Source organism: Siphateles boraxobius, unplaced genomic scaffold (genome assembly GCF_051911475.1).
Source record: "Siphateles boraxobius isolate OS27281-9 unplaced genomic scaffold, OSU_SipBor_1 46, whole genome shotgun sequence".
NCBI classification, from domain to species: domain Eukaryota; kingdom Metazoa; phylum Chordata; class Actinopteri; order Cypriniformes; family Leuciscidae; genus Siphateles; species Siphateles boraxobius.
In genome coordinates, this window is record NW_027509097.1 from 18,140,260 (window position 1) to 18,259,265 (window position 119,006).

The window sequence follows — 119,006 nt, forward strand, 5'->3', positions numbered from 1 at the left end:
CCCAAGTGCAAGCCGCCACTTCACAGACACAGATAGTTGCGTGTTCTGAGTTAACACAATCAGAGTGTAAAAATACGGGATATTTTACGGGAAAATACTTAAACGGGAAGACAGCGGGAAAAGAGCTAAAATACGTGAGAAACCCGGAAAAAACTAGATGGGCCGGCCCATATTTATAGGGGGGTTTCTCCCCCTAGCTACTGGCAAGTGATATGGCAGGACGTGCATGCGGAAGTGATAGGCAGAGGCCCTCCCCTCTGCCCAAAGTAATATGCTCCACGTCAAGAGTACGCAACCAAAAGCGGGGAAAGAGTAAAATAAATGTTGCTAGTATGTCAGTGGCCGATCATTGAAAGAGTAGTGGAGAAGAGCGCGCTGATGCAACGGCTGCTGATTTAATAAGGTAGGTCATGCTTCTTTTTATCATATATATTCTATTGTGGTTTGGTCATGGTGCTTTTTCTTTATTAAGCAGTTGTGTTGTGTGCGTCGTGCCGCCGTGCCATGCTCGTGTGTGTGCGTGTGTTTTTGGCTGCTGTGCCATACTCGTGTGTGCGTGTGTTTTTGGCCGTTGTTCCATGCTAGTGTGTGCTGTGAATGTGTATGGACTAAAGTCTATGCGCCTCAGTCTTATATCATGACGTATGCCTACAGTGTTAAAGTCATTGCTGCTTTGTATGGTGTGTCTCAGTGGGAAAAAATTTCAGATTCTGGGGACGTTTTTTTTAACGTCATCAATTAGTTGGGCCGGTGAAAACCACCAATGCCAGGGCCGAATTTTGGTCCCAGTCCGGCCCTGACCCACGTCTTCCAAGCCACCTGCAATGTAACGCCTCTTTTATTAATTTGTTAAACAATGTTTTTGAAATAAACCTGTTTTTAATTTTCATTGACTAATTATTGCAATGTTCGGACATATTATAGACTGTTAATAGTTAATTATATGCCTATAATTTATTGTAATCGACCTAAATGTTTTAGACAATTTTCAATGAGGAGGAGTAAGCTTCTATGTAATATTTTATTATCCTCACAGCACGTTGATTATGTGCTGTGAAATTGTTGCGTGGCAAATTAATTATAATAGCAGATCAATTTAATAATAAAATTAGCCTCCCCTAATAATGATAATACAATAATACTAATAATAACTTAATACATAAATTGGAAATGCTCAATCATCTTGATATTGATAGCTGATGCTTGTTTTGACAATATCTCTGGATACATGATATCGTCTATAGGCGCAATCCAGGGGTTTATCGCAGATATTTCACACGTATAGTGTGAGCAGTCAAGTCGCAGCTCGACGTTGGGACCGTATAGTGTGAGCACATACATCTTGAACTTTGGCTTTACATCGCATGCGATTTACTCGTTCAGTGTGAGTAGGTATAAATACCTTGCTGAAATCGCACAGACATCGCACAGTGTATACCCGACTTTACGAGGACCCAAGCAATCCAATTGGTTCAAAGCATGTTTTATAGGTAATCGCTTTAGTGCCTGGTTACAAATCAGATATCACTTTATTATATAAGTCTTTTGAACTACATTATAACGACCATTAATTAATATATTTTAACTTGTATGTTTTATATACTATTATATAACCGAAGCTATAGATTGTGAAATTAAACATTTCTCGTTCTTAGTGTTTTTTTAGTTAGCTTAGGTAGTAGCATAGCATAAAGCTATCCGAAATGGTTAGAGATAACGTTTTTCTCACCATCTACGAAATTTTTCGATAAAAAACTTCAATAACAAATATGATACAAGCATAATACTGTTTAAGAATTTATTATGACATGACATGCTTGTATTTAAAACAAATTATATTATGCCTTATTGCCTAATAAGAATGTCGCAAAACAAACCTAAACATTTTATTTCTTTAACTATATACATAATCAGGATAAAAATAAAAGATTATTACATGAATTAAAGTTTGATTGATTACATTAAGAATCGCAAGAACAGCTTTAGATCAGGCATACTACTGTACTGGGGTCCTAAGCTGGGACTCATCACTTCACCACACCGGACAGTTGATCATAGCTGTACAGGCGGGTTTTTTATTTCTCATCTCCATAAATATATCTAGTAATAAAGCTAAGGCAAGGGCTAGAAATACATTTTTGCAAATACGTTCTCGTTATCATGGAGAGCGCAGTTCATGGTTGCATAGCAACGACAGACGCCACGGGAGCACAATCGCTTGTGGAAAGGAGAAAGCGCCGCGATTTTTAGACGTGTGAATGGCGTCTTATTCAGGATAAACTGAGAATCTATTTGGTTTAAAATGGTTTTTGTTTTGTTTAAAATGGAGATCACGATAACATACATCAGACAACTACACAGAATAACATGTTCTAGTCTATTTAAAAAAAATTAATTAATTTTTTAATTCAAACACTTTTAAAACTAATTAATTCAGTGTCTCATTCATAAATACCTGTTTAATTAATGGATGATTCACCGTATTTGAATGAATCTCTGGAGTTTTCTTGAATAAATGATTCAATGAAAAAAAATCTAACAGTCGATTTTTGCTGGAGTAATAATGTAATCAACATCTTTATTTGAATAGACTCCTTTTACTTTAGCCATTTTATTGGTTATTGCTTAAAATTGGCAAGAATAAAAGGTAGAAATATTAATTCTTCAAGTTTTTGTCCTTTTTTTCTTTACAAAACAAGAATCTATAAGAACCGGATTCGATAATCAGAATCGCTTTAATGATGAAAACTATGACTCTTGTTCACCTCACGGTTCACGGATGACCGGGGCGAGCAGTGCTGCATATACCGCTCTACAGCTTACGATGCAGACATCAGACTAAAGCCCAATGATCTGGCTAAAGGAAACAGTTAAAACGTATTTATTGATGGATTTGTTTCTTAAAGAAAAGACCTAACTGCTTTTCCCCACTGTTTTCCACTCTGTTACAGGCTGCCAGGAAGAATCCTTCTCTACTGTGGATCTACATTGTTGCTGTTCCTTTTTTATCACTGTTCTCCTGGAGTTATTTCTGGTGTCATTAAACTATCTTAACTTGAATTGTGTCTGTTCATTATAGAGACAGTTACACACACAAAATTAAATTGTGTCTGTTCATTATAGAGACAGTTACACACACAAAATTAAGAAGATATTTTTCAATGTCATTATAGCCCACTTTTTTTCATATTAGATACTCAAGTAACCCCGGTGCTGTATATCACCATAGACATTGAGGGGGAGAAGTTCTATATTATACGTCAATAATAATAATAATAGCAATAATATGTCAATAATTAGAAATGGCCAAACTTTCCCCTCAATGTTGGAAATTCTTGCTCTGCTTTGTTTTTAGGATGACAAAAAGGTTTAAAAGTTACACTTTAGGCTACTTTGGGCTGGTCTATCTTAGCCCAGCAAGCAATAGCTGTCATTTCAACGTCCCGGTTAAATATAGACCCAATATAGTCCGGCTATATGTAGGCCACTTCTAGCCTAAATAACTATAAATCTGGTTATATGTCATTTTTTCTAAAATAATTAGCGAGATGGTAGATATTACATCATGCTATCAAAGTCATTTGAAATTACAAAGTGTTTGGCTTCATTTATTTGGCATGTTATATGTGTACTCTGTGCGTAGATGCGATCTAGCTCTCTAGACAGGCTATTTCCAAGCAAGTAAAAGTCGTCATTTCACCGTTTCTGTTTTCCCCGATATAGTCCGTAACCCACTAGTCAAAATAACCTTGAATTTGTATACATGTCGTTTTGGCCACAATAAATTACGAAATTTATGAAATTACATCATGGGAGCAAATGCAACAGTGATTACAAGTTGTTTAGTTTAATTTCTTTCACGTTATTCATAGTCTATGCATAGTCACGATTTAGCTCCTTGTCAGACCGACTATTTTTAGGCCACTTTGAGTCCAAAGTAAAAATAAAATAAAAAAAGTTTAAGGCCAGGTAGTGCATAAGATGGCTGTTATCCAATCCCATCATGTTTGCAACAAGATGCCATTCATGACATGGTCTTTTTTAGCCAAGATTTAGCTCTGAATTGAACGGGCTATACCTAGTCTACTTTTAGCCAACACTTTTGTAAACATTTTAATTAGCATTATCTTCGCTGTCACATAACATTCAAAGTTATATAGACATTCGACGATAATATTGTATTATCTTTTATTTTAAGTTCTATAAAAATTCAATTTAAATTCCCAAGCGCTAGATGGCACAAGCGAAGCCCTACCGAGATATGACTACAACATGGAATAGGCTACTGGTGACCATAGACTGACGCACGACAAGATCTCGCGGTAAGGATTTCCGCCATTTTCAAATGTATTTTCCACGAGACAGCAGTCGGAGAGCAAAGTGTGAGCTGAAAACCTTTCTACTTCAAACTTGTAAGTATGTGTGTACGTTTTTAATTGTTCATTTTTTAAGTCTGCTACATTATTAGTCATAATGTGTCGGTACCGTGACATTTTAGCGTTAACATAGGAGATTAATTTTCCTGTCCAACAAGTTACCTAATTTACACGTGTAAAGTTACTGCAACTGTGTGCCCTTATAATTTATTTTTATAATTTATGTGGGCATGGAACTATGAAACGTTGTTTTATTATTACAAAAGATAGGCTACAAATATATTTTAGTTTTTAGATAAATAACTTATATGAAATATGAGTTTTTGATTTAAGTTAATTTTTCAAAGTGCTTTTAATCTTGATTTAAAAGAATTAAGAGATTCAGCATGCCTGCAGTATTATGTGAATTTGTTCCAGATATGTGGTGCATAAAAACTGAATGTTACTTCAAGTTTAGTTTTGACTCTGGAGACAGAAAAGTAGCTGGCTACTGTCCCAGATGACCTGAGAGGTCTGTTCTGGATGTTTCATAATGCATCAGAAAATGTTAAATTTATTTCAGCCTTAAAACATTCAATGCTTTTAAAACCAGCAGTGGTATTTTGAAATCATTTCTTTGACAAACAGTAGCCAGTGTAACCTCTGAACTGTCGTGATGTGATCCACTTTATTGGATTTAAAGACACTATGTTTATCGTAAATTATTTTGCACAGTAATAAATATACAGAACAGAACATTTGTCAATGATTAATATCGAATGTCTTGTTACCAAAATAATTTAAAAAAAAATGTTTGTTTAACAGCATAAAGAATCCCATACAGGATTGGAACCACGTGAAGGTGAGTAAATGATTACATGACTTCTTTATTTAGGGAATTACCTATTTAATTTTCTTTATATGTTCATTAGAGATAATTGGGTAAGTGATAAAAAGTATCTAAAATTGAGGGAATAACTAAAAGTAGCCTATGTTTTTAAATGAATATAAACTTTTTCACCTTCATTATAATTAAAAACATAATGTATATTTCATTTTCAAATATGATAGTACTCAAACATGTCTTGGGATATCAGTGTTACATAGTCAATTGTAATGTTATTTTTATTATCATATTCAACAGTTATGGATCCCAAATACCTAAGAGAATGGTGTCGATTGAGAGAACGAGTTAATGCTCTCGCTGCATCAAGTGGCAGCTTGGATGAATATCTAGATTTGGATGTAAATATTTACATTTATTCATTTAGCTGACGAAGGCGACTTACAATTGCTATATAGGTCGCACGCCTCTGGAGCAACTAGGGGTTAAGTGTCTTACAGTGGATTCGAACCCGGGTCTCTCACACCAAAGGGATGTGTCTTATCCACTGCGCCATCACCACCCCTACAAATTTACAAGGAGATGTATCGGGGGATGATACATTAATACAAGGAGATGTATCTGGGGAGGGTCCATCAACACAAGGACATTTGTCTGAGGAGGGTCCATCTTTGATTGTAGCTGCAGAAGAGGGTCCATCAAATTTAAACTATGGATACAAGGAAACTGTTGATTCCAGTGACTCTAATACAGAGCTTGATTATTCTGATTCTGATGACACACCATCATTACACAAAGATTTGGCTGAATGGGCAACAACAACAAATCAAACACATGCTGCACTAAATAAGCTGCTGGGAATATTGAGAACACATGGACATACACTTCCAAAAGACAGCAGAACACTGCTTCAAACCCCTTCTGGACTTGAAATTAAGAATGTATTTGGTGGCCAGTACACATACCATGGCTTAGAGCCGGGCATTCTCCAGTTCCTTTCACAAAACACATGGTTTACAGGCACTGTAGACCTTACTATCAATATAGATGCTCTGCCAATATTCAAGTCCAGTAAAACACATTTTTGGCCTATTCTAGCTAAATTTTCTAATTTTGAGCCATTTCTGGTTGATCTCTATTATGGAAATAGCAAGCCCGAGCCTGTTCATGACTATCTTCGTGATTTAATAGCAGAATTGCAGGTGCTTATGTGTAATGGTGTCCTCCACAAAACCACAGTGCACAAAGTAACTCTGCGGGCATTCGTATGTGATGCTCCAGCAAGAGCTTTTCTAAAGTGCATCAAAAGCCATAATGCCTTGCACGGATGTGAGCGTTGTCTTTCAGTGGCCACATCAGTTGAGGGCAGGGTTGTCCACTTAAATACAGCGTCTTGTGAGAAACTCACTGATGATAAATTCAATCAGTTGCAGTATCCTAACCATCAGAAGGAACTTACACCTCTAGCCAAAATCGGAATCAACTGTGTCACACAATTTCCTCTTGACCACATGCACCTCATTTTTCTCGGAGCTGTGAAAAGATTACTTACTTTTTTGTTGCGAGGCCCAGTTATTTGCAGGTTGCAAAAAGGGCAGACTGAAAAAATCAGCAATAAGTTGGTAAAACTGAAAGGAGCTATGTCTGCAGAGTTTGCCAGGCAGCCAAGATCTCTGACCGAACTTGATCGCTGGAAAGCAACTGAACTTCGGCAATTTCTGCTGTACACAGGACCACTTGTGTTGCAGGATGTTCTGTCTCAGGACCATTACCATCACTTCCTGTCATTAACAATTGGTATGTCTATTCTCTTGGATGATGATGATGCCAGAAGAGGACACTACCTGGAATATGCCCAAGACCTGCTGGAACACTTTGTGGATACCTGTTCTGAACTGTATGGGGAAACTTTCCCAACATACAACATCCACTCCATCAAACACATTGCTGATGATGTTTTTAACTACAAGTGCTCTTTGAACGAGTTATCCTGATTTCCGTTTGAGAACCGTTTGTTGCCCAGGTCACTAAAAGATTGGCTGAAAAAGCAAATACACTGGAACACATGAAGCTTCCGAGGCGCAAACCGTACTCCATATCGGCCAAGGCACCAAATCACTGATATTTGATTTGTTTGGGATGAATTGTCATTTATGAGAATCTGCTATTTTCGAAGTAAAAGGATCCTTTAGCCACATTTTATTGGCTATTACAAATGGTTCTTCAATAGCTGTGTAATTGATGACTAGTCCATTCTTGGGTGATGTTTAGACGTCTATTCGATTTTCACTGACGGCCCAAATTTAGCCTTGTTTTAGCCTAGACCCATATGTACTGTCTATTAAACGTGTATATGTAGTCGTTCAATAGCCGTCTATTTGATGACTAGTCTATTTTTGGGCTATGGTTAGACGTCTATTAGGCATATATATGTAGTCGTTCAATAGCCGTCTATTTAATGACTAGTCTATCCTTGGGCTATGGATAGACGTCTATCAGATTTTCACTGACAGCCCAAATTTAGCCTTGTTTTAGCCTAGACGTCTGGGCTGTGTTTTGACGGCTATTAGACGTCTTTTAGACGCAAATTTGGTTGCTGGGAGTGGTCTAATAGCGACCATCCAAAATAGATAGCCAATCAAATCAAAGTAGGCGGGGTTTCCTGTTCACAGAAGCAGAGCACGTTATTCCAACAGTTTAACATTGAAAGAGTGCGAGCACTGCGAGGTGAGATGAAAGTTGCAAATCATTTAATATTAGTCAACTGTTTTACGATAAATGCCTGACAGTTATGTCCAGTGATGCAAACTACTCGACTTTTTCTTCTTGAATATAGCCATTTTGAGGGATGAAAGTTGCATGTGTTCAGTATCGATGCTATTTTATTAATGAAAGTCGCAAGGGCAGCGATGACTACAGTTTCTGTGATACTGAGTGTGCAGCGCGATCTCCGCTCTTTGAGTGCAAATGATGTGTGTGTGTGTGTGTGTGCGTGCGTGTGTCTGTGTCTGTTCGTGCGTGCTTCAATAAAAGCAGCGCATGTGTCTAATGTAAAGGAGTAGCCAGAAAGGTTCGACCCAAATAAATAAAGGTCCTATAAAGCCCATGCAGAGCGGAAGGGATTTACAGCTTTGCGTCGTTCAAACATCGGCCGAAGATCATTTGCGATCATATGCCGACGTTGCGGCGACATATTGCCGATTAGCAAACGCTCTCTGAGCGACATCGTCCCGATGGAACTTTGTACATCGGGCCGACATCGGCCAGACGTACGTGTGCTATCTGTGTACTGTTATATGTTGGCATTAATTCAGTGTTTGTAATGCGAATACTAAAGGTTGTGTGGGAAAAAAAGTAGAAAACTTGTCTAAGTCTGTGAAATAAACTGTTAAAAGGGATTTGATGATCACTAGTGTGAGTGTACGTTATTCTGTGTTGTCATCATTCAGTTTGGATTTGATCTTTAATGTAGGCTACTTTTAAAAAAAATTACAAAGCAGCTGATATTACAATAGCGACAGGAAAAAGCTAGAGATAGTGATGGGAAGTCCGGCTCTTTTCAAAGAATCGGCTTTTAGAGCGGCTTGTTCGCGAACGACACACCAACACTGCCGAGGTGCTTTCACCCCAAAATGGCGGAAGCGTAGCGCTGCTGCTGGGCGCGTTTGTTGCAATGGAACGGTCTATTGAGTTTCGCCTCTTGTTCTTCTATAGCCTACTCTTTGGCTTTGTTCCAGCCGAAGACTTCGGAAGTGACTTAGTAGGCATATATGTGCCCCTCGGCGGATAAGAAGATAAAAAAAATACATTTGTGCAAAATTGACTTCATTTGTTTAATATATGCTTTTTGGAAATGTGATTTCTAAGAAATGTGTTTTTGCACTATTGTAAAACATTTCTTGAATAAAAAAAGATAAAAAATACACAGTAGGCTATTCGTAACATTGATGTTTTTGTCTAACGTTGTATTTGAGGATTTAAACAATAAAGATAACAATAATAATAAAATACAGTTTAATGTATTTGTCTCATGTAATGTGTGCTCGTCGGCCGGCGGCAATCTGAAATGAAATGAAGCCCATTCACGGCCATAGTTACATGTCCCCCCACCCCCACCCCCACCCCGGAATAACTACAAGTGCACACGCTTTGTAACAGCTTATGTGGCGCGTCTCTTATGGGAGTTGTAGTTTTAAAGTATATTGGTATATTTCTCACAATTAAAGAAGTTAAAATTGTAAAATTTTGGATACACCCTGTGTTTTTTTGGGATGGGGAACACACTGGTGTTATCAGATTTCAAAAATGTAATCGTTAAATAGGTGAAATAGCTTATTTCCATATTTGACAGTGCTTACAGTGGGTAAACCTTGGTGACCATATCTACATGACAGCAGAGGCCCAGAGCTTTCTATAAATGCTGGTCTTGTGTTTAGCACCTTCTGTTGCTAAATTACAAACCAAGATGGACTGGGTTCAAGGTTCAGAGGTCTATATTTCAAAGCAGGAGTAATGTATCCTCTTCAGACTGAAATATGTTACTCTTCAGGTTGAGACCTTTCCAACGATGTGTTTGCTATAGTCCCAGAACAACGTTTTAAGTTTTACTTATCATGGTTTGCAGATGATCCACTTTGGGCGATAGCCTCCTTTATTGTCCCCAGAGGAATATTTACCTTGCCGTCAAATGCTTCACACATAACACGTGACTTATTGTTTTATCATACAGCTGACATATACTTAAAAAAAAAACATAAATAAAGTGATATGTAGTCAGTCTGAAGCACATCACACAACAACAATCTATGGCTCATCTTTCACAAACAGTGACAAGAGCAACACCCATTTGCATTGCATCATGCAGCTATTACACAACCAACCTCAAACAACATTATTTAAAGTTTTAATTGAGGTAGGCTCAAATTGTGCTATAGTTTAGAAATATTAAGTTTAGATTGGAGTACCCATATCTTCTGCCAGAGGATAAGAGCTCATACTTGGTATGGAGAATAAAGATGGATCAGACCACATTCTTTATGCTTGCCTGGAGAGACTGGTTTCTATTCTTCTCCACAACCTTTGACAGTCATATTAAAATACTCTGTAATGCAGCCTTGTATAACATTAAACCCTCTGATTCATTGTGAGTGTTTGCTCTAAATGATAACACCCACTTTCGACACGGGCCTTCCAGCCAAAGGTGTTGTCCATATACACCCCAAGGTGCCTGTAGGAGCAGAGCTGATGGATTGGTTCATCATTTATGACTTCTGATACCTTCTGACCCATGTCAAGACCCTTTCATCAACTTGTGAAATGGTTGAATAAGATGTGTGAGTTGTGTCTGTAGGCTGTAAGCTGAGAAGAAGTGTGCCAAAAATACCAAAACACATGTTGTATACTGTATGTACACTAACCCTAACCCATAAATTGAAATTTAAAAAAAAGTAATTCATTTAAATTTTAAAACAACTAATAATGCAGTGTGATTTTAAATCAAAGTCCCACCCATAAATATGCTCATGTTTTTTCCCCTTTAGTCTCTGCTATTAACATTTATCAATCACAAAATTTGAAAATCAACCACAAAATTGCTTTTTTAAATAACTATGCATGAAAAAAGAAATACTTCACTTTTTATAGTTTTTTTTGTTTTGTTTTTTCACAACAGTACAAGTTACAACAAATCCAAATTAATCAAACAAGCCATTAGGCTGTATTTTTAAACACTCAACTGTAGTTTTTTTATATAGTATATAAGGCAAATCAAAGTGCTTAGGTCAGGAAACGCAGTTATTAAAGCAAATCTTGAAGTAATTCAATGACACTTCCCTATTAAACATCCAAATTCAGAAAAATTGGTTTGTGTGTGTATATAATAACCACTATAGTGTCTATAATTAAGTCACATTTTCAAGTTTTGGGCCAGTTTTTGCATTTGTTGAACCTCTATGTACCTTCACTGCACATTAGAAGCAGCTGAATAAGTCCTGTCAAGGATGCTTTCAGAGACCTTCTGTAGCAGGTGAGTTAATGCAAGAGTCCAAATTCAGAAGAAAATGGGGTTGTGTGTCCATGTAAAACTGTCAGAAAACTCAGATTTGCCACAGCAGATGACATCAGTGGAATTATGTTTATTATTAATAGTACAATACACATATTTACACCTTCCAGTAAACTTTCCAGCACATAGTTTTGTTCTACCATAAACAGAAGAGGACTATTGGAAAAACAGTTACTTAAATTAATTTCAGTTTGTATAACTACATTCATTATTATTGTTGTAATGTAACATGTAGATATGATAATTACTATTATTCAAGCATATCTGACTTACAAACAGTGTTTCCTCTATGTTGATTTGACCGTGGTGGCACCCCACAGCAAAATTTCTGCCCCCCATTGAATCAGAAATAGGGCTGCATTGTTAGAGTGCAAGTCGGAGAATAGCGCAGACATACTTCACACCGCAAGCAGGTACGCGCGTCACTTAGCAGAAAAAGGAAAAAGAGATGCTGTTCGGATGATAAACAAGTTGAGATTGTGTGTGTACTTCCTTGAGAACAATAAGTCGTATAACTTATGTTGTAAGTTCATTTAAGCCTGGTCTTGTACATTTTAATTAAGTTAAAGCTGCAGTCAGCAAGTCTGGCAGATTGAGTGGATTTAGGCAAAATTTAGAATGTTTACAACTCTCATGCCCCTCCCCCACTATCAGCTAAATACCCTCTTACCGAGTTCGTGTTCGTCAGTGAGTGTGCACCAGATTTTCTGTGAACGCCCCCGTCTCATCAGCATCCATCAACACCATGCAGTATTAGGTATGCTGCCCTGGCTAATCTACCGATAGATTGCAATTGCTAACGTCATTTATACTCTAAATGAGCTTACTTAATTTGTTAGTGTCCGAGGAAATTGAAAATTTTCCACCATCACTCGTCGTTACTGTGCGAACTTCAGCCGTGTGCATGTGATTGTAATGTGCGCGAGGGGTGGCGTGTGCACAACCTGTGATTGACAGTCAGATCTCACACCCCCCTGTGCTGATTGGACCCGATGATACGGGAGCGGTGGATTTTTGCAAAACAAATAACACGCTCCAGAAGGGTAGGTGGAGTTAGAAGCTCGGGTTTTTTTCTAAAACACTTTATTAATGTTGTTCTGTCGGATTATAATGTCGATTTCACTGAATATGATCAAAAAAATGTTGCCAACGGCAGCTTTAACTGGTGATTTTTTTGGACCTGCCCCCACTACTAAAAACAAACAAACAAAAGAAACACTGACAAATATAAGAAATCAAACCAAAAGTGAGTTAATGGTCATTTATCACTTCGAGAGCTCCTCAAACTGACAGTCCTCAATCTGACAGTTCAGAATCACTGTCGTATCCATCCCAATCATTCTGGAAGTCCATATTTGTACCAGTCAAAACTTGAGCATAACAGTCTCTTGCATGCTTCATCATTTTGGTGACTTCTTTCTTCTTTCTCAAAGTTAAGCTGAGGAAACCCTTGATCCCTTCTTCATTTAGAGCCCACAGCTCACCTTATGGGAGTAAAACAAAAAAATTACAATGTAGAGTATAGTATTACAACACATTACTTAAATACGTACTTTGCAATACCTCACTGGAAAGCTGGGATGACATTTCCTTGAGTGTGTCTGCACGAGTGTAGAGAGATTTTCAATGCTTTGCCATCTCAGAAAGAACAATCTTCTTCTCCTCCTCAAGTCTCCTTATTGCCATCACAACATCAAATGCCTTCCTCTTGGTTTTCAAATCTACAGCGTCTGGGATACAGTTGTGGAAAATAAGTAAATTGTAAGTATGATTATTTTTCAAATAATATTTGAGATAATCTGGGATAAGGCATAATTGGTTTTGTGCTACTATGTGAATCAAACAAAATTGTCAACAGATTTGTGTACATACCAGCATGTGAAAGTTGCCATGGCCAAACTGTCTCGTCAGAGAGAATGATGTCAAAGACGATTATTTCTGTATCTGGAACCATACTGTTGTATTTTTCAACGACAGAGCTAAGAATGGCCTTCTCCTCTCTGATTTTGCGCCGAATCCGGGCCCCACCTTTGCTGCCATCGGTGTCTTTGTAAAGGCGCTGGGACCTTCTTTTAATGCTGGCCACCAGCACCTCCATTCTACTGGCCACCGCGTCAAGATCGGCATTCCTTTGGGATGTTGTTGCTGAGAAGAAAAGAAGTGTATAAGGAGTGTAACATTTCACTTACATTTTCATGGCAGTAACTGAAACGAGCTAAGTCTCAGTGTAACACAGAACGCCACAGGGAAGTCATAAGGATTATCCCTCTTTGCTTCATTTTTTTTTCTTTATTAAAAAAAAGCTCCTGGAGGAAGGACAGGTGAGTCTCAATAATCATTTCATATTTATTAGCGTGTATGGGATCCGCTAACTGCAAGAAATGTCGGAAACACTTTATTTTACGGTGTCCTTGTTACATATGTTACATGAACTTAAAATAGAAATAACAATAAATTATGCATAATTACATGTAACTAACCCTCAACCAAATCCCAATCCTACCCTAACCCTATAGTAAGTACATATAGTTATGTAAAGACTCTGGGGCGGATCTAATCCGTGGGGAATTTGCATATCATAATTAATAATTAATAATTGGTAATTAATAATTATTCATACATGTTTGGATTAGATCAGTCTTACATGTTAATAAAACTCCCGATAAGGGATGATATGTCATTTTGCCTGCATGCATGTCTGTGTATCCTTGCACTTAACCACAAGTTGATTGCAATTAACTACACGGACAACGTCTTACAAAACAGGCTAAATTAATTAGCTCAATTGTCAGACTAATATCTGTGGGAATCCACAATATCATCTTACTTTATAGGATTTCAGGAAAAGCAATTCTGTGGCCACAAGAATTGGGTTTCCTGCCCTATAAACACATACTCTTTAAAGTATCTTTAATTTGTAAGCTTGTTGCTATAAGATCTTTTGGCACTTAAGGGACTTAAATGAGCAAAAAGGCAGTACATCAATCAGATGAATATAATGAATTTAATAAGGCAGAACTACTTATGTATTTACTACGGTTACATGGGATATATGTATTTACAAACATAATAAACAACAATACACGATAAGGCATCGATGAACGAGAAATGCATAGAGTGTGGACAAAGGAAACACGTGTGAGAGGGGAAGGGACAGAGAGAGAGAGAGAGAGAGAGAGAGAGCATTGGCAACATTCCCCTGACAGTTCCCTGCCTGTGACAACACGAAAACATCATCTTAATGCTTCTTAGAAGCTCTATAAAGAGATATACTTAAGTTTCTGGGTCTCTCTGTGTCGCGGCATTCCTGCGCGTGCGTGAGCGGAGTCCTTTAGGAAGCGTCACTGGGTGCTGCTTGGCGCGCGTTGAACGGAGTTTCCAAGTCTTTGGGGTAACATTACCAAAGGAAAATAGTTCGGCTAAGTTTGTTTCACTTTGTGGAAGTGAACAGAGTCGACTACGGAAAACAAAACTTTGACTAACAAAGAAAAGAAATAAAGATCTCTACGGGGAAATCACGCGGAGTTAACGTCACATCTTCGCATGGCTGGTGAAGAAGCGTGTGTGCGTCTCTCGCCACGTGGTCACGTGCGCGTGTTTCTCCTTCAAAACGAGCGCGCGCTCGTTTAAAGGTCCCTTGTAGATGGATTCGCTGAAGAGATATGTCACGCGGTGTTCTTTTCACTCGTCGATTGGAATTAAACACGGAGACTTATCTAAGACTGAAAAACACAAACTAAACTACAAACAAAAAAAGAAAGGCGAAGAGCTCGCCCGGAGACGAGACCTTACATTATGACAGTCGAAGTAACAGAGGGCGAGCGGAGGGGGGAAGCGTCATTTATCACCTTGGAGAAATCCGGCCTCTTTCTGTTGACTTGGCCAATTAGAGGGTTGGAATTTCACAGGCGGGACTTTGGTTTTTATTGCTCTTTGTATAAGAGAGAGACATTTGAAACCGACGAAATTAGGGTGTTTAAGAGCAGAATCTTCACAATTCTTATAATACTAATGTGTCACAAGTTTAGCAAAATGTAATGTCAATTAACAAATGGGGAATGAAGATTGGAGTTTATCGAGACCAAACTTGCCACAAATGGATTTGGTTAAACATTAGTTGGCCAAGTTTAAAACATTATCGCATTAGAGTTGTCGAGAAACATAGACCAAACCACAAAAAGGCAACTCATGAAATAGGGAACTTAGATACATTGTTCATACAATTCTCAAGTGGATATATAATAGCATATATATATATGAATACAGGATTCATTTCTCCTCCTTGGTTAGAATTCAGAGAGGGTGGCAGTTCTGTGAACATTCCTTTGGGTCGTAAACGCCGTTATCTAAGAACACCAGTGATGTTAGTTTTGGTCTCTTTTCACTCCAAAGATGGAAAGCATAGTAAACTATATCTTACTGGATATTACTGTACGTATTCTGATTGATCACACCGAAAGCATTCTGGAGGTGTCCAGAACTATGTGTACAAGTTATGGGAATAGACAGTTATATTTAAAATGCATAATGAAGGTATTTATAATTCACTTTAAGCTACGATAAAATCATAGTCATTCCAATGTGACATGGGCAAATGGACACACATAAAAACACATTGAATATATCTGGTTAAATGTCTTTTAAAGAAAAGAAGTTTCTTTTCGCTTTGGAATCCACTTCCTTTGGGACATTCCGATCAGTCATAAAATGTCTTGTAATCGGACACCACACTCTGTCCTGAGTGTGGTCTTCACTGGTGGGGGAATGTGTGTGTGTGTGTGTGTGTGTTTGTGTGTGTGTGTTTGGGTTAATTTACATTCAGAGATTTTTGGTCTTTAGCCGGATGTATTTAGTTATTCAGATTCACCCACTTAGCCCAGTCCCTACAGTCCCCCTTTTTGTCTGATGAAGTCCCTGTGTGGACTTAATCGGACAACAATCATCACAATGGACGGATGACAGGTGAATCATGATGATCGGGTAGCAGGTGCTCTCAGGCTGAGGCTGAGGGCTCAGCTTGATTAAGTTCGACGCAGCCTCCAGCGTGGTACCCTCTTCCTGAGGGTCCCGTGGGCTTGGCGATAGATGTTCGCGCCTCGTTGAGCCTCTTGTGCAGGATGACTGTCGAGCGTCTGGGTGTGGTTGATAGAGGTACCCAGCGTAGGGTCGGCCGCAATCCAGGATTGGACAGCAGGTGTGGTGGTTAAGTAGGGCAGTTGAGACAAAGCTTGGAGGGCTGTGTCGATAGGATAAATGTCAATCTGCAGCCTGCAGATTCCGTCAGTGTTGTCTCCGAGGAAGGGTTTGTTAGGGCAGAGATAGTGAGTGTCTTTGGTCAATGTGCATACGTACGGGTTCGGAGCTAAAGACAGCTTTGTGTAGCTGTCGTTGAAGACGACCACGTCCGGCGTGCGGATCTTGATGTGAGTGTTACTTTTCAAAATCTGACATTGACAATGTTCTTGAGCCGGTAGATTCGGCTTGGCTCTATGATGGGCGAGTTCAGGAGCAAAACCCACTTCTCTCTGCTTGGGGTTGACGCAGAGTGGGCTGGCACTACCCAGCGAGTAGGCAAGGTGTATTTGTAGAGAGTCAGCTGGTGTGGTGATGGCGGAAGCCAGCACGGTTTGCACAAGGCTTAAGGGTATCAGGTGCGGTGGAATTCTACCCATGGCTAGGCTGTCAATGGAGGAGTTCACCTCCAGCAGCGTGTCTGTCATCAGGGCTGTAACCAGCTGAGTTTGAGCAAAGTCATTCTGGAAGACCGTAAACAGCCGTTTCATGGAGTTCACTGTCTGGGTCAGCCGAACGCTGTGGGTGTTGAAAATTACCACAGTTCCCTTTAATGTCTTGTCGATGGTCTGCAGGGATGCACTCTGTGTTGGGAGTTGCTCTGTTATCTGTGGAATCTCAGTCTGAATTTCGGCTGCATGCCGACTCACGTTGGCTAGGTTTACTGCATTCATGCTGGACATACAAGTGTTAAACAGAGTTCAGACGGCAGTGCGGCGGCGGTTGTGGCCACCTGGCTCCACTGGCGTGACAGTCATTTTCTCAAGTTCGTTGAGCATGTGCTCGACATCGGCCTCAGCGTGAGTGAGGGCGTATTCTGTCCATCGGCCCCTACCCAGCTGTATTGTGTTCTGTAGGCGTTGCGAGGATCAGGTGGCACATACACTTTCTGAGTGCGGGTCCGGCAGAAAAGGAGTCCTGGTTGTTCCCTTAGGACGATGCCTGATGCCGGACCTGGTGAGATGTCCGATTGCGGCTGCTCTCTGGTTGGCTGGAGGCACAGCAGCATCCTGGTAAAAGTGAAAGGGAGAGAGAAAGAGAAAGGGAGGAAAAATTTCAGCAAGTGTCGTCCTTGGTTGGCTAGGACAGTCTTTCCGCTTTTGAGGACGCCGGTATGCCACTTGGTTCGGTGTCTTGCAAGTGTCTCTGGTGCTGCGGTGTGCAGCACATGGTGCGTCATGGGCATACATTGGCATGACCCCCCTTTTGCACTGTGGCACCACAAGCTGTGGCGCAGTGATGGCATCAGGTGCAGAACGCTGAATGTTGTCTTGTGCACGCAGCATGTGCCGGTAGACGTCGGTTGTCTGGGGCATTGGTTGTCGGTGGGTGCAGACGGCGTTCGTGGGTGGTTGGAGGGGTATGAGAGGTGGTTTCTCATAGTGTCCATTGTTTGTCATAGTCTTTGGTAAGCTGGAACGTTAAGGTCAGGTTAAGCAGAGGCTCTGTGACATTTTGTCGCACTTGTGGTGAGACTAATGCATGACCCTAAAAGTTCAGAACCAAGGTTTAATGGGTTCGCTAGGAATGTAGCATAAAGCTATGCGTTTCACGTGTATCTAGCTAGTGAAGTGTGTCTTGTATCCTTATCTTAGCTGTGGATGTTAGGAGGCTAAGACTTATGTTGGTTCCGATAGTATTTCCTGGAAAGGGCCTATCCGAGATTAAATAAATGACTTAAGATGGTTCTTATGACTAAATTATTTCTCTGGACTTTGTAGTGGTTCACTACGGCTTGACGAAGTGAATGATAGGGGGAACAAGGACAGCTTTCCTATTCAAATTATGCTTATTATCAATCCTCAGGACTATAGTTATGCCCTAGTAATCGTTGAAATTACTTGTGTTGCAGGGTCATAAAAATTAGTGCACTTGTTGAAAACAAACAAAATCACAAATAAAGGTGTCTCTGTTTCCTTTCTGGGCCCTATGGGAAATGGAACCACATTCCAACAAGAGAGGAAATGGAATTGAATCATATAGATGACCGAAAAGACAAGGTAATAGCTGACTGCTATTATTATTAAAGTAAAAATAAAAATAAAACGTGGGTGAGTGGTCAAAACAGTGGGAATGATCTGAATGTGAGAATTGTCAGTAGCACTAGTGACTAAACTTTGAATTCGCTTGGACCAACACTCCATGGTGGGTTACAGCGGTTGCGTGTTCACGACCACTCTGTGTGTCCCTTCAAAGGTTTAGTCAACCTGCTGATGAAAATTCTCATTACTATACAGATTCTTCTCTAGCTACACATTTTACATGTACTTAAGCTTAAGTTTAATTGGCGATTTAGCCTACAGTGCTCAGCAAGGCCTATGCCTAAACTAGTGAAGGTGAACTTTAGCTGAGCAGAATTGAAAGTACGGAAAGTGAAGAATTACAAACCCTAACTGGGGTTAAAGAAAGTATTCTAGAATACTTTGGGCTGTATAAACAGCAGCTGTAATTAAGGCTTAAAGTAAATGATGCTAACTGCTAACTGTAGAAGTTATTATTTAGCTTAGCCTAAGCGGGATGGATGTTAGGTTAGGTTAGCCTAGCCTAAGCTAGATGGATGCTAGGTTAGGTTAGCTTAGCCTAAGCTGGATGGATGGATGCTAGGTTAGGTTAGCTTAGCCTAAGCTGGATGGACGCTAGGTTAGGTTAGCTTAGCCACCTAGGCTGGTTTGTTTACAAAGTGACATCACGAGTTAGCACTTCCTGTGACAAGTCATTGTCATGGGAACCAGAGCATGTCAGAACAATTCGACAGTACCTGAAGAATGTCTGCACCTTTTAACTGGTTAAAAGGGTTATAAGGGGGCGCCTATACTTTAAAGTCTTTTGAGAACTTGACGTTAAATTAAGTAAAGTGCGACTGTGTTTTGGCATTTGCTAGTTTTACTCATGTAACTCTTCTCTTTACTTTACACAACTTATTCTATTTGTTTACCGAGTAAGGAAATAGATTTGCTGTAAGTCAAAGGTTGTCTAAGCATCTATAGTTACGTCCCTCTCATGCACAAATGCTGGCTCTTCAGCGAGTGAACAGTTTTGATCGCTAGGTAGCTTTCTGCTTGTAGATGCAGCTAAAATTATTAGGTGAATTACATCAATCTAACAATAATTTGTAAGGCCTTTACATTGTAGAAAGGGGAGCATCACCCAGGTCTACGTATATATAACACTGTCCTGAGCTTCCTTTGTCAGAAACAGGTTTAGCAATACTGCAATTTGGATTTCTTTAACCAAAGCAGGATAGATATCGGTACAGTTTACAAGCTGCTGAGATGAGATTTTTTTTTTTGTCAAACAGACTTACGCTTTACTGCTGAACTTACTTATATTAGTTGGAAATCTAAGACTCTTTCACTTACAGTAGAGATGTCAATTCCAGCTTTTGTTTTATCTGCATTTAGACAAGCCAGCAACCAGTGATCAAAATGCTTATCGCATGTTGTGTTCCGTTTGGATCGCAATGATCAAATGCACACCTGTAGGTTTACAGTAGTTTCAACTCAGGTGGTTTTCCTACACTATGGCGTCAAGGTGACGTATGCCTTATTTGGAGCTAGTGTTTCCTGTAATGGATGGATGGATCCGAATGGATCCTCTCTGGGAAGCCATAGATGCAGAAATATCTGTCCCACAGCTGGCGAGCTACTTGCTTGGCTGATTGGTTCCTGCATGCAAAGGCGTGTGCCATCTTAGTGAAATGGTCTGTAATCACCAACACATCAACACTTCCACCACGGCAGTCCTCTCCAGACCAAAAGTCTATACACACCAGCTCTAGAGGCTTGGTTGTCTTAACACTCTCGAGCGGGGCTCTTGCTTCTGGTTCAGGCGTCTTGCTCACTACGTAGCGCTTACAGCACCTGACAAGCTCTCGAACATCTCGCTCCATGCCTACCCAAAAGAATCTTTCCCTGGTCAAGTGAAGTGTTCTGGCCTGGCCCTGATGACCAGCATCGTCATGTACTCCCTGCAGGACTTGTTGGGTGAGTGAAGCTGGGACGACGTACTGCCAACGCTTCTTTCCTGTTAGCTGGTCTTTGCACACACGATACAAAACCCCATCCAACATTTTCAATCTTTCCCACTGTTTAAGACTCTTCAGGATCTTTAACGAATCTTTTGTCCTCTCACGTCTTGATGGCCTCCTGCCATGGGAGACATAGGAAAGAACTCGAGCCAAAACAGGATCTTCTGATTGTTTATCCTGAAGCTCTTTCAGTGTAAATATAGGCAGCACACTTTGACCAGCTGGAACCAAATTGTGCACATCCTGAGCCAGCCAATAATGCACTTTTCCCTTTGGCCCTGCATTCCACTCTACTTGGTTCATCAGTATGGCCGACACTTCATCTGAGGAGAACGAGAAACCATTTTGCCCTTGGTCAGAGAACGGAAGTTCGACACTCTGACACTTAGCGCTGATTCTGAAAGCGTGCTGTACTACGTCTTCTTTAAAGTGATTGGCCTCCTCCAACAGTCTCGCGTAAGGTTCTGTTACCAACCTCCGACTTGCACGTCCTTGGACAAAGGGTTGTCGACTCATGGCATCTGCCACCACGTTCTTTTTCCCGGGGATGTACTGGATACTAAAGTCGTATGGTGCCAACTTGGCGACCCACCTCTGCTCACACGCATCGAGCTTTGCCTTCGTCAAGATGTAAGTTAACGGATTATTATCTGTCCAGACGGCGAATGAATGGCCTTTCAGCCAATGGCTGAACTTGTCGCAGACCGACCACTTTAAAGCCAGGAACTGTGAGCAGGTGAGCAGGGTAATTGCTTTGGGCACGCGAAAGGGCCTTACTAGCGAAAGCGACAGGACGTGCTCTAGTTTCGCCTTCCGTGACTTGAGAAAGTACAGCGCCCAATCCATCCAAAGAGGCGTCTGTTGACAGGATGAATGGCCGGTTGAAGTCTGGGTGTGCAAGCACCACGGACTCCAAAAGGGCTGACTTTAGCTGATTGAAGGAGTCACGCTGTTCCCTCTTCCAATCGCATGGGTTCAGCTTCCTGAAGGCAGATGGCTTTGTTTCATTATTCTTTTGTCCCCTTGGTGCAGCAGTCAGTGCGAACAAGGGTTTAGCTATGCTAGAGCAGTTCTGTATGAATTGCTGATAAAACATGACCATACCCAGGAACGACTTTATCTTTTTTTGAGACGGCGTAACCCCGTCTTCCATCATAAGGTCCGTTTCCGTTATCGATGTAATGGCTTGAACTTTGTCAGGGTCAGCCATTACCCCTCTCTCATCAATCACATGACCTAGGAACCGTACACTCCGACGTAACAGGTGGCACTTTTTCGGGGCAAGTTTTAGACCATGGGTTCTCAGGCGGCTGAACACCAGCTCAAGCCTCTCCATCATCACACTCTCATTTGGTGCAAATACTAGAAGGTCGTCTAGGTAACAGAGTATGGTAAGAAAGTTCTGGTCCCCAAATATGCCCATCATAAGACGCATAAAACTTGCAGGACTGTTGCACAAACCTTGAGGGAGCCGATTGAACTCGTAGAGTCCCATTGGTGTTGTAAACGCAGTGAATGTTTTATCTTCCTCCGCCATCTCTATATTGTAGAATCCTGAGGTAAGATCCATAGCACTGAATATGGCATTCCCGCCAAGCGCAGCTAGACAATCTGCCTGGTGTGGCACAGGATGGGCATCTTTAGTGGTGCGGGCATTCAGCCATCGGTAGTCGACACAAATGCGTGGATCTCCACTTTTCTTCCAGACGAGCACCAGCGGGGAGGCCCACTCACTAGAGGCTTTACGAATTATCTCAAGCTCCTCCATTTCTGAAAGAACATGTCTGAGCTTGTGGTAATGTGCTGGTGGCACACGTCTGTAAGGCAGTCTAAAGGGTCGACTATCTGCAAGATGCATTCGATGAGAGAAATCCTTCGCTTTGCCACAGTCTAGTGAGAGTGAGTCTAGTGAGTCTAGTTTACTCTTTGAGAAGACATCCTCATATTTGCATATCAACTGGACAAGTTGCTCCTTCCAATGCGGTGACACCTCGCAAGACTCAACATCAAGGTCACTTAGACCGAGTTTACTCAGTCTATTGCAAGGACTTGAATCAGAGAGCCTGCTGTCAGCGACTGAAACACCTGTAGTTTGGTTCGTAACTTTCAGCTCATAACTGGCTAGATGCTCGGGACCGATGTCCAAGTCCTCCAAAGCTACACAAGGGAATACGTCAGCCAACTTGGTGTTCCTCCGCAATGTTATGGGCTTGTCTGTAGCATTCAGCACCTTGACTGGCACCCATCTGTCATCACTCATGGATGCTACCACCCGCCCAATGACAATGTTCTTATGTGGCTGTGACTTTGCAGGTTCAACAAGGACAGCACTTCCCTCAGAAACAGGTACGGTAGCAGGTAGCCGTCCCCAGACGAGGTGTTCTTGCTGAGGACACAGCACTATGGCTTGGGTGAGCTTAGCCGTTCCTATCTTGCTGGGCATTTCAATGCCTTTCCACCTGTGGAGGCCAGACAACATGTCCAAAAACTGCATAATATCTTCATTTCCTGAACTCTCAGGTCGATTTAGGACACGCCAATACCCGTGTGTACTCTTCATCTGGCTGATTATGTATTTGATAACATTAGTGCCCAAGATCATTTCGTCTCGCTGACCAGGAACGACAAGAGTAGGAACACTAACCGCATGTCCATACACTTCCATTTCAAGCTGGTAAATACTCTCAGGCTGAATGCTGACACCACCGCAACCAACAAGGACAATATCGGGGTGCATTTCACTGGGTGCAAACACAACTCCTGCACTCTTCAGCTTGCGTTCGGCCTCCACATTCATGGTACAGGCCATGGACCCACTGTCAAGCAGTGCACGTAATGTAACTTGGGCCCCTGAAACAACAACATCGGTGTAAAAAAGGCTGTCAGCTCTTTCCAACTTCATTACATTTTGATATAGGACACTTTTATCAGGAATTGCTTTGCAGCTTTCTTCGTACATCAAAAGATCATCTTTCCTGCTGAGGGTTTCGTTTTTCCCGCTCACATACTCCCCTCCCCAATGCGAGCAGGATAGTTTTCCGGAGTGTGAGACGCCATATTCGGCCGGGGAGCTGGTTCTGTAACGTTAGGACAGTCTTTACGCTGGTGTCCAACCCTCATGCAGATAAGGCACCGCCTCTCTCGCATACAGTGTGAGCGAGTGGAGTGCGCTGTGTCCCCACAGATGCGACAAGGCGGAATGCGAGCTCCATGTGTTTGGAAGGGCCTTGAAGGACTATGTGCCGGCCGACTAGTCCGTTCAAGCACTCTCTCTAACATGCTGAGGACACGTTCTAATGCATCAGGATTGACTGCATCACCTGTCTTAGAATGGCTACTTTGAGTGCATGCTGCGACATTGATAGCAGTGATTTCACTTTCCACAACCTCAACGCTAGGGACTGCGGTAGCAGTAGATACTTGAAGGGTGCGAGGCATAACTGTACTGGGAACTCTGCAAGACTGGCTTTCCCTCTGATGTTCATCAATAGCCTCTTGTATCTCTTCGACTGACCATTTGCTCATAGGCTTGCATTTAAACACACTGGACAGTTCTGGGTCAGGGCAGTTTCGTATGAACATCATGGCCACTTCTGCACTCATGTTCTCCATGTTACCACCACTACGTTCTAAGTGACCATTGGCTCGTTCAGCTGCGGAGTTCAATCTCACCCAATATTCTACGGGGCTTTCCTTAGCTTTAGGCTGTGTTGCGTAGAAATCTGCCAATGGCAAAAGTGACACAGGGTGATCACTAAAGTAGTGTCTCAACATGTCATAAATTTTCTCAACACTAGCCGGACTAGAAGAAGCTGTGCTTTTTAGTCCCACTTTGATTATATTTTTAGCCCTTCCTAGGAGGTGACTCATCACTGTGTCGGCTTTTTCCACTTCGGGGCAACTGCTTTTCTGCAAGTACAGTTCCATAACATCTATCCACTCTTGGACTGTATACTTGTCACTCTTGTCTCCTTTGAACATGGGTGGTTCTTTGATGTCAGACCTCACTATAAAGTTGACTTTGGGGGATTCAGGTTGGAGCACATTCTTGGTTAGCTCTGATGGACTTGTGGGTAACGGGTTGACTACACTCTGACTGGCTAGCAAATGGCTGATTATGGACTCACCAATCTGACTACCCAGCTCTCCTATTAACTCTCGTAGCTGCTGTGTGACGTTGGGGCTGGGATCAGATGGAGTGGAACATGTTGGCTGTGCTAACTCTGGATTAGGATTTATTTCTGGCTCTGACAAAGTACTTGGGAATAACAGTTTTGGTAGGGCCCCTGTATTCTCTCTCACACTATACAGTCCTCTACCCCTCCCAGCTAATGGAGTGAATATATCAGAAGTGTCTCGACCTCTTCCCGCCATTTTGAATAGTAAGACAAAAATGAAACCCAAATGAATTAACACAAATTTGTGAAATATGTAAATATGCAGTGGTTACATATCTGCAAAACACTCACTGAAAATATCGAATTTTAGAAGGACTCAGTCTTCAAAGGAATGTAAATGTGAATGTCAACGTCCAATATGTACAAATGTCCGATATGCGTATGTGTGTAAAGTGTACGACACAGTATGGAATTAAGTGGAACTTCACGGTGGATGGGTGAGCGTGTGTGCAAATGTCCGAATAACGTCACTTGAATATCCGCTGCGTAGATCCTCTGGTCACGTGGAACAGCACACGTCACAGCACACTGCTTGACCCCAGCGATCGGCTGCAGCTGACCAAGTGGATCCGGGTCACGGCACCAGTTTTATGTAGCAGACTTCAAATGGCAACCTCCGGACACCACAGAAACACGACCACACAATGACTGGGATGATGGACACATGGAATTTATTCACCTTTAACAGAGTAGTGAGTCAATAATTAGTATACAGACATCGGATGGCCTACTCTCTCATTCCTCTGCTTCCCCGTTCGCATACACTATGCGTCTGCCCGCGAACACTTTAACAAGGGCAATACATATCATTTAATGTGTAAATGTCGATGCTGAATTATCCCACATAACAGGACTGCACACACAGAAAACATAAATGAAACATATTTGTAAAAGTTAACATACAAATATGTTGTAAATTCTCAGAAATGTACTAATAAATGTACTATAAACTCTTTTAAGTGCATCAGATTCTGATTATTGAACTACTGTGTGTATAATAACGTTTTTTTTTCCCACAACCACAGTCTCATTGCATGAAAATATACCTCAAGGCAATTAGTATGAAGGTAGTTGAACATATACTGAGGCACACAACCGTCAAATTAAGTTCACAAATTACATAACAAACACTCAAATTAATAATCACAAATTGAAACATACCTTTAACAGAGTAGTGAGTCAATAATTAGTATACAGACATCGGATGGCCTACTCTCTCATTCCTGTATTGAAATATGCACGTGAAAATGAAGCGCTTATTTTAACACGGTAAAAGAGCCACTTTCAAGGAAAATCAGATAATCACACTGATACACAATATGACATAAACTCTTAACAACGTTTCAACATCATAAATATAGTGATTAGATTACAAGAAAACAGTAAATGCAAGACTAATACGAGAGAGAAAATCTCCCGCTGTTTCCCTGTTCGCATACACTATGCGTCTGCGCGCGAACGCTTAAAGGAGAAGCGATATATAATTTCCTTCGGTGTCCCCAGTAATTAAGGCCCCACATACAACAAATAATAGGAACTCCCAATCGGAACTATTGAGAATAGTACATTGAACACAAGTTTTGCTGAAGTTAACAGTTTAAACTACATTTCTCCTTGCACATAAAAAAATATATAAAATTAAACTCAAATGTCTAAATTGACCGGCTACACCAGCTGGATTCTCATACTTTCCAGGTCCTGAAGTTGGCTTTCCAGGCGTTTTGTGGCCTTCAAATAACAAAAAAAGGAAACGAAAGAAAAATGTTATACCTACAAAAATATACAATAGAAGGTATTTACAATATAAGAAAATAACAATACTCATCTCTACCTTCTGATATCGGCAGGCAAGTGAAGCAGCCAAGTTATTAAACTTTTGCTGATTCCAGCGCATGGCCATCAGTGTAAGCATGTCTTGCTGCAAAAAAATAATAAAAAAATACATGAATCTGTGTTGTACCACATTTCCCTCACTGGCTACAATTTTCTTGTAACACTTTCAATCTAAGTAGTGCAGTGTGTGGTTACCTTACCTGCTTTGGACATGTGCTTCGTGATCACAGCAATCCTAGAGAGGAAGGCGTTACACTGCTCAACCTCCTCCCCAAGTGTCAATCCGACCCCTTGCTTCTTCTTCTTCTTCTTCTTCTTTTCTATCATGGCGGATTGCAAGCAACTTAAGGTGCATACCGCCACCTACTGTTCATGAGTGTGTAGCAACATTGTTTTACATCTATTAAATTCTATTTTTTAATTTTGTATTCTGAAGATAAATAAATAATGCTTTCCTTAATCTATAAATATCTTTTATATTTCCTTTATTTCCCAATAATCCTTTAAGACTCCATTCTTGGCCTGTCCTTTCAACTACTCTTCTCAATTTCTCCCTTTCAGGTTCATATGTTTTACAGTTCATCAATACATGTTCTATATTTTCTATCTCTCTACATCCTTCACATTTATCATTATTTTTCCTCCCTATTAAATATAAATTGTCATTTAAATAAGTATGACCTACTCTTAATCTGATCATTATTATTTCTTCCCTTCGGTTTCTCTCATTAATATTTCTCTTTACTACTGACTTTTGTACTTTATATAATCTTCTTCCTTTTTTATCTTCATTCCACCTTTTTTGCCAATTTTCAATTTCTTTCCTCTTAATAAATGATTTTCCTTCCCCTTTCCCTAAAGGAATTGTAATTGCTATTGCCTCCTCTAAAGCCCTTTTTGCTAATTTGTCTGCCTTTTCATTTCCCTTTACCCCTTCATGTGCTGGTACCCAACAAAACCAAATATCAATGCCGCCCCTGTATAATCTAAATAAACTGTGCTGAATTTCTAATACTAAATCTTTCCTATTATTTCCTTCTCCCTGAATACTTTCTAAAGCTGCTTTGGAATCCGTGCATATCACCACCCTATCTGGTCTAACCTCCTCAACCCATTGCAAACTCAATATAACTGCCACCATCTCTGCTGTGAAAACTGATAGTTGATCTGACATTCTTTTAGAAATGTGTATTTTGAACTCAGGAATATATATTCCCATTCCCACACACCCTTTTAAATTCTTAGACCCATCTGAATATATTTTAAGGTAATTATAATAAGAGTTTCTTAAATATATGTCAGTCTGTATCCCTATTTCGTTTAAATTCCATTCATTTTTCATTTTAAGAAGTCTCATGTCTACATTTATCTCAGGAAATAACCATGGAGGAACAACACTAATTGGATTACATTGTGCTATTTCCTTATCCTCTAATCCAAACTCTTTAATCAATTTGCTTATAACCCATCCAAATCCATTACCATGGAACTTTGAATGTTCCCAACAAGTTTTTAGAATTGTTGAAGTTACATTTTCATCCATACTACTTTTAATTTTCATCCAATATACTAAACCTAATTTCATTCTTCTCATTTCCAGTGGAGTTTCTCCAGTCTCTACTAAAAGAGCATTGATAGGTGTTGTTTTCACTGCTCCTGTACATATACGTAAAGCTCTACTCTGTAATCTATCTATCCTTTGTAGTGTTGTTTTAGCTGCTGCTCCATAAATAAAACTGCCATAATCTATTATTGATCTCATAAGAGCCCTGTATATGTTTAATAATGACTGTCTATCTGCACCCCAGTTATTTCCAGCCACAGCCTTTAAGAGATTTATAACTTTCTTACATTTAGTTTCCAAGTTATCTATATGCGTTTTCCATGTATAAGAGCTATCTAACCATAGTCCTAGGTATTTAAATTCTGTAACCCTTTCCAACGTCTGTCCATATAATGTCATTGTTCCTATATCAATATTTCTCTTATTTGTGAATACCATAAAACAAGACTTGTTTGCTGATAATTTAAAACCCCATTCATAAGACCATTTTTCTACTTTATTAATTGTTTTCTTAATATTTCCTACTACATGTTTTATATTCTTTCCTCTCATCCATATGGCCCCATCATCTGCAAATAATGCAGATTTAATACATTTGTCAGTATCTGAAAAGATGTCATTAATCATGATATTAAATAAAATTGGACTTATTACACTACCTTGAGGTATTCCATTTTCCACATTGAATTCTTTTGAATAATCGTTCCCCATCTTCACCCTTATTTTTCTATCCATCAAAAAATTTGCTATCCAATTATACATCTTCCCACCTATTCCCATCTGCTTTATTTTTATAAGTAACCCTTCTCTCCATAATGAATCATATGCTTTTTCTATATCAAAAAATACTACAACCATTATCTCCTTCATTTTTAACGCTTTCTCTATATCATTACTGACTCTAATTAATGCATCCATTGTTGATCTCCCTATTCTAAATCCACACTGGTATCCATTAATTAATTTCTTATGTTCAAGAACAAACCCTACTGACCACTATTTTCTCCACCCATTTACTTAAATGAGAAGTTAAAGCTATTGGTCTGTAATTATTTGGACTGATTGGATCTTTCCCTGGTTTATTAAATGGTAAAATTGTTGCCCTTTTCCAACTATTTGGTATTGTACCTTCTTTCCATATTTTATTGAATAATTTTAATATTAATTCCAATGTAACTTCCGGTATCTGCCGAAACATAGCATAGCATAATTGGTCCTCCCCTGGAGCTGAATATCCTGTCCCTTTCAATACTGTTTTAATTTCTTTCACAGTTATATTCATGTCTAATGTTGATGTACATTTTTTACATTTTCCCAATATATTTTTATGCTTTCCAAGTTTTTGTAGCTTCTGCCTTCTATGAATGTCTGTTAGATGATCACCATTATGAACTGCAGCAAATGTCTCGCCTAATAAATCTGCCTTTTCTTTATTTAAAACTACTATCTCCTGTTCTCTAGCTAAAGCTGGTATTTTAACATCATCCCTTTTCCCCGTCATTTTCCTAAACATTGACCAAACATTCTTTAATTTTATTTCTGAACCTATTGAGGAACAATACTCTCTCCATGTTTTCTTTTTTGCTTCCTTAATAGTTTTACGAACCATTGCTCTTTTCCTTTTATATTCAATAAGATTTTCGGTTGTTAAATTTTTCTGTAATATTTTAAATGCCTTATTACGCTCCTTAACCACTTTGCTACATTCATCATTCCACCAAGGCACTACATTTTTCTTACCTTTTATGATTTTTTTCCTTGGTATGCTATAACTTGCTGCATTTAAAATATGTTCTGTTATCTCCCTTGCACACTCTTCAATGTTGCCTTTTAAGGTAACCATATGACTGGTTTCCTCACATTTAATTTTAAATTTTTGCCAATTAGCTTTATTAAAGCACCATCTTGTTAATATAAAATCTTCTTGCCTGTTTATATTGTCATCAATTATTGTACTTACTGGAAAATGATCACTTTTCCTATTGTAGACTCCCAGTTGACATTCCATTTACATGAACTAACCAGACAATCAGATATTAATGTGATATCAAGACATGAAACTGTATTTTTATGTATATTTACTCTTGTACCTTTTCCATTATTAAGACAAACTAATGACCTTTCATCCATTATTTCTTCCACTATGCTACCATTATGATCTGTCTTCCTTCTACCCCAAAGACTATTGTGGGCATTAAAATCACCACACCATATTTCTCTTCTATGTATTTTCCCCGCCATCTCCCTAAATATATCACTTTCAAGATTTTTACATGGATTATAATAATTAATAATTTTAATATTTCCATATTTTCTTACATTAAATATTTCTATAATAACACATTCTAATTCTTTATTCATGAGATTTTTCTCATAAGCTATTCCATCTTTAATAAAAATAGCACATCCTCCTCCACTACCATTACTTCTATCCTGTCTTTCTACGCTATATCCAGGAATCTTAAATTCTAAATTAGGTTTTAACCATGTTTCTTGAACGCATATTATATCTGGAATTATTTCTAATTCATAAACAAACTTTTTAAATTCTTGTCCATTGGCAATTAAACTTCTGGCATTCCATTGAAGTACCGACCCCTTGCTGGTAAGCTCCACTCCATTTAACCTATTGAAGAAAATACTTAAAAGCTGCCAACATACCTTTGCAGGTGTTTAGGGACAGTTAATAACATGGTAATGTTTTCTTACCTCTCATTTAAAATCATGGGCTTAGGAATGAAACACTGAGAGGAATGCTTTCATGCTCAGAAGGTGCTGGAGCTCCGGGCAGCTTTTTGTCACTTTGTTGAGGTAGGGCCAGTACTTGCAGGTTACATCCATGGCAAAAAAGCTTATTGACTTATTTGCCAGCTTGTTCTGCAGGTAGAGGGGATAAGCATATATTTCTCCCCTGAACATGTTGAGAGCGCCGAGAAAAACTCCATGTCGACAGACCGCAAGCTCAAGTCACTCCTCATCAATTTTACTAGAGGATCTCTGAGAAGTTTCCCTGGCAGCTGACCACTCCCCTCCACAGACACCTCTTCCAGAGACCTACAACATGGAAAAAGGTTGATATAAAAAGTCAGGACTCACCCAAACAATGTCAACTGTAAAATGTTATTGGTGGTGTTTTTAGAAATATTATACAACAAGTTTACATGGTTGGTGTTGGAATGAATGTAATCCACAAATGTTTCTACTTCATCATCTTTTGCAATGAAGATGCCATCAAATAAGGCTTATTCTTCAGATCTAAATGAAAGAAAGGTACACATTGACCTTCAATATGACCCAGCAAAGGTTACTTTAACAACACTGCAAATTAAACACATTTTGTAAGTACCTTGCTGCGTTCTTAAAGCGGTAGTGCTTGCGATTTCCATCCACAGAAACAGCAGGCATGTCTGGGGTGCATGCAGGACAGATAAAATGCTCCTCCCTGCAGATCTTATCCACTTCAAATCTAACAGCCTCCGACTCCAAAAAGCTTTTTCTGAAGCTGTCTGCTGTGATCTTCCCAGTCTGTTTCAGAACAGTAAAACATGTCAACATAATTCACAGTTAAGTTAACTAAAGTTAATATGGTCAAAGGTGACACCAAATCCTCCTGCATCGAGCGTCCACAGGCAGCCGCTCAGCCCAGTGCATCATTGGAAATCTTTTGGCTCTTTGTATGTCACGGACAAAAAACATCACGACCAAAGTCCCCCCAAAAAAAGACAAGTTCCACAGCAAACTTAACTAATGTCTTTATGGACCTATTTGTTTTTTTCTGAATGCAAACTGCATGCCTAGGATGTGACATCACTACTTGATCTTATACACAGGTCTAATGTTTTGAGTGATTGAGTTGATAAATTGCTCCAATACTTTTGTACATTTAGTGTACGAATTTAGATTTTTTACTTAGTGGTAGTTTTTACACAAAGACTTTGAATCTTAGATGATGTTCTATCAATGTATCGAGTATAGCTGAATCACTGTTTTGATTTCATCAACATGCTCCAATTATAATAATCAATGTGTTTATAATGTCACCATAGTAATTCTGCGATACACATCAATACTAGTACTAGTTGTTAGTGATTCCCACCACTCATACTCACATGGCCAAAGCGGACAGTTCGTTGATCAAGCATTCTTAAGAATGCTTGGCAGGACAGTCCTGGTGCTGCCATATTCAATTCTTCATAAGAACAAAAAACATCTGTAGCGTACACCGTGGAAAAGTGAAGGGTAGCAGGCCAGTAGTCATTACGGACTAAGTCATCCACTCCAGCGCTCCATGTGGCTTTGCATGCCTCACATTAAATCTCAGGCATACTGAGATCATATCGTCCTGGAAAAATCAGGAAAAGTAGCCTACATTACTATCATCTATCAGGACTGAAAATCCTGCCCAGCGCAGACTACTATAGGGACCGTTTGAATAGAAATAGATCAGGACACATTTACAAAGCCGATAGCACAGCCTTGTTTTTTATTTTATTCAAATAGGACAATGAAAAGTGGCGGGAAGCGAGTGGGAGAGCCCTATGGGGTGGAATCAGGTTAGAGTCCAACCCAGGTCCCTATGGGCACTTTGCCCAGAATGTGATATTGACGCTAAAGCCACTTGATGTGGAATGTTCCCTTAAGTTCATTTTATTCTTACCATTCATTGTAACCACAGCAACAACTTTTCCTGTGTTGACACTGAACGTTCCCGGAGAACAACTACATATTTTTTTGGGCATCTCCAACGGCACAATACACACTGAAAGACACATCATATGCAGGGATTAAAGACATACATCATCCTATGTACTAACTGGGAAGTATTCTGCAATCATTTTCTTTTTTCATTAATGATTTGAAAAGCTTTAAAGATAAAAGGTCATTAAGTGTGTTTCAGAGAAAATACTCAAAAAATTCCTGTGAAGCCTATTATACTGTAAAGTTATTTAAATAAACTGAGAATGGGACTAGGGCTGCACAATATATAATTGCACTTTTTCTGACAGATAAAGCGATTACCATTTCCAATACGATTTTTGAATGTCTATGATTTGATTCAGTTCAATATTCCAAATGTCTCTTTAATTTGTGCCACCCCTGATAGGTAAGCACAGCCAGTGTACAAGACTAACACCCACTGACCGACTGAAGTTCACCAATCAGAATTTTTGTCCCCTTCACCCACTACGCACACCCACCAACCAGAAGTTGCACAGTCAAGGAGGATGACGTGAATATAAAAGTCAAATGTCACAAATGATATTTGAAGATTTTACCATTAGGCAGTTTCGTTGGATCATATTGCAATTACGATTGCAATAATTGTGCAGCCCTAAATAAGACACTCAAAGAAATACAGCTTACCACACTAGGAAAAAGACCTCTCAACGACACAGGTTGTTGGCGGCAATGGCTGAAAGAATCCAGCTATTGTTGCATCCCTGTTGTGGAAGACATGGTTTCGGTGTATACTGACTGTCACAGTGTTGGGTTTGTGTTCCCCTGATGTCCACTAGATGTCCTCCTTTCCCACGGTGTCCTTCACTTATGAACTACATTTCCCACAATCCTTTGTCTCATCATTGCACTCAGCTGTTCCTTATCACTGATCATTCCAATCAGCCAATTCCCCATTATCATTGTCGATTCCCTGTGTATATAACCCTGTCTGTTTCAGTATGTGTCACGGAGTCCTTGTTATTGTCCCCACACTTCCGTTTACTATTCGAGTCGGTTCGTTGTGTATGTCTTCTTGTTATTGGATTGCCTTTTCTGGATTTTGACCTTTGCCTGGACTGTTGTGAGTACGGATTACCCTTTAAATAAAGACCGCTATTGGATCACTGAATTCCTTGTGTGTGCTTGTCGTGACACTGACATCACAATCAGCACAGAAGAATGGTTGTGGTCGACAGTCACGACAACGGACAGCAGCTGGACTGCTGCCACATTGTTGGCAGATCTGAGTGTTCACATTTTGTTGTGCCACCATGGTATTCACCAGACAGGGTCTCTCTTTCTCCCACCTCTCTGAGAGGAGACTTTTTCGAGTAGACCAGTCTGAGGAAGCTCGTGGTGGTGCTGGTGCCGTTTCCTGATCATCCAAGTCATCACCCTGTGATTGGTTTAGCTCTTCAAGGAAAGTCTCTGTTAAAATAGTACATCAAATTTAAAAACAATTTTCTACACTATCAAAGTGTGCAACATGTTGTCGGTTATTTTGTCGCAAAAACATGTAATTTACATTCTAATTATTAGAATCTATTAACATAATGAACTAATAGACACAAAATAAAGAACATACCAACAGTATCAGGAGGACAGTGGTTGGTTATCTCAAAGCTGTTGTCCAACATCCTTGTATGAGAACCAGTCTTACGACTGTAGCTGTGACTAGCTGTAGCAAAAAATAAAACCCAAATTAACCTTTGCAGCATTACAATTCCATACATTTTTACAATTTCATTTTATTCTACACAATGATACATACTTTTATTGGCCCAATTTCGTTGTCTATACCACTTTGGATGATCATGCGTATGTAATAAAAACCTTGTATCTCATACCAGACACATGACTGATTCATGTATTCAATCCCAAGTGGTAAAACAATCTATATCTCCGTTTTAAATATATGTGAAAAATCACAGGAGTACTCCTTTAAGTAATATGACTGAAAAAAGAAAACTGACCCGTTTGGTTACGGGATGATCTCGGTCTGTCATAGACAACATTTCCATCACTGTCTCTCTTCAGCCACCTGACAGGTTGATGGCTAGTGGATGGTGCTGCCTCCTGGACAGGTTGATGGCTAGTGGATGGTGCTGCCTCCTGTTCTCCCGGCATCTTATTGATGAAATCTTCCAAGATCTGGAGTTCATAATTTAATTTAGAATGTTCAACAAGCTCATTAAGGACCTGTTTGAAATTGCAAGTGTCACTCATGATGAACAAGGACAAACAAGACAACACTAAAGGGATAGGGAGGAAGAGCAAAAGAGCAAGAACAACAGAGAATCAGACAGACTAACAACAATTAACTAGACAAAAGTGGCTCTTAAAAGTACCTTTGTTTTTGCTTTGTAACAAAGCTGAGGTTTTGAAGTAAATGATGAAGGGACTAGGGAACCTGTTGAGAAGGGAAAGATAATAAATTCAGATTTGAAGATCATGCTACATACAACTACATAACTACTAAGTAACTGAAAGTTTTAAGAATTTGAGAAAATGTTGGTCTAGTTTGCCCATGCTTTGGGCTGTGGTGGGGAGGTCTGTGGGTGCTTATAGTAATATTAGGCCAGAATACTGTAGGGCTGGATGTTGCCTATAAACTCATAATACAATAACTCACTAGGTATGGACTGATCTTGACACTCATGTCTGATATTGATACCAACCATTCAAAATGCCAGTTTGGCTGATAATCAGTGCCATTTTTTAATCTGTTTATGTTATTAATTATACTTTTGTATTAACAAGGAAACACATTTCTTTAACTTTTCCCCTGTGATCATTTTAATTAAAAAGTTCCCTCAGCAGTCATAGTAGTTTAGAACACTAGCATATAATTAACACTGATTTAATTTGTTAATGTGCTTTTTTATTTTCATGTCTATGCTTTAATAGCAGACACATACCGTAATTCCTCAAATAAAAACCGGGGCCTTTATTTACCTGAACTGCAGAAGGTAACCGGCTTTTATTTGAAGCAGGCTTTTATTAGAGGCAGGCCTTTATTTCTAATTCCATCTTTTTCATAAATAATAGGATCGGGCCGATAGACGATGCAATCATCTATCGCGATGGCTGACAGACATCACTATGTTGATAGCATCGCGATCCCCCCGCCCGCCTTGTTTTCATGGTGACGCGTCATGCTTGGCACGCACGTGATTCACCACACCCAAAATAGCGCTGTATGACAGATGTAGCACTTTTTTTTCTAAATATTAACAAACTTGAACTTCCAAACTCCGATTCTCAAATACATGTAGGAGAGTTTGTTGTGTCGTTTAAAAACCTTTAACGTTATAAATGATCTTAATCTGTAACGTAAGATGTTTGTTTGGGCCGCAGTCCAGAGATTCCTGTCTGTTGGACTTATTACAGCACGTGAATTCATCAGTTTCTCACGAAATACATTAAAGTAAGTGGCCGTGAACTGGGAAAAGAACAGAGTACTGTGATATGAATAAAACCCCTCGGCAAATATACTGAATGAATTGTTATTGCCGCTTCAATAGACACTATTGTGTATTTTACAAACTATAAATGTATTGTTCTTCAATAAATTAAGTGTATTTAAATGTCTGAAAACCTAAAATAAACATGATGTGGTTAAAAACACTAAATAGTTGTGATATACGGTATGACAAGCGCTGAAAGCTCAGCGTGAAAGCACAGTTTGAATCTGGCAGTTATGTCGTGACAGAGCAGGCCGACATCGATGATGAGATGTAGAGGAAAATATCTAGTGGAAAATGAGTATGTTACGTTATGTCATTATATGAAAGGCACAGGAGATTACCTATCAAAACTAAATTTTCCCCGGCCTTTATTTGTCTGTGTTGACCCCGCCCCCGGCCACTATTAGAGGCCCGGCGTTTAATTGACTACCGGTTTTTATTTGAGGAATTACGGTAAGTTACACCGACTAGCATGTGTATTGTCGCTACTCGATCCGTACCGGAAACACGATCTGTACTGCGCATCTGCGAAAACGCATCTCCTTCCTGTCTGATGTCGAAACAATTTACGGCAGTTGTTGTTCGACACCATGATGTCTATGTTCGACACTACCCGATCCGTATCGTAACCATCGACAGTAAAAGATCGTAACTGATGCCCCTTAACTGACTTTTATTTATCCTTTGTCATTTTATTTATTTAATTTTAACTTTAATTTATTTTCTTCTCCCTAAAGTTGTGTTATTCTGCGTGCTCCGTTTCCTGTTAACACTCGTCAATTCTGTTTAAGCCAGTTATTGTTGTCAATTTTACATACAGATGTGTATGTAGCCTCCTCTACAGAAGTAATATTGTAATATATTGTAATATTTACAATATTACTACATGTAATATTTCATTTTGTAAAAGTTTGTTCTACTTATTGCAGCATGCTTTAACAAATGTCTGCACTCAAGAAAACACACAGAAACATTTATTTATTAATGAATGAATTCATCCATACCTACATCCATCCATCTATCATCTATCCCTCCCTCCCTCCATCTCTCCTCCCCTCCCTCCATCCCTCCTCCCTTCCCTCCATCCCTCCTCCCTTCCCATCATCCCTCCTCCCTCCCTCACACACTCGCTCTCTCACACGCTCTCTCGCTCGCTCTCTCTCTCACACACACACACTTCCTCAATCCATCACACCCTCTCACTCGCTCTCACACACGCTCTCGCTCTCCATCCCTCACACACACACACACACACACACACACACACAAACACACACACACGCTCTCGCTCTCCCTCCCTCATGCACACGCTCTCCATCCCTCCCTCACACACAGACACGCTCTCACTGTCACACGCTCTCTCTCTCTCACACTCACTCTCTTGCTCTCACACGCTCGCTCTTACACTCACACACGCTCTCTCTCACACTCACTCTCTTGCTCTCACATGCTCTCTCACACTCTCGTTCTCACACATTCTCACTCTCTCACATGCTCTCAAACGCTCTCACTCTCACACGCTCTTACACACTCACACACTCTTGCACACTCATGAACAAACAAACATGGCATTGACCTTCAGGCCTTGTTCATCAGCACGGGATGATAAAAATGTTTCCATGTCATCTAGACACTGGAATAAAAACAAAAAGTCATCTTTTGCGTCAGGAAGTTCCTCCAGGACCTTCCTGAGGGCATTTTTTTGTTGACTTGCGCTCATCTGCAGAAAAGAAGGCTCTGTCACCTTCCCACAGAATAAGTCTCCATGACTGCGTACCCAGTCCCGCGCTGTAAGAAGGTCTCTTACAATGATTGGCTGTAAATGTATATAATGGCACAAAATAATTAATCTATTCATCTAGCATGCATGCAACTGCTTGATATATGACCAATAAAATAATTTACCTCATCAGTGTCCTCTTCAACTTCAACTCTTTTGCTGAGCGACAGTTTGGTGGTGGTGGATTTTGACACCCTAAAGACAGGCTCAAGGTTTCCCTGAAGGAGTTGGGATGCTTCCTTGGTCCAAAATGCAAATCTTTGTCCATGCCTTTGGAAAATATGTAAATGTAGGAACTCTATTTGTATAAAACCTTTTTATTGTCACTTTTCTAACAGTGGCTAAATACAGTCAAGATACTGAAATTTTATCTGTAGAATCTGTCATACCCTTCTAGGCAAAACCTCTCCATCAGCTGAATGCACCACCACTGGCGAATCAATGGCACCTCCTCCTAAAAACACACACAAAAATAAATATTTGATATGAGTTTGATGGGATACTTGTGTGAAAATCCAGCTTACCTCTGTGAATATTAATGGACAGGAAGTACAGGTACTGAGAGCATACTGTGAAATACAAATAACACTGTAAGACTTTGATTTTCATTATCTAACAGCTCTGACAAATGAATTATTCTTACCATCAGCATGTAAACAGCACAGGAGTTCTCTGAACACTGTTGAACAGAAACCTGTAAAAGGGAAAGTCCATTCCAAAGTCATTTTAAAAACAACTGTCAGCTTGTTTAAACATTTATACATGCATACTTAAATTAGCTTTACACAATTCTATCCTTTAAAACATACCCCAAGGTCTCTTCCTGTTTTTTCAGTCCAGGATCCTCGGTCAATGGAGCTTGCAATGTGCCTGGCATTCCAACTTGAATCCTGAGAACGAGGCTTTTATGTGAACGAAGCCTGAGAACGAGGCTCCCTTTGGAAATTGTAACCAAATAACATGCCTGGAACAAGGCTAGTAAATTAATTATCTTTTGTCTCAACCTAAATATGGTTCTGTAAGTCTCATCTCCAAAACCATCAGGACGAAGAGAATCAAGGAAAAGTATCTCCCTTTTAGCTACCAACATAACCTGAAATGGGTATTTTGTTAATATCCATGAAAATAGAACGCACTTAACCCTACCTTGTGAATTAAAATGTTACAGCTAGAAAGATTATAGAAAAAAAACTCAACACAGAGCAGATAGTGATCTGCTTCATCCGGCTGGCTGCTCCAAGCTGGAAATAGTATGAGATCCTTGGACCTCACGTTTTCCTAATAGTATTGGAACAAAAAATTATTCAATAATCATATACTTCTGTGCCTGTTCCCAAAAGAGTTGGTTGATGAGTATATGATAGAAAAACAAAACAAAAAAACACTTGCAGGCAAACAATGCACTGGGTCCACATTTTGGTCTTTCCAGGTGGGAACCACATAGAGGTCCACAATGTGCACATCTTTTCCCATATGGAAAGAACAATATAAGTTACTGAACATGCATACATTAAAATAAGTACTTTTTAAAAGAAGATATAATAGTATGAAGTACATGTCTTTGTGCAGCTTCTTCCACAATCTTGAGGAGAGCTTTTCCGATCTGAAATTAATTGAAAAAAAATTACATCCCAGTGAAAGCTGCCTTGTGGAACATTATGCATTATCTGGGAATTTCGTTTTTTTGTGCTGTGAACTAAGATTGAACATACGCACATTAGATTCCATGCACTGGCTTAAACCCAGGCTACAGAAGTCTTCTCGAGTGAGGCAAAATTTGCCTTGCTTTATGATCAGTTCTCCTGACGGACGATTTTTGTCTAACACATACTTTAACTAAAAACAAAGAGCATTTGACATGAGTAATGAGAACTATTTAATGGCTATTTAAATATGCAAAGTTTTACTAAATAGACAGAATGCTTACCAGTTCATCTTGAATAGGGCCCAAATCCTTCTCCCACTCTGCTCCTGAACAAGCATATGGATGCTCTATCTGCCACTCAAATATTGAGTAACAGTGGTCCCGGAGAATCATCCTCTCAGTTGGTCCATCTGATGATCCACAAATACGTGACAATTATTAACAAGAAATGTTGTGGAATTTAAAAAAAGAAATCCAATATTTCTGAATCTAGCATGTAATTGTAAACTGTTTTGTACAAAGTTTATCGAACACTCTTACTTTTCAATCTGTAGTATGTCCTCAGTCTTGACACATTGACCCTCTGACAAGTTGACCCTTTCGCAATAGTAGCCACCCCTTTGGAAGAGATGCTGGCCACAGTAAATGGTCCTTTGTGCTGACTCGTAAACGTGTCTCCTATCCGTCGTTTCTTGGGGTCCCCCGAGAGCAGAACATCGTCACCAGCCTGAACTGAACATACTCGCACAAACTTCCGCTTGCGATTTTGAAATGCATTTTGTTGCATTCCCTGTGCGTGCTCTATGTTGTGAAGAACCTACAAAAAAAATAAAAATTACATTCTCCACATCTCTATACAGTGTAACAGTGACATTAGTTACAAATAAAGCAGAATCATAGCAAAGAAAATGCATAGATCAGCCTCTGCCTAGGTCTAATTCTGAGAAATTCACCACTTCATTAACCTTTATTATTCAGAAACAAACCGTTTCATTGAGAAGTTTCATCTTATCGACTCTGGTGTCGATGTCATCTTCTGGGTCAGTAACTTCAAAATCATCTCCCATGGGACAGGCATTCATGACCTCTGGCAGACATGGGTGTCGATTGAAGAGTAGGAAGTATGGACTGTGTCTAGTGGAGTACTGATCACTTCCCATTTACTATCAAATGTGTATTAAATGAAAAACTTCACCCTTAACATTAAATATTAAATAAGTTCATCAATTCAGTTTTCCCGTCGACATCTAACTGTAGATATAATAAATATAATAAGTAAACGTGTTAAGACCTGCTTTGCAGTGTTGATACCGTACACCACAGCCGGAAGGTGGAGGTCCCAGTCATTGTGGTTTTCATTAACATACTTTCTGAGAGCACGCTTGATGTTTTGATTGGTTCTTTCATCCTGTACATATCAATGCATTTATAAAGTTGATGAATAACCGGCCCAGGCTCATATGGACCATGGAGCTGGTTAAGTGATGCAAACTTCAGAATTTATTAGTTTAAAAATCATGCACTATGGTAAAAAGGGTTTTGAGGTCATAAAATAATATTGTGCAAGGAGCCACGTGAAAACAAGTCATTGATACATAATCTGCCCTTGTAATCATAATTGTGTACAAAAATTATTAAAAGTGCTTGCTATTTTACTGCCTCTAGTGTTCATTTTTGTTGGAAACTGCAGTGACATGTATAAATATTGCCACAAGCACGATTTTCTAATGAGCCTGTGTTGTGAATAACCGTAAGGCAACAATAGTTCTCCCAGGACAGATATCCTGTATAAGAGTTACCTGTCCGTTGGTCTGGGGATGGTAAGCACTGGAGACAGCATGTTTAATGTTCAGCGTACTGAAAATGCTGCTGTTGAGCTGCAAAGGGATCATCAGTTAAATTTGCAAGACTAGAGTAATTGCAGACAACAACACATATGTTGAGAGTGACTAGAGTAGGGGGAAAACAATTAAACCTTTACAAAACTTCACCTTGTTGACAAACTCCTTCCCTTGGTCGGTAATTATTTTTCTGACCGTGCCGAACAAGTACAGCTTTTTGATTATTTTTGCAGACACCTCAGCTGCTGTCTTAGATTGCAGGGGCACTACAATAACCCACTTTGTGTACAGGTCTGTCATTGTAAAGACATACTTCTTGTTGCGTGCCGTTTCTGGCAGTGGTCCAATCAGATCCAAACCAATGACCTCCCAAGCTTCTTTTACCTGCGTGCCACAAAATTAGTATTAGTCAAATGCTGGTAAAACACAAGCTTGAGACTAGCTTGTTAGTTTCATCAGTATGTTAAAACATTGTAATCAGTACTTAATGGAATGCAAGACTGGCACAACAGTCTTGATTGGGTCATTCAACTGGCAGCGGTGACAAGATCTGACCTAAAAAGCAACACATTTTTTTGAACAAATTGTCTAGATAAATAGCCAGTTGATGAGAGGCGCTATTAACATTAAGTGACATGGCATCTGTGGCTTTAATATGTTAAGTCCATAATGCTATTGCAGTTTATACAAGTTGGTGATAATGCAGTAGTCAACATTTGAAGTGGATAAAGACCTTTCATTAAAGTTATATATGACTTTTGAATAATACCCGTTCTTGTCTTAGGACAACTTTGATTAATTTTTTTGATCCACTTTTGATCCAGAGACAACTTTTAAATCAAGGAGGTATCTAACAATCAAAGGTGGCAAAAGTAGACACATTCTTAAGTATAGATATAAGATACCCATTAACTATGTAAAATTACCCATTCTTTCACATCCTGGACAATTGTAGACAAATAGTAGCCAGCAATAACCCTGTTTTGAGTGCCTCTGACACCACTATGATTCCCAGTCCCAGGATTATTGTGGCACTCCGTGAGAACAGACCTCTTCTTTTCCTCTGACAGGACAACTAGCCGCATATACTGCATACTGGGGCCGATGTAGAAGAGTCTGTCGTCTGTTTTAAAAGGAAAAAAGAAAACGTCTGAAAGAGTTGAAGTTCAAAGTAAATAGAAAAATATCATATTACTATCTGATATCTGACAGGTTTAACTACATTAAAGTCACGTATTAATACCCAGATATGGGAGGTGAACAAGTACAGTTAAAATAACTTGATATTTTAAACAAATTTGTCCATTTAGAACATGAGGTTGTACCAGTCAGTCAGTTCTCTTCTATTTTTCATTATAAAATCTTCCGGTTCTTATACCCCCGGTATCACACAAACAAGGCCCAGAGAGTAAAATGCATATTTGAGCTGTTTTAACTGAAAGCAACACCGTGACTGATACATCTTAAGATGTGTCAGTGCCATTTTTTTGTCTCAAGATACACACCAGTAATGTTTATTTATTTATGGATCACGATACTGAACTCACGATACGATATTATTGCGATACTCCCAAGAAATTATAAAAGGTTATTACAAAATGCACTGTTGATTAAAATGCTAACTTTGATATTACATTGTGGGTTTAAATGAATAGGCTTGGACTTGGTGCTTGTAACCCAAAGACAATGGTGCCACCAGAATAAAAATTATTTTAGACGAATATGCTTAACATTCTGGTAACATAAGACGTTTGGCATTAAAACAACATTATAAAGTAGTTTAATGTGTCTGATAAGCAGCACTGCCACACATGCTATGGTTCGTTCTTGCTCTACAAGAAAAATAATGAAGACAAAGCAGTCAGTCAGTTCAAGGCAGCATATATGATTCCAGCCAACATCTATGAAAGGAAACAAGCTGGCAATAAGCTCAGACTGATCGCAGAGAGGAATCTCAACGCCAAGAAGCATCTGAGATTTTGGCCTTCATATCTTCTGAAGACAAGCAGGAGATGCAAGCAAAGGAATATTTGCCCATCAGCAACACTACTCATAATGAGGAGCAATAAAAACTTGTGCTAAGGCACTGAAATTTTGACTAATTTCTTGCTTGTACATATATTTATCAAAAAAACTTTAATAAGGCTACTAAAATATGGCTACTAATATTCACTTATTCATTTACATGTATTTATCAGATGCTTTTATCCAAAGCAACAAATGAGGAACATTGCACACTATTCATAAGAGCTAACAATATTTGCAGGACACAATGTCATAAGCTAGAACAGTAGAAAATAGCAGAAATAAAATGCAAAAAATTAAAAAATAAAACATTACTTAGTCTTACTAACCCGACTAACTCTACTAACACTAACCAATCTCAGACTAGCACTGCTTCTCACTCAAACATCAAAATAAACCAAATTATCAAACAATCTAAAAATATATATCTGGAACATTGGGATCAGGAAACTAAAACACAAAGTAAATTATAATTGATGAAATGCATGGAACGTTCTTAAGAACTTCCGCAATTATATAAGCTAGCTGGAAAACTTCTGGTTTCTGGTCACTTGTTGGTGTGTCGTTATCTTCAATGTCCTGAGGGAGCTTTAACAGCATCAATAATGTAATACTTAGCTTATAATCAGAATAAAGTCACTTTAATATTCAGGCCTAGCATTACTAGTGTCATATTCGCCGCCTTCTTCGTCTGTGTCTTCACTACACTTCCCAGAATCCCCTGTCATCATCACCTGCACCTGCGCCTCATCACCCTCATCATCACCGTCACCTGTTGTCCTTGTCATTATCTGTGTATTTAAGTTCCCTTCTCACCCCTTGTCAGGGATGGTTATTGTTTGTGCACTAGCACACTGTTCTGTTGTTTTGGATCTTTGCTATTAGAAAAAAGCCTTTGCTGTTTTGTATCTTCGCCTACCGTCTTCTACATTCACCCACGGACATTACAACTAGAATGAATAGTCAGGCCTAGCGTTACTGTGGAAGCAGAGCAGGGCTGAGAGCCAGAAACACGTTGCTGTTTTTATTACGCATATATCAGTCAGCCTCTGCAGCTAATTTTGCTTTGTTGTTTATGCATATTTTATGATCAAAGTTACAATTAAATAATATTTTATTATCAAATTATTTTTACGATTGAACTAGAACTTTAGTACAGTAATGTGCACTCTAAAAAAATCTGTAAAATTTTTTCTGACGTATACAAATTTTGGGGTAATGCAATGCTGTTTTACTTGGTCAAAACAATCTAAAATATGTTTGAGTGTGGTGAAAGTTGTTATAAAGTAACCCATGTGCATTAGCTTTGTGGCTGGTATGAGACACTAGTTACACAATGCAGTAAGCTAGGTCAATATTAGAATATCATATTAATAAAAGCTGCATGGCTTGTCTTGCTAAATGGAATGCAATTAATTGTAAAATATATTGTATGGCGGAAAAAAACTCTGTATTACTGTTACTACAAATAAAGTTCTTTCTGATTATGCTATGTTAGCCACTTGACAAAATAGTGTTGTCTCTAAAGCATGGTACAAACATGTTACTTGCGGTAAATCAAGAAAACAAAGAGATTTATACAAAGACTTTCGCGTTGAACTATATAACAATGAATAGTTCCCTTTCAGTCGAGAACGTCAGACGTAGTCGACGGTCGACTGAATTGGGAGATCGCTAGAGAGCCTGTCTTCTTCGAGTACTATTGAACGAGCCAATGTAATTGGCGTGCGTGATTCGCATCACACACTCCGCCCCCGCGGCGCGGGTATAAATTCGGAAGTGGATGCACGCACTAGTTGCCTTTCGCTTCGGAGCCGATCGTTTGATGTCTCTGAGAGTGCTGTTGTCTACAACGAGCGAGTGTGTCGGTGTTCTTCAGGAAGACTCTCCCAGTGCTGGTGTTCTACAGCGCGAGTGCAGTAGAACAGCAGCGCGAGCTTTGAGCTCTCAACTGCTGTTTTAACAGCAACAAATTTCTAAATGTTTGTGTGTGTTGATGGCTGGTTAGAGGGCGGAAAAGTGAGTGCTTCACTGTTTCAGTTCTCTGTTCAGTGTTGCCGCGGTCATTCCCCTGTGTGCTCCGGCACTGGTGACGGTCCTATTTTCTGAAAGAGCAACACGGGTGCGTTTGCGTCTTTTTCAAGATGTCATTCCGCCCGTGTGTTTCTGGGTGCGGTCGTTCCCTGTCTCTCTCTGATGGTCACAACTGTTGTGTCACGTGTTTGGCTTACAGAACGCTGAGACAGCTTTTGTGGACAGCTCATGTTTTCACTGTGGGAACATGACTGTCGCAGTGTTGAGGGCGAGACTCGCCTTCGTTCGTGGAGAGCGAGTCCCCATTACCATGCCCCACCCTCGGGTGCTGTGTGGGATGGGTGACCGGAGGATAGTGTTGGATGTCCCGCCCGGTAACCATTCCCTGTGGGCTCCTCACTCCTCCCTTCCACTGCAACCACTGGAGCCTCCTGTGTTGTCTGCTGGTCCATCTGTAATGGGTGGGCCAGCGGTTTCACTCGGGGCTCCCCTGGAGGACAGGACGCCGATTACAGCATCGGAGGGTGAGCTGACTTCTAGAGATGATGACTCGGCTGCATTGTCTCCCTCCGGGAGTTCAATGTTGCCCGAGCCGGATCCAGAATTATCAGCTATGCTGAAACGGGCCGCCGAGGCTGCCGGGCTCGAGTGGAACCTCCACCGTGTCCCGTTCAGTCTCGGTTGGAATCTGGAGTTTGGTATCTTGGGGCGGGCCGCGCTGGTTCTCAGCTCGCCGCCCCAGTGCCTTTCTTTCCCGAAATGCATGGAGAGCTTATCAGGTGGTGAACAGCATCTTTCTCTGCCAGAAACTGCCTGAATAGCTTTTCCCCCTCATTACCCTTGATGGAGGAACGGTGAAGGGTTGCGAGGTGTCCCTCCATTGGAGCGGTCTGTCGACACAGGTGCACCTGTGTCCAGCGGCCGCTGCCTTTTGGGGGGATCCTCGTCTCCCCCCTAAGGCCTGTGAGTTTCGTCCGTTCCGACGGGCAGAGCTTACAAAGCCTGTGGGCAAGCCCCTTCCTCTTGCGTGCCATGGCGTTGCTGCAGGCTAGGGCACCCATGGCATGCACGAGGGTAATCCAGACCGTGCGCTCATAGGTGAGCACCACACTGCATCCGACCTCACCCTCCGGGGTACGGGTGTCGTAGCGTGCGTGATCGGTCTGGCGATGTCCACCTTGGTGGTCCAGTAGCGCCTTCGTTGGCTCAGCCTGGTTGGTATGGCGGATGCGGACAAGGTTCGGTTCCTGGTCTCCCCAATTTCCCAGGTTGGGCTGGTCGGCGACGCGGTGGAGAACTGCATCAAACAGTTCTCTGCCGCTCAAGCGCAGACGGAGGTCATCCGGCACATCCTGCCCCGGTGGCCAGCTGCTGCCTCCACCCGCCGCCGGTGGCAGCTCCTCCGCCTGCTCGTCGCCGTGGGCGTTCTCCGGCCGCCGCTCCTGCTGGCCCTCCGCAGCAGCCTCCACCCAGGCCTCAGCAGGGAGCCGGCCGCAGTAGAGACGCCCAGCCCGCTCCAGGCGCTGCCAAGCCAGGTGGCAAGCGACAACGAAAGCATTCCGGAGCGGGCCGCCCAGGAATGGATGAGATGCTCTTGGAGTGGCACGATCACTCCCTCCCCCCGGGTGAGGGCCGGGTGGAGCCTTTGTTTGTGTGTGTGTCTGTTCCGCCGCTGGCTCCCTAAAAAAAAAAAAAAAAAAAGTGGAGCAAGCGGTACCCACACTTCAAAGAAAGGGCAATTTCATCTGTTCCTGGGTCCCAAGAGGGCCAGTCTGGTGGGTGTGACCCTGTATAGCCTTACACCCCTCAGCTCCCCCTTGGTCGCCAGCAGGCAGCTGGGACCCGGTCATCCGCCTTCTCACGCGCCCCCTGCCGCTTGTGGAGACAGGTAAGTGTTGCACAGCACACTAACACCACTCTCTCTACTTTGCTGCCCCACCTCAGGCTCGGCTACCCCGCTCAAGTCAGTGATAGTCATCACATTAGGTGTTGAGCAGACGTGCTCCTGAAAATTCAGTGATATTCATCACACCGAGTGTTGAGCAGTGCTCCTGACTTGTGCGTGCTTATCTTATCCTGCTGGCGAAGGATTTGATATAGCCGCTCCTCCAGCCGGTACGAAGGCCAGTTGTAAACTCGTTCTTCGTGCTACTAGGGGGTGGGTCGTGACCATCTTGGCCCAAGATTGGTCTGCAGCTTTGACCTGAAAGACAGGTGCTTCAGATCTCTACCTCCCGCACCGCAGGCCATCCTGTGTGTTGCGTCTAAGGGTGGAGTATCAGTACAGTGTCCTTCCCCTCGAGTGCTCCAGAGCCCGTTGGGTCTTCAGGTCAACTGGAAGAGAGTAATCTCGCCCACGGGCTGAGTATCTCTTTTCTAGTTTTGGAGAGGTACTCGGTCCAACATGTCTCTCCAATGAGAATGTGTTCAGCTGGTGTTGAAGTGAGAAAGGGTCCCACTGAAAGAACTTTCAGAGGCTCCTGGGGTATATGGTAGTCGCAGCCTTTGGCTCCCTCCATATGTGACCGCTTCAGCGCTAGCTTCACGATCGAGTCCCGAGGTGACCGTGGCAGAGCAGCTCACCCTGTGTGACTATAGTTCATCCCGGTCTGCTGCCAAACCCTCTTCAACAGAGGGGCCATGTACAAAGGGCGTGTTTTAACGGGGGCCTGGGCGACCCCCGACTACACGGGCATTCGTGCCTCGAGTTGTTAGACATTGCGACTGTTGCGCAAGCTTCCCCTGCATGTCACAAACTCACCCGTCACCTCCTCCTTGGAGTCAGACGCTTCTGAGGGCGCCTTGTTCCACTCCTCCCGCTTACTCAATCGTGCCGCCATCGAGCCTCACGACAGTTATAGCCAGGGCAAGTGGAGACTCCATCCCCTGGGTCCGGCTGGGTCATGACCATTCCGGGGCCGCTCAGTTGCCCCCCCGGTTTTATTTTTCCGCCAGTGTTTGGGTAAACCGAGCGGACTACCCTTGGACAAACACTGGGACTCAGCTGCCCCAGGGGCCCGCAGAAATGCGTTTAACCCCAGTGAGCCTTCTAAAAGTGACTGCGACTCATGGTCGCCTTGCGCCTGCAAGTCAGTGAAATCATCACACTTCATGTTGAGCAGAATTGCTCCTGAAACTCAGTGAAGTTCATCGCACTCAGGTGTTGAGCAGCAATGCTCCTGTAGCTCAGTGAGTCCATCACAGGTAGCTCAGTGAATTCATCACACGCAGTGCTGAGCAGAAATGCTCCTGGTGCTCAGTGAAGTTCCTCGCACTCAAGTGTTGAGCAGAAATGCTCCTGAAGCTCAGTGAGTTTATCACACTCAGGTGTTGAGCAGTAATGCTCCTGAAGCTCAGTGAACTTGTCACACTCAAGTGCTGAGCAGAAATGCTCCTGTCGTTCAGTGAAATTCTTCGCACTCAAGTGTTGAGCAGAAATGCTCCTGAAACTCAGTGAGTTTATCACACTGAGGTGTTGAGCAGGAATGCTCCTGAAGTTCAGTGAACTTGTCACACTCAAGTGCTGAGCAGAAATGCTCCTGTCGCTCAGTGAGGTTCTTCGTACTCAAGTGTTGAGCAGAAATGCTCCTGAAGCTCGGTGAGTTTATCACACTCAGGTGTTGAGCAGGAATGCTCCTGAAGCTCAGTGAACTTGTCACACCCAAGTGCTGAGCAGAAAATGCTCCTGAAGCCCAGTGATCTTCACATGTTGTGTTGAGCAATGCTCCTGTCTTTTGCGCCCGTCGCTTGCACCTACGTGCCAAGTCAGGAGAGGAACAGGTCTTCATAGTTGCCCCTTATTGGCCCAACTAGACCTGGTTCCCTTCAACAGCCTTCCTGACTTCCCCTGAGAACTCTTTCGGGGACGGGGCACGATGGCACACGCGTTCTTCCCCCGGAGATTCCGGGTGGTCTTACATCTGAACGCGGAGGTTCAGGTGGCTATCACAAGAACATGTGATAGTTACCATCACTTCTGCGAGCACCCCCTAGAATTGGGTAGCGTGCTTACGCCTTTAGAAGTGGAACCTAGTCGTTGAGTGCGTCTTCTCTCCAGAGGAGATCCTGAAAGCTTTCGATCACTTCAGTGCTCTCTTTCCTGCAAAATGGGTTGCAGTAGGCTGTTTTCCTTCACCCTCAAAATGATGTTGCCTCGGTGTTTAAACGACGCTCATCGTGTTGCAGAAGTATGCAGAAGCACGTTCTGATCGTCAGGTTCCTGAGGAGCAAGGTCTTGTAAATCCTTGTGTCCCTCTTTATCCTCTTGGGCCTTGTCCCTGGTGCGACTGCACTGCAGAGACCGCCCCTGAGCCACTGCAGGCAGTGAGTTAAAAATTCTGTTATATCAGTTCTCCTGCTCGCGTGGTCTCTACTAGAGGGTAGGGACTTGCTCGCTTTCGGTCAACGTATTGTGCCTGGAGTCTGGGCCGGCTAACTCTCACAAGCTGAGACCCCGGCTCGGATTGTGCCCAAGGTTCCTACCTCTCCCGTAATAGGAGCAGGTGGTGAGCCTGCAAGCGCTGCCCTGGAGGAGGCAGATCCAGCCCTGGCTTCTCTGTCCGTTCGCTTGGATGTGTACAGAATGCAAGTCATAGACCTCAGACCAGCTCTTCAAGTATCTGTTGGAATTCAGCAGAGAGGGAAGGCTGTTTCCATGCGAAGTTGCACTTAGTGCTTGCCTTCATTTCGGCAAAGATCCGAGATGCAACATGTCCACTTAGGTGTTGAGCTCCTCTATGATGAGTGTAAAGTGCTCCGCCTGGGCGTTGACGATATACTTTGCTAAACAGATTCTAGAGTTGGGGGCTGGACGACACCTAGTTGAACCGCTGCCTCACGTGGGCTCCCTTCTCATGAAGCCAGTTTCACCGTGAGCCCGGTTCAAGTGTCGGCTTGCTGCGCCATTCCCCTCCTATGGATTGGATACGTGCGCCTTTTTACTCCAGTTGAGTTCCCTTAAAATTGAACCCTGTTGAGTTCCTCCACACCCCTCCGACGTTGGACGTGCGGAACGTCTGGTGTTAGGCCTACCACTCGTAAGCAGTGTGGAACCTGTGTTAGGCTGGGTCCATATGTTGCGGTCCCTTCGGTGACCCCATATGTGTATTCTTCCACGATACGGCTCCCTGCGGTGAGCCCGTGTCTTCCCTCGGCAGAGTCTCTCTGCCGTCACTGTCCGGTGTGTCTCCCCCCGTCTTAGGCTGGAGCCACCCCAGTGACATTCCATATGTTAGACTGCCCGGTTTCCACCCAGTTCATATGTGTATTCTCCACATTACCTCCCTCTGGGTTGGATGTGGCTTCCGCAGCGTCCCTTCCTTCCAACGTACGGGGAACGCTTTCCCAGTGGTCCTGTAGGAACAGCAGTGACTTCCCTGGCCTAAGCCCTGTCCTTCCCCGCCTTAAGTTTGCGGGGGCATCAGGAGGCTTTGGTTTAGGCACTGGAAGGTGGCAGCGTTAGTGGCGTGTTCAATGAGTGATCCCAATTCAGTCGACCGTCGACTACGTCTGACGTTCTCGACTGAAAGGGAACGTCCTGGTTGCGTATGCAACCCACCGTTCCCTGAAGGAGGGAACGGAGGACGTAGTCCCCTTGCCACTACCGCTGGACCACCGCTGACCCCGGGTTACTCTCGGCTCCTCAGCGAAAAGCAACTAGTGCGTGCATCCACTTCCGTATTTATACCCGCGCCGCGGGGGCGGAGTGTGTGATGCGAATCACGCACGCCAATTACATTGGCTCGTTCAATAGTACTCGAAGAAGACAGGCTCTCTAGCGATCTCCCAATTCAGTCGACCGTCGACTACGTCCTCCGTTCCCTCCTTCAGGGAACGGTGGGTTGCATACGCAACCAGGACGTTTTCTTTCTATAAATTATCCATAGTTACTCACCTTTCTAATAAAAATGCATAACATATTATTAAGCATCTTTGTTGTTTCCATGGTTTCTACGAAAATTCAAGGGTAGCATGGATATGACATAATTGACAGGCGATGCAATGGCATGGGCCATTACACTGGTTAAAATAGCTGATTTCCTGGATTTAAACATTGTTGGAAACATTTGGGATAATGTAAGTTCACAAATCAACTAAATATATAACATTGTTTTAGTGGTTTTTGGATATTTTAATCCAAAAATATTTAGTATTTAACGGATATCAGAAAGTAACAAATAAAAGATACAGTATCTATATATATCTTTTATCTGTTACTTTCTGATATCTGTTAAGCCTCATATATATAGCTGAACATGACAGTAAATGAGAGAATTAGATATGCAGAAAAATAATGACACCAGATACCAGATGACTGAGAATGGTTTTAGACCATCCTTTATTTAACTAGCAAATATCACACATCACCTGAGGCAGCCTTTAGCTCTCTCTTTCCAAATTTATTCTGCCAAAGTTTCAGTTTCTATTCTGAGTTTAACCCTCCCATTTCTAGGAGAAGACAATAAAGCCTGCCCGCACCATCCTTATCAGACTTATGAAACATTTATCACACAGACGTCGATGTTGAGGTAAGTACATGCCTACAATTACAAAGGTTTAGCAGTTGGCCTATATTTTTAAGAAAAGTTATTTATTTAGGCTTTGTTTTGTTTCATTATTTTCCTGTTATCACTGTAAAGGTAATTTGAAACAATACTGTAAAAAAACGCTATATAAATAAAGGTGACTGACTTTTGACTTCATATCTGATGCCATAATAAGTAATCCATATATGTATTTAAAATCTATGATACATATCTGTAGTAAACAGCACACCATATAGAAACATATTTTTGCAAACTGAAAATAATAGTTTGCTTAAGCCTTCAAATGCCAAAATGTATTATAAAATGTACTTCAAGGGGCAAGAAAATTTCCAATTTAGAAAATACAATTTTGATAAAATGTACTTTTTAAAATATTTTGGTGAAAAAAAAGTATTTAAATAAAAAATGTATTAATAAAAATAGCCAAAGTACATGAGGAAATATAACTACAAATAATATACTTTTAAAATCTATATTAGCAATATATTTTTGGAAAGTTTTTTGTATATTTTGAATATTGTTCCATATGGGAATTACATTTTCTTTTTGTTTTTTCAGTATGGAACCTGACAGAACTTTGAGAACAAAACTTCACCAGCTGGAATGCCACTTCACCTGGGGTCTGATAAAAGATGATATAGATCTTAAGGATGTTCTCAATAAACTGCAAGAACAGATTAAAATGGACCTTGAAAAGAAAGAAAGACTTGCCCGTTCTTACAGTGCTTTGGCATATGTCCAATTCCTTCTGGGCTTTCACGAGGAGGCACATAACAACCTCGTGATATCCATGGAGCTCCACATTGAATGCCAAAGGGATGAATTTCACAAGACTCTGATTGTAACTTATGGAAACCTTGCCTGGTTAAACTACCACATGAAGAACTACACAGAGTGTGAAAGTTACCTGAAAAAGCTTAAGAAGATTAATGAAACATTTCCAAAAGAGGCTTCATCTGTTCCAGAGGTGCTTGGTGAGAAGGGATGGACCTTTCTTAAATTCTCACGCAAATATTACAACGGAGCCAAAGAATGTTTCAGGAAGGCTTTAGAATTGGAACCAGATGAAGGCGAGTGGAACACTGGTTATGCCATTGCTCTGTATCGCACCGAATTTGAGAGTTTGGAGAACACTTCGGAGGATTCGCCCACAGTCAAGCAACTGAGACGAGCCATTGACAAGAATCCAGATGACGACGTTCTCAAGGTCCTCTTAAGCTTGCGACTGATTGTTCACAAGAAGAACAAAGAAGCTGAAAGCTTGGTAGAAAAGGCTTTAGAAAGATCTCCAGATCACCCACATGTCAACCGATATGTTGGGAAATTCTTCAGGAACCAAGGGTCTATGGACAGGTCGATCTCTCTGTTGAAGCGAGCGCTTGAAGACTCACCCAATTCAAGTTTCATACATCATCAGTTGGCTCTCTGCTATAAGCAAAAGAAAATCCAACTTCTGCAGGAACAAAGTCACCATGCAAAGGGGTCAAGAGTTCAACAGATTCGTGATCAATGCATCTACCATTTAGAAAAGGCTACCAGCCTGACGACCTCATTCATTTCTGCAATGAGCGACCTGGCACTGCTGTACGGAGAGAACCGTGACATGCCTCGGGCTGAGGAGCTGTTTCAGGTCACTTTCAAAACAGCTGAAGAGAAAAATGATAATTTACATGTGGTTAATTTCTATTATGCTGAATTCTTGCTATATTGCCACAAATGTGAGCCGTTAGCTATCAAACACTTCATGGAATGTCTGAAGATGAGCCCGAAATCAATCGAAGGGAAGAGAAGTGCCCAAAGTTTGAAGAGGATCGCTGAGAAAAGGATTCGGAGAAACTCGCAGGAAGGGCAGGCTTATGGGATACTAGGGTTCCTTCATAAGGAAACAGGAGAGAAACATCAAGCCATTGAGTGCTATGAGAAAGCTCTGAGTTATAAAGACAACGATGAGTTCCTCAGTAACCTTTGTGCACTCAGGCTGTCTTTACAGTAAAGTCATCACAAATGATATGATTAAACAATTATGCAATATGCATTTGTGTGTGCTTCATGAAATGACACTTTATGAACATTTATGACTGTATAAAGGAGATTAAGAAAAAAATACTGTCAGAATATATATAATATATTGTATCTTTATATTTTAAGATTTACTAACATAGTTGTGTATAATATTTAACATTATGTCATATACTTATAAACTGTAATAGTTTATTCAAAAGGCACTTTAAACTAAGAGTTTGAAAGTTGAAATAAAATAAAATTCATAATGTATACAATGCTTGTTTGTTTGTCTGTTTTTTAATTGTCCATACAGACTGTGGTGGCAAACAATTTGTCATCACTGAATAAGAGACAAACATGTACCAATTGTCTTTAAAGGTTATTTATTTTCTTGCAAGAAAAGGCCAGCTGTCATACAGTTATACAGAATGGCTGCAGAGTGTGACAGAGAAGGGAGGGCATCCTTTCTTCTTTATAGTTGACTCCCCATGAACAACATGTCCCATAACTAACACATTGTTGCATCCTACTACTAATGTGTAAAAGGCCCTTTGTCTCAGTCATACAGAGTCACACATTACTTTTTGTCAAGTCACGTATACAAGGTCATACACAGATAAGGGTAAATAGTTCTTTGTTCCATCAATGTAGCAGAGAATCATGGGACTCCACATGCAATCCTTGTGCATTTTAATCTAATTACTATGAATATAAGAAAATGCACATATATAGAACATATTAAATTGCTCCCACAAGACCAAAACCTATGCTGCAGTTACAAAGTTAAATAGTTTCCTTTCAAATCCCTAAAATAGTGTTATGTAATGATTGCATTTCAATGTGGCATGAATTTTCTTCCATACTTCACATTCGAGCAAACAAGTAAAAAATTCATTAATTTTCAATTCAATTCAACTGGTAAAAACAACAAAACTACCATCCAGAGACCTCGTTCAATACTTATTTTTATTTATTTATTTTCAAGGATAGCCCCTTGAGATGAACCATCTCATTTTCGAGGGGGTCCCTTCTTTACAACAAACAAGATCATAGTTGAAAATCATAAATAAAGTAAATACAACACAGGACTATTACAAACATTTAGATACATTGACATTCTCATTCATAAACACACACACTCAAACAATGCTCTCATAAACTTACTCCCATCCCATTTGTCCCATACCATCATCAAAAACAGGTCAATAAACCATCTGCGAAAAATGAAAATACACAAACAAGATATGGATATGCTTACAAACATCCATAAACCCATACAGATATCTGAATAGAAGAAAAAAAAAAAAAAAAAAAAAAAAAAAAAAGGAATCAAAAACAAGAACATATTGTTTGAAGATAAGTAAAAAGAGATGATTTGAAAACATAAAAAGAGGTTATAGATCTGAGCGAACAAGGAAGATTGTTCCAATCTGATGGAGCTTTAAATTTAAATGCACGACGTCCTAATTCTTTATTAATTCTGGGTATATGAAAAAATAACTGATCCGTGTGCCTTAAATTGTACTGAGTGTTAAAAGAAATTAGGTAATATTTCAGATATGAAGGGAAATTAAAATGAATGCATTTAAAAATAAGTAATGACCAATGAAATTGCCTCCTTGACTTGGGTGCCAGCCAGTTCAAAGACTCGTACAATTGACAGTGGTGAGTTCTGTAGGGACATCGAAGCACAAATCTACAAAGACTATTATATAATACAGAAATAGGACGAAGATTTAAATCTGAGGTGTTCCCATAAATGGCATCAGCATAATCAAGTATTGGAAATATTAGATGAGTAATAATTCTTTTGCGAACCTGTTGTGAAAAGCAATCAGCAGAGCGATAAAGTGATTTCAATTGCCCGTATACTTTCTTGCAAATTGAATCAATATGAGGTTTAAAGGAGAGCTGAGAATCAAGCCAGAGACCAAGATATTTATATTCTTCAACTTTTGTTATTGATGTTCCATCCTGGAAACTAATAGACCAGTACATAGACCAATACAATCCAAATGACAGCCTCACCCACGGATATTCAAACACATACTATAATCCAAATGACAGCCTCACCCACGGATATTCAAACACATCCTACATAATTAATATTTACTGAGCGTAACACAGTGCTGTATTTAATTACATTTTGAGGTGTAGATTGAGTGGATCATATTTAATTCTGGCACAAATTCTGCATTGTAAACTCAAGTGTTGCTTTTAATTGTGGCACAATTTCTTCAGGTCCTTAATGGAAAAGCAATGCCATACTTCTATTGCATTTAACATTGTTCTTTCTAACAATATTTACATGTTTTATCACTAAGTAGGCAAGATGTATAGCCCTGCTTCCTCAAAAGTACACACAAATGATTTTAAAATTATTTGTCCAGTTAGCATTCAAACATTTAAAGGTCCCATATTATGCAAAATTCACTTTTGCATGCTGTTTGGACATAAATGTGTGTTGGCAGTGTGTGTACATAACCACCCAATAGTGATAAAAATCCACTTTTTTATTAAACCCCATAAATCATCAGCAGTGTCTCCCAACGACCTGTTTTCAGAATGCTGTTTTAGTGACGTCACTAAGTACAGGCCCCGCCCACGAGTGTTGACAGACACTGCCGTTCTAACATAGACCCGCCCTGATCAATAATAACCAACTGCAGAACCGCAGAACCATACGTCATAGCAGTGTGAGGACGACAGCGAGAGCCTAACAGTCTGATGCCGGAAGTGGGCGGAGTTCATGTTTAACTATGGCGGAGCAAAAAGTTGTTCTATCTTTGATGGATGCAACATACTTAACGTTATACACTTATACAAAACGGCTCTAAGTATTTTGTAAGTTAATATTCAACAATACTATTGTTCTTTTTTACATGTTTGTTTGTAAATTGTTTTTCTTTTTTCCCTTTTCTTTTGAAGTTGACCCAAATAAAACTTAACTAACTTAAATCTGTCATTGACACCATTATATGAGAACTGAACTGAGCTGGACGATGACATCACTGTTTTCTCCAGAATGGCTATATAGATTAATTAACTGAATTAATAACTTTTTTACAACATAAATGAATCAACACTGAACTTACTTGACACTATTTTGTTCTAGATCTGCAGAGACAAACTTTGTTGCACTATTTTCCTATTATCCCTGTAAAGCTGCTTTGAAACAATCTGTATTGTAAAAAGTGCTATAATAAATTTGACTAAGTGAGAATTGTGACGAAGGCACTTGATCATGTATTGTTATTTTATAGTTGGATTGTATCACTTTGTTAGGTTACATATTCATGATTTGTGATTTAATTTGTTGTTGGCGTTGTATTTTACAGCATGTGTTAAATTTTCTGACCATGAGAATTGCATTAATTGTATTTTATTTCACCTATAGAAGCAAATAACGATTCAGAGAGGTTCAGCACTACCAACTTTGGAGCAATGCACAACGTGCTGCAGAAATTTTCACTGCCCTTTTTGTGATAGCAGTATTTTTAAACCGACAAGACGGGACAAATTGAATAATCACATTAAAATCCACTTTAAAAAGGCTGTTGTTCCTGGAGGTATGAACATCTGGAGTTATTTTTTAATATACAGTGGCAATAGATACTACTTTACATTAATGCATTTGGCATACGCTTTTCTCCAAAGTGACTTACATTGCATTTCAAGGTAGGCCTAGTCCCATTGGAATTAGATGGTTTTCTGCATGATTTAGCAATAAAAAATGAATTTATCTTCATTAACGTCTAAAGGTTACACAAACAATGCACACTGAAACTTAAGCTAACAAAACACAAAAAATCATATATATTTGTGTATTTGTATTTTGTTATAATAATATTTCATATCTATGAAGGCATCAATTAAACATTTAAACACACAACAGGGATAAGTTTGAGTAGGGTTGGAGTTACACTCTGAAGCACAGGAACTGTGTGTTTCCTTTTTCCCGTCATATTTCACATTTCATCATATAATTGTTGTGTATGGTCTATGAAAAAAAAATTTGGTTGAGTATTAAAAATTGTTTTCAATTAAATCAAATGTTCAAACGCTCAAGCTTTGTTTTCATTGTATTATTTTTGTTTTTGTTTTAAGCTTTGTTCAATTTACATTGTTAGTCATTTGACTCAACAAAGCAAATGGATAAAGTATAATTTTAACTTTTAAAAACCGATTGACATTTGTTAATAGTAGGCTACTAGTAGGTTATATTGTCTTTTGTTAATAGGACAGAACATAATTCTTATCTGTTATACTATATTTAAATATATATATATATATATATATATATATATATATATATATATATATATATATATATATATATATATATATATTATCTTTTCAATTAAATCGTTTTTAAAAAAGTCTTTATAATAACGTTGTTTTAAACTTGAAAATGTTCCAAAACACGAAAGTAGCGCAATGCCTTGCCGCGCCCACTTTCACTGCGGTCAAGTGGGCCGCGCGTTGAAAATACACGGTAAAGCCAGCCGCACATTTTTTTAGTATGCGCGTCTAATTGTGTACCTATGGTATGGGTGCTGGAAGAGGTCAAAATTGATTTTTAGACTATTTTCTGCTGTTTTGCATCGTATTAGGACACAATTTCATGATTTTAAAAAAAGAACATAACTTTTTTTATTTTTTTTTATTTGAATGTTTGTAGGCCTATATATGATTTACATTAATTATTACATAATTTATTCATGTTCATATTAATTTTAATTGTCATACATTAATTGACATGATTCTGCCACAAGACCAGAAAAATCAAAAGACATAATGGCAGAATCATGACAATGTGTGAAATATTATACAACAACACACACACACACACACACACACACACACACACACACACACACACACACACACACACACACACACACACACACACACACACACACACACTATATATATGGCCATCTATATATATATATATATAACCTGACTACTACTGTATTTATTTTCAAGTCATTTTACTAGTCATTTTACTATATATATATATATATTAAAAGAATGAGCAAACCTATGAAGGAACACTTTTTAAGATTGTTTGAAAATGGGACATGGTGTAAGTGCTAACATGCACTTTAATGACTGGCTGAGGTTGTCTTTACTTTTCTCCAAAACTATACAGTACAATGATATGAAAATGATAACAGTAATAGCCAGGGTCACTCAGAACAGAAATATATTGAAATAATGAGCAAACCTATAACAGATAGATTTTTATGAGTGTTTGAACATGGGACATGGTGTAAGTGATAGAATGCACTTTGATGTTAGGGTTCAGTTGCCTTTACTTTTCTCCAAAACCATACAGTAAAATGACTTGAAAATAAACACAGTAATAGTCAGGGTCACTCTGAATACGAATATATTAAAAGAATGAGCAAACCTATGAAAGAACACTTTTTATGAGTGTTTGAAAATGGGACATGGTGTAAGTGCTAAAATGCACTTTAATGATTGGGTGAGTTTGTCATTACTGTTCTCACAAACTATACAGTAAAATGACTGAAAATAAACACAGTAATAGTCAGGGTCACTCTGAATAGGAATATATTAAAAGAATGAGCAAACCTATGAAGGAACACTTTTTATGAGTGTTTGAAAATGAGACATGGTGTAAGTGCTAGAATGCACTTTGATGTTTGGGGTGAGTTTGCCTTTACTTTTCTTCAAAACTATACAGTAAAATGACTTGAAAATAAATATAGTAATAGTCAGGGTCACTTTGAATAGGAATATATTACAAGAATGAGCAAACCTATGAAGGAAGACTTTTTATGAGTGTTTGAAAATGGGACATGATGTAAGTGATAAAATGCACTTTAATGATGTTTAAGGTGAGTTTGCCTTTACTTTTCTCCAAAACTATACAGTAAAATGATATGAAAAAAATAACAGCAATAGCCAGTGTCACTAAACACATGAATATGTTGAAATAATGAGCAAACCTATGACAGAAAGATTTTTAGGAGTGTTTGAAAATGGGACATGGTGTAAGTGCTAGAATGCACTTTGATGTTTGGGGTGAGTTTGCCTTTACTTTTCTCCCAAACTATGCAGTAAAATGACATGAAAATAAATACAGTAATAGTAAGGGTCACTCCGAACAGGAATATATTACAAGAATGAGCAAACCTATGAAGAAACACTTTTTATGAGTGTTTGAAAATGGGACTTGGTGTAAGTGCTATAATGCATTTAGATGTTTGGGGTGAGTTTGCCTTTACTTTTCTCCCAAACTATGCAGTAAAATTACATGAAAATAAATACAGTAATAGTCAGGGTCACTCTGAATAGGAATATATTACAAGAATGAGCAAACCTATGAAGAAACACTTTTTATGAGTGTTTGAAAATGAGACATGGTGTAAGTGTTAAAATGCACTTTAATGATTGGGTGAGTTTGTCTTTACTTTTCTCCAAAACTATACAGTAAAATTATATGAACATGATAACAGTAATAGCCAGGGTCACTCAGAACAGGAATATATTGAAATAATGAGCAAACCGATTAACAAACACTTGTTATGAGTGTTTGAAAATGAGACACGGTGTAAGTGCTAGAATGCACTTAGATGATGGGGTCAGTTTGCCTTTACTTTTCTTCAAAACTATACAGTAAAATGATAGGAAAAAAGATTTTTATGAGTGTTTGAACACGTGGTAAGTGCTAGAAGGCACTTCAATATTTAAGTTGAGTTTGCCTTTACTTTTCTACAAAACTAGTAAAATTACTTGAAAATAAATACAGTAATAGTCAGGTTTACTCATATGAGTGTTTGAAAATGGGACATCATGTAAGTGCTAGACGGTATAGTAAAAAATGAAAAAAATTTTTTTTATATATATATATATAGATTTATTGTGTGTGTGTGTGTGTGTGTGTGTGTGTCTGTGTGTCTGTGTGTGTGTGTCTGTGTGTGTGTGTCTGTGTGTCTGTGTGTGTGTGTCTGTGTCTGTGTTGTGTTTTTTTAGTACAATATTTCTTACATTAGGTATGAATGTATATTTCATAGATCAGTTTTTTATTGCTCATGAATGCAATTCAATTATAATTGACAGAATTAAAAGCCACCAAAAGCCTGTTGCATCATATTTGTCATTTACATTACAGTTTTTTTCGATTGCTAAACGACAGTGAGCACAACTGGAGCTACATGTGTAAAACTCTAACTACAGTCTGCACAGCAGCAGTTCATGTGGATCAAACTCTAGTTCGTTTTGCATTGCTTGAACACAGTTTTCAAAACTCTACACACTTATCCTATGAGTTTAACCACAACCTGCACAACACTGTGGATTGACAGCACTTTGTTCAAATGCTAACACACTGCTGTCAAAACTGTGAACCACACATTCAAAACAGAATAGATTTCAGCCTTGTGCCTTTCAAACACTGACTGCAATTTCAGCTGAAAGGCTAAGCAGTGTCTTGTTTGTTATTTGTTCGAATTACAGTATGTACTTTTAGTTTCTACCTTTTTTTTCTCTCTCATTACTGTAATTCCGTAAATTACTATACAGACTATTGAAGCAAACTGCTAATTTTCATTTACCTTAAAGAATTGTTATGTTCTAAAAATTTAAATAAATCATGTGAAAGATTGTCACTCTTTTCTTTGAAGAAAATATTACTTTGAATGAGGTCACTGAAATTGTTCAAACTGTAAAGATGAAAAGTTTGTATTTTCTGTATTGGAGTTTGATGCTAGTGTTTTTACTCTCAGTGTGTTCTGAGTGACAGTGTGTGTTATCTCAGTGAGCCATGTGTTTAGAGTTGTGTTGCTTGGAATGAGTTTTGCAGGTGATGTGAACTGTTTAGCTCAGGTGACTGTTGGTAGTGCAGACTGTAGTTAGAGTTTTGCACATATAGCTCCAGTTGTGCTCAATGTCGTTTAGCAATCGAAAAAAACTGTAACATGAAAAATGTAAGTAAATAATAAATAAACATCAATACATGATGTATAATAATTAATGTATGCTTTATATACAAACATTAAAATCAACAATAAAAAAGCAAAATAAATGTATGTGTCACGATGTGGGTTTGTGTCCTGTCATGTTCTTTGGTTCCCTGTCTTGTTCATTAGTTTTCCCAGGTGTTTCTGATTTTCCCACGCCCCCTTGTTATCCTGTTAGCTCGTTTGTCCCTGATTATTTAAGCCCTGTGTTTCTGCCCTGTCTTTGTGAGTTGTTGTATGTTTCAGGATCATCGTGAGTGTGGGTCGTTCCCTGTGTAAAGTTTTCTTGTTCCACGTTCTGAGTCTCTGTTTAAGTTTATAGTTTGTTTAAATAAAGCGTGTACACTGCGTTTGGATCCAGCCTCATATCTGCCTTCACCGCATCACGCTACAGAACAACTCACCACGAAATGGATCCAGCAGTTGTCAGCAACCGGGCTCTGGGAGAATACCTGTCGACGTTATTGCAAGAGGGCCAGTCCGTCCAAAGGTACGCGAAGGATTTTCTGTCCATTTGCCATCTGGGAGCGCTAGATGAGATCCAGCTCATGGACCTGTTTTGGAACGGGCTGGATTATAAGATCGCTCGATGGATGCCGAGGGATCTTACTGAATGGACTCTTGACCGGTATATTGCTCAGGCTTGCTCCTTGGATGATCTCTTCTCGATTACGGGCTTGTTCTACTCGACACCTGCCGGGCTCTCGTCGCCTCTCGTAAGCCCAACCGAGGCCGCGCTTCACGTGAGCCCCGACGAGCATGCATTTCACGTGAGCCCCGACGAGCATGCATTTCACGTGAGCCCCGACGAGCATGCATTTCACGTGAGCCCCGACGAGCCCGCACTTCTCGTCTGCCCCGCCGAGCCTGCGCCTCATGTGAGCCCTGCCGAATCCAGTGATACCCCTTTTCCACCAAAGCATTTTGAGAGCCGGTTCGGAGCCGGTGCCTACTCGCGAACCGGTTCTTTGTGTTTCGACAGCCAAAGAACCGGTTCTCGGCCAGGAAAACTGGTTCCAAAGCGGCACCAACTCTTTGCTGGACTAGAACCAGAGAACCGTTCTTTTACCACCGTGTCATGCTTACGGCGGGGCTGGAGGCGGGTTTAGATGTGTCCTAAACATATTTTATGACCGCAAAGCCAGGAGAAACATTTGCAGAAACACGATGTAGTCCGCCATTGTACTTGTTATGCTTGAAGTTGGCGCAAGCGTTTCTAGCTTTTTTTAAATTTTATTTTTTTATTGAAAACATTATGTAAGCAAAGAAGAAAACAGTCACGATATAGAACAAATAAACGGAAAGAAAAAAGACACAAGACAGGGGTACATAACTAATCAGAAAAGATTACATATCAAAGGAAAAGATTAAAAGACTTACTTATTTCAATTGTTTTTAAAGCCTTCATGGTACACAAGTTAGAGATAATCCCAAAATAATGTACTTGCTAGCGTTTCTGTATGGCGATGTACACAGTGACGTAACGACGTCGTTCGCTGGGCGCACTAGTCAGTGGGAAAACAAACCGGTTCTGAGAAGGTTCGCAAGTTGAACCAACTCCGAACTAACTTTGAACCAGCACCAGTTCCGAACCAGTTCTTTTTTGGTGGAAAAGGGGTATGAGTCAAGTGCCGCCGAGTCAAGTGCCGCCGAGCCAGGTGCCGCCGAGCCAAGTGAGTCAAATGCCGCCGAGCCAAGTGAGTCAAATGCCGCCGAGCCAAGTGAGTCAAGTGCCGCCGAGCCAAGTGAGTCAAGTGCCACCGAGTCCACCGAGTCAAGTGAGTCAAGTGAATCAAGTGCCGAGTCAAGTGAGTCAAGTGCCGCCGAATCAAGTGAGTCAATTGCCGCCGAATCAAGTGAGTCAAGTGCCGCCGAGTCAAGTGAGTCAAGTGCCGCCGAGTCAAGTGAGTCAAGTGCCGCCGAGTCAAGTGAGTCAAGTGCCGCCGAGTCAAGTGAGTCAAGTGCCAGTGAGTCAAGTGCCGCCGAGTCAAGTGAGTCAAGTGCAAGTGAGTCAAGTGCCAGTGAGTCAAGTGCCGCCGAGTCAAGTGAGTCGAGTTCCAGGTCAAGTGAGTCGAGTTCCAGGTCAAGTGAGTCGAGTTCCAGGTCAAGTGAGTCGAGTTCCAGGTCAAGTGAGTCGAGTTCCAAGTCAAGTGAGTCGAGTTCCAAGTCAAGTGAGTCGAGTTCCAAGTCAAGTGAGTCGAGTTCCAAGTCAAGTGAGTCGAGTTCCAAGTCAAGTGAGTCGAGTTCCAAGTCAAGTGAGTCGAGTTCCAAGTCAAGTGAGTCGAGTTCCAAGTCAAGTGAGTCGAGTTCCAAGTCAAGTGAGTCGAGTTCCAAGTCAAGTGAGTCGAGTTCCAAGTCAAGTGAGTCGAGTTCCAAGTCAAGTGAGTCGAGTTCCAAGTCAAGTGAGTCGAGTTCCAAGTCAAGTGAGTCGAGTTCCAAGTCAAGTGAGTCGAGTTCCAAGTCAAGTGAGTCGAGTTCCAAGTCAAGTGAGTCGAGTTCCAAGTCAAGTGAATCCAGCCAAGTGAAAGTTTCAAGCCCAGTGAAGCGCCGTCGCAGGAGGAGGAGGACTCGTTTTGCTCGCCAGGCTCCGGAGGGCGTTCCCAGATGCCTCGCCCTGCCGGCCCCGCCTCTGCGCCTCGCCCTGCCGGCCCCGCCTCTGCGCCTCGCCCTGCCGGCCCCGCCTCTGCGCCTCGCCCTGCCGGCCCCGCCTCTGCGCCTCGCCCTGCCGGCCCCGCCTCTGCGCCTCGCCCTGCCTGCGCCCTTCAAGCTCCGGGAGGGCTTTCCTGAACCCGTGGATTTCCCCAAGTATTTTTTGGGGGGGGGGCAAGGGTCCGGTGAGGAGACCATGAGGGCTGCGCCGCCATGGTCGTCTGCAGGGGCTTCACCTCCATGGCCGCCATCACGTCCTGCACCGCCCTGGCCTTCGCCTCGTCCTGCTCCGCCCTGGCCTTCGCCTCGTCCTGCTCCGCCCTGGCCTTCGGCCCAGTCTGGTCCGCCCACGCTCTGCGGCCCAGGCCCGCCTTGCCTAGGTCCAGGTCCCGTTCCCCTGCATGGGCCTGGCCCCCCATCCCTCCCCCAAGACCGCCCTCCTGGACTTTTGTTTGTTTTTTTGGGCTTCAGGAGCCGCCCTTAAGGGGGGGGTTATGTCACGATGTGGGTTTGTGTCCTGTCATGTTCTTTGGTTCCCTGTCTTGTTCATTAGTTTTCCCAGGTGTTTCTGATTTTCCCACGCCCCCTTGTTATCCTGTTAGCTCGTTTGTCCCTGATTATTTAAGCCCTGTGTTTCTGCCCTGTCTTTGTGAGTTGTTGTATGTTTCAGGATCAACGTGAGTGTGGGTCGTTCCCTGTGTAAAGTTTTCTTGTTCCACGTTCTGAGTCTCTGTTTAAGTTTATAGTTTGTTTAAATAAAGCGTGTACACTGCGTTTGGATCCAGCCTCATATCTGCCTTCACCGCATCACGCTACAGTATGATAATTAACATTATTATTTCATTTCATAAACATTATGCATAAATAAAGTATAATAATTAATGTATAATATATATATAAAAACATTAAAATTAACAATAAAAATGTAAAATAATTAATGTATGACAGTTAACATTAATATGAACATAAATAAATTATGTAATAATTAATGTAAATCATATATAGCCTTTTTTAAAAATCATGAAATTGTATTAATTGTGTCCTAATAAGATGCAAAACAGCAGAAAATAGAGTCTAAAAATCAAGTTTGACCTCTTCCAGCACCCATAATAACACTGCATGACAGATGTATCGCTTTCATTTCCTTTTTCCTTTTTTATTCAAAATATTCACTAACTTACATCTGCTATTCCGATTCTCAAAAAATGTGTATGTGAGTGTGTTTGGTCATTTAAAAACGTTTATAAATAATCTTGATCTATAACGTGAGATGGGCGCCACCATGTTTCTTTGGGCCGCAGAGAGTCCTGTCAGTCATCAGTTTCTCCCGAAATACATGTAAGAAAGTGGCCGGTGAACTGTGAGAAGAATAGATTAAACTTATAGTTACTTCTATGTTTGTCTGATATGAATAACACACGTCGGGAAATTTTATTTGAATAGATTGTTATTGCTGCTTCCACAGACATCAGTGTGTATTTTACAAACTCCAAATGTATGGTTTTACTAGTGCTTATGTGTATTTAAATGTCTGAAACCTAAAATAAACATTATGAGGTTGAAAACACTGCATAGTTGTGATATATGACAGCGCTGAGCTTGTCTGTCTTTGGCTCAGTGCCAACCAATGCGTGAAAGCACAATTTGAATCTAGCAGTTATATCACGTCACTGTACATTCTAAATCCCATATGTGGGACTGTACTCTCAGGGGCACAGAAATAAAAATCCCATATATAGGACCGTACCGCTCAAAGGGTTAAACATTTCATTTGTAACCATGAATACAAAAATGAAACTGAGGGGGCACAAATCAGATCTGACGGGGCAATGCCCCCTTTTGCCCCCTCGTGGTGCCAGGCCTGGCAGTGCCTCAGAGCACACTCCTACTTATTTGCCAAGGACCAACGATAGAGGTATTTACTAGCAAAAGCGAGCTTTTCCAGAAAGTTAGCATTGGCAAGCAGTTTCGAATTCCCGAATGAACACAAAACAAACTTGCTTTGGCCTGATTTTGTTTGACGTAACACAAGTTTGTTCTTCGATTTCACTTGAAGTAGCCTATTGGGGTCTTTAGGGTTATAGGATTGGGATTATAGGTCAATAGCCTACCACGGTCACATAATTTGATGGGTCACAGAATTTGGAACAACACTGGTATTCCACGCACCTATAAAACTTCCATGAAAACTTGATAAGGACCCAGGCATTTTCACCAGGCAGATCGTGATTAAAGGACATTTGCAATAACAAAGAGTTGCATTTGTGAGGTCCTGCCTTCGTCCCACATCATAGTTGTGCTAAAGTTTAGTCAGATGAGATGAGCTTATTTTCTTATTGCATGTGATCCAGCTGGGCCAGTTCATTGAGAGATTTGTCCACTGTACAACTGAATTGGGTAAGAAGTTAAGTGACCCAGAATGCTGGCTTTAAATCATGATTATATACAGGTCCTTCTCAAAAAATTAGCATATTGTGATAAAGTTCATTATTTTCCATAATGTAAGGATAAAAATTTAACTTTCATATATTTTAGATTAATTGCACACCAACTGAAATATTTCAGGTCTTTTATTGTTTTAATACTGATGATTTTGGAATACAGCTCATGAAAACCCAAAATTCCTGTCTCAAAAAATTAGCATATCATGAAAAGGGTCTCTAAACGAGCTATTAACCTAATCATCTGAATCAACTAATTAACTCTAAACACCTGCAAAAGATTCCTGAGGCTTTTAAAAACTCCCAGCCTGTTTCATTACTCAAAACCGCAATCATGGGTAAGACTGCCGACCTGACTGCTGTCCAGAAGGTCATCATTGACACTGTAAAGACTCTGGGGCGGATCTAATCCGTGGGGAATTTGCATATCATAATTAATAATTGGTAATTAATAATTATTCATACATGTTTGGATTAGATCAGTCTTACATGTTAATAAAACTCCCGATAAGGGATGATATGTAATTTTACCTGCATGCATGCTTGTGTATCCTTGCACTTAACCACAAGTTGATTGCAATTACCTGCACGGACCACGTCTTACAAAACAGGCTAAATTAATTAGCTCAATTGTCAGACTAATATCTGTGGGAATCCACAATATCATCTTACTTTATAGGATTTCAGGAAAAGCAATTCTGTGGCCACAAGAATTGGGTTTCCTGCCCTATAAACACATACTATTTAAAGTATCTTTAATTGGTAAGCTTGTTGTTATAAGATCTTTTGGCACTTAAGGGACTTAAATGAGCAAAAAGGCAGTACATCAATCAGATGAATATAATGAATTTAATAAGGCAGAACTACTTATGTATTTACTACGGTTACATGGGATATATGTATTTACAAACATAATAAACAACAATATACGATAAGGCATCGATGAATGAGAAATGCATAGAGTGTGGACAATGGAAACACGTGTGAGAGGGGAAGGGACAGAGAGAGAGAGAGAGAGAGAGAGAGAGAGAGAGAGAGAGAGAGCATTGGCAACATTCCCCTGACAGTCCCCTGCCTGTGACAACACGAAAACATCATCTTAATGCTTCTTAGAAGCTCTATAAAGAGATATACTTAAGTTTCTGGGTCTCTCTGTGTCGTGGCATTCCTGCGCGTGCGTGAGCGGAGTCCTTTAGGAAGCGTCACTGGGTGCTGCTTGGCGCGCGTTGAACGGAGTTTCCAAGTCTTTGGGGTAACGTTACCAAAGGAAAATAGTTCGGCTAAGTTTGTTTCACTTTGTGGAAGTGAGCAGAGTCGACTACGGAAAACAAAACTTTGACTAACAAAGAAAAGAAATAAAGATCTCTACGGGGAAATCACGCGGAGTTAACGTCCCATCTTCGCATGGCTGGTGAAGAAGCGTGTGTGCGTCTCTCGCCACGTGGTCACGTGCGCGTGTTTCTCCTTCAAAACGAGCGCGCGCTCGTTTAAAGGTCCCTTGTAGATGGATTTGCTGAAGAGATATGTCACGCGGTGTTCTTTTCACTCGTCGATTGGAATTAAACACGGAGACTTATCTAAGACTGAAAAACACAAACTAAACTAGAAACAAATAAAAGAAAGGCGAAGAGCTCGCCCGGAGGCGAGACCCTACATTTTGACAATCAAAAGTAACAGAGAGACGAGCGGAGGGGGGAAGCGTCATTTATGACCTTGGAGAAATCCGGCCTCTTCCTGTTGACTTGGCCAATTAGAGGGTTGGAATTTCACAGGCGGGACTTTGGTTTTTATTGCTCTTTGTCTAAGAGAGAGACATTTGAAACCGACGAAATTAGGGTGTTTAAGAGCAGAATCTTCACAATTCTTATAATACTAATGTGTCACAAGTTTAGCAAAATGTAATGTCAATTAACAAATGGGGAATGAAGATTGGAGTTTATCAAGACCAAACTTGCCACAAATGGATTTGGTTAAACATTAGTTGGCCAAGTTTAAACATTATCGCATTAGAGTTGTCGAGAAACATAGACCAAACCACAAAAAGGCAACTCATGAAATAGGGAACTTAGATACATTGTTCATACAATTCTCAAGTGGATATATAATAGCATATACTGTATATATATGAATACAGGATTCATTTCTCCTCCTTGGTTAGAATTCAGAGAGGGTGGCAGTTCTGTGAACATTCCTTTGGGTCGTAAACGCCGTTATCTAAGAACACCAGTGATGTTAATTTTGGTCTCTTTTCACTCCAAAGATGGAAAACATAGTAAACTATATTTTTCATTAACTTCTTACATATATTTGGCTCGAGCAAGTTGAGCGATTTCGTTTAATACCAATCACTCCGTGTTTGTTACGCATACAAGGATATATATAAACTCTTAGACCTTTATAGAAGTCCGCAAGGTTCAACTACATAACTAACAGTCCTAGATAGACAGGATACAGTATAAACTTCAAACATACAGGAATACATCATGTATACATTTCATAATCACTCATTTCTGGGTTTTAATGTTATAGATGCATATATGTGTGTGTGTGTGTGTGTGAGTGTGTGTTGTCCATTTGCGCATCTGGCATTCCTTCCTCGCTGGGGGGGGGGGTTTGGAGATAACGGTCTTCTTGGATGTTGGCTCGCGAACAAATCAGGATCGCGCGAGGATCTCTTTGGGGACCCATTACGCTGTAAAGGTGTCACAAACTAATCTACCCTCCAGACTGGCTGGCGCTAACGGAAGATTTAGAATTGGAAGAGTCATAGGTTGGGGCTTTAGAAACCCCTGTTAACGTGTGTTTATTGTGTTAAGGAATGCTGACTCCATGATTCTGCGCTCATACCCTACAGTCCCCCTTTTCGTCGGATGACGTCTCTGTGGAGACATCATCGGACGACAATCATCACAATGGCGGATGGCAGGTGAATCATGAGGGTTTTGTAGCAGGTGGTTATTGAGGCTGAGGGCTCAGCTCGATGAGATTCAAAGCGGTGTCACGGCTTTCGTGAGCTTGGCTGTCGATGTTCGCATCTCGTTGAGCCTCCTATACAGGATGAAGGCCAGGCCTAGTGACAGGATGTGGCTGACTTCCATAGAGATACACAGCGCGGTGTCGGCTGCGGTCCAGGCTTGGACAACAGGTGAGGTGTATTTGTAGAGGGTCAGTTGGCGTGGTGACGGCGGAAGCCAGCACCGTTTGGACAAGGCTTAAGGGTATCAGGTACGGTGGAATCCTTCCCCTGGCTAGGCTGTCAATGGAAGAGCTCACCTCCCGCAGCATGTCTGCCATCAGGGCTGTGACCAGCTGAGTTTGAGCAAAGTCATTCTGGAAAACCGTAAACAGCCGTTTCATAGAGTTCACGGTCTGGTTCAGCAGGACGCTGTGAGTGTTGAGAACCACCACAGTTCCCCTCAAAGTCTTGCCGATGGTCTGAAGGGAGGCACTTTGTGTGTTGAGTTGCTCTTTTATCTGTGGGATTTCAGTCCGGATTTCGGCCACGTGCCGTCTCACGGTGGCTAAGTTCACTGAGTTGACACTAGACATACCGATGTTAAACAGAGTTCCGACGGCAGCGGCGGCTCCGAGCAAAGCTCCAAGGAACCGTTTGGAGCGGCGGTTGTGTCCACTTAGCTCCGCTTGTGTGACAGTCATTTTCTCAAGTTGGTTGAGCATGTGCCTGACATCGGCCTCAGCGTGATTGAGGGAGTCCTCTGTCCATCGGGCACCGGCCCAACTGTATTGGGCCACTGCGCTGGGGTAATGTGCTCTGTACACATTACGCGGGTCTAGTCGAACATATACTTTCTGGGTGTGGGTCCGGCAGTTGGTGATCAGGAGTCCCGGTTGTTCCCTCAGGACGATGCCTGATGCCGGACCTGGTGAGATGTCCGATTGCGGCTGCTCTCTGGTTGGCTGGAGGCACAGCAGCATCCTGGTAAAAGTGAAAGGGAGAGAGAAAGAGAAAGGGAGGAAAAATTTCAGCGAGTGTCGTCCTTGGTTGGCTAGGACAGTCTTTCCGCTTTTGAGGACGCCGGTATGCCACTTGGTTCGGTGTCTTGCAAGTGTCTCTGGTGCTGCGGTGTGCAGCACATGGTGCGTCATGGGCATACATTGGCATGACCCCCCTTTTGCACTGTGGCACCACAAGCTGTGGCGCAGTGATTGCATCAGGTGCAGAACGCTGAATGTTGTCTTGTGCACGCAGCATGTGCCGGTAGACGTCGGTTGTCAGGGGCATTGGTTGTCGGTGGGTGCAGACGGCGTTCGTGGGTGGTTGGAGGGGTATGAGAGGTGGTTTCTCATAGTGTCCATTGTTTGTCATAGTCTTTGGTAAGCTGGAACGTTAAGGTCAGGTTAAGCAGAGGCTCTGTGACATTTTGTCGCACTTGGGGTGAGACTAATGCATGACCCTAAAAGTTCAGAACCAAGGTTTAATGGGTTCGCTAGGAATGTAGCATAAAGCTATGCGTTTCACGTGTATCTAGCTAGTGAAGTGTGTCTTGTATCCTTATCATCTTAGCTGTGGATGTTAGGAGGCTAAGACTTATGTGGTTCCGAGAGTATTTCCCGGAAAGGGCATAGCCGAGATGAAATAACTGACTTAAGATGGTTCTTATGACTAAATTATTTCTCAGGACTTAACTAGTGGTTCACTACGGCTTGACGAAGTGAATGATAGGGGGAAAAAGGACAGCTTTCCTATTCAAATTAGGCTTATTATCAATCCTCAGGACTATAGTTATGCCCTAGTAATCGTTGAAATTACTTGTGTTGCAGGGTCATAAAAATTAGTGCACTTGTTGAAAATAAACAAAATCACAAATAAAGGTGTCTCTGTTTCCTTTCTGGGCCCTATGGGAAATGGAACCACATTCCAACAAGAGAGGAAATGGAATTGAATCATATAGATGACCGAAAAGACAAGGTAATAGCTGAATGCTATTATTATTAAAGTAAAAATAAAAATAAAACGTGGGTGAGTGGTCAAAACAGCGGGAATGATCTGAATGTGAGAATAGTCAGTAGCACTAGTGACTAAACTTTGAATTCGCTTGGACCAACACTCGATGGTGGGTTACAGCGGTTGCGTGTTCACGACCACTCTGTGTGTCCCTTCAAATGTTTAGTCAACATGCTGATGAAAATTCTCATTACTATACAGATTCTTCTCTAGCTACACATTTTACATGTACTTAAGCTTAATTGGCGATTTAGCCTACAGTGCTCAGCAAGGCCTATGCCTAAACTAGTGAAGGTGAACTTTAGCTGAGCAGAATTGAAAGTACGGAAAGTGAAGAATTACAAACCCTAACTGGGGTTAAAGAAAGTATTCTAGAATACTTTGGGCTGTATAAACAGCAGCTGTAATTAAGGCTTAAAGTAAATGATGCTAACTGCTAACTGTAGAAGTTATTATTTAGCTTAGCCTAAGCGGGATGGATGTTAGGTTAGCCTAGCCTAAGCTAGATGGATGCTAGGTTAGGTTAGCTTAGCCTAAGCTGGATGGATGGATGCTAGGTTAGGTTAGCTTAGCCTAAGCTGGATGGACGCTAGGTTAGGTTAGCTTAGCCACCTAGGCTGGTTTGTTTACAACGTGACATCACGAGTTAGCACTTCCTGTGACAAGTCATTGTCATGGGAACTAGAGCATGTCAGAACAATTCGACAGTACCTGAAGAATGTCTGCACCTTTTAACGGGTTAAAAGGGTTATAAGGGGGCGCCTATACTTTAAAGTCTTTTGAGAACTTGACGTTACATTAAGTAAAATGCGACTGTGTTTTGGCATTTGCTAGTTTTACTCATGTAACTCTTCTCTTTACTTTACACAACTTATTCTATTTGTTTACCGAGTAAGGAAATAGATTTGCTGTAAGTCAAAGGTTGTCTAAGCATCTATAGTTACGTCCCTCTCATGCACAAATGCTGGCTCTTCAGCGAGTGAACAGTTTTGATCGCTAGGTAGCTCTCTGCTTGTAGATGCAGCTAAAATTTTTAGGTGAATTACATCAATCTAACAATAATTTGTAAGGCCTTTACATTGTAGAAAGGGGAGCATCACCCAGGTCTACGTATATATAACACTGTCCTGAGCTTCCTTTGTCAGAAACAGGTTTAGCAATACTGCAATTTGGATTTCTTTAACCAAAGCAGGACAGATAACGGTACAGTTTACAAGCTGCTGAGATGAGATTTTTTTTTTTGTCAAACAGACTTACGCTTTACTGCTGAACTTACTTATATTAGTTGGAAATCTAAGACTCTTTCACTTACAGTAGAGATGTCAATTCCAGCTATTGTTTTATCTGCATTTAGACAAGCCAGCAACCAGTGATCAAAATGCTTATCGCATGTTGTGTTCCGTTTGGATTGCAATGATCAAATTAAACCTGTAGGTTAACAGTAGTTTCAACTCAGGTGGTTTTCCTACACTATGGCGTCAAGGTGACGTATGCCTTATTTGGAGCTAGGGTTTCCTGTAACCCTTTATTGTCATGGAAACTAATGTTTAGCAGTGTCATTTCAACCAGCATGTAGCAAATGTTTGTTTCGAAAAAGTTGTGCATAGTGTGTTGGCAGGTGAGGCATACAGGTGAGGCATACACTTGCATTATGTTCATTCTGTGTGCCTTCTGGTTTTGCAGTTCGGAAACAATGGGATCTTAGGGGACCCTTTCTGAGGAGGCCTTATGTGTTAGAGGCCTTCTGTATCAGTTCACGCATCGTTGAGCAGCATTTCTTGGTCTCTGGCGAGCTGGAAGGTGCAGGGTAGTGAACTTGAATCTTGACTTGGTGCTGAGGCTGTGTACCCATGGATGGCTGCTGGAGTTCCTGGGAACTACCTGTTCGAGCCGGATGTTGTTCTGGCTGTACGACTGCACGTTCAGCTGTCACGTTTGGGGTATAAGAGTTCGATCTTTGCTCTTAGCTTTAGTGCCGAGTCTTTCAAAGGGCTGAGCTGACATTAAAGTGAGGTCTGAGCCGGTGTCTGCCAGGGCTTCCAAGCTCACCTCATTTTCCAAAGTGATGGCTAGGTAGAGTTTCCGGGCCACCCCCTTTTTCGATCAGGTTCCCCAGGAGTCTTAGCGTAGGGGCTGGTGTGGTGATCGATGGGCGGTTAGGGCCGGTCTTGTGTGGTTCTCTGCGGAGACAGACAGACAAGCAGCATTTCTAGGTATTTTGGGCTTTTGGACCCAGCTGTAGGAAACTGTGCTGTGTCGCTCAGGCTGTGCAGCTGTCAGCTGTGGTGGCTGGGTGATGCTGTCATTTTGTGATGTGACAGTTAGCTCTGTGCTCTGAGGCTGACGAGCAGTGTTCTGGTTGCCTGGTTCAGGTCTTACGCTTAGACATAGGATGTCTGTCTTGTCCCTCTTGTCTCCTTTGGAAAGTCTTTTGTGAAGAAGCTCTTTCAGCGACTTCAGGGTCTCAGCTGTCTCAGATGTGGCGGCACTGTTTTTTTCTGATGTGGGTTCAGACTTGTGCTTACCAGTGGCATGTCGAGAGGGGTTCCGCTCTGGGCTGTCTGGGCTTGATGGTCTGGTCGATGGGGCTCGGCTCTTTCTGGGCCATTGGTCGGTTTCCCATGTGGCTCCACCTTTTGGGTGGTCGGGTGGTTGTTGCAGGTCCCAGAATCTGTCAAAGCCCTCGCTCTGGTGTCTTGGACGAGCACCATCGCAGTAGTGCTGCCCTCTGTTGGCCTGGAACGGTCTTGACTCTCTGTAAACAGGGCTATGGTGTTGTGGGGCGCCCTCTAGAGGCAGCTCTGAGTAGGGCTCAGAGACAGAGTAGATTGTGGGGTTTTTCAAAGTCTTTTCGGACACAGTCTTTTGCTTTGTGTAAGCTTCTTTTAGCTGTTGAGTAGTCATGCTATGTGGTCAGGCCAGGATGTCTAGATGATGACTCACTGTGGGGTGCAGATTTCGGAGAGACAAAGTTCTGAGGTTGAAATCATCCTCCATGCCGGACTGATTGAGGTCCATGGCTGTGATTAGTCTTTGGTCTGATTCTGGATCAGAGAATTCTTTAGTGAAGGCCTGCCGCAGCGGCTGGTAGTCCGACTTGACTGTCTCTGGTTGACGGTCGAGGAAGCTGCGCGCATCACGACTGGACGTGATTCTGAGCAGGTACAATCTGTCCCACGCGGTGACGTTGGTAACAGTTTGTAAGTGAAAGTCAATGTCCTGCGGATGGCGTGCACGTTGTGGCTTCCTGCATGGTTCGGAGTGAACATAGGGATGTTTCTGGCCAGCTTGTTAAGTCTTTTGGGAGCCATGCCGTGGTTAGTGGCCGGGGCTCTCCTGGAAAGGCTCTTCCCCCCTCGCTGCTGACGGGGGTTCTTGTGGGCTGGCTGGTGATGTTTTGAACAGCGGGCTTTCACCCCCCTGTACAGCTCTGGGTTCTTGGCTGAAAGGTGCGGACTGGCTGGTCAGGGAAACTTTGTGGTGTGCGTTTCCCCTTCCCGGTCCTTCTGCAGTCTATAAGAGGGTTTCAACTCTGTGTGAACGGTGTCAAGTTCGTGTTCGAGATCTTGTCTCTGCTGAACGTGCTTGTGGATGGTAGCACGGGCCTCTTGCGAGTTTCTTTCGCAGGCCGTGGCTTTCGAGTCTCTTTAAGTTCAGTCTCTGCTCTTTGCAAGGGGCTTCACTTTTGTCGGAGTTTCTCGTTGAGTTCCTCTCTGGTTCTTTTCTCTGACTGCACTCTTTGGTCTATGTGCAGATGAAGATCAGATAGGGCAGTTTGAAGTCTTTCCACTTCCTTCTGTAGCTCGGGGTCGTTGTCACCCTCGGCTTGCATCCTTAGCGTTGCAACTTCGTGCTCCAGGGCGATGCGGCTCCTTTCGTGGAGACGTGCTTGTACGATGAGCTGGCAAGTGAGGTTGACGTGTCTGACCGGTCTTTGTCGTGGGAGCTTTGGCTTGGTTTGTGCGCCATCAGCCTGTCCACGTCTGCGATGCTCTTGGCTCGGGGCTCTGAGTCACTGGCGACCTTGGTCAGGAATGGAGGTTTCATGAATCTCAGCCATGTCTCCAGGTTGTCCCAGCGGGTTGTGGGACTGTAGGACCGGAACATACTGGCTTCACTGTGGGCGAGAGGAACACAACACACACACAGAGAGACCAATGGAACTAAATTGCCCCTTGGGGATTAATAAAGCTATCTGTATCTGTATGCAGGTTCGTTCTACGTTTAACAAGCTATAATACGGGCTATGCCGCGTATGAAAATTTTGGTTAACTGATGCCGACAGTTAAATCATTTGGTAGGACAATTTGGGTAGGTCAGCATGGGCCTGAATAAAGAATTTTAAAGGGGCGGTAGCTTAGGGGTCACCTGTTGATGCTAACGGCTTGGTTGTCAAACTATTATTCAGCGTTCCTTGTTGTCTCAGATAGGTTCTGTCTCTAGGTGAACTGAAAGGAACAGAGCACAACAGAAAAGAGCAATGGCAAGATAGCAAAGTTTTAAGTAACATGCAACCATCCAAGATGGAAAGGTCTGTAATGACATGGCGTTAATAGTACACAGGAAGCGTTACAGGGGAAGAGGAGGCCTAAGCCTGCGATTTGTGGCTAGGAGAGTAGGAGGGAGCCAAACACTTCAATGACCGGGGGAATCTCTAGATTCTGTGGCCAATACTAAGTGATGGATTTAATACCTTTTCTAGTTTCCCTCGGGTGAACTGAGGTCATTCGGGTTGGAGTCAGCATTTTGGTTGGTCTCTCTGTCGTCCCCAAACACTTGACAGCAGTGTCCCGGGCCCTTCCGCATATCTGTACCGATGTGTGCCCTCACGCAACCCGACCTTGAACACAACCGGCAGTGCCAAATTGGTGATGTCGTGTTGCGGGCTGCACCAACGGAGAAATACAGGAAAGTCCGAGACCCGTGCTCAGTCAGCGCTGGTGACGCAGGTCAGACGAACCAGCCAGCTGGACCCCAAGCAGAGATGACTGTCAAATCACCACAGCACGAGAAAAATTTCTACCTACAAACACAAAACAGGATGAAGGACAAGTGAACCTCAACGTGAATTAAAGCTCTCTCTATCTAAATCAAATTGAGTGTCTATTTTTTTGTAGAAAAATCAAAGGCAACGGTTTTACTAAAATTATGGTACAAACAAAAAGGGAATTATGACAATGTTAATTATCAGAACAACCTAGCCTCCATTCAGAGAAGAGATTAAGTGCAGCAGGAAGAGCACAGGAGGAAGCAAGCTGTAGTGGCGCGTTTGGGCCACTAAGGGTTTGGGCCACTTCCTCCTAGTGGTCAACCTGGCTGACAGAGAACTTGATTTAAATTGCATTCAAACTGGTTTAAATACAATTCAAATCAAGCGTATGCATAGATGTTAAGTAACTTCTAGAATAGTAAGGATACAGTTGTCATAACGTATCAAATACATAACGTAACGTATCAAATCAAAATTATTAAAAATAATTTGAAAAAGGAAATATAGTAATAAAGCCATAAAAACATTCCCAACAGGAAAGGAGACTTAATTCAAATTGATCTTGAAATTTGTTTGTTTCAAACCAAATTTGATTAAGTGTAGGAAATTAAAGTTTGGCATTTATTTGATGATGATCACGACTACGGTGAGGTATCAATGATAATAACCAAAATAAAACCAACTGGGAGAAAGCCACTTCAGAAAAGAATGATGTTAGGAACTAAGTGATGAGCTGACGTAGAGGGGGGGAGGCCACAAGGGGCGCATTCCTCCTAAGTGGTCATCAGAAACTGGTACTGCTTACTTTTAAATTTTAAATTCAACTGTGGTTTGAACCAAATTCAAAATAAGTGTACACAGTCGGGAGTGAAATCATGTTAGTAAAACTGGAACTTGCACATGCATTGAAAGTTAGAAACACAATTTCAGAAATTCACTGGAAAAATCTGAAATTGTGATGAGAGAGATTGTTTAGGAAAAGACGGCCTCGTTACTAGTGTCCACGAGATGGCGCCATTTCGCTCATGGAGGGTAAAGTCAGGGGGCGGTGCGTAATTCGAGAACTGTCAAGCACTTAGGCCTCAGTGCTGCCCTCTAGTGTTTGTCAGCGGAATAACAACCACCCTGCTTCCATGTGTGATTCAAATTTGAGCGTGCAGACGCTTTGTTTTCTGTAAGATCACACTTATCCAAAATAAAATCTCAGCGTTTTTTTTTTTTTTCAGCTATATTTCACAAAACGGCGTGGCAGGAATTTTTTCTACACACACACATAGGGACAACCGGAATTAGGCATCGGTTTTTCAATTCCCACATAAACAATTAGCGCTATTATTCACACGTGTTCGCTTATGAATTTTAAACCTCGGTGGGTTTTTTCTATTCGACACACGTGTGCACGGAAGGATTTCTTCGCTTCCACACACTAATATGGACAACAGGAATTATACGTCTGTCGTTCGGATCCAAATAACATTTATCAAATATCACTTATGATTAAAAATGTTTTTCGGTTTTGGATTTTTTGGTGCTATATTTTAACAAACACGTCTGGCAGGATTGCTTCGCTGCGTCGTGCAAAAATAAAACAGGAAATATTCGTCTGTTTTTTCGACTCCCATGACATATTATCAAATAGCACTTATGATTAAATATGCTTTAGGTTTTTTACAATTGAGTAGCTACGTCAATGTTTAACCAGGAGTTCATCGTTAATCTAACGATTATAATATCAGGCCTTTCTTAAGAATAGTGAAAGAGCATCGTTTCACTAAATCTAGTCTTCACCCTGACAGAAGAATCTCGTTCGGACAGGGGAGTTTAACATTAAAATGTCACAATTCAAAAGAGGTTTCTTCGTCTTTTGTTGGACAAATTTAATACTATGAAACTGCAGTTTTACTTTTAGTTATTAACAATGGCAAAAGGAATGTTAGACATTATTTTGCAGCTGTTAATGTGCTGAACTGGACTCGGCTTTGTGCCTTTAATCAGTCAGCCAGTGAGTTCGCGTTGCGTTCGCTCACTCGAGGCGCGCGTACAATATTAAATCACAATATAGACATCGATTGAAACTGAATTGCTCAAAAACAAGTTTAAAATGTGCCCGCATTATTCTCCACCATTTATGTAAAGACTCTGGGGCGGATCTAATCCGTGGGGAATTTGCATATCATAATTAATAATTGGTAATTAATAATTATTCATACATGTTTGGATTAGATCAGTCTAACATGTTAATAAAACTCCCGATAAGGGATGATATGTAATTTTACCTGCATGCATGCTTGTGTATCCTTGCACTTAACCACAAGTTGATTGCAATTACCTGCACGGACCACGTCTTACAAAACAGGCTAAATTAATTAGCTCAATTGTCAGACTAATATCTGTGGGAATCCACAATATCATCTTACTTTATAGGATTTCAGGAAAAGCAATTCTGTGGCCACAAGAATTGGGTTTCCTGCCCTATAAACACATACTCTTTAAAGTATCTTTAATTGGTAAGCTTGTTGCTATAAGATCTTTTGGCACTTAAGGGACTTAAATGAGCAAAAAGGCAGTACATCAATCAGATGAATATAATGAATTTAATAAGGCAGAACTACTTATGTATTTACTACGGTTACATGGGATATATGTATTTACAAACATAATAAACAACAATATACGATAAGGCATCAATGAATGAGAAATGCATAGAGTGTGGACAATGGAAACACGTGTGAGAGGGGAAGGGACAGAGAGAGAGAGAGAGAGAGAGAGAGAGAGAGAGAGAGCATTGGCAACATTCCCCTGACAGTCCCCTGCCTGTGACAACACGAAAACATCATCTTAATGCTTCTTAGAAGCTCTATAAAGAGATATACTTAAGTTTCTGGGTCTCTCTGTGTCGCGGCATTCCTGCGCGTGCGTGAGCGGAGTCCTTTAGGAAGCGTCACTGGGTGCTGCTTGGCGCGCGTTGAACGGAGTTTCCAAGTCTTTGGGGTAACATTACCAAAGGAAAATAGTTCGGCTAAGTTTGTTTCACTTTGTGGAAGTGAGCAGAGTCGACTACGGAAAACAAAACTTTGACTAACAAAGAAAAGAAATAAAGATCTCTACGGGGAAATCACGCGGAGTTAACGTCCCATCTTCGCATGGCTGGTGAAGAAGCGTGTGTGCGTCTCTCGCCACGTGGTCACGTGCGCGTGTTTCTCCTTCAAAACGAGCGCGCGCTCGTTTAAAGGTCCCTTGTAGATGGATTTGCTGAAGAGATATGTCACGCGGTGTTCTTTTCACTCGTCGATTGGAATTAAACACGGAGACTTATCTAAGACTGAAAAACACAAACTAAACTAGAAACAAATAAAAGAAAGGCGAAGAGCTCGCCCGGAGGCGAGACCCTACATTTTGACAATCAAAAGTAACAGAGAGACGAGCGGAGGGGGGAAGCGTCATTTATCACCTTGGAGAAATCCGGCCTCTTCCTGTTGACTTGGCCAATTAGAGGGTTGGAATTTCACAGGCGGGACTTTGGTTTTTATTGCTCTTTGTCTAAGAGAGAGACATTTGAAACCGACGAAATTAGGGTGTTTAAGAGCAGAATCTTCACAATTCTTATAATACTAATGTGTCACAAGTTTAGCAAAATGTAATGTCAATTAACAAATGGGGAATGAAGATTGGAGTTTATCAAGACCAAACTTGCCACAAATGGATTTGGTTAAACATTAGTTGGCCAAGTTTAAACATTATCGCATTAGAGTTGTCGAGAAACATAGACCAAACCACAAAAAGGCAACTCATGAAATAGGGAACTTAGATACATTGTTCATACAATTCTCAAGTGGATATATAATAGCATATACTGTATATATATGAATACAGGATTCATTTCTCCTCCTTGGTTAGAATTCAGAGAGGGTGGCAGTTCTGTGAACATTCCTTTGGGTCATAAACGCCGTTATCTAAGAACACCAGTGATGTTAGTTTTGGTCTCTTTTCACTCCAAAGATGGAAAACATAGTAAACTATATTTTTCATTAACTTCTTACATATATTTGGCTCGAGCAAGTTGAGCGATTTCGTTTAATACCAATCACTCCGTGTTTGTTACGCATACAAGGATATATAAACTCTTAGACCTTTATAGAAGTCCGCAAGGTTCAACTACATAACTAACAGTCCTAGATAGACAGGATACAGTATAAACTTCAAACATACAGGAATACATCATGTATACATTTCATAATCACTCATTTCTGGGTTTTAATGTTATAGATGCATATATGTGTGTGTGTGTGTGTGTGAGTGTGTGTTGTCCATTTGCGCATCTGGCATTCCTTCCTCGCTGGGGGGGGGGGGGGGGGGTTTGGAGATAACGGTCTTCTTGGATGTTGGCTCGCGAACAAATCAGGATCGCGCGAGGATCTCTTTGGGGACCCATTACGCTGTAAAGGTGTCACAAACTAATCTACCCTCCAGACTGGCTGGCGCTAACGGAAGATTTAGAATTGGAAGAGTCATAGGTTGGGGCTTTAGAAACCCCTGTTAACGTGTGTTTATTGTGTTAAGGAATGCTGACTCCATGATTCTGCGCTCATACCCTACAACACCCTCAAGCAAGAGGGTAAGACAGAAAGAAATTTCTGAACAAATAAGCTGTTCCCAGAGTGCTGTATCAAGGCACCTCAGTGGGAAGTCTGTGGGAAGGAAAAAGTGTGGCAAAAAACGCTGCACAACGAGAAGAGGTGACCGGACCCTGAGGAAGATTGTGGAGAAGGACCGATTCCAGACCTTGGGGGACCTGCGGAAGCAGTGGACTGAGTCTGGAGTAGAAACATCCAGATCCACCGTGCACAGGCGTGTGCAGGAAATGGGCTACAGGTGCCGCATTCCCCAGGTCAAGCCACTTTTGAACCAGAAACAGCGGCAGAAGCGCCTGACCTGGGCTACAGAGAAGCAGCACTGGACTGTTGCTCAGTTTTGCATGTCATTCGGAAATCAAGGTGCCAGAGTCTGGAGGAAGACTGGGGAGAAGGAAATGCCAAAATGCCTGAAGTCCAGTGTCAAGTACCCACAGTCAGTGATGGTCTGGGGTGCCATGTCAGCTGCTGGTGTTGGTCCACTGTGTTTTATCAAGGGCAGGGTCCATGCAGCTATCAGGAGATTTTGGAGCACTTCATGCTTCCATCTGCTGAAAAGCTTTATGGAGATGAAGATTTCATTTTTCAGCACGACCTGGCACCTGCTCACAGTGGCAAAACCACTGGTAAATGGTTTACTGACCATGGTATTACTGTGCTCGATTGGCCTGCCAACTCTCCTGACCTGAACCCCATAGAGAATCTGTGGGATATTGTGAAGAGAAAGTTGAGAGACGCAAGACCCAACACTCTGGATGAGCTCAAGGCCGCTATCGAAGCATCCTGTGCCTCCATAACACCTCAGCAGTGCCACAGGCTGATTGCCTCCATGCCACGCCGCATTGAAGCAGTCATTTCTGCAAAAGGATTCTCGACCAAGTATTGACTATTGAGTGCATAACTGAACATAATTATTTGAAGGTTGACTTTTTTTTTTTGTATTAAAAACACTTCTTTTATTGGTCGGATGAAATATGCTAATTTTTTGAGACAGGAATTTTGGGTTTTCATGAGCTGTATGCCAAAATCATCAGTATTAAAACAATAAAAGACCTGAAATATTTCAGTTGGTGTGCAATGAATCTAAAATATATGAAAGTTTAATTTTTATCATTACATTATGGAAAATAATCAACTTTATCACAATATGCTAATTTTTTGAGAAGGACCTGTATATTAGATCACAATTATAATTTTGATTATCATGATTCATTTTTAAATTTAAAAAAAAACATCACTTAATAAGATTTATAAGCTGTCATCATGGGGACCAAAAATGTCTCCACAAGGACAAGCATGTGATCAGTTGCATGCAATTATTTTTAAAATATGATTGTATTAAATTAATAAATAAATATCTTACTATTGCTACATTTTACTGTAAAATAAAAAATAGAGAATGTAACAATAATATAATATTTAATAACAATATATGTTATAATAAAACTAGTAACATGATTATTATTATTATTAATAATAACAATAATTTTTATTATTTATTATATTAATTTACAGAACATCCGTACAATTAAAATACTAACATCTAAAGTTGATTTAATTTCTCTGCTTTCAAACGTTAAACCATTATATATTATTATATATTATCTGTTGACAACAACATGCTGTGTTACCAAATGCAAATTTTAAGGGACTCAAATACACAGAGTAGCATTTACTGTGAATTGAAATTCCCACAATGTGCATGCATTGTCAAAATTCATAAAAAAAGGGTGTCGCGCAGATGGCTCCGTTTGCAGTATAATCTGCAGCGTAGCCTACCCTCACTTTTTCTTGTGTCTAATTAAACGTATAATCACCATACAAGCAGAAAGTTCACTTAAACAAAAAAAAATAAAAATAAAATAAAATAAATAAATTGAAAGGGTGATCTAGTAGGCTAGGCTATATCTCTCTATATAAAACATAGCCTACACTTTATGCTATTTAATCCACAGAAAGACAAAACTATATATTATTATTATTTTTTTAAATAGATAGTCTTTCTAATCCAGAGAAAGCCAAAACTTTATTTTAAAAAAATTGCCTACAATGTTACTTATTGGAAAACTATGAGAGCACTCTGGCGCTGCATAATTTTGAATTTTTCAAACTGTGTGAGGAACGTCAACCTTAAAATTGCACGGCACGCAGCGGTCGAACATCAAAATAAATGCTTTTTTCAACAAGAGGTTAAATGTAATTTCACTCAGCATCAAACTGCCAGTATGTCGACTTCAATTTTGAGGTGACACCCGGTGTGGCCAATCAGATGTCACGGGCGTCCAGTGCCAGCCGGGACATCCCTTTGCTCTGCCTCCGAAACTGAACGAGCCTGACGCTTCTTTCAGGAACCGAAAGTGATACGCAGGATAGGCTACCGAGCTTGTTCGACAGAGCTGTCCCGTATCATTTCCCGCAAGCTACAAGAAAAAGAATGTCAGAGATGAGGTGAATACTGTTTCTATATATTATTTGTCTTGATTATGAAACTTAGACAGGGTTTCCCGCAGCACTTTTACTAAGGCGGCCGCCTAAGCAACACACGCCGAACGCCTTAACTATGTCGTCAAAAAAATTATGTGAGCGATATCCGCCGAGTTACTCTGTCCTGTTTTCTCCATTTCAATCTTTAAATATGTGATAGCCTTCGTGTTCGCTTCAAGCCCCTTTCACGCCGCCAGCGACTTTGTCGCTGTATGTCGCTAGGCTCTGTCTGTACTGTGATGACGCTTGTGGGCGTTCGTAGTGCTGTCGCTCTAATGTTATTGGTAGACTGCACGTCTGGCCATATCTATACAAAATACCATCACAAGTGATATATACAACTATACAATTTTAATTTGACTAGGAATTAGGCTAAAAAGAAACAGTATATGCTGTTGGGAGAGTGTTTTTATATTAAGGGAGAGCCGGGACGATTGAAACGCGGGACGGATGAAACATTGAGAATTCGGCCAAGATGGCGTACTAGATAGCAGCATAGGTTAATCGCTAGCAAGGTCTCAAAGTTTTATTTCTTATTTTTAGACTTTTCCCAAACGGTTTAATAGAGATTTATTTTTTTATCACCTAAAGATGACAAGTAGAGCACGTAACTCTGAAGAGAAGGCCGTGAGCAGTAACAGAAATGATCATGATTATGAGGACGCGATGGAGGTTTCTGCTGAAACTAACAAACGTGTCTTGGAGGAATGCGCTGCTGAATTTACCTGTCACTCCCAGCAAAGTTCACATAATGAAGAAAGTGCGGCCTGATCAGGTGGAAGATATCTCTAATGCGGATATACTTGAGGCAATTCACTCCCTCGGCAGACGATTTGACAAGCAGGAGAAAAAACTTGAGGAGCTGTCCAAAAAAATGGAAGAGAATTGTATCGCCATTTCTGAGGTTAAGGAAGAGATGAAAGCACACAAGCAGAAGGAAGCTATATTGGAGCTGGAACTTTCTGATATTAAGAAAGAAAATAAAGAGCTGAGGTCAAGGGTAGGAGAATTGGATCGCTACAAAAGGCGTTGGAATTTACGCATCAAAGGCTCGTCAGAGAAACAGAACGAGAACATCCGACAGGAGGTGATAACCCTGCTGGCCAAGATTGCTCCTGGTGTGCCCTGGGAAATGGAAGAGGCGGTTGACACGGTTCATCGGATTGGAAGAAGAGAAGGAAATCGTACGCGCCAGATCATCATACAGTTTTCGAAGCGAATCTACAGAGATCAAATATGGACATTGTCAAAGGGATCAACAGTGTGCAAGGAGGCAGGCATTCATTTCGCTGAGGACTTAAACAAAGAAGACCGAGAGGCTAGGGGAGTTCTGTGGCCACGCATTAAACAAGCACGAGCTGAAGGGAAAGTGGCATACTTTCGTGGTCCCTTCGCCTTCATTGAAGGGAAGCTAATTTTTGCCTGATGGTGAAGTCTTGGAAGATGGGAAATGTGTTGTTTTTTAAGAGACTTTTTTTGTAAGTGTTGCACTTTATTTTTCTAATCTCATTGTCGATAGCTTTTTGACACTCTCGATCCGTACACTGTGAGTTCCAGTGGGCGTATGTTCTCGTTGAAATCTCGTTTATCTTTTTGTTCGTTAAATGCAAGGGGACTAAAGGACAATTTAAAACGTAAAGGTATATTTTTGTTTTGCAAGGGACAGAAGTCACATTTTGTTTTTCTACAAGAAACTCACTCTACTGAAGAAGATGCTGCTTTTTGGAAGATGCAGTGGGGAGAGACAATTTTGTTTAGTCATGGCTCTAATCGTTCAGCTGGGGTCGCCATATGCCTTAACAATTGCCCTGGGAAGATTGTGACTTTTCAGTCTGATGCTCTTGGTCATTGGCTTGCTGCTGTGGTTATTAGTGAAGGTACTTTTCTTATTTTAGTTAATGTTTATGGTTATAATAGTAGTGGGCAAAACAAGGTTTTATTTTCTAAAATTACAGATGTTGTCACACAGCTTAAATCGAAATTTCAAACAAATTTTGTACTAATTGGAGGTGATTTTAATCTAGCACCAGATGAATGGCTGGACAGATCTCCTTCTAGTTATACAAGTCACCATTTTAATAACATTATTCAGGAGTTATGCCAGTCAAACTCCCTTAATGACATCTGGAGGTTGAAGCATCCTAATGAGTCCCAGTTTTCTTGGGTCAAACCAAATGGATCCTCTAAGTCACGGATAGATTTTTGGCTAACTACTGAGGAACATTCTGAGTTTGCCACTGAAGTTTCCATTTCTGCCGCACCATTGACAGACCATTGCCTCATTTCATTAATTTTGACACCAACAACAAAACGTACCTTTAGGAAAGACTACTGGAAGTTTAATGCGGAACTTTTAAAGGACAAAGTTTATTGTAGTCAAATAAGAAATTTGATTATTGAGATTCAAGATGACCTCACTTTAACTTCTAATGGGAATAAATGGGAGTATTTTAAATTTAAAACAAGGGAAGTTTCAATTAGATTTGGCAAACAAAAGAACAAAGAACAGAAGCAAAAAGAGTTAAGTTTAATTCAAGAGATTAACACTTGTTGTAATACACAGGTAATGACTCAAGAAGATCTTGATAAATTACTTTCTCTTCAGGCTAAATTAGATAATTTTTATTTAATTAAAGCACAAGGAGCTTTTGTACGGTCTCGTGCAAAATGGTTGGAGAAAGGAGAGAAGAATACAGCATATTTTTGTCAGTTAGAAAAAAGGAGACAGAAAAGCAATGCTGTGAATAGTTTGATTGTTAATGAGAAGGTAATCACAGACCCCAAATTAATATCCGAGGAAGATTACTCATTTTATAGTGATATTTATTCTTCTTCATATTCTGTCAGAAATGGTCAAGAATTTCTAGAAAAGATAAAAGATTTTATTCCGCAGATTGATATTGAATTTAAAGAAAGCTGTGATGTAGACCTGAGATTGGAGGAAATCGATTCCGCTATTAAAAAAATGCCTTTAGGTAAATCTCCCGGTCAGGATGGTCTGACTACAAATTTTTACAAATTTTTCTGGGGAGATTTAAAAGATTTGCTGTTTAAAGCTCTAAAGGATTGTTTTGATTCTAACTCTTTACTTCCAACTATGAAGCAGGGGTTGATCATTCTCATCCCAAAGTCAGGCAAAGACAAAAGAGTTATTGATAATTTGAGACCGATTACCCTACTCAATGTTGATTATAAAATTCTTACATCTGCTATTGCAAACAGGCTAAAATTTATGTTGAGTCAAGTTATAAGTGAAACACAATCTGGTTTTATTAAAGGAAGGTTAATACACAACAATATTAGACTTATTTTGGATTTAATTGATTATGCACATTTGATTAAGGATGATGGGTTTATTTTGTTTCTTGATTTCTATAAGGCATTCGATACTGTGGAACATACGTTCATTTTACATACACTTACATCCTTTGGATTTGGTTATAAATTTGTCAAATTGATAGAGATGTTGTATAAAGATATTAATAGTTCAGTATCGCTTCCAGGTGGGACTTCTAAGCGTTTTAACATAAACAGAGGTATTAGACAAGGAGATCCGACTAGTCCCTATTTGTTTATTTTAATAGCTGAACTTTTGGCAATTTATGTGAAAAATAGTAAAGATGTTAAGCCGTTGAATGTTTTGGGGAGTCAGCTATTAATAAGTCAACTAGCAGACGATACTACTCTGTTTCTCAGGGATGCAGAGCAGATCCCAGCTGCCATTAATTTAGTGTCACATTTTTCCAAAGCTTCTGGTTTGAATTTAAATTTAAAAAAGTGTGAGTTGATGGCAGTGCATAATCGGACTGAATCTCAACTATTTAATATTCCATTAAAAAATGAGGTAAAATATTTAGGTATTGTTATTACTAAAGACACTAAAACTAGAGAAAAAAATAATTTGGCTGACAATATAACAAAAAGTAAAAATATGTTAAATGTGTGGTTACAAAGGGATATTTCCATTTTTGGCAGAATTTTATTACAGAAAACTGAGGTACTTTCTAGGCTGATTTATCCTGCATATTCTTTAGGTATCTCTGACAGGTGGATAAAGGATATCAATCAAATTCAGTATAAATTTCTTTGGAAAAACAAACACCATTACATAAGAAAATCAGATGTAGTGAAGCCAATCAGTGAGGGAGGTTTGAATATTATTGATTTCGATGTTATGAATGGCACTCTTAAATTGAGATGGCTCCAAGCTTTCCTTAGGAATAAACATTCTGTTTGGTCGAGTTTTTCTTCCAAAATCTTTGATTTTTTGGGGGGCATTGATTTTCTTTTGAGATGTGATTTTGAGCCAGCAAAACTAAAGTGTAAATTGTCGTCTTTTCATAGTCAGGTATTATTGTATTGGAAACTGATTTACAAACACAATTTTTCCCCACATAGTTGTTCTTTGTGGAATAATAAGTGTATCCTTATTAATAGGAAATCTGTGTTCTTTCAGGACTGGATGGATAAAGGTGTCTGGTCCATTGTACACATTATGGATGGGGAAGGGAATTTCCTTAGTTATGACAATTTTTGTGAAAAATATAATATTATTTGCACTCAGAAATTATATGTGGCTTTATTAAAAGCTGTTCCTGGTGGTTTGGTTCAGCTGGTTAAAGGTGCATTGTGTTATTCACCTGTGATTCCAAGATTGAAGAGTTTATTCATTTCTGGTTATAATTTTACAGAGGAGGGCTGTAAGATTAAAGTTTTAAGATCATTGGTAAATATAGAGACTTTCCATTGTAAAGTTAAAAAGAGACCTCTTATATTTGATTTCCCGAAAGACAAAGTGTGCCAAATTAGAACAAGATTTCTCACTTTTCCTCTTTTTCCAAAGGTAAAAGAGGTTCAGTTTAAAATTATTAATGATATTTATCCTTGTAATGATTTCCTCAGACACAGATTTAATATGGATTGTAATGAGAGCTCTTTTTGTGAAGCAGACATAGAGTCGTTGGAACATTTATTTTATTTATGCAAATTCTCAAAGAAATTCTGGGATGACCTTTATGTTTGGTTAAGTTTGAAATATGTAATACCTGACTTTAATTTTAAAACTATAAAGTATTTGTCTTTTTCTTCGAATTACGATCATGAATTTTTGGTGAACAATATTGTGATGTTGGCCAATTACTTCATACACAAATGCAGATTCTTTAAGAACAATCCCACTTTCTTACTTTTCCATAAAGATTTAATGATCTTCTTCAAATCTTTAAGACTTGTGCATAACAAAAGAGCCCTTAAATTATATAATCTTTTGAAGGTATTTTTTGATGATAACCCCCTTGTGTAATATTTTATTTATTATTTATTTTACTTTTTGTTCTTTGTGTTTTATTTAGATTTATGGTGTTTGTTTATATTTTGTGCTGCTATTTGGACTTCTTTGTAATCGAATAAGATTTGTATCTTAAGGTTTGTTTGGTGTTTGTATCTTTCTTTAAGCAATAATAAAAAAAAAATAATAAAAATAAATTAAAAAAAAAGTTATTGGTTTATAATAAAGATGAGGTTATTTGTGTAGAGGTGTGACGCTACAGATTATTGGTGCAGTTAAATTGTGACGCTTTGGCAGGCTTGGAATGGTCTAAATCACAATCACTCCCTTAACAGCTGTATTAGACAATACGTTACCTCTGCATTGCTCACTGGTTTTGTAAGTTAATGACATGGTAGTACAAGTAAACAATGTCCCTTAAAACGATATTTTTGTATTTTTCTTGTATTTCTGTTACAAATGGTAATCAATAATCATGGTTTTGCTGCAATAAACGTATAAGGGAGCATCTATACTTAAACTAAAACGAGTTTTTGTCACTTTCTTAATTATATGGGATCCAAACTGCACTTATAGTTATCCCTTCTAAATAAAAAAAATATATGTAAACTTTTTTTTACATTTCTTTCTATGTGGTTATAGAAATATTGCATTTTTACAACCAAATTAAGAATTCACTTATTAGTTAATGCCTGTTATAGCAAATTACTTTGAAATCAAATAATAGAACAGCAGAATGGAATTTATGTAAACCTTAAATTAAAGAACCAATATGGTGAAACTCGAAAAATTAGAATATCGTGCAAAATTTAATTTTTTCAGTAATTCAACTAAAAGCTGACACTAATATATAATATTACATGCAAAGTGAGATATTTCAAGACTTTATGCGTTATAAATTTGATTATTATGGCTTACAGCTATGTTGAATTACTGAAATAAATGAACTTTAGCACAATATTCTAATACATAAAAAACAGTTAATCTCTCGCTTCCCCTTCTGTTCAGGTTTTATGAGTTTAACATATCAAAATATCATCATAGTTCAAAATATCTTTGTCACAAGTTAATTTTTTAATTTATTATTTTGTGTTAATACATCGTTTACACACATGGGTCTAAAATGACCCATCTATGCAAGTGTGATAACTTTTTGTTAAAATAACCAATGTCACAGTTGTTCAGAGCAACACATTCACTATACTACTTAAAATCAATAGTATATTCCTGAACAATCGGAGGCTGCAGCTTTACAGGTTAGTTTGTACATAGATAGTTCGAAAGACATTTAATCTCAGGAGCATTTTTATAAAATGTGTTTTTTTATTCAAAATGCATCAGAGGCATTTTGAAAAATTTAAATTTACACAAAACAAATAAAAAATGTATATCAATCTTTAAACAACTGAAAAAGTGGAGTGAGTTAGTTTCTTGAATTATACTGTATATTGATTAACCTCCTTAAGTTTAACTAATTTGCGCATTATCAGGTAAAATAACGATGGAATCAGCATATGCAGTCACTAAATGATATGGCCAGATATCAGAAGGCAAAACTTGAGAATGATTCAAGCATGAATTTATTTATATATACACATGTACTTATATTATACGAAAGAACAAAATTATTTGTGCTAGAACAAAAGCACCAAAAAGATCCTCGTTTCCACCAGTTGCTGCAAGAATGGCTTCAACTCTGAGAGAGAGAGAGAGAGAGAGAGAGAAATAGAAATTTGTTTAACATGTTCAACTGAAATATATATTTCTGATTTAACACTTAACACTTATGAAATGTTGGAGTTGTAGAGAGAGAAAGTCAAATAGAATATTCATGTTACTGACGTCTAATTCCAAACTCCAAATGTGTAAATATAAGAGCAACACCCACCAATTGAATGATCTCCCTTCTTTCCTCAATTGTTTATCAATTTGTCGGTTAAAATCTTCCAATTCACTGAAATGGTTATCAGAGAACAGTAACTGTTGTGTTAACAGAAATATCAGTAACAAAAGGGTGCATTGTGCAAAAATAATTAATAATCTACTCTGACCTGCAATGATAATCCGGACCAGAAAGGAAGACCTGCTCAGCCTCCTGTAAGGAATTATCCCGGAGGACAGCCAGGGCATTTATGATGGCCTATGAAAAACGTTAATATAAATATACAATAATATCACTCATATTCTTTACAAGCAGAATAAGATTTACAGGATGTAACGTCACACATAAGCACTGAAATAAAATATTTTTCATATTTACCCTTATTATAATCCAAATAACAACATGAAATTGTTGATATAATAATGCAGTTAGTATAGTATAATAGTAATAGTATACAAAACACGTTACTGATACGAAATTCACTCAGCCAAATGTAACACACAACTCAGTTAAGAGACATCACAGGGGAGTTAAATGACCAAATATGTAAGTTGAAGATAATTCATAGCTCTAAAACAACATCATCAAACCTTATTGATTCGAATTACATCGATATTTTGACAATTTATTACATATCGCGGGCTTTCGAGCTGATTGCGGAGCAGGCATGCTAGTCAAGTGATCAGCCGCACCGCACTGACCTCATTACAAACTATTATTAAAGTGATAACAGCTGCTTTCAACAGGTAACATCTCATTCTCATACAACTCATTCGTATTATGTTGAAGAGTGTTTATACTAAAACCGCAAGTGTGTTTTGTGCATTTTGTTTAGCAGTTACCATCGTCTTCTACTCTTCTCTTCTCGATGCTTCTTCCTGTTTTTAATGTTAACGTTAATGAGAATGTGTCCAATTTGGGCATGGTGGCTTCTGACGTCACAGTTGGATGTGGCCGGTTGGATGTCCACCGCAGGTTGCAGCGAGAGGCTACTCATCAGACCCGCGAAAATATTTCTTCTTTAGGTCTTGCCGTTTTAAAGTTAGAGCCGGAAAGCTGTTTGAGTGTGGTTAGTGAAATCTTTTGTGCGGTACTTTTTTTTGACTGAAAAGTTGTATTTATTGTTTCATGTGCCATTGTAATAATAATATGGCAGGTGTATTAGTACTGCATCACACCCTTAAGTGTATAATATCAGAGTTTTTTAGTTTACGGACAAAACAGGTTTAAATGGCTGGAGGCGCTGTCGGGACGGTTGAAACAGCGACTCGTGCCAGTTAAACCTGGTCATAGGAAAACACTCAATATGACTAAATCACTCAATATGACTCAAGGAAAAAATGTAAGAATTAATTGTAAACGGATTTGTCTGTCTTCTTCAAAATAGCCTATTAGAAAGATTACGCAAAATGCACAAAGGCTTATCGCCGATTGTTTATTGGGCGACAGAACAAAAATGTTAATATGAACTTTAAAATGAAAATAAAGGACAAAATATGTTTGTAACAATATGTACATAAGTAACTTGTCAGGTATTGTTCATAAAAACAAGAATTAGATGAATAGTTACCGTTTAAACTGTTATGTTTCATCCGTCCCACCCCTGTGTTTAAATCGTCCCGCTCTGGAGGGACGATTGAAACAAAACCCAACTCCCGTTCAAAGTGAATTTTTACTTAAATCATTCTATGTTTCTAACGAATAACACATGATACTAAGAGAACACATATGTGAGTTGTTGATCACACACACAAAAAAAAATCTATCTGTAACCTTATCTTAGAAAATGACGTTTATCTGAAAAGTGTTTCAACCGTCCCGGCTCTCCCGTTCAGTGGATTAAATAATTTACTAGATTAACGATCGATCAATCAACAAATTAAACTCACTCATACTGTCATAAATTACTAAAACGTCATTCGTAATTGACAAATAATAAATTTTCTTGTCCCTAATAGTCAAAACAATGCAGGGGAAACTGTAAAATGAACTGCAGTAGTAGCCTACTAAACTTGCATCATAAAATTAGACAACTCGAACTATAAATGTATGAATTAAACTCACTGAGACTGTCGACAGTTTCTTTTCCATGCATCATTTTATTATATCCATATATGTGGTTACAGTTAAATCATATTAAACAGTGTAATCATCCTCGAACTCTTCTGTCTTGCCTGCACTCGAGACGGTGACGTGAGCTCCACTGAAAAGGCTTCTTTCCTATTGGTTGTCGCTCGCGAAAATCGCTTCTCATTTGCATAAAGTTGAAATTTCTCAACTTTTGTCGCTTGTCTCTTGTCGCTTGACACGCCCACATTCTGTCGCCAACGGTCACTGTCGCTCGTGTCGCCGGATGTCGCCAGCGCTCCATTGAAATGAATGGGATCATGTCGCTTTGTCGCTGCGTGTCGCTGGCGGTGAGAACGGGGCTTCACGGTACTAATCCACTTGTCCGTGCGACACTTCAGTGGCGCCGCACTCCGCTTTATTCCTATGGGTGACGTCACGCGACTTTAACGCGCCCGCAAAGCATCCCGGGAAGGCGGCGCTTCATTTGGAAAAATGCTGTGCATCAAAAAGCTGGCCGATGCCCATCTTTATGCAAATGAATCCGTCAAACGCGACGCGTCTATCCAATAGAAGTAGTCTCTCGAGAGGGCTTTGTTCTAGACTGGCCGCTGGGTCAAAACCACGCCCATAGCGGTAAACTTGAGGAACGCCCATCAACATACAAATGTGGAGAGGCGTGCGACACCGCACTTCAGACGTGTCGCAAAAGTGGATCTCTACCGTCAGTCGTGTAATCAGCGCGTTCTTCCGCAGCGGCGCCAAGAACGTCAGAACAAACAGAAGACAGGGTGTGTGTGTGTGTGTGTGTGTGTGTGTGTGTTCATCTGAGCCTCATTGGTCTGTCACTGCTCGTCAATGTCAGAATATTTGAGATGACCAATCAAATCAAAGTAGGCGGGCTTTATGTTCGCAGCGCGAATTTTAGTAGAGAGCGACAGGAGCGACTCGACACGCACTCAATTCATGCAAGGTTGAGTGCACCTCGCACTCCACGTCATAGCAGAAAACGCGAAAGCGTGCGCACCGTTACTATGGTTACTAGGCAAGTGAGTTACAGAACAAGATAGTAACGTTAGCCAAGCGTAGTTTGTCGTCTGAAATAGGAAAGTTTCAGTTTAATCCGCTGTGGCCACAAATGCCAGAATTCAATAATTTAACCCCCAAATCAGAGCTTTTCTGTTAAAAGAACTTGTTTTCTACCCGGCCTTTTCAATAGTAGCTGGCAAACATGCGCGCGCGCGCTCTCTACACTGCTCAAGCAGCGCGGATGATCTGAAAACACAGACAAGCTGGAGTTCAGCAATCTTCATTTAAGATTTTCAACTTAAATTGAAGTGTCATTCAGTCGGTCTATGTTCTGTCACAAGCCGCTTGCGCTGTTTGTGCGAACAAAATGCAGGCTGATATCCAGCAGTGTTTTTAATGTTGATGCAATTGTGGCGAGAAGGGAAATTGCTATAAGTCTAATGTAAGGACTACGCCACCTGGGAATTCTTAACCCAGGAATACAAGCCTAATAAATAGGATGCACAGATTTATTCCCTTAATCGGACAAGAGACGCGGATGAATAAATAATTGCTTTATTAAATGTCACAATAAAAATAAATAAGTCAAGACTAAGACAATTCAAGGAAAATGTTCAAAAGAATACTACAACGCTGACTAACACAAACAAATAAATACACTTAATCAAAAGAGTAACACTCAAAAATAATGAGACAACAAGACTGAGTGTGGCCAGTAGGGGGAGACTCAATGAGCACCACAACGAAGTTGTTTACAATTTTGTAAGTAGCACACGAAATGCAAAAGAAAACCAACAAAAAACAAGATTAGTATCACCTCCACACACAGTGCCAGAAGTTACACCGCACAAAAATAAATCAAGTCAAGCCCCGCCCCTTTGCTTTTAGAAACTCAATTCCTAATGAATAAAAAAACTGAATATGCAGAAAATAATTAAATACACAGTTCATGATAGAAACAGATACCAAATCAATTAACTAAACAATAAACATTAGAAAGAAACAATACAATTACCAAACTAACACCACACTCTCCTTGTAACCATTCACACATACACATTCGCACGCACAAACACTAAAACTGCAGGGAGGTAATACTCCTCTTATCAAATACGTTTTCAGTTTCGTTTCGGCCGCAGCCAGAGTGGAATGAACTTGACGCAAATCCTTTGCTTTTGATATCTTATTGAAACAGCAGCAAAACAGCAGCAAAACAGCAGCGCTCCAAAATCAATGAGCGAACGTCGGGTGACCCCAGAACCGGAATCCTCCCCGCTACTCAGCAGAATATACTGCACGTCTGAAACAACAGTCATAATTAAAAGAAATATCATACAGCAAGACGCATGTATACAAATAACCTGCATACTTGGGGTGCGAGGAATCCCAGTCACGGCAGTCCAAAGTGCAAAATCAACGCGCACGTTGTAACAGAACACAAGGCACTTTGATTTATCCACTACCCTATGAGGGAAGGATAGACACTACAAACATCCGCGATCTTACCTGTGAAGAGGCTACCGACACTTCAGCCGTGGGAAACAGTACTCGGTTCTCCCTACATGCCATAAGAGGGACTTTACAAACAATCTTCCCGCATGCTCCTCAGCATGCGGAACCGGAAAAGCAAGAAGAAGCTCTGTGACGCAATTCCATGCAACGCAGGTATATATGCTCCGCCTTTAGCCATGATAGGCTTAATAAATAAACCCGACGCAACCAATAGCAGCCCGAAGCCAAACATCTATACTGTCACACAATGTTTCCCGAATATCCACACGATTTTCAAATGTGACATTGATTTTATACAACAGTTAAAAAACAAAACAAAAGGGTAACATTAAGTGATTTACTACATTTAAAACAGTATAGTCAGGCTTATTGCTCTATTTTGCAACTAAATCTGTGGCTTTGAACGAATCGTGAGATTCAATTAATGACTCGATGACACACATAAAGACAATGAATTACCGCCACCTACTGGCGATTTTAATACAGTATTTTTATTAATATTAAACGATTTTTAACATTGCCTATTTATTGAACATTGTTTTATTTAATGAATTATTTATTATTTAAAGGTATTACAAAGGTAAAAAAATGAAATGGAAAAATTGATTAAATGGGGCAAATATTGTCCCTTAATGGAAAAGGTGTGATTGCAGTCTAAGTGGAAGAGGGGTACGGCACTCTAAAAAATTGGAGAACCACGGATAACATTACTATCAGATGTAATGTTATTACCTTGACAAACTAAAAAGATATAAGACTCAAGTTTCAGTATTTGTCTTAATTTGTGTCAGGAGTTATGCAATTTCCTCCTGGACCCCCGACGACCCCCGTACACACTAAACCCCCCCCCCCCCCCCCCGACCCGACCCGACCCACCACCACCTTAACTAACACATTTACTGCGGGAAACCCTCATCTGAATCTTATTTTCATTTAACCACATAAACTTTTCATCTAAGCTCTAAGCATCTAAGTAAAAAAAAAAAAAGTAAGACATTGAATGGCTAATCAGACAGACTCTTTCCCATTATCAGCAGCTATGACAGTGAATGCAGCTTTCGCTTGGTTTTTACTGAAGATAAGCAGGGTTGGGCCAGGTAAATCAGAGGCTGCTCACTGCAGAGCAAATGGGTGGAGCTTGTGTCTAGCTCCCCCTCACTAGACGTCCAGCGAGGAGGAGCGAATGAAATTGGGTCCTGGGTGGAGATACAGTATTCAACCATACCCTGACCCTACCCACAACTCTATCCCTCCACCCCATTAGACGTCCAGAGAGGTGGTGCTGGGTGACATTTGACTCTGCAGTGAGCGCCACTTGGGTAAATCCCTTGATGGCAAACTTCTTGCAAAAGTAAGGCCACTGCTGGAAGAAATATTAGTAAGGTCAGCAGGGGGCGCATTCTTTGCATCCAAATTCACTAAAGTGGTGGGATATACACTGATGAGCCATTATGAGTCTATGACCCGTCACAGATAAAGCGAATATCGTTGATCATCTCCTAAAAAGACCACATATTAAGGTATGTTAGATTAGATGGTAAGCAAACAATCAGTTCTTGTAATAAACGTGATGGATGCAGGAGAAATGGGCGGTTAAAGTACTAAGTTGACATAGGCCAAATTGTTGATAATTTACCACTGTGGTCAGAGGAGGCATAAACCACAAAAAGGCAACAGAGTGTTGTGCACCCAAGGCTAGTCCATGCACAAGGGCAATGACACCTGTCTGGTCCGAGCCAACAGAAGGTCTACTGTGGCACAAATCACACAAAATTGTATCAATGGTTATGGAAGAAATGTGTCAAAACCATATACTGTAAAACAATATGGACGTAGTGTCCATGACGTCACCCGTAGGTTTCTGAAGAGGATTTTTGAAGCCCAAAGTGGGCTGAGCCAGCTGTTGCCATCTTGGCAGTGCGTCACCGCGAGTCATTCCTGGATAACCGAAAATGGGCAAAGAGGCAGGATTAGCTGAGGTGACGTGACGGCTAACAGACAGCAGACAAACGGCTTGTAGTGACAGTGGCAGCAATCAACCTGTCACTCGAGTTGCCCTGAATTATGCAGAACTTTAATATAAGGCGTAATAAAATTTAAACGAATGAGTTATTAAAAAAATCACCTCCCTCACAGTTGTCATGAAGGGCAAAATTAGTTATATAGTCCAAAACCACTTTTTGTACCAGGCTGTAAAAACATATGTGCTGTTAAGTCTGGCATATTAACATGGGGGTTGTTCGGCTGGGAATGATGTTCGGCTGGGAAACCCTTGGTCCGCCCACTCATGTGCCACCTACCTAAATGTTGTTGCAGACCAGGTACACCCCATCATATGACCAGCTTGGTCTCCATATTGGTGTGATGGAACCGATCTTCAAGCAAAAGGAACTGGATGAAATATTTGAATGCTATCGATGCACAATCTGATTTCTGACTTGTGATGCAGTCTGAATCATAATCATGATCATTGCTGTTTTCTGCAGAACTGCTTTATAGATTAAATTAACTAATTTGATAATTGATGATCGTTACAACAGAACTGTATCAACACTGAACTGACTTCAGCTGAACAATGACACAATTGAGCTGCTATACAGATGAAATGAATTGAATAATTTTCCTGTTTTCACTATAAAGTTGCTAAACAATCTGTATTGTATAAAGCGCTATATAAATAAAGGTGACCTGACTTGACTTCAGGAAAATGGTGTTCCCTGGTGGAAGTGGCCTCTTTCAGCAGGATAATGCACCCTCAAGCACTGCACACATTGTTCAGGAATGGTTTGAGGATCATCATGAAGAGTTCAAGGTGTTGCCCTGGTCCCCATATTCTCCAAATCGCAATGCAATTAAGCATCTGTGGAATGTGCTGGACCATCAAGTTTGACTTGACTTGAAGTATCGGCTGCTAACATCTTGTTGCCAATACCACAGGACACCTTCAGAGTTTTTGTTGAGTCCGTGCCTCGGTGGGTCAGCGCTGTTTTGGCAGCACGCAAAGGGCCAACAGCATATTAGGCAGGTGGTCATAATGTTTTGGCTCATCTGTGTATAACCTACTATAAAAAGGACTGTAATTTGAATGATCATTAAAACTGAAGTACTAACTCTATTGTGGTTTGTTAAAATCCCAGGGTGTTTCACTACAAGAGTAGGCGTTATCCCTCTATGTCCTTGTGGAGTTCAGGAGATTCCCCTCTCACTCTAATGCACTTTGAGTGTGAGAAAATTGTTTATAAATGTAATTAATTATTGTGGAAAGCTATGACTTGAAAGCACTGCTGCTAAAGCTATATATAACATTCAAGTCAACAATACAATTACCAAACTAACACCAGAGGTATTTGTCAGAGGTATTATTTATTATTATAGACAATATTGAATAAACAAACAATACATTTTTGTTATTATATATTATTTAAAGCTAAATGGGTTATGGTTATGGGTGGGTGTATGCAAGGATGAATGCATAACAATTTTAAAAACTACAATAAATTCATACACAAATTAAATGTATAGCACAGAAAAAAACTAGCCTGACGTCGTCATACTCAAATTCTAGTCAGAATGTGAGTCTGATACTGCTCCATTGGGCTGTGATTATGGGGCGTGTTTCAACCGAACCAGGAAAGAAAATGCCTCTGCACTCAATTGGATCGACAAATGCCTTGATTGCGGTTCTCTGTTCCTCTTTTAAAATAAATGCGCTGTCTACATCTTCTATAACAGACGCGATGGTTGAATCTACACATCTTAATTATCCAGCGGCAGCCATTCTTTGTTGTAAACAAATTCAACCCACGTGTTCTTTGGTGACGTGGACAATTACGTTACTGTTGATCATCTGTCCATCATCTTATAAAGCCCGCCCTGACAATTTTTTTTGTGTGTAAATTTTATTTATTCAGATTTTTTTTTATACACAGGTGCACATAATACAAACAAAAAGAAAGGCAGGAAATTAAATAATTAAGGCACAAAAACAACAAAACAAAAACAAAACAAAAAAAACAAAAACACATACAGCCAGCACTTACACATTCTATAGAAAGAAACAAGTATAAATATACGTGTCAGTACAATGAATAGATATCACAAAAAGTCCACTCACACAAATTGAGTCAAGGAGGCCTGAGCCGAAGGGGAGTGGCAGTCTCAGTAAAGATAACTACCTAAAGTTTAAAAAAATAAAATAAAAAGTGCAATGCATTTAGGTCCCAGTTTGAGTTCTATCCTTCCTGATATATAAAGGGCCCAAGATCTTCTTGAACTTATCTTGAGAGTTAGACATAGAGAACCCAATCAGGAAACCATATCATTAAGCCACCTCTTGAAGCAAGGAGAGGAAGCTGTCTTCCACTCCTTTAGGATAACCCGTTTTGCAATGACCATACCAAACATGAGGGCTTGTTGTAAAGCGGATGGTAAAACCAAAGAACCTTCGGAGCAGCCCAGTATTACAAAGAGACAGTCAGGAACCAGTTGTCTATTGTAAACAGCACTGTACAAACTGAAAATGTCGACCCAGAATTTTGTGAGCTTAGATCAGGACCAGAAAAGATGCCCAAGAGTTCCATTAGTTGATTTAAATTTATCACAAGTGGGGGAGACAGCCGGAAATAATTTGTTCAGTCTAGTCTTGGAGTAGTGCAAACCTACTTTGAACTGAATAAGCTGAAGTCGAGCATTAATAGAGCATTCTTTTATCCTGTTTAACCCTTTCGCCCATAGCTCGTCAGATATAACTTCGCCGGTGTCCTTGATCCACGCCTCTTTAATATGAAGAGAGGGGGTTGCCACAACAAAGAGATTAACAAACCGAGAAATCAAATGCTTGGAGGTGGGAGGACTGGTCATAATATCAAAAAAGACATGTTGCATGGGGGTCACATCTAGGAGCGAAAAAGTATGCTTGACAAAATTCCTAATTTGTAGATAACGAAAAAATTGGTTAGCAGGGAGTTTGAACTTAGCCTGGAGCTGGGCAAAAGATGCAAAGTAATTATCAACATAAAGATCCCTGATAGTAGTTAAACCTTTGTCTGACCATTGCGTAAAGACAGCATCCATCAAACCAGACTTGAAACAGGGGTTCTGACATATGGGGACATTAATTGAATTTTCTGGGAGTTTCAGAATTACCTTGATTTGCTCTAAAGTTTTAATCGAGTTGCAAAGTAAAAAATGATTGCGTAGCGATTTAGTTTTAATATCAGGTTTTGAGAATAGAATGGCTGACAAGGAGGCACCAGTAAGTGGCACAGCATTACTAAACTCAATCTCAGGCCATCTAGGGCAGGGTCCACCCATCTCTGCACCCCCAGCCGTGGACAGATTCCAGAAAACCCATGCTCTGGCGTTGCAGGCCCAGTAGTAATGTCGAAAAACAGGCAGGCCTAAACCACCCACCTCAGTGGGCTTCTGTAAGTGGGCCTTTGAAATATACGGGGGGCTTGGAGGCCCAGATGAAGGGCATGATAATAGAATCTAACGTCTTGAAAAAGTAAGAAGTGAGGACGATGGGCACATTCTGAAATAGATAAGTAAATTTAGGGAGCACGACCATTTTAACAATGTTGACAAGGCCAATCAATGAGAGGGGGAGAAGTTTCCATTTATCGAACATACCCTTGAGCCTGCAAATCAGATCCATATAATTAAGTTTAAAGAGAAGTTTTGGTTTTCTGGGGATGTTAATCCCCAGGTAGGAAAAGTGGCCATGAGAGACTCTGAAGGGCAGATTGAAAAGAAAACTGGAGTCAAGACTGCTAGACAGAGGCATAAAAACAGATTTCTCCCAGTTTATAGTAAACCCAGAGAGTCGCCCAAAGCCATCTATCAGATTAAAGAAAGGGGTGAAAGGGATGTTTTTACATCTGAAAGGGTCAGAATTACATCATCTGCGTACAGACCGATGGTGCACTCGGATGTGCCGCACCTTATACCGGAGATTTGGGGATTGGCTCTAATGGGAATGGCCAGCGGCTCAAGAGCTAGAGCAAAAAGCATTGGAGAGAGACAGCATTCCTGCCTGGTGCCACGGTGCAACAGGAACGGGGTGGATCTTTTGTGGTTGGTTATAACAGAAGATTGGAGGCCAGCATACAGCATTTTTAATATTTTCATAAATTTCGACCCAAAACCAAATTTGTCAAGAGCAGCGAACATGTATCTCCACTCCACCTGGTCAAAGGCCTGCTGGGCATCTAGTGAGATCACAGCAGAGTGGGGCAATTTAGTTGAATACATTAAATTAAGGAAACACCTTGTGTTTGAGAAGTCTCCCCAAAATCTATTGGGGATGAAACCTGATTTATCAGGATGAATTAAAGTGCCATTATATTTGTTTAACCGGTTAGTCAGGACTTTTGATATAATTTTTTGGTCAGAGTTGAGCAGAGATAGGGGACGATACGAAGAGACATTTGTTTCGTCTTTGTCCTTTTTTAAAAGGACACAGATATGGGCGTCGTATAGAGTATGAGGGAAGATACCCTTTTTTACTGAGCACCTGACCATCCGAAGCAGGAGTGGGGCGATAACGTTAATGTGCATCTTGTAAAATTCTATCCCAAATCCATCTGGACTGCATGCTTTGCCACCGGGAAAAGAACGAATTGCATTTCTGATCTCCTCCAGTGTAAATTCAGATTCCAATTCTAATCTTGCGAACTCAGAAAGGACTGGAATATCTAAAGTATGGGGAAAATTGCCAATATCTGTATCCGTGGCAGTAGATCTGGAAATATATAGCTGGCTGTAAAAATTAAAAAGTCTGTCATTAATCTGCTTGTGATCAGTTAAAAGCTGACTGGTGGATGAGGCAATTTTATGTATAGCCCTATCAGATATGACACCCTTCAGTTGCCTAGCGAGCGAATATAGTTCCCAACCTGCTCACCCAAAATATGGTTATATTCATATTTCACTTTCAAAATAGAGCTAAGAGTGTCATCAGAACCTGTGTTTCGAAAATCTTCCTCCAGTTCAGCTAGTTCAGCCTCAATATCAGTGCGACGCCTGAACCTAGCCCTTTTGTGAGACGACTGATACGAGAAGATGTGCCCTCTTATTACAGCTTTAAACGACTCCCACAAAATAGAATCTGAGACAGCGTCATTGTCATTAATGAGCAGAAAATCTTCTCTATTTTGGTCGATATATAGCCACTGAACTCGTCATCTAAATATAAAGAGGGTTTAAATTTCCAACTATATTGAGTGGCATAAAGTTTGAAATCAATCACCACTGAGAAGGGCGCATGGTCGGAAATTAAGATGCTATGGTAAGTTGAGCTTATGACATTCAAAATAAGTCTAGAGTCAACCAGCATATAATCAATTCTTGTGAAACTACCATGCACGGGGGAGAAAAAAGAAAATTTCCTTTCTAAGGGGTGCTGGTGCTTCCACATGTCAACCAGGTCCAGAGATTTGGCAAGGCTGTTGAGAACAGATACAGATTTCAATAACGGGGGCATGGACATGGAGGACCTATCCAATAGTGGACCAAAATAGCAATTAAAGTCGCCGCCTATAATTATGTTGTAATCGTTGTATTCTGTGACAAGATTGAATATTTTACAGAAAAAATCGGGGTTATCGAAATTTGGGGCATAGATGTTTAAGAGAACTAAAGGGACTGAGTTAACCATACCTGTGACAAGTATGAACCTCCCAACTGGATCGCTAATCTGCGATTTGAATACAAATGGGATGGTTCTGCGAACAAGAATGGCAACCCCCTCGCCTTGGAGGAAAAGGTGGAATAGTACACCTGAGAAACCCACGCAGATCTTAAGCGCCTCTGCTCTGAAGGTTGAATATGGGTCTCCTGCAAAAATACAATATCAGAAGACAGGGACTTCAAATGTGAGAATACTTTACCTCGTTTTAGAGTCCTGCCCATACCCCTACAATTCCAAGTAGTAAAAGTGATGTGACTAATCCCTGACCTAAGTGAATAAATGACATAGATCTATGCGGAGGGACATAAGGTGAAGCTTGATATGCGACATACAAAAGGCTGGCAAAACAACAAGTGACAAAAAGACAGATAAAGAAAAACAAATAAAACCCCCCAAAAACCCAAACCCGCTAAAATAACTAAGCGGTACATCCCACTAGCTAACAAGGAGCCTGCCGGCTAACAGAGCCAGCCAAACTACTCACCGAAAAGTCCACTTACCACGGGGCCCCGTGCTCATCTCCAACACATTAACTAATGATTAAATTGCACCCACAAGAAGTATACAGTGTAAGCGATATTCAGAACACACGCTTGGTGTAGATATAGATAACAGGTGGGAGGGGGGTATAAACGGTGCAGCATATAAAACATCAAACTTAAGAAAATAAAAAGAAAATACCATAAGGAAGAGTTTGTTTATATGAAAAAATAAACAAATTAAAACATATAGCCGGGAGTATCACTCAATATTAATACAGACCTAAGGTAAAAAATTTAATTGTCCCAGTACTGGATTTGTGTACCCAAAAAAGCACACTGTGTGAAACACTATTTAAACACATAACGTTACCTTATGCTGCATCAATGACCAACTGAAAGTAAAAGTTTGACCTGAATCTTTATCAAAACGCTGGATAGTAAAATATCCAGTCCGGAAAAAAATAAATCTATCCATATATATATATATATATATATATATATATATATATATATATATATATATATATATATATATATATATATATATATATATATATATATATATATATATATATATATATATATACATACAGTACATGCATATATATACACTTAACGTTATATATCTATATATACACACAATGATAATAATATATAGGATATAGTCATTTGCTGGGCCTAAAGAGTTGGCAAACCGTTCAGCTTCAGCTGGAGACAGAAACATCTCCGATGTGTTGTTGTAGTCGACGTGAAGCTTGGCTGGAAAACGCAGGGCACATTTAGCACCAGCTTCAGTTAGCCGCTTCCTCACGGTTGTATAGGCTTGCCGCAGAGCCGAGACCTCCGCCGTGTAGCTAGGGAAAATGGAGACTCTCTCACCGTGATAGTACAGAGGTGCTTGTTGACGGCTAAATCGCAGTATGTCGATCACGTCCCGATCGTTGTGGACCATGGCAATGATGATCCGTGGCCGCTCATTAGGCTGAGGCTTCGGTCTCAGGCTACGGTGGGCCCGGTCTATTTTCACGGGTCTGCTAAAGTTGTCTTGGCCGAGTAGTTCTGGGATCAGCTTAAAAACAAAGTCAGTAGGGCTGCCTTTCTCCTCCCCTTCTTTCTTTGATACCCACAATCCTGACATTGAGTCTGCTGGAGCGGCCCTCCATGTCGTTCACTTTAGCCCTGAGGAGACCGTTTGCCACCTGTAGCTCGTTGCACGTAGCTTCCAGAGCTGTTATGCGGCTGTCACTGGCTGACATGGCTTCGTCGAAATCATCAAAGTGGCGCTCATTTTCATGGCTTTTTTCTGAAGCGATGATAGCGTTCAATTGCGTCGAGGCGGCCCTCCAAAGATTTCTTTAAACCATCTACGAGAGAGGTGATTTTCGCCAGCTCAGCCCCGTTAGCAATACCAGCTAATATAGCTTCATTGCTAGCGGCCGACGAACTCGACTTGGATGTATCCCTCTGACTATCGTCTTTCTTTGGCATGTTGACAAACTCACAACTGACAGCAATGATATAAAAGTAAAATAAAGGAGATGTCACGGAGCACGCCGAAAACATCACTGTCTACATCACTGCTACATCACTGCGCACGAGCGGAGCTCTACTTAATATTAAGGCATTTAATATTAAGGCATCTCCCCTTTCCCTACTTAATATTAAGGCATTTTGTTTGAAGGCATAATGATGTTCTAATGTGTTACTTCATAATAAGTTGCTAATTGATTTGTTTTCTTGTCAGTTCAATCCAGGAGAGTTTACAACCAAAACTGGATCAGCTGGAGTGTCACTTCACTTGGGACATTAAAAAAGTTGATCTAGTCTTAACAGATATCCTCAATAGGCTTGAGGAACAGGTCAAGATGGGTCTAGGGGGGGAACTAGGAGTCGCACGAACTCACTGCTCTTTAGGATATGTGGAATTCCTTCTTGAGCACAAAGAAGGGGCCTTTACCCACCTGTTGAAATCTGAGACACTCATTAAAGAAAACCTTGGAGAGAACTGTGATAAGACTCTAATTGTCACCTATGGAAATTTTGCCTGGATAAACTACCACATGAAGAACTACACAGAGTGTGAAAGTTACCTGATGAAGCTTCAAAAGATTAATGAAACATTTCCAACCCATTCTTCATCTGTTCCAGAGGTGCTTGGTGAGAAAGGATGGGCCTATCTCAAATTCTCTCGCAAATATTATGACAGAGCCGTAGAGGTTTTCCAGAAGGCCGTGGAACTGGATCCAGAAAATAGCGAGTGGAACGCAGGTTATGCCATAGCTCTGTATCGCATTGAATGTGGTACATCTTGCACTGTGGATTCACCTGCGATCAAACAACTGAGACTGGCCATTGACGACAACCCAGATGATGATGCCTTGAGAATTCTTCTAGGACTTAAACTTTTATTATGTTCCAAAAAGTTGATGAAAGAGTCTGAGAAACTAATGGAGACAGCTCTGAATGGCTCTCCAGAAGATCCACATGTCATAAGGTATGTTGGGAAATTCTTCAGGAATCAAGGATCTGTAGACAGGTCCATTGCACTGCTGAAGAAAGCACTTGAAAGTTCACCAGAATCAAGTTTCATACATCATCAGTTGGCAATGTGCTACAAGACCAAGAAAATTAATTTACAGAAAGAAAAACGAACAGACAGAGGAAACCAGACTGAGGTAAACAATGCACGAAATCAGTGCATTTACTACTTAGAAAAGGCAACTTCTCTGAAACCTTACTTTATCATTGCCATGTGTGAGCTTGCACTTCAATACGGAGAGAGAGGTGAAGTGTCCAAGGCAGACAGTCTGTTCCACAGAACATTTAAGACAGCTGGCGAGAAAAATGATAGTGTGCATGTAGTGCATTATTACTATGCTGAGTTCCAGCAGTACAGTTATAAGTGTGAGGACTTAGCAATCAGGCACTACAAGGAGTGTTTGAAAATGAATCCACATTCTAGTGAGGGGGAAAGAAGTGCAAAGAAACTGATGAACATTGCCCAGAGATGTATCAATGTTTGCCAAAAAGATTGGAAGGCCAATGAAATACTGGGATTCATTTATCAAATTAAAGGGGAAATGTCTGGGCCAACCAAAAGCTATTTGGCCACTTCAGATAGTGAAGAAGATGATGAATACCATAGTAATCTTAGTGAGTGCCTTAAAGGATGCACAATTAATGGTTAAAAAACCAATGGGCCTTAATAGTACACAGAAAACATGTGCATAGACACATAAATCTGTTCTTATTTTCGTTCTAATGAAATTCTGGTGAGTCCTCATGATGAATCCAGGTGATTCCAACTGAGGGTGTCACTGCAGCTAGTAATTTGCATAAAACATGCCCAAACTATGTCCATATAAGGGCATTGTGTATAGTCTCACATCTCTCTTTTTCTTGCTAGCTTGCTCCCTCTCTCATGCATGCTCACTTCCTTGAGAGGAAGGTCTTTGAGTAAAGCATTGCATTTTCAGAACCAGATAAAGACATAATGGTGAATTCAAGTAAAGTGGGCCATTTAACCTTTAGTAATTGTATACAAATTAATTAATACATTTACATTCACTGATTATTTTATAATTAAACATGTATAATTGACTTAAAAAAAAATGAAAACAGAAATAAGTGTCCAATCAGAAATTTCAAAGTCAGAGATGATGATTCCTTCAACTGTAAAATGTGTTTTAAGTAGTGTGTAAATGTAGAAAATAAATCTTTAAAATATGGTTAAATTTAAGGTTCAGTTCGCCTTATTAATTAATTTTGTTAGGCTATTTTTTTTTTGCATATGCTATAATCCAATTTTTTATATGTTGTTTATATGTTTTATATGTCAATTTTCATAAAAATTATGTTACACTTATGCATGTTCTACATTTACGGATTTCACAGATGCTTTTAAGGTAGGCTATATGTATTTTCCTACATTCCTTTGGGACAGAACCCATGACCCTGGCATTGTTAACGCCATGCATTTGAGCTACAGGAACACAGTTGTTGTTTCACAACAGCCAGATATATATGAATTTTACTCATAACCTATATGTCTTTGGTTTTGTTGAATATGGATTTATGTGTTGATAAGGTCCATTTCTAATTTCTTATTAAAATGCAGGATTATTTCATAATAAATCAGGGATGGCCCACTTTACCTGAAAAGACCATTTGTCTTTAGTGCACGACGGTCAAAATGTTTATTGGTATATATCTTTCAAATAACAGACTATATGAGCTGAATGAAAATATTACAAATTAAACTAAAATAATTAACAAAGATAATAAATATTTGATTATAAAATTACACATTTAAAAAAACATGGTTCACCATAAAAACACTAAGCTGTTTTTATATATAGCCCTAGGATTAGGTCTAAATTTGATCATATTTAAAATGCATTTTTGCAGCTTTATTGATGAATCATGAATTTTGTCTGAAAACATTTGTACAAAGTTTTAAAGGGATAGTTAACCCCAAAATGAAAATTACCTTATGATTTACTCACCCTAAAATTAAAACTTTAAAACTTAAAATACTGTATTTCAATAGCCTATATTAAAATATAAAAAACATCTGTGTTGCCAAATTCCGTGCAGTTCTCCTTTAAACTGAAATGAAATGAAGGTGATCTGGGGCCCAGAGAAGACTTCTTCTTATAATAAAAACAACTATAAAAAAAGAAAGAAAACTAATTCAGCCCGGTGGCCTTATAATAAAAAAAACTATAAAAAATTAAAACTAATTCAGCCCTGTGGGCCTTAAACATGATTTATATTGATTTTTGCAGTTGCACTTATTTTTAGGAGAGCTGTATGTCTTCTAATGTATATTTTGAAATGGGGGGGGGGGGGGGGGGGGTGTTCCTTTTTGACAAGTTGTTTCTTAAGGTCATTATGCTGTTTCATTTGAATGTCATTTGAATGCATATGGTGTTCAGTAATGAGTATTTTAATGTGTCATTGTAGGGAACACATGAACACATTGTAGGAATGTTGGATGTGTCAAGTGAAATTATAATTTGTGTTAACATGTGGGCTTTAGTTATACATCTTTTTGTGTGCTTTTTGCATTTGAAAATTTACATAATGACGTGCAGTTATTGATTTGACCAATAAATAATGTCACTTGATGTCATGTCTGATTCTGTAAGGTTTTTTTGTTTAGCAAAAGGGTTTGTTTCACATACACTGATCACAATCATGTTGGTTGTCAGACTGATGTTGGTATTGTATTATTAAATTAAATTGAACATGACACATTACTGACCTCAATCACAGTTTATCAGTCAATATCTTTTTTGAGTTACAAAGAATTATTTTCACTGACATCGGGGTATATGTTGTCTCTGGTACTACCATGAACCATGTTAAAGTGTAGCAAACTCATGATCATAACAATAGGCATTACTGAGCAAACATACCATACCATTATAAAACCCTTTGAAGTTCAGGAGCAAAGTCCTCTGGAGGCTTATAGAGTCCTCCTCAGCATTAAACGATATAATGAGGCAATATAGGAGCACATGGCTACGTCATAAATCTTTCCAGCCCATGATAACGTCACAAAATACTATTAAAATTGTAATTTGAAAAATACTTTATATTTAAAAAAATCCTTTATATTAACTACCTGCAGCACAGGTATTTGACAACCATCTGTGGTTCCCATTAGTTTACAACACACAGCTTAGAATTATGTGATTAATTTACAACAAAACAAAGGAATAATGCCTTTATCTCAGTGCAAAATTATTTTTTCTGCTAATTCATTTTTGTGAATTCATTCATTCACCTCTTGTGTGAATTAGAATGTGTGCAAAGGATTGTGGGTGATTGGAAGACACAAAGGACACACATGCATCCTACTAAACAGGCTGAATGAAGGATGCGAAACAAATTCTACCTTCCAAGGGATCCTTGAACTTGAGTTGTCCCATTGACAGAGCTCGATGTTGTGGCAGCTGGGATATGTAGGTTTACTAGTGTGACAGGCATATATGTTATCTTTTGTTTTGGTGTAAATTAATCACTTAACACTAAACTGCCTACAATATAAGCCACTGGGAGAAATATAAATGGAATCAGTACATAAAATGCTTATTATTAAAGATGAACAAGAAACAGCGGGTGCTCTTTACCATCGCAGCTATTTATCTACAGTACTTATTGCCAGTCTATCTGGATTCATGAAACCATTCAAGCTTGGAGTTAGCACAGCGAGTACCACAGTACACAGAGACATATCATAAATTATAGAAATGTTGCTGACATCTAAAATATCTACTACAGGGTGTAGAGATGGAATTACGTGTGTGTAAGGGTGGATTTCCTGCAGGGTTTCAGACTGCACGACTGCCGAATGACTAAAGAAACGTTATCAGCAAGATGGTAGAAAACTGTACATTTCTTGTCTATAACCACCCACTGCCACTTATACCAACGACGGAAATAAGCGCAGTTACAATAGCTTAATATGTGGGAGAGAGTTGCTATAGAGAGTGAGAATATTGTATTGCAATAGGTAACACTTCAAAGTCAACACCAAATCAAAACTAGTTTGCACATTATTTGTAATTGAAAAGGTTTAATGGCAAAATTAGGGTTATGGTTACACTTAAAATAGTTACAAAATAGTTGTATGAGATGTTAATACTTATATCATTAATTTTACCCAGCATATATGTAAAATGAGAGAGAGAGAAAGAGAGAGAGAGAGAGAGAGAGAGAGAGAGAGAGAGAGAGAGAGAGAGAGAGAGAGAGAAAGAGAAAAGAGGAGGTAAAGAGAGCGAGAGCCTCAAGAAAGAGACCCAGAGCATAAAAGAGTAGAGCATAAAAAGAGCCAGAGCAACAGTTACAATCTTCTTTTATCCTTTCCCTGACCATGTGACTTTAACCCAAATGTGAGACATTCAAACTGACCAATCAGATAATTACAAGTTCCCCCATTGTTCTAAAGGTGTGACAATGCATAGACCCCCAGAGTGCACACATCTTGGCCTACAGGCCTTTTACATAAAAAGTAATACAAATGTCTTTCAAAGCAAATGTGAATTACCTGTGAATTCTGCTTTTTGATACGCAAATTAGTTGAATTCCAAATTTTATCTGATTACAATTTATCATGACCTAGAATTTAGTTTAGAATGACAATTGATTTTTTTGCCATTTATATAATCATTTATCTAGACATTTGATTATTCTATTTAACTCTTTACTCTAATTATAGTTTCTCAGTCATTCGGATTCTCATAGGCTATTGCTCAGAGGTCTCACGGTCACAAACTCTTCAGTCTTGGTCATTTGACAGAGGTAACAGATGAAAACTGGGCTGGAATACTGGTCATGTCCCTGGGCTGATCTGTCCGTCCTTCCCAGTCTCTGTCGTGTGTTTCTGTTTGTTTGGAGCATGTGGGTTCGTTTTGACTGTTCACCATGTGCTTCACTGTCTTTGCAGTGTCTCATCCCGCCCCTTGTTATCCCATTCATTAACTCGTTATTGTTTCATTCACCTCACCTGATCCAGTATCAATTAATTCCTTCTATCTCTTATTTAGTGCCCTCATGTGTGTTGTCTTGTGTCAGATTGTAGTTCGAGCTGTGTGTGGGTGATATAGTTCCAGTTGCCTTATCTTGTATTGGATCTTTGCCAGTTTTTGGTTTCATTTTTAGCTTTATTTTTTTCTACCTCCTCCTGATTTTCCCAGCTAGTTCCGCTGCATTCAGCCTTGGTCTCACTCTTGGTCTCCGATCGTGGATCGCCTTTTTTTCTGTCCTGCTTCATGTGCTACCTGAGAGCCGCCAGCAGAATTCTTTTATCCGACCAGCCTCCCACTGAAAGCCATCAGCTTACATTCCGGGGAAGGGAAAACACAACTGCCTACATTCAAAAGGATAAGAGAGAAAATGCCTCTTCTTGTTCAAGAATCTACTTGCTGCAGAAACTGCCACAGACCTTTACAAAGGATTGCAGTTCTTGAAACAAAGTTAATTGACCATGAATCTAGTGCTCCTCGACAGTCTATACTGTGTAGAGAAACAAGTAACTGATCGACATACAAATCGATGGCACAAACGGAGCGAGACCCAAAGGCACTCAAGACATCAGATTATCACAAGCATCACATACTTGCCGCAGTAGCATCCTCTACCCCAGATACGGCTCTGACAAGGATTGCAAACACTGGTTTCTTACCACCGCCTATACATCTTGAAAACAGGTTTGAAGTATTAATGAATGTAGATGAGGAATCCCCAAATGTGATGAATGTGATCAAACAAAGATTGAATCAGCCAGTAGCTAACACTGATGCTAATTGGCGCTCAACAACACACAACACATGAGTTGTGGACTCATTTTTCCCCCCCATATTTTTAGGATCTTTTTTGAGACTTTAACTCTTTTGGAGTTTAACAGAATATGTATCCATTTTACATAAATTGTTGATTTGAATTGAACTAGACAAGTGTACATAAGAAGGGTTTCATGAATGATTTACAAAAAAAAATTCTGCTTGTGTTTCACGCAGTGAAAGCGAAAGGTGACTGGGGTTGCATTATGCCTAAGATCTGCTTTTGGGTTTCACAGACAGAAAGTCAAACAGGTTTGGAATGTCACAAGGCTGAGGAAATTATTTTAAGTTCACAACTATCACTTTAACTATTTTCGCTGCTGAAACAGAAAAAAAGTCAATATTGCATCTAAAATGTAAGTGATTTGACGTGTGTGTGTGTGTGTGTGTGTGTGTGTGTGTGATTGTGTCTGTTACAGTGATTGTTTAACCCTTGTTAAAGTTTAGGCCTTGTCTTTTTGGATATATATCTTTTTATATAAAAAAAATAGCATACAACCCATTTATTTTAAATGTATTGTTTGCTTTAAATTACATTGAGATTTGTATGTTTGGTAATTGAACCTGAATGAATTTTAAATGAATGTGCTATATTTCAGATCATATATTTGTTTTCCTTAAAATTTGAACTAACACTAACTTTATTCTCATCTGAATGATAGATTATTTATTTATGTATAAAATAAAAACGCATTTGATTTTTCTTTTTTAATCAATGTAGAATGTGTAACTGAAAAAATAAACAGATTAGGGCTCTGTTCGAGGACAAGAAATGAAAACCAATGCAATATGATGAATGTCCAAAAGATTTTTTTGCTTTTAAACTGTGTGTGTGTGTGTGTGTGTGTGTAAGAGATTTTGTTTGGGTGACAGTTGTAGTTTAGCAGTACAGTTTGACAAAAGCACAATGTTGTGTTTTATTGCGATTGTACACAAATATAAGTAAACACTTTGCAGTTTGAATAATGTCCTGTATGAACAAAACAGAGTATGTTTTTATGTCTACATTGTTCAATCACGCCTCACACACACACACACACAAACTATTTTTCTAATCAGATCATTCAAATATTCTGTCTTGGCACACTTAATATAACTTTCAAACTTGTGTACTTATTTCATGTGTCCATTAAGTCCATGAGACCGTAGGGTGTCTCATTTTTCATTTTAGGTTACAGAAGGTTGCTCACGCATACTTTGTGGTTGATATGTGCCCTCAATGCACACTTTTGCAGAGCCCACACCAATGCAAGCTCTACAGCACACATCTTCTCAAAGGTCAAAGCGGGGTTACGTTATTGCCCGTCATGCACAGTAACCCCAAAGGCACCGGGGTGGCGGTGCCACCGGCTTCATATATATATATATATATATATATATATATATATATATATATATATATATTAGGGCTGGGAATTTATTAGAAAAAATTAACAAATTAATTGCACAACTTGCTGTGATTAATCGCAATTAATCAGATTTTTACCCAAAGCTGGTTATCAATACTTGTACGTTAAAAAATGATACATTTACAAAATGAAGTATATTTTAAACAGAACATTTTATTACAATGATGTAATACCCCCTTGAATGGGGTCCCCAAAACTTGGTCCATAGATCAAACACACTTGCATGAATTAATATGAAACTCAGTACACATATAGATCTCATCGGGCCGAACAACTTTCCCTCGGTCAAGTTTTATGCCAGCCCAACAGGAAGTCGGGTATTATGGGTTGCTTGGAGAATGCTTGCTCTGGAATTTGAAGTACTTCTCCTAGAGATTGCATCCGTTTACTGCCAAACTCGGTCACCTTGAGGTCAACACATTGAGGATGATAAATTGCGGACGGATTTTTGATATCTGGAACGGTTTGGCCGTGGCGAGGAAACGAATTTATGGCGAATAATGGAAACAGGAAGTGTGTTCTAACTTCAGCATACATTAACTGATCTTGATGAAACTTCAGCAGTGTGTTCGCTGTAAGAGGCCGATCACATGGATGTGTCTATTGTTAGTCAAAGTTATAGCGCCACCAACTGGCAGCAGAAAGTGTGTCATTTTCTAAATGCTTTTGACAAAAGTGGGGGGGTTAGTTATATCTACAGTAACAAAACTCGGTATGTATATTGTACTCTTCGAGCCGGACAACTTTCTAATTTACAGTCATTAGCTATGACCAAGAAGAAGTCAGATATTTTGGTTTGAATGTGGATTTCAGATTCTGAGTTTTTAGCTACTCCTCCTAAGTAGTTTATTTTATTCACGCCAGACTTTTTCAACATGATGAAAATACATTAAAGATGCTTAATTGTGAACGGATATTGAATATCTCAAACCGTTTTGCTATGGTGAGGGATTAAATTAATGTAAAAAAAAAAAGAATCAGGAAATGTCTCATATCTTTCTAAAATGTAATTATACACCATTTACTTTTATATAAAATTATACAAATATTAGAACTTAACCCATTTTATTCATTTTTTTTCAATTAAAGAATTATGTTTAAATTTAAAAACAGCCAGAATGGTTGTTTAGTCAAAAAAAAAAATAATACATAGTGCTATACTGCCCTCTTGTGTTCAAAATCAGGTAGGCCTATTTTATTTATTTATAATATTAGGGATGTTACTATGGGAATATTTTCCCACCGGTTAATCAACGTGTGACACCGCTGGGAGCTTTAAAATCGCTAACTTGGAAGTGGAAGTAAAATACGGACGTCCGCACAAGACATTAATAATGGTGCAGAGTAGAGTGAGCTTTTTCAATTAATTCCTATGGAAGTAGGAATGAACTAAACAACGTTCACTCTGTTCTGCTCGTTCCTCACCGTGGGTGCGCACAGTTATGAATGCCCGTGCAGCCCTGAGCATTTTAGTTTAATTTTAAAATTAGTGCCATTTCGGGTGGATGTATTACTTTAATTTATTTAACAAAAACACAATGTTGTGTTTTATTGCGAGTGTACACAAATATAATTAAACACTTTGCAGTTTGAATGATGTCCTGTATGAAGAAAATGACGGAGTATGTTTTTATGTGTAACGCACTGTTCAATCGCGCTGAGCCACCCACACCCACACACACACACATTCCAGCATTGCAATCTTGACATCGCAAGCCTGTTCATTTATACATATGTGCTATATATATATATATATATATACGTGCGTGTGTGCGGGTGCACGTGTGCGTGCGCCTGTTAGTGACAAGAGTTTAACACTTGTTCAAGCTTAAGTTTAAGGCCTTGTCTTTTTGGATATATATATATATATATATTATTTTTAATAATATATATACATATTATTTTTCTCCAAAATATTCATATAACCCATATATGTATTTAAATGTATTGTTTGCTTTTAATTAAATTAAGATTGAACCAAATTGAACCTAAATGAATTTAAAATTAATGTGCTATATTTCAGATCAATACAATCAAAGTTTTCCTTAATTTTAATCAACACTAACTTTATTCTCATCTGAATTATAAATGACTTATTTCTGTATTAAATAAAAAATCCCGAATAATCCAGACCAAACAGAGCGCACTATTCCTACAACATCATTAGTGCTGAAGTTGAACTACCAGAGCCTTCGGCAGATAGCAAGCAGATGCAGCATATGTGTTGTAATGAGGCAGGGTCAGGCCAGGGGGATCCATTTGCAGCTTTTTATTAAGAATGGTCAAGACAGAAAGGGTGAGCAATGGCAAACAGGGCAGAACAGAAAAGGCAGAGACAAACCAGGTTGACCGGCAAAGGGCCGAGGCAGGCAGCAAGAATCAGAGTCCAATAAACAATCCAGATTGGGCCAGGCAGAATGTAGTCAGCAACGGTAAACAATCGGTCAAATACAGAAATCAAACATGGGAAATTATGGCCGGGCAAAATCAATATAAGTGGCTATTGTGGTTCACGATCATAGACCCTGTCCCACATGGCACACTTCATATGAATTTTCAGCTTGTGTACTTATTTCATGTGTCCGTAAAATCCATGAGACCGTCTGTAGGGTGTCTCATTTGTCATTTTAGGTTTCAGAAGGTTGCTCACGCATACTTTGTGGTTGATATGTGCCCTCTATGCACACTTTTGCAGAGCCCACACTGATGCAAGCTCTACAGCACACTTCTTTTCGACAGTCAAAGCAGGGCTACGTTTTTGAACGTCGTGCACAATAACCCTAAAGGCACCAGGGTGGCGGTGTCCCCGGCTTCTTATATATATATATATATATATATATATATATATATATTAGGGAATTTATTAGAAAAAATTAACAAATTAATTGCACAACTTGCTGTGATTAATCGCAATTAATCAGATTTTTACCCAAAGCTGGTTATCAATACTTGTACGTTAAAAAATGATACATTTACACAATGAAGTATATTTTAAACAGAACATTTTATTACAATGATCTTATGAACTGTAGACAGTCCCTCCTGGGAACTAGTATGGGTAATTCCCATAAAGTGCAACATTATAAAACAAAGTGTATAAGTGTAAGTTGTATTTTATCAGAACTCCTGAATCATCTTATAAAGTAAGGCAATAAGCCAAAAGCAATTTCTTCATATCCACCAACAATATAATTAAACAAAGTGTAAGTTTAAACTAACAAGTTCATCAAAATGGTTAGAACTTAATCCGTGCAAAAACATTTTTTTTATGCACCAAATATATAGCAGCCTTTGCAGTGCGAATAACACAAGGAGAATGTTACATATACCACAACATTTTGCCTACTCTTTAGCATTGAGCCAGCAACTTAAGCCTTGTTTATACTCGACGCGTCCGCAAGAGCGCGAAGGTGCGCGCGGCAAAAATGACGTCATTTTGGTGTGGGCGGTCGTGCGCGTTGGGTGCGCAAGACCCCATTTCGCCTGGCGGTGTGCACGGCACTTTTTGTAACATCACGCGCGGCGCCGCATCCGAAGATGAACGATTTTGAGCCGAATCTGGCCGAACTGGTACGTCTGTACCAACATGTTTATGATCCTTCTATACACAGAGACATTTGCATTGATGGGCGACCATAAAAGTCTCTCTGTGAATTTTGTGAATAGGAATGCATTTGCATTAACCCTCTGGGGACTAAGCTCTTTTTGGTCCATTTTCTCTATTTTTACATTTGGGCTTATAAACTATATGTAATGGAAATGGAACACTATGTGTTTGGTATCTATGGATTCAGAAGACCCTAAGCTAACATAAGCACACATGTAATATGTTTATAAAGGAAGTATGAGTGAAAATGTACCATAAACTAGAGAATTTCAAAAACGGAAATTTAATTTGTGGCATTTATTTTTCTGTAAATCACACATCACACAACAATAGTGAACAGTTTTTGAACAAAAAATATATTTGTCAAAGCCTTTGCTTGACAGACATGTGTAATTGTTAAATAAAATGTGTAAAGAACAATGAAAAATTTAACTTTATTTACAAATAGTCCCAGGCGTTTTTCTTAGGAATGCTTAGAATTTTCTAAGCAATGCTTTCTCCTCGTCACTCTCCAGTAATTGTTCCAGAGCTTGTTCCACCGTAAATCGTTTACTGCTTGCCATCATAAAAGTACTAAAACAATAAATAATGCTATAATTGTATGTGTATATATATATATATATATATATATATATATATATATATATTATAATTGTTCTGTCTCTCTCTCTCATATCTCTGTGCGCTCTCGCTCCGTAAAGCCTTGTTTATATTCGAGGCGTCCGTTCGCTTTCTGTCGTCTCTGCCACTCAATGCTGTTTGCGTAATAGTATATAGTACCACCCCTTGCAAGGCTACAGAGTCCTCCGATTTGCTAGAATACGTCATGGTAACCTTCCTCTGATTGGGTAAGAAAAATATTCCTCCATCTGCAATTTTTCCATTGGTTGTTGCTCGTGAATCTGCCAAGAACATCGATTTCATTGGTCTTTGACGAAGTGGTATTGCGCAACAAGGAAGTGTGTATACAAGCCGGGTAAGTTTGTTATCACTGTTTTCAGCGGAATCCGAGGAAGACGGCAAAAAAGACCGCACCTCTCTATCATTAATAGTTTTTAAGATAATTACACATTTGTAGAAGTATGTCATTTTGGGCGGTACCACCCAATCCGTCCCCAGAGGGTTAAGCACACAGTTTGCACTTGGCTAAAGTAACTGCTCACATTTACAAAATAAGCCTACAATAGCAGAAGTAAGCCCTGCTGATGAAATTAAGGTTTAAACACTCTTCGATAAAGCTATAGTTGTTTAACTATTTACATGCAGTGAAAGTACAATTAACCTACTGCATTTATTACTCTTATATGAATCAGCAATTAATAAA

At 40.0% G+C, this 119,006-nt stretch overlaps 3 protein-coding genes and 1 long non-coding RNA gene across 4 annotated transcripts; 2 read left to right on the plus strand and 2 right to left on the minus strand.

The window, feature by feature from the left end:
- Positions 1–25,409: 25,409 nt before the first annotated feature.
- Positions 25,410–26,920, minus strand: LOC143710200 (uncharacterized). Its single transcript, XR_013194479.1, has 3 exons — positions 26,794–26,920; positions 26,592–26,678; positions 25,410–26,488 (listed from the first exon to the last, which is right to left on the minus strand). It is a non-coding gene; the product is annotated as an uncharacterized LOC143710200 (long non-coding RNA).
- Positions 26,921–30,368: 3,448 nt separating this feature from the next.
- On the minus strand, positions 30,369–96,248 carry LOC143710201 (uncharacterized). Its single transcript, XM_077201187.1, has 24 exons — positions 96,141–96,248; positions 42,536–42,732; positions 41,760–41,993; positions 41,568–41,645; positions 40,309–40,585; positions 40,051–40,178; positions 39,840–39,959; positions 39,679–39,726; positions 38,933–39,013; positions 38,767–38,817; positions 38,648–38,692; positions 38,513–38,577; positions 38,249–38,393; positions 37,920–38,159; positions 35,225–35,286; positions 34,850–35,027; positions 34,462–34,554; positions 33,522–34,304; positions 32,815–32,916; positions 32,267–32,499; positions 31,504–31,682; positions 31,319–31,412; positions 30,867–31,211; positions 30,369–30,783 (listed from the first exon to the last, which is right to left on the minus strand). Exons 2-15 carry the CDS (start codon positions 42,701–42,703, stop codon positions 35,278–35,280), a joined length of 1,689 nt encoding a protein of 562 aa, XP_077057302.1. The 5' UTR covers positions 42,704–42,732; positions 96,141–96,248; the 3' UTR covers positions 30,369–30,783; positions 30,867–31,211; positions 31,319–31,412; positions 31,504–31,682; positions 32,267–32,499; positions 32,815–32,916; positions 33,522–34,304; positions 34,462–34,554; positions 34,850–35,027; positions 35,225–35,277.
- Positions 52,065–54,492, plus strand: ifit10 (interferon-induced protein with tetratricopeptide repeats 10). Its single transcript, XM_077201186.1, has 2 exons — positions 52,065–52,195; positions 52,772–54,492. Exons 1-2 carry the CDS (start codon positions 52,188–52,190, stop codon positions 54,204–54,206), a joined length of 1,443 nt encoding a protein of 480 aa, XP_077057301.1. The 5' UTR covers positions 52,065–52,187; the 3' UTR covers positions 54,207–54,492.
- LOC143710202 (interferon-induced protein with tetratricopeptide repeats 5-like) lies at positions 84,205–107,642 on the plus strand. The gene is made up of 2 exons (XM_077201188.1): positions 84,205–84,333; positions 106,063–107,642. The coding sequence occupies exons 1-2, from the start codon at positions 84,320–84,322 to the stop codon at positions 107,504–107,506; spliced, it is 1,458 nt and encodes a 485-aa protein (XP_077057303.1). The 5' UTR covers positions 84,205–84,319; the 3' UTR covers positions 107,507–107,642.
- Positions 107,643–119,006: the final 11,364 nt, after the last annotated feature.

What these genes read in the sequence shown, in the direction of transcription:
- LOC143710201 (XM_077201187.1), bottom strand. Translation starts at nt 42,703, where the DNA reads ATGCAGTATATGCGGCTAGTTGTCCTGTCAGAGGAAAAGAAGAGGTCT. An exon ending in GGAAGGAGTTTGTCAACAAG is followed by an intron (nt 41,646 to 41,759) that starts GTGAAGTTTTGT and finishes ATCCCTTTGCAG; the next exon opens with CTCAACAGCAGCATTTTCAG. An exon ending in TTGAAGAGGACACTGATGAG is followed by an intron (nt 38,160 to 38,248) that starts GTAAATTATTTT and finishes ATACATTTACAG; the next exon opens with CCAATCATTGTAAGAGACCT.